Below are 124,747 nucleotides of genomic sequence, written 5' to 3' on the forward strand. Positions count from 1 at the left end.
TGCCTTTCACTATGTTGCCTGTGACTGGGTTTATTTGCCATATTAATTGCCCAGGTTATGTATTCCTTGATTAGGGGCTCGAGGAGGAAAAGCAGCATCTGGGCAAAGTTAAAGATAAACTGGGCCTTTGAGCAGGCTAAAGTAAATTTCACAATAGCCTCATTTAATTGACACAATGAAGACATGGGCCATGCTTAGGTATTTTCTTAACTGGGGGATGTTCAAACATTCCAGGCCAGGTTACTCCTGGCTTCTTAGTTTTAACTAATCTTCACTAAAGAATGCTTATACTCCTAGTTTAATATTTTACTTTGGAGAATTAACGTGACTCTGATTTTGCTTAATTGTTTAATACGGAGTTTTGGTAGTGGTCTTTTTCCAGAGGCCGTCACGCTACTCTGACTACACCCACGGTCCCTGTCTCAGAATCTCTGTGGCTAGTTATAAATTACTCAGCGCAGATTACAAACCGAAATGAAAGAAAGATATAAACTTTTAAACACAAGAAAATGCACTGTCAGTTCCCAGACCAAAGTAAAGAAACTTCGTTTCCAAATAAAAAATACGAGATACCTCATGAAACACTTTTTAATTTTATACGCGCTTCCGCCGCCCTGCCGCGGGTCACACTTGAACTTCAGCTCGCACGGCCCTCGCCGAAAAATCCACACAACGTAAAAGCCCCGCCGGCCTTCCCGTCCGCACGGCCTGGTCCGTCCCCTCCGCCTGCGACCCCGTCCAGGGCGGCGGTAGCAGGTCGGCGGCGCGGACACAGGCCGGGAGGACGCGCGCCGCGGGGCGGAGAGCAGTCGCGCTCATCACCCGAGCCCGGACGGAGGAGCAGCGGCTCCGGCGAGCCCCTCCCCCGCTGCCCCGGAGAACTTCGTCGGCCGCTCGGACGTCCGCTCTCAGCGCACCCGCGACGCTCCCTCCCTTCCCGGGCAGCCCCTCCGGCAGAGCGCGCCGACTCCCGACCCCCGGCCCGGCCCCGCGCGCCCATCACCCGCGTCGGCCGCTTCCCGGCCCCAGGGGCCAAGAGCTGCCCGCCGAGCCACCTGCACGGCAGCCCCCTCACCGGCTCCACCGCGACCTCAGGCGGGGTTAGGGCAGGGGTCCTCGCGCCCGGGCCGCGTCCCGCGCCCCCCTACCTTCCAGCCCGTAGGGCCGTCGCTGTCGCCTTCATCTCGGAAGCGGGTCCCGCTCTGGACCCTCCACCGCAGATGTGACGCAGCGGGAGCCGCTTCTCCGCCGAGCTCTCGACGGCCTTGGCGATGCTGTCGGCGTGGGGCAGGTTGCCCCACGCGTTGCGCGGATGTCCCTCAGCGGCCGCCGAGGCCGAAGGCAGGCCCGCGGCGGCGTCGGGGTTCCCGGTCGCGCCGCCCGACGGCGCCGGCTGGAGGTGCCAGAGCTCAAGTCCGGCCGGGGCAGCGGCTTGAAGTCCGGGTCGATCTCCACCACCTGGAACGCTTCGGCATGGTGACCGCTGCCCTCCGCCCGCCTCGGGAGGGTCGAGATGGGGCGACTGCCGCACCCGCAGGGCCGCTCCTGCGGATAGGGCCGGCGGACGGAAGCACGGAAGGTGCCGTAGGAATTGCCTCTCCTACCGGCGCTCCCGACGCTACTAACTCGAATTAGGCGACGGCAGCGCCTGCAGCTACTACACAGCCGCCGGGCTCACGTGACCTGAGCGATCGCCCAATGGCTGCCTTCGCCGCGGCGCCGGCTCGCCTCTGACTGACAGGCCCCGCGGCCATTGATCCCGCGGGGCCGCGGGGCCATCAGCCACTGGTAGCGCGGTTGGGTGAGGCCGGGGCGGAGGTTGCGCGGCGCAGTGTTTTTCTTTTTCTCTCTCTGGCCCTTCGTCCTGCAGCCCGGGTTCTGGGAAAGCCGCGGAAGGGGCTAGCGAGTTCTGGAGTCTTCGGGGGCCTCCCGCGTGTAGACGAGGGGGTCCGAACGGGTTTCCTCCCAAGCACGTCCCTCCTCTCTTCCCCGGCCTGGGCGCGCCAAACCTCGCCGCTATTTGGCGCTTAGTCGTTAGGAAGAGGCGCACCCCCGCGGGTGCGCTGCCCAGAACCCCGCGCCTAGCGCCCTGCCCGAGGCCGGAGCTCTTCCCCAGGTCCCCAGAGTTCGCGGCTGCCCAGAACGGCTCTGATGAGGCTTGGATTGGGCTTCTCAAACTCTGAAAAGACAGGCGTGCATCTCAGGCGCCCACCTGAGTCCGTGTCCTACAGCTGCCCTTCTGAATGCCAAAAATAGTTTCCACTTTCTTGGCTGAGCCCGGGGACTTTTAGCACCGCCGAAGAACCCTTATTGCGATGATGTGAGATGATAAAATGCCTGTAGGATGAGATGAAGTGAGATGGATTCTGTAGATTACTACTGACCTTCTGGCAATATGTCAAAAGCAGGATCATCTGCTACCAGGCCACAGCCGAACATGGATAATTGAAACTGAAAATAGAAACTGTTCTCCTTCCGGCTACCGGGATAAAGTTGATTTAGCTCTGCTGCTTCCCAGGGCCTCTTAGTTCCTTTTCTGACGGGTGGCTCTTTTTTTTTTTTTATAACAACAACAAGCATTTTATGTTTTCATTAGGCTTCTTCGTTTCTAGTATCACAATGGAATGATGAGAAAACAAGAACAAAAAAATCACGAGTCTGCAAATCTCTGTCTGACAAAGAGCAGAGACCTCAAGGCAATTGGGGGAGGGAGGGAGAGGCCTGACAGAAGTGCCAAAGTGTCTGTAAGTCTGCGTGTCTGCGTGTGTGAAGTACGCTGTGATAACCCTCTGTTTTCATGAACTTCCAGCACTATCCTGTTTTACTGCATTAACGGCACTGGGGAATGAGAGCCAGAGTTGCCCCACTGGAAAATTAAAGAGATTTTGAAAGAAAAAGCACAGTGTTAGTGTTAGGGATGAATACCCACTTGGTAGTGTCAGGTTTCTGCATTTTTTCAGTTCCGCTGGGTGTGCAAATGTGTATGAGAAAGAATAGCTTGAACTAATTCATTTTAATTTGGAGAATGACATGTGGTCGCTGGGACTTTAAAGAATGAATTATTTTAATGTGATTAGGGGAAAAAAAAACTAATCTCTTCTTTCAGACACAGCAGATACCAAGCTTTTCCTGCCACCTACTGGCTATTGGCTGCAATTAAAAAAAAATTTCTGGGTGAGACATACCAAAATTAAAAAACACCACTGCAATCAGTATGTCAACTTAGGAAATAAAATATTATGAGTAAAGTTTGAAATCGCCTGTGAAAAGACAAGTATCAAATGATTTCACTCATCTGTGGAGTATAAAAACAAAGAAAAAAACTGAAGAAACAAAACAACACAGGCACAGAACCCAAAAATGGACCAAAGGGAAAGGGACTGGGGCGTGTGGGTGGGAGGGGGAGAAGGGGAATCGGGGGCATTACGATTAGCACACAGCGTACGTGGGGGGCACAGGGAAGGCAGTATAGCACAGAGAAGACAAGTAGTGACTCTATAGCATCTTACTACGCTGATGGACAATGACTGTAATGGGGTATGTGGTGGCGGCTTGATGATGGGGGGAGTCTAGTAACCATAATGTTGCTCATGTGATTGTAGATTAATGATACCAAAAACAAACAAAAAGAAATCGCCTGTGTATCCTTCCCGGACAGCATCTCCCTCCTCTTCAGCAGTATTAGTTATCTAGAATTATATGTTTATTATCCCAACACATTTCTTTATAATTTTTCTGAGAAAGTTTGTATCTCTAAGCTATGCTGGTATTGTTTTGCATGTTTTTGAAGTTCTTGTAAATATCATTTTGTATGGGATTGTCTGTATGAAATCTGCAGATGACTTTTTAAACCCTCATCATGTTTATGAGATTCATCCATGTCGAACAGCACAATGACTATGGAATTTTTAACTGCCAAAAAGAAATCTATTTAACGGGTATGCCATATTTATTTGACTGTATTCCTTTGGATGAGCATTTAGTTTCCAATTTTTTGTTAATACAAATATTGCTTCTCTGAACGTTCTAGAATATGTCCACATGTGTAAATGCTGAGTTTCTTAGTGAGATAGCAGTAATGTAATTGTTTTATCACAATGCTTACACATTTCATCTCTTATCACTGCCGAATTGTTTCTCCAGATGGTTGTATGAATTTATAGATAAGGGTCCTCATTGCTCCACATGGTCATCTCATCTTGATATTGTGAGATTTCTGAATTTCTGCAGTTCTGGACAGTATGCAGGGATCTCTCTTTTGTTATTTTAGTTTTATCTCCTCTATGGACGTCTGCACAGGATTTATGAATCAACTTGGAAAGAACCTTTGCTACTCAGTTTTTGTATTCACAAATATGTTTTATTTAGGACATCTTGAATAAAATTTATAATCTCCATAAAGATCTTACATTTCATTTATTATATCCTTGCTTAGGTATTTCATGTTTTTATTTGTGAATGTTTTATTTTTAAATGACATTTCCTAACTTATTTTTTGGTACTGAGATATATTAATACAACCGATTTTTTAATATTGACTTTGTGTCCAGTAACATTGTCCAATTCTTCCATCACCCCACAAGACTTTAATTACAGATTATTTTGGATTTTCTATGAAGGCAGTTATATTTTCTGTGAATTTAAATGATTTTCTTAAAATTTTTATTCCTGTTACCTATTTTTCTGATCTTATTACACTGTCCTGAGATGTAGTACGGTGTTGAATAAAAATAATGAAAAACAACACCTTAGTACAGCCTTTGATCTGATTAGGAAATACTCTTTTGTCTTGTTTTCTAAGAGTTTGCTTTTTTTAATTAAATTATGAATGTGCATCAAAATTTATCTTTTTGGCACTGCATATATTGATCATTGTATTTGGCTTGTCTACTTTATCTGTTAATCTAGTAAATTACATTAATAGATTTTTTTTCCAGATTTAAAACATCCTCGCATTTGGGAGATAAACTTACTTTGAGTTTATCTCACAGTGAGCTAGCTCAGTCTATAATTTTCTTCTCTTGTGTTGTTTTTTCTGGTTATGATATATTGGTCACAAAAAATAAATAAATTGGGGTATATTCTTCTCCTTATCTATTATCTGTCATAAGAATTAAAAGACTCGGTAGAAATGTTTGTTCCTGAATTCTGAGGGGTCAGCGAGAACATTTAAAGAATGTCTCATTTCACTTTACAAATGTATGGTCTGCTAAATTATGTGCTACAGAAACCTACACAAGGAAGAAAGAGAACAGGTTTCCTTATACGCCCATGACATAATAGAACATTGTTGAACCAGGCTGGTTTATCCAAGTATTCACATGGATTATGTGAACGTGGCTTCTGATAAAAAATTTCTTCTGAGCTAGCAATTTCTGCGAGAAGGGTTTTTCTTGAAAGGCTATTACATTTGACATATTAGAAGTTCTGTTTATTTTCTGGGAATTCTGGAAGCACAAGCTCTATGAAAGTGCTAAATTAGTCTCTGCAAACAAATCAGAACAGAGCATGTATTTTAAGAGACTATCATCTAAATTATGAGCACCTTCCAGGAAAAAGGACATATTTCACACTAAAAGAAAAGGCTTTTCTCAATTGTAACTTCAATTTTATAGCACCAGTCATTAGTCAAAAGTAAACAAGGAAGACGAGATCTTCCTAACTGATTTGGACCCACAAAGAGACAAACAGATTCTCTGTTATCTGTCACTTAAGGGAGAATAGATCCCCATTATCTCGATAGAGATCACCAAATATTTGGGGCATAAAATCAGATTCCCAAATATTGCTGCTACCAGTGAGGAATAACTTGTTGGTCATGTACAAACCACAGTCACATATACACTGGATGTCTTCTTGCCGTTCTCAGAGGCTGACTTAGGGTCCACCGCACACCAGTTCCTGACCCCGGTTATGGAAAGAGGCAGAGCCCAAACCATGAAAGACCTAACAGATGAGCAACAACTGGAAACTAAAAAACATAGAATCAGAAGAAAAAAGAGGAAGAATCAAAGAGTCAATGAATGAAAAGTTCTTTCTACTTGGGATTTATTCTGGGAACCAGGAAAAGATGTGCCTGCAGTTAAACAGTCCAGGAGGGGACCTTTTGGGTAGCACGGTTTCATTAGCTCTGCCAGGTTGAATCACATGGGCATCCTGGTGGGGCCTCCAAACTGTCCACATATAATTTTTTCAATTAAAAGCATGACTTGTCACACAAATGTAAAGTGAGCATATGGCAAAGGTTGATTTAACTCCTTCACGAGGGAACCAGCAGAACGATAAAGCAGCTGGTTCAGAATACCTGAAAGTCTGAATACATAGAGGTAACTGAAGCCAGGTGCTGGAATACAGTGGCTACCTCAGATTGAAAACAGGTTCATGTCTGTGCAGGGCAATAAAACAGCAACTTCTGGGGTTATCTCTTCTACCAGACAGAAATCTCATGCATCCCTGTGGGAAAAAAATGCTACAAGTTAGCATTGACTTCAAAGGATCTTGGTCTAATCAATAGTAAATAGTAAACCAAAGAAAGGTACAGCATCTTAGAGAATGAAATAGTCTTCGTGGACAATGCCCTGGTATGACATGGAAGGGACCTGCAGTCAGCGTTTACTTTATTTCCATTATGTGCTGAGGAGCCTACTGGGGACTAAGGTGAGTGACCTGAACCTTGCTTTCAAGTGTACTATAGTCTCACAGAGATAGACAGCCATGTAAACAGCTAAGTCCAAGACTGCATTCTAGATACTATGAAAAAAAGTCTCCAGAGAGTACAGGAGAGACCCGAGGGAGGGAGAGGCCAGAAACTACTAGGAGATCAAGACAGCCAGGAGCGTTTCCCATGTGCTGGAGAGAGGAGGCCGTTCAGGGAGGGAGAACAATCAAAGGCAAGGAGGTATAAAAACCCAGTCATTTCACTTGTCACAAACACAGTTTATGACCTTTAATTACATACTGTCCTGAACTGTCACTTCGCTGATGTGTGTTATAGCAGCATTTCAGCAGCAGCATCTGCTTGGAGTGGGGAACTGCTGGGCAGAGATGGTCTTATACATTTTTGGAAAAAGTAAGAGCGGGCAGCAGATGGGTTGTAAAAATCAGGCAAATTGACTTTTGGAACCCAAGCTCAAATCCCAGTATGACCGTTTGGAAGCTGGAGACCTTGGGTAAATTAATGAGCAACTGGCTGAAACTGCTTTGTGCAGAAGGGTCCTGAATCCACTTGTTACTAGAATTGTAATTTATCAATAAAGGAGAGGTTTGGGGGTTTTTTTGGAAGCTTGCAGGCAGAAAGGCAGCAAAGTCCAAAGGCCCCCCGTGAGTCACTGGGCTGGGCTGGGCTGGGCAGAGGCAGACCCACAAGGCAGTGCCCAAGAGAAGGACCCTGCTCCCCACTCTGGCTGTGGTAGGGGCGGGGGAGGCCTGGAGGGGGAGGGGGGAGGCCGTGCAGGAAACGGCCTCTTCAGGAGGGCCGATGTCCACAGAGGTCTCTGCTTTCAGCCTGTCAAACCCATGTCATAAAATTACACCTGCAGAGTATTAATTCATGGAGGTGACTGCATGCCAACAGGAACAGCCAGGGCCATTGAATGAATAATTTATTCCTTACCTTAAGATAACAGACACTCCCTGCCACAGGGGAAAAGCCAGGTTTGCTGAGGAGGCAGAAGACAGGAGCCCGGAGAAAGGGAACCTGGAGGTTTTTTTTTACTGAAGTATAGTTGCTATAGAATATTATATTGGTTTCAAGTACGCAACATAATGGTTCTACAGTTATCTACGTTATTAAATCCTCACCCCTACTAGTGTGGTTAATATCTGTCAACATGTATTACAGCATTTCTGACTCTATTCTCTATGCCATATTTTATCCCCTTCACCTATTCGTCCCCCATAGTAACCACCAGTCTCTTCTCAGTGTCTGTGAGTTTATTTCTGTTTTGTTCATTTGTTAGGTTTGTTTTTCTAGATTCCACGTATAAGTCATATGGTATTTGTCTTTTTCTGCCTGGTTTATTTCACTGAGCATAATAACCTCTAAGTCCATCCGTGTTGTTGCAAATGGCAAGATTTCTGTCTTTTTTATGGTTGAATAACATTCCTTTGTGTATATGTACCACATCTTCTTTATCCATTCATCTACTGATGAATACTTAGGTTGCTTCCATATCTTGGCTATTGTAAATAATCCAGCAATACATATAGGAATGCATAAGTCTATTTTGAATCAGGAATTTTGTTTCCTCCAGGTAAATTCCCAGAAGTAGAATTACTGGGTCATATGGTAGTTCTATTTTTAGTTTTTTGAAGAACCATCTTACAGCTTTCCACAGTGGCTGCACCAATTTACATTCTCAGCAACACTGTAGGACGGTTCCCTTTTAGGGGAGCCCAGAGTTTTTATTAGGGTTTCTTTGGGAAAGGCAAGACAGGGCAGAGTACATAGTTCAGGATTGGCTAATCTGAATGATTCTGGCGGGCTTTGGGCTCCAGGGCAGTCTCCAGTTGTCCCATTCCTGGCCCTGGGGTGATTTAGGGCAGGGGAAATATTGAGCGGGACTATGGTTAGAGACGGGGTGGGCTGGACATGGCCTTGCGTCTTGCCAGTCTGCACAGGAAAGGTGTGTTCCAGGCAAGCTTGTCCCCTGGGCCCAGGAATTAGCTAGCCCTGGGAGAGGCAGTGTCTCCCTGGGTGTGAAAAGCCTGAGAAATGTCAAAATATCATAAGACACAGAAAATAAAAAGCATAATGAATACAACCTGCTAGGTCAGCTTCTTACTAAGCTGCTGAGGCACCTCCCCCACCACCAGGGCTTTTGTCTCCCCACCTCATCCGTGATGTTGGAGCAGGAGTGATAAGTCTGTCCACCAGGTCACTGAGACCTCGGTGTGGTAGCACACACTTCATAAATGGCATCGTGGGACCTCTTTCACCAGCCTGAGCTTCAGTAATCCCACATCACTTTTTCTTTTATTTTAATAAAATACACTTAAAATGTTCTGTCTTCACCATTTTTAAGTGTACATTAAATGCATTCATAATGTGTCACTATTACCACCACACATCTCCCTCACTCCCTTCCTCTTGTGAAACCCCCATTTGGCAACGACTCCCCAGGCTCCTCTCCGCCCAGGCCCTGACAAACACCCTTCTTTCTGACTCTATGAGTCTGACTACTCTAGGTGCCTCATATAGGTGGGATCACATAGTATTCATCTTTTGTAACTGCTTTATTTCACTCACCATAATATCTTCAAGGTCCATGCATATTGTAGCATGTGTCAGAATTTCCTTCCTTTTTAGGCTGGATAAGAATCCACATATACACAGAGTTCAAATCCTAGCTCTGCCTCTTTCTACCTGTGAGATTTCTCTGTCCCTCAATGGTCCCAGTTGTAACATGAGGATAATAGTACCTTCCTGACTCATCGAAATGTCCTGAGGATCAAATGTCATGAAGTGTTTGGCAAGGTGTCTAATGTACATTAACTGCTAGTAGATAAACTATTTTTTATTACTTCCCTTTTCCTGTATTTGGAACCTCAGGCAGACAAAATTATATAAATTACAATCCTTGCTGCATAGCCCATTGTCATCATTGTCCTCTTTTGTTGTATTCATTTTATATAATTTGTGCTTATTTTTAATTTTTGTATGTTAACTTGTTTTAATAATATATCAAACACATAACCCCACTCAATGAATTAGATGATTACCAATAACTTAATCTATTTAAAGGCTCTTATCTTGCTCTATTCTTTAGCCTCTCCCAACCAGAGATCATCGTCTTGAATTTTGTGTTAATCCTAAATACCTTAAAAAAAATAACTTATACAATGTAAACCTGTATGGCTAAATAATGTTATTTAATCTTGTTGGTTTTGTACTTTAGAAAAAGCTTATTTCATGAGCTCTAATAATTTGTTTTCACTGTTGTGTAATATTCTACTATATGACAAAACTACAATTTATCCAGTCTCCTATCAATGGGGATTAGGATCATTTCCTTTTCTCTTTTTTCTAATAGTGTTTCTAGGAACATTTTCGCACATGTCTCAGGTACATATGTGCAGCAATTTCTCTTGGGCATGTAAATATAAATATATAATATGTAATAAATATATGCTAATTTATAGCTCAAGTGAATAAAATGAGTGTAGCAATTTATACTCACACTAATATATAAAGTATCACATTTGTCTATGTTTTTCCTAATTCTCAGTATTGTCAGACTTTTTTCAGTAACACATTCATTTTACGGCATCATTAGATAATTATATAATAAGCAACTGATTTGATGTTAATCTATTAAAAATGAAGATGGATAATTGGAAAAATTGTGGTATGTATTTCAATTGCTGAGGATCAAAGCTGATTTTGTGCTTGATGGAAAAAATATAGAATGGACATTATCAATCTTATCTCAATATACTTTATTTACTCATGTACATATTGTGATAAAAATGCTAGGCTAAAATATGAAATAATATTTATTGAATGAAAGTTGAATGAGTAAATGTTATATTCTTATTTTTTATGAGACGATCAGATTGTATCAGATTATATTTCAGTCAACATATTCATTAATAGATATTTTTTGTTTTTTTCTTTTGACTTCTTAATTCTTAACTGTTGAATGAGTATGTAATTGTATATTATGGTCTCCATTTCCATTTCTGTAATTATTAACAGGATTTAAAATGTCCTTATATTTTTATTAGCCAAATGCATTTTCATTTTTTTGAAATTCATGTAAGCAGGCAGCTATATTGGAATTTAATTACTTTTAGTCTAGCTAAAAGTTTGTCCAGTTTGTCTCCTGTGGTTGGGTGCAGTGTTTTATAGATGGCTGTTAGGTCTAGTTTGTTGAAAGTGTTGTTAAAGTTTTCCAAATTCTTGTCGATCTTCTATTTCGTTGTTCTATTAGTTGTTGAAAGTGGGGTATTGAAATCTTCCAGTGTTATTATTGAATTGTCTATTCCTCCCTTAATTTCTGTCAGTTTTTATTTCATGTATTTTGAGGCTCTATTGTTCAGCACATGTATAATGGTTATAGCTTCCTGATGGACTGACCCCTTTATCATTACAAAATATCCCCCTACCTCTAGTAATGTTTTATTTTTCTTTTAAAATATATTTTTTCTGACATTAGTATAGTCACTTTAGCTGTTTTGGTTGTTGTTTACTTGGAAGGTCATTTCCATCCTTTTACTTTCAACCTATTTTTATCTTTAATATAAAGTGTGTCTTCTATAGACATCATATACAGCTGATCTTTGAACATGGAGTTGGGGCACCAACTCTGCCACCCACTCAGTCAAAAATCCACATATGACTTATGACTCTCCAAAAACTTAACTACTAATAGCCTACTGTTGACCACAAGCTTTACTAATAACATAAAGTTTATTTTTTGTATGTCTATTTGTATAATATACTGTATTCTTAAAATAAAGCAAGATAGAGAAAAAAAAATGATTTTTAAAATTGTTGCAAATCTCCAAAAACTTTTCCAATATACTTGTTGAGAAAAATACACAGATGAGTAGAACCATGCATGCTGTTCATGGGTCTACTGAAGCGGGAACTTATTTTTCTTATCCTATCTGACCATCACTGCCTTGTGATTGGATCGTTTAACAATCCATTCACATTAAATACTATTATTGATATAGCTGGCTTTATGTCTAGCATTTTGCTTTTTATTTTCTGTATGTTTCATGTCTTGTTTTTGTATCCCCCCTTTAATGTTTTCTTTAGCATTAATGAATGTTTCTAACTTAATATTTTAATTCCTATAATGATTCTTTTCACTACACTTTGGAGTTATTTTCTTAGTGGTTGTTATAGGGCTTACCACATACATCTAAACTTATCACTTACTTCAGAGGTAAGCCAACTTAACTTTGAGTTACAGAAATATTACTTTTATGTACCACTACTACCTCTTCTGCCATTTATCCTATTATAATTATTATACATATTAAATCTATATATTACAAAACCACGATACATTGTTATAATTAATACAATGTTTTTTATATTTTTTTGTATATTTTATAAATTGCATATCTTCTAAGGAAGCTGAGAGAAGAAAGAAGTATATATTTATAGTTACATTAACCTTAATTTATCATTTTTAACCTATCATTTCTTCTTATGATAGGATTCAAGTTACCATCTGGTGGTATTTCCTTATTTCATACAACTTTCTTCCCATCCATTTGTTATTGTCAAATAGATTACATTTCTATATGTAACAGGGCTAATGATAAAGTTATATACACATTTTTATGCAATTGCTTCTCACATCACTGAAGAAGAAAAAATGCAATTACACTGCCTTTTATAATTACCAACACAATTACCTTTAGGGACAATCTGGTTTTTTTTTAAAATTCAAATTACTGTGGGGTGTAAATTCAAATTACGTGTTTTCAGCCTGAAAAGCTTCCTTTAGCCTACTTAAGGTTGGGTTGGTTAGCACAGATTCTCTCAATTTTTGTTTATCTGAGAATTTCTACTTCACTTTCATTTTCATAGAACTGCCTATTTCTCTTTTCAATTCTGTCAAATTTTGTCTCAAATATTTTGATGATCTGTTGTGTGTAAATTATGTATTTTCACTATAAGAAAAACCATGAAACACAAATGAAAACAATAGTGCAAGCAATGGGAAAAAGCTATAAAGCATATTGAAATTAAATATCCAAAAGACAGAAGTCCCTCTTTATCGATAATTACTCTAAGTGTAAATGGAATAATGTTTCAATCAAAGCACAAAGATTGGCAGAATGGACTTTTAAAAAATGGTCTAACTAGGCTGTCTCTAAGAGACCCACTGTAGACCTAAAGACACAGATTAGAAGTGAAAGAATGAAAAAAGATATTCCATGTAAATAGTAACAAAAATGTGGCTATACTAATATCAGACAAAATAGACGTAGATCAAAAGCATTTACAAGAGACAAAGAAGGACATTTTATATTAATAAAAGGTTCAATATAGCAATAAGGTATAACAACTATAAACCTTGGATGTCAAGCCTTCATCGGATCTGTTGTTTATGAATATATTCTCCCATAGGGTACCTTTTTGTTCTATTGATGATGATCTTTGCTGTACAGAAGCTTTTCAGCTTGATGTAGTCCTACTTGTTCATTTTTGCTTTTGTTTCCCTTGCCTGGGGAGATACGTTCATGAAGAAGTCGCTCATGTTTATGTCCAAGAGATTTTTGCCTATGTTTTTTTCTAAGAGTTTTATGATTTCATGACTTACATTGAGGTCCTTGATCCATTTAGAATTTACTTTTGTGTATGGGGTTAGACAGTGATCCAGTTTCATTTTCTTACATGTAGCTGTCCAGTTTTGCCAGCACCATCTGTTGAAGAAGAGACTGTCATATCCCCATTGTATGTCCATGGCTCCTTCATCGTATATTAATTAATGATATATGTTTGGGTTAAAGTCTGGAGTCTCTATTCTGTTCCACTGCACTGGTCTGTGGCTCTGTTCTTGTGCCAGTACCAAATTGTCTTGATTACTGTGGCTTTGTAGTAGAGCTTGAAGTTGGGGAGCAAGATCTCTCCCCACTTTATTCTTCCTTCTCAGGATTGCTTTGGCTATTCGGGGTCTTTGGTGTTTCCATTTGAATTTTTGAACTATTTGTTCCAGTTCGTTGAAGAATGCTTTTGGTAATTTGATAGGGATTGCAATCAAAGCTGCTTTCTGCGGTCGGTCCAGAATTGCTTAACCCTGGCTGCGCCTTATCACCTGGAGAGTTTTCACAGCATTCCAGACACTGAGCCCCATCCCCAGATATGCTAATTTCATTGGTCTAGGGTGAGGCCTTGGTATATTTTAGATTAAGTCAGGAAATTCTAACGTGCAGCCCAGACTGAGAGTCGGTGCTCTCCTGCGTCGGGATGGAGAGCCTACTCCTTTCCTTCCCAGGGAAACTCAGATGCCTCTCCATGGGGGGGGAGGCCCGGGCAGGGTGGACTAGCAACCAGGTGGTTGTGTCAAGTATAGAAATCAACCAATCAATAAAAAACTTAAAAATACATTACACTTTATTATATAAACTAAATTACAATGTGCATGTGAATACAACTACTTGTCAAGTGATAGAATTTGTACTGTAAATTGTCAACTGTTAATAGCTTTATTGGGGTGTATTTTACATATCACAAAATTCAGTGCTTTCATGTGTATATTCGTCAGCAATTTTTTTTTTTTTTTTAGCAATTACTGATATAGGCTTTTTGTTGGTGTAACTGTCTCAAGATAAAGGAAGCTCCCAACTTGATGGCACTCTTCTAGAGATTTTCCCATAAGCTTGATAGTACTAGGTGCCTGGGCATCATGTTAAAATGCCTGGGCTTTCAGCTTCCCCCAGTGCTCCCAAGGCTTCAACATTCTCCCTCTCTGCCACAGTCAGGGAGGATGGTACCTTCAGGACCCTGGCTGCACCGAGAGAGAGAGAAAGAAGGGGTGGGGAGGGCAGAGGGGGTAAAGGAGATGAAGACTGGTTAATCCCGGTTGCCAGAACTAGGAGCTGTGTCTGTCATTTAGCTGCCTTGTTTCATCACCAAGAAGCACTTGTGTCTGTGTCTGTGCCTGGACAGTCATACAAGACCAGGGAGGAAAAGACAGTCTTTCCAAAAACTGGTGTTGGGAAAACTGGACAGCTACATGCAAAAGAATGAAATTGGATCAATGTCTTATACCATGCACACAAATAAACTTGAAATGGATTAAACACGTAAATATAAGACCTGAAACCCTAAAACTCCTAGAAGAAAACATAGGCAGTACACTCATAAACATTGGCATTAGTAATTTTTTTCTGGATATCTCCCCAGGCAAGGGAAAGAAAAGCAAAAATAAAAAGTGGGACTACATCAAACTAAAAAAGAAAAAACAACTTAGCGAATGGGAGAATAAATTTGCAAATGATATATGTGATTAGGGGTTAACACTCAAAGTACATGAAGAACTCATGTAAGTCAACACCACCCCCCTGGCCCCACAAATCCAATTATAAAATAGGTAGAGGACCTGAAAAGACATTTTTCTAATGAAGACATAGAGATAGTCAACAGGCACACGAAGAGATGCTCAATATCACTAATCATCAGGGAAATGCAAATTAAAGCCACAAGGAGATGTCATGTCACACCAGTCAGAATGGCTAGTATCAAAACAAGAAATAACAAGTGTTGGCGAGGATGTGGAGAAAAGGGGACCCTCCTGCACTGTTGGTGGGAATGTAAATTGGTGCAGTCACTATGGAAAACAGTATGCAGGTTCCTCAAAAAATTAAAAATAAAAATTCCATGACTCAGTTATCCCACTACTGGGAATTTACCCAAAGAAAACAAAATCATTAATCTGAAAAGATATGCACTCCTATTTTTATCACAACATTTACAATGGCCAAATATGTAAACAACCTAAATGTTTATCAATAGATGAATGAATACAGATATGGTACATATATACAACAGAGTATTAGCCATAAAACGGAATGAAATCTTACCATTTGTGACAACATGGACAGACCTAGAGGGTCTTATGCTAAGTGAAATAAATCAGAGAAAGACAAATATGATTTCACTTGTATGTGGAATCTAAAAAAACTAAAATAGAAATAGACTCATAGACACAGAGGAGACTAGTGGTTGCCATAGGGAAGGGGATGGGGGGATGGGTGAAATAGGTAAATGGGGAAAAATTAGTGAGAGTGTTTGATATCTGGACTTGGGTGATGGTTATATGAGTATTACAAGTGTCAAAATTCATCAAGCTGTACACTAAGATTTGGGCATTTTATTGTATGCACCTCAATATAAGGTTTTTCTTTTTAAAAGAAAAAAGGCAATTGGTTAAAAGTAAGAGTTATTTCTGGACTCACTGGTATTCCAGTGATCTCTGTGTATATCCTTACTAACTATCACAGCAGCTTGATCACCACAGATTTGTAGCAAGTTATGGAATCAGCAAGTATGAGTCCACTATATTTATTACTTATAACGGAAACTTCCAAATATATGGAAAATAATTCAGTGAAGGACTTACCTATCAGCCAGTTTATGGATACTCATTTCATGAATCCCTCTCATTTGATCTGCCCTACTGGGAACAAATCCAAAGCACTGTATAATTTCATTATAATATGAAGAATGTAACTGTAATGCCATTATCCTGTCTATATTTTAACAATATAGATTTCTGCTCCTGCCAACATGGAGGATCAGGGACTGCACCAAAAAAATAAGACAATAGTTCTCAAATTATTGGCCCTCAGGAAAATGACAGTGATACTAGTGAGTGATGGGAAATAAGCAAGGTGAATCCTGATTGTCCCAGCTTATAGCCTATGGAAAATTCCCAGGCCGTGATGCCATGAGAGGGAACACAGTGGGAGCACAATGGTTTTCCTGAGATAGGAAGCAGAGCTGGAAGTCTGAGGAAGCCAGAGTGGCTACATTTTACAGGGCAGAGCAACCTTACTGCAATTCTATGTATGTGTACTTAAGATTTTGTTCACGTTTAAGTTAACACCACTTGGCACAGGAATTAAGAGATGAGGAAAGATTTTGACTTCTTAAGAATGATCTTTAGAGCAGAAATCTTCCTTTTTGAACCCAAACAATGGTAGCCATGGTAACTTGCTCATTCCCCCACTGAGAATTTGAGTGTATGGTTAGTCTCTTGAACCTGGTCTTGTCTGGCAATTTTGACAAATAAAAGAGAAGTGGTGCCGTGTAGTTTCCAAGGCTAGGTCCTCAGAAGCTCTGAAGCTTTCACTAGGGTCTCTCAGGACTCCTGTTCTGGGGGAAGCTGGCTGCGTGTACTAAGTTCATCTACCCTGAGACTCAAGTACTACTCATGGCAGAGGTTGTGTGGAAGGCAGCCTGATCAGCACCCCCCACATCGGTCTGGGTACTAGGCATGGGAGGGCAAAGCCTTCAGATGCCCATAGCCTCAGCTATCATGTAACTGCAACAGAATGAGGGACCCCAACTGACAGCAGCTGAGCCTTGTCCAGATTGGAGAGATTATACATTGTTTGGAGCTGTTCCAGGTTAGTGATTTGCGATGCAGCAACACCCACAACAGCAGCATAAATGTACTCACCGCAAACTGGTAGCGTCCAGTTGAGTGAAACTTGTATTTGGGAACTTTTCTGTGTTGTGCTCCATTTGATGAAACAAATCTTTGAAGGCAAAAGTATTTTTTGGTTTAATTTTTATGACTCAACCTACTGTTAGCAGCTGCAATGCTGTTTTTCCCAGGATGGTGTCTCTTAGACAACAAAGAGTGAAGCCGGCAGACAAGAGCAGGGAGCAACCAGGGAAGCTCTTTTAATGAGTGAAGAGAAAAGTTGCACCACTCAGAAGGTACTCCAAGAGGGAATGCTCTCAGGGCTGTGGTATATATTGCCTTCTGAGAAGTCCCACCCTCCCGGGACCAAATAGAGAACTGAGCTAATGACATCACAACTCACTATTGATTGGCTGAGAGTACATACTTCATTTGCATAGGGCATAACCTGAGCTGAAATCTACCTAATTGTACTTTTGAATGGCTGAGTTGGAACCTTTTGAAACTTACAAGGGCCGTGAAGCATCTTTAAACTTACAAGGGCCCTGAAACTTACAGGGGTCCTGAAGTCTATCTGAGTACCTCCCTCTATTACCTGCCTCACTACCTTCTCATCCCCTTCTCTTTTGCTTTAATATGAAATACCCAGGACAGACACTCAAGAAAACGCTAAATTAATGTAGCTATTTCCATGTTAATGAGTGAAGAAAACTTACATTTATCTTTCTGACAGTAAAATGGGCAGTACTTTGGCTATGTATCTACTAGTTGTTATCCTGGTGCTAATTTCACTTTGCAATTACCCGGATATTTTAATGTAAACAAAATCAACTTCCACACTGCTATTTTACTTTACGTAACACTGGAAATGCTTAATTTTGATAATGTTTAGGATGGAGATGGGGAAAGGGTGAATTGTAAGGGTCTACAAGGCAGGGTAAGGGGCACACCATTTAGAGAGGATGTTTCAACACCAATGCTTTATATTATTTAAAAAAAGTAAATACCATGATTCATGGTTCATGCCATTCTGTCTGTGGTAAAATTGACCATGTTAAACATGGAAACGCTAATAGAGGAGAAGCCATGCTTAACTTTTATCCTAAAAAATTTGGACAATCAGCTTACAACATGAAATAACAGCCTAAGTCAAAATAAAATCTATCAGAAAGGCACTGAGGAACAAAATCAAGGAATAGTCCTGATGTACAACAGATTAGTGGTATCATCTTTAAAATGGTAGGACACCATGGTAAGTGCCAAAGACAAGGGTTATGTACACCATTAGACAATTACTAAATACTGTTGATGCCGGGGTTCTTGTTCACAAAGTGGAAGAATGAGCTTCACAAACACTCAAGGTAGGAGAGCCAGGTACAGGCTTTTATTTAGAGATAAAGTGAGAGGACAGAGCTCCCTGCTCACGCCAGGAGGGGACGAGAGCCCACAGTTAGTTCATTGTCTAGGGGTTTTATGAGCGGTTGAGGATTTTCAGGAATGAGGGTAAAGGGTTAGGGGTGCAGACTTGTCAGACCTCCTGCCCTGCCCCCAAGGTGGGCTGGGTTGTTGTCTGTTTGCTTGGGTTGTTTGTAGTTGAGATTGCTTACCAGAGTAGTCTTTTGCCTAGGTTGCAGATTACTTGATTATGATTAGAGAAGGGAAAATAGCACATAGTTACAATTAAAATAAACTGGGCCTTTTAGCAGGGTAAGGTAAATTTTACATTGTCATGATGTAGTTGATACAATAAAGTGATGGTTTATGCTGATATACTTTTCTTTATCTGCAGAACACTCAAACATTCCAGGTCGAGTTGCTCCTGGCCTTGAGCTTTAAGCGATTTCACTGAAGAATGTCTATATTCCTAGTCATGTATACAAATCTTTACCCTAGAGAATTAGTGTGACTCTGACTTTGCATAATGCTTAACACAGAGTTTTGATAGGGACTTCTTTGCATATTGTTACATTGTTCTGACTATAATTATCTTGCTCTGCTTTTTCTCTGGAGGCCCTCACCCTACTCTGCCTAATCCCATGGTCCCTGTCACATTGTTTGTCATGGTTTAAGAGCCAAAAACATTAAAAAAAAAAAATCAAAGCTTACTTTTTATACAAGTCTTTATTTACAACTTGTTTAACAACGGTACACTTTTTGCAGCCTTGAAAACTTTTTTGTACTTGAATGGGAAAATATAGTTTGACCAAATCTTAACTTTATTCTTCATATACATATATTATATGCATATATATAAACATATACATATAATTAATACCATAACAAGTTGGCAGTCATAAAATTAATAAAATGATCAAGTGATTTCAAAAGGAAATAAAATATAAGATTTCAAAAAAATAAAAAATCTGTCTTCTGGTGGTTTCTTGGAATTTATGTTCTTATGGTTTTTAGTGAAAACTTCTTACTGAGACTCTCTAACAAGTCATTCCACTCAGAAAAACTGAGAAAATCCACCAATCTAACACATAGTAAATGGCTGGTATACTTGGTAAACAGGTAGGCAAAATTTTGTGGACGCCATTAGGTACAAAGTTGCTAAATTGGTACTGGTTCCATTTGTGAAGTGAGAAATTAGAGTCCTGTGTGTATTTCATTTTTGGATTATGACAAAGGCTGAAATGTGACATTATAAATTCAATAGTCAACCATAAATAAGAATATACCTAGCAATATCCTTTTTGCAAAGGCTAGACTGCATGGTGGATAACTATGATGTCAAGTATGAAACTACAATTCAATGAACAATCAATAATACTTAAGACAGGAGTATAAGGCTTTAGAGCTGGGGCTGTAATCAATACAACTCCAACTCCAATGGACTAAGGTGTTTTCCAGCTCATCTGAAAAGTTAAGAAAATACTATAGAAAAAAAAAGCCTCTTTCTATCCCCAAATCTTTGAATTTATTAAAGTAAGGCAAATCATTAAATTATTAGGTATGTTTGAATTTCACCATTCATTACACAACCAAAAATTGGGTGTTATAAATGGTGGGGCAATGGTCAAAACATGAAAATTGCAAAACAAGATAAACCTGGAAATTCTACTTCTGAGAACACCGCCTTCTGACTTATATACAACCTGTGAACAGTAAAGTCAGCAACAGCAATGACTTTAGTGCATTCAAATTTTAAGTAACTGAGGCTATACAAAAAAAAAAAACTACTTAAAAAAGGTGACAAGGACTCAAATAATTGATTGGCATTTGTATAGTCCCTTCCTGTGTTTATACTAAAATGCTCTTTCTTATTTCAAGCATATTAAAAACTTCCCATAACCAATATGAATCTCTGCAGAATACATTAAATTAGGCCACCAAGAAAATAACAAAACAAACCTCAGTTGCACCATTTACTCATCTGTACTGAACAACAACAGGAATTTCATCACAATTTGCTTGGAATTCGATACTACTAAATCAAGTGTGCTTCTTGATTTAAAAGCTATAAAAAGTAAGAGGAAAGCATCGTGATTTCCTAACAGGACTGTTTTAACTAAGTACCATGCTGACCCAAAAGAATTATGACTAGTCTCGTATTTTCACCAAGAAACGCAGAGGCATCTGTATAGGTCATTTCAGTTATGTTTAGTAATATGCCAAATAAATTAATAAATACTTTTTAATGTTTTAAATGAATTCTTAATCACTGGAATTGAATGTCTGCTTCATACATGAAACTTGACTTGGTTCATAACCTAAGTTATTAAGAGCAAGAAACTATGAAGAAAACCAAAGAAATTATTTGGATCTTTCAAGGTGTAAGATAATCAAATGTGATTTTAGGGATAATTGCTTAAAGGGACAGACACAAAAGAACTGTTGGCAACTTCCATTAGATCTGTAGAGATTTTAAAAGTAACAGAATAAGAGTATATAATGTTTACCAATCTTACTTGTAAATAAATTAAGGATTTATCAGTTTCTGCTTGGTGTTAGAAACTACGTATCATTAATTTTTAAAGACTACATAAAAAGGGAAAAAACACTGAAGATACTAAGTTATGAATGATGAAATGATTTACCTAAACCACTTGAAAAGTAAAGTGCTGAGAATGTTTTTAAAAATAGATTGAAATTAGTTTCAAAGAATGGGGTTTTGACTTTTGCAGTCTTCAGAAAGGACTAGTATTAATTTTCGCAAGAAAAGTAGCTTTCTTCAACTATGGCAGTAAAATCTAAAATTGTTTGTTGTAAGTTGACTGAACACCTTTATTTTTGTCCTTATCTCCTCTCTGGGCCTTACAGCACTGTCAGAAAGCACTTCCTACTCTGATGGAAATGCTCTGTGCTCTGCTGCCCAACAGGGGACCCACTAGGCACCTGTGGCTACTGATCCCTTGAAATGTGGCTGGGTGACTGGGGAATCAAATTCTTAATTGTATTTAATTTTAATTAATTTGAATTTAGATGGCCCCAGGTGTCTAATGGATAATGAACTAGACAATCCTGTTCTAGGATCTATTCTTCCTTAGATTGACAAGAAGCCAGTGGATGACAAAGGCATTTAGAAGGGGACATAGCCATTCAACAACTAAATGGCAGACATTCAAGACATTGTATTTTGTCCTCGTGTGTGTGTGTGTGTGTGTGTGTATGTATGTGTATGTGTGTGTGTGTTTCATTTTTCATTTTGGGAGGAAAAAGCAACTCTTCTCTCAAAGGTTCCACCTCTTCTACTAAGCAGGTCACGTCTGGCAGCAGGGGGTAATGCAGAGGAGAACACCACAGAAACTTTTTGTACTATCAAAGCATTTCTCCTATGAAGAAACACAAAGCAAAAGTCTATGAGCAAATTTCTCTGTTCTTTGGCAGTAACTGTATGTGCTGATGTTTATGTAACAACAAATATTTCAGTCGTTTTGACTATGAGTTAAATATGAATGTATTGAGTTACACATCGAAGAGTCCTAACTCCTAAAACCATCTCTCAATAGAGCAAGTTGGAAACTTAGCTATATTCAAACTTCAGAAAATGGCCAGCTTCACAAAACAGATGTTACAGTGGAACTAGGAGTGTTTTTGTAGCATTCTGCCATCTTCAGTGCCTGCCTTTTCCTGTCGCCTCACCCCCATCATTTTCCAGACCTGACTTCACAGCTCCCGGGACTGGGCCTTCTGTCTTTTGGTATATACAGTGATGAAGAAACTAGGAAAGCTAAGGACAGTTTGTAGATTTGTATTTTAGGAGACAGGCAAATTAAAGGCAAAACCATCTTCTGATTAACCAGAAGATTGCTTACTTTTTATTACTGAAGCTCCAAAAAACAAGTTTCAAGTGTGTTTTGCATTTGATAGAACTTGGCTTCATCAGTATTAACTTTTATAAGAGTTCTTAATGTGAAATATTAAATGTAATTCATGCCTAGTAGCTGCAACCCAGCTTCAAATAGGTTTCCAGACTTAGAACTTTAGATTCAACTTTAAAAATTTTAGGAAGAGCACAAAACCCTTATTTGGGTGATCTTTTACATTTTTCTTAATGTGTTCTCCAAAATAAGAACAAGAACCTCGGTGGAAAAGATATAAACAGAATATGCCCCTGAAAGGTAGAAGCCAAAAAACTACCCAGTATTAGTGCAGTAGTGTAAAGCTTGGGGTGGAGTATAAAGAATAGATAAGTGAGGAGGAGGGGCGGAAGATGGCGGCGTGAGTAGAGCAGCGGAAATCTCCTCCCAAAACAACATATATCTATGAAAATATAACAAAGACAACCCTTCCTAGAATAAAGACCAGAGGACACAGGACAATATCCAGACCACATCCGCACCTGAGAGAACCCAGCAACTCGCGAAGGGGGTAAGATACAAGCCCTGGCCCGGCGGGAGCCGAGCGCCCCTCCCCCCAACTCCCGGCGGGAGGAGAATAGGCAGAGCGGGACGGAGCTGGAGCACAGGGCTGCCGAACACCCAGCCCCAGCCATCTGGGCCAGAGTGCAGGGCCCTCGATACTGGGAAAACAGGGCAGCAAGAACAGTGAGCGGGCACTGGAGGCCGGGTGTCGGAGGACATAACATAAGAAAATCGCGTGATCATTTTTTTTTTTTTTTGCTTTTTTGCTCTTTTGTTTTGGCGAGCGCTTTTTAGAAGTCTTAAAGGGATAGGGACCCCAATACTAGGGAAACAGGGCAGCAAGACCGGTGAGCAGAGGCCTGAGGCTGGCACCGGAGAAAAATGAAAAAACGAGCGACCACCTTTTGTTTAATTAAAAAAATCTTTTTTTTTTTTGGTGGTCGTTGTTTTGTTTTGGCGAGTGCTTTTTGGAAGTCTTAAAGGGGCAGGGCGGGACACTTAATCCAGAGGTAGGGAATACTGGGATATCTGGGCACCCTAACCCCTGGGCTCCAGGGAGCAGGGAGGCCCCTTACGGAGATAAATAGCCTCCCAGCCGCTCCTGCTCCAACGCGACTCCACCACTTTGGAGCAGCTGCCCGAGCCAGGCCACGCCCACAGCAACAGCGGAGAATAACTCCATAGCAGCCAGGCAGGAAGCAGAAACCCTGTCTGCGTGCAGCTGCGCAGCACAAGCCACTAGAGGTCGCTGTTCTCCCAGGAGAGGAGGGCCACAAACCAACAAGAAAGGAAGTTCTTCGAGCCGTCACTCGTCCCAGCTCCGCAAACTATTCCTATCACCATGAAAAGGCAAAGCTACAGGCAGACAAAGATCACAGAGACAACACCAGAGAAGGAGACAGACCTATCCAGTCTTCCTGAAAAAGAATTCAAAATAAGAATCATAAACATGCTGACAGAGATGCAGAGAAATACGCAAGAGAAATGGGATGAAGTCCGGAGGGAGATCACAGATTCCAGAAAGGAGATCGCAGAAATAAAACAAACTCTGGTAGGGTTTATAAGCAGAATGGATAGAATGCAAGAGGCCATTGATGGAATTGAAACCAGAGAACAGGAACGCATAGAAGCCGACATAGAGAGAGACAAAAGGATCTCCAGGAATGAAACAATATTAAGAGAACTGTGTGACCAATCCAAAAGGAACAATATCCGTATTATAGGGGTCCCAGAAGAAGAAGAGAGAGGAAAAGAGATGGAAAGTATCTTAGAAGAAATAATTGCTGAAAACTTCCCCAAACTGGGGGAGGAAATAATCGAACAGAACACGGAAATACACAGAACCCCAACAGAAAGGATCCAAGAAGGACAACACCAAGACACATAATAATTAAAATGGCAAAGATCAAGGACAAGGAAAGAGTGTTAAAGGCAGCTAGAGAGAAAAAGGTCACCTATAAAGGAAAACCCATCAGGCTAACATCAGATTTCCAACAGAAACCCTACAGGCCAGAAGAGAATGGCATGATATATTAAATGCAATGAAACAGAAGGGCCTTGAACCAAGGATACTGTATCCAGCACGACTATCATTCAAATATGACGGTGGGATTAAACAATTCCCAGACAAACAAAAGCTGAGGGAATTTGCTTTCCACAAACCACCTCTACAGAACATCTTACAGGGACTGATCTAGATGGGAGCACTCCTAGAAAGAGCACAGCACAAAACACCCAACATATGAAGAATGGAGGAGGAGGAACAAGAAGGGAGAGAAGAAAAGAATCTCCAGACAGTGTATATAACAGCTCAATAAGTGAGCTAAGTTAGGCAGTAACATACTAAAGAGGCTAACCTTGAACCTTTCGTAACCACGAATTTAAAGCCTGCAATGGCAGTAAGTACATATCTTTCAATAGTCACCCTAAATGTTAATGGGTTGAATGCACCAATCAAAAGACACAGAGTAACAGAATGGATAAAAAAGCAAGACCCATCTATATGCTGCTTACAAGAAACTCACCTCAAACTCAGACATGTACAGATTAAAAGTCAAGGGATGGAAAAACATATTTCAAGCAAACAACACTGAGAAGAAAGCAGGGTTTGCAGTACTAATATCAGACAAAATAGACTTCAAAACAAAGAAAGTAACAAGAGATAAAGAAGGACACTACATAATGATAAAGGGCTCAGTCAAACAAGAGGATATAACCATTCTAAATATATATGCACCCAACACAGGAGCACCAGCGTATGTGAAACAAATACTAACAGAACTAAAGGGGGATATAGACTGCAATGCATTCATTCTAGGAGACTTCAACACACCACTCACCCCAAAGGATAGATCCACTGGGCAGAAAATAAGTAAGGACACGGAAGCACTGAAAAACACAGTAGAGCAGATGGACCTAATAGACATCTACAGAACTCTACATCCAAAAGTAACAGGATATACATTCTTCTCAAGTGCACATGAAACATTCTCCAGAATAGACCACATACTAGGCCACAAAAAGAGCCTCAGAAAATTCCAAAAGATTGAAATCCTACCAACCAACTTTTCAGACCACAAAGGCATAAAACTAGAAATAAACTGTACAAAGAAAGCAAAGAATCTCACAAACTCATGGAGGATTAACAACATGCTCCTAAATAATCAATGGATCAATGACCAAATCAAAATGGAGATCCAGCAATATATGGAAACAAATGACAACAACAACACTAAGCCCCAACTTCTGTGGGACACAGCAAAAGCAGTCTTAAGAGGAAAGTATATAGCAATCCAAGCATATTTGAAAAAGGAAGAGCAATCCCAAATGAATGGTCTAATGTCACAATTATCAAAATTGGAAAAAGAACAGATGAGGCCTAAGGTCAGCAGAAGGAGGGACATAATAAAGATCAGAGAAGAAATAAATAAAATTGAGAAGAATAAAACAATAGCAAAAATCAATGAAACCAAGGGCTGGTTCTTCGAGAAAATAAACAAAATAGATAAGCCTCTAGCCAGACTTATTAAGAAGAAAAGAGAGTCAACACAAAACAACAGTATCAGAAACAAGAAAGGAAAAATTACGATGGACCCCACAGAAATACAAAGAATTATTAGAGAATACTATGAAAACCTATATGCAAACAAGCTGGGAAACCTAGGAGAAATGGACAACTTCCTAGAAAAATACAACCTTCCAAGATTGACCCAGGAAGAAACAGAAAATCTGAACAGACCAACTACCAGCAACGAAATTGAAGAGGTAATCAAAAAACTAACAAAGAACAAAACCCCCGGGCCAGATGGATTTACCTCGGAATTTTCTCAGACATACAGGGAAGACATAATACCCATTCTCCTTAAAGTTTTCCAAAAAATAGAGGAGGAAGGGATACTCCCAAACTCATTCTATGAAGCTAACATCACCCTAATACCAAAACCAGGCAAAGACCCCACCAAAAAAGAAAACTACAGACCAATATGCCTGATGAACGTAGATGCAAAACTACTCAACAAAATATTAGCAAACCGAATTCAAACATACATCAAAAGGATCATACACCATGACCAAGTGGGATTCATCCCAGGGATGCAAGGATGGTACAACATTCGAAAGTCCATCAACATCATCCACCACATCAACAAAAAGAGAGACAAAAACCACATGATCATCTCCATAGATGCTGAAAAAGCATTTGACAAAGTTCAACATCCATTCATGATAAAAACTCTCAGCAAAATGGGAATATAGGGCAAGTACCTCAACATAATAAAGTCCATCTATGAAAAACCCACAGCCAACACTATATTGAACAGCAAGAAGCTGAAAGCATTTCTTCTGAGATCGGGAACTAGACAGGGATGCCCACTCTCTCCACTGTTATTTAACATAGTACTGGAGGTCCTAGCCACGGCAATCAGACTAAACAAAGAAATACAAGGAATCTAGATTGGTAAAGAAGAAGTTAAAATGTCAATATTTGCAGATGACATGATACTGTACATAAAAAACCCTAAAGACTCCACCCCAAAACTACTAGAACTGATATCGGAATACAGCAAAGTTGCAGGATACAAAATCAACACACAGAAATCTGTGGCTTTCCTATATACTAACAATGAACCAACAGAAAGAGAAATCAGGAAAACAACTCCATTCACAATTGCATCAAAAAAAATAAAATACCTAGGAATAAACCTAACCAAAGAAGTGAAAGACTTATACTCTGAAAACTACTAGTCACTCTTAAGAGAAATTAAAGGGGACACTAACAGATGGAAACTCATCCCATGCTCATGGCTAGGAAGAATTAATATCGTCAAAATGGCCATCCTGCCCAAAGCAATATACAGATTTGATGCAATCCCTATGAAACTACCAGCAACATTCTTCAATGAACTGGAACAAATAATTCAAAAATTCATATGGAAACACCAAAGACCCCGAATAGCCAAAGCAATCATGAGAAAGAAGAATAAAGTAGGGGGGATCTCACTCCCCAACTTCAAGCTCTACTATAAAGCCATAGTAATCAAGACAATTTGGTACTGGCACAAGAGCAGAGCCACAGACCAATGGAACAGACTAGAGAATCCAGACATTAACCCAGACATATATGGTCAATTAATATTTGATAAAGGAGCCATGGACATACAATGGCGAAATGACAGTCCCTTCAACAGATGGTGCTGGCAAAACTGGACAGCTACATGTAGGAGAATGAAACTGGACCATTGTCTAACCCCATATACAAAAGTAAACTCAAAATGGATCAAAGACCTGAATGTAAGTCATGAAACCATTAAACTCTTGGAAGAAAACATAGGCAAAAACCTCTTAGACATAAACATGAGTGACCTCTTCTTGAACATATCTCCCTGGGCAAGGAAAACAACAGCAAAAATTAACAAGTGGGACTATATTAAGCTGAAAAGCTTCTGTACAGCAAAAGACACCATCAATAGAACAAAAAGGATCCCTACAGTATGGGAGAATATATTTGAAAATGACACATCCGATAAAGGCTTGACGTCCAGAATATATAAAGAGCTCACATGCCTCAACAAACAAGAAACAAATAACCCAATTAAAAAATGGGCAGAGGAACTGAACAGACAGTTCTCCAAAACAGAAATACAGATGGCCAACAGACACATGAAAAGATGATCCACATCGCTAATTATCAGAGAAATGCAAATTAAAACTACAATGAGGTATCACCTCACACCAGTAAGGATGGCTGCCATCCAAAAGACAAACAACAACAAATGTTGGCGAGGCTGTGGAGAAAGGGGAACCCTCCTACACTGCTGGTGGGAATGTAAGTTATTTCAACCATTGTGGAAAGCAGTATGGAGGTACATCAAAATGCTCAAAACAGACTTACCATTTGACCCAGGAATTGCACTCCTAGGAATTTACTCTAAGAATGCAGCAATCAAGTATGAGAAAGATCAGTGCACCCCTATGTTTATCGCAGCACTATTTACAATAGACAAGAATTGGAAGCAACCTAAATGTCCATCGATAGATGAATGGATAAAGAAGGTGTGGTACATATACACAATGGAATACTACTCAGCCATAAGAAAAGGGCAAATCCAACCATTTGCAGCAACATGGATGGAGCTGGAGGGTATTATGCTCAGTGAAACAAGCCAAGCGGAGAAAGAGAAATACCAAATGATTTCACTTATCTGTGGAATATAAGAACAAAGGAAAAACTGAAGGAACAAAACAGCAGCAGAATCACAGAACTCAAGAATGGACTAACAGGTACCAAAGGGAAAGGGACTGGGGAGGGTGGGTGGGTAGGGAGGGATAAGGGCGGGGGAGAAGTAGGGGGTTATTAAGATTAGCATGCATGGGGGGGTAGGAGAAAAGGGAGGGCTGTACAACACAGAGAAGGCAAGTAGTGATTCTACAACATTTTGCTATGCTGATGGACAGTGACTGTAAAGGGGTTTATAGGGGAGACCTGGTATAAGGGAGAGCCTAGTAAACATAATATTCGTCATGTAAGTGTAGATTAGTGATACCAAAAACAAAACAAAACAAAAAAAAAAAGGGCTGTTCCTGTGTGGTAACCTCCAATGAGTTCTACACAAGGGTATAAAGGGCATATAAAAGTGTAGGCCAAGGGTCTGTTTGTGTTTATACAGAGGATCAAAGCCTAATTGGGCTACCCCGAAAATGAACTAAGATACGATATGAAAGAGAACTTCCAACATCAGCACTCTCTGGAAGACTCATGCCAGAAGATGATCATCAAAAAACCCCAACAAATATCCACGCACTGCTACAGCTGTAGATGCACTCATCCCACCAGCTCCTGGACTTGCCATGGGAATGAAGGAGATATCTAAGCTGGCCTGTGTATATAGTAAAACAACAAATTTGACTGGATCTATACTGTTGGAACTCAACCAAGAATTAGGAGAAGTGCAAATTGTAGCGCTCCAAAATCTTACAACTACAGACTATTCACTGTTAAAAGAACATATGGGATGTGAACATTCCCCAGGAATGGGTTGTTTTAATTTGTCTGATTTCTCTCAGACTGTTCAAGTTCAGTTCGACAATATCCACCATATCATAGATAAGTTTTCACAAATGCCTAAGGTGCCTAACTGGTTCTCTTGGTTTTACTGGAGATGGCTGGTAATTACAGGTATGCTTTGGTTATGTAACTATATTCCTATTATGTTAATGTGTGTGCGCAATTTAAGTAGTAGCTTAAAACCTATACATGCTGAAGTTACTCTACAAGAAGATATGTCAAAGAAATAATCTTCCCAATATTTTCTTCCGCCTGCTACTTCTATAGCTTTTCTTCTCCCTTCCTAATTACAACCCTTAAATAGAATTTGTGCCTCATATCAAATTTACCGAGTATCATAATTCTTCCAAGTGGTAAAGATACCTCAAGACAAATGCTGGGCATAGCAGACACAGGGCATAAATATGCAAAGAAATAAAAAGCTAACCATTTCAAACAATAAGGCTTCTCTCTCACTTACCAACTTTACATTTCCCTGTATGGCCCCGGAGGATGACTGGTTAGCCAGAGACGGGTAAGATTCCTCAAGGGAGGAACAACCTAAGACAGGCACAGTCACAGGGGGCTCATCAGGTGAGAAATTGGAGATCAACAGAGGTGAGGCTTAGAACCTCACCCCCCGTTCTGAGAGAAATCTTCTGCATACGTGGATGTTTTATTGCCCTTGTCTAGCTTGGATTAACACATAGTCTACAGGCACACATCTGAACATCTACATTTGCTCTCTTACAACAATAAACTATGTTTTCTACCTTTATCTTGTATCTACCTACCACTTCAGCACTTTATTAAAAATAATAATAATAAAGAGAGAAATGTGGTATCCACATATAAATCAAGTATAAAAACCAAATGAGTATTCATATTTGAACTGACTGTTTAGAGTTCATAATGCATGAGCAAAACCGAAAGTTTCTGTGATGACTGCCCTTGTACTGTTCACTATGTAACTTATTCATTATGTAAGAATTTGTTCTACATGTAAAAACTTGTTTGTTATGCCTCAGAAGATTGGAGACTGACAAAAATTAGGCTTGGGGTGGATTAATGATTGTGCATTGAGCATTGACTCCCCTATACAGAATTTTATTGTCGTTAACAACCATTTGATCAATAAATATGAGAGATGCCCTCACACGCACACACACACAAAAAAAAGGACAGACTTCCAATGGTAAAATAAATAAGTAACTGGGATGTAACGTATAGCATAAGGAATATAGTCAAGATATTGTAACAGCTTGGTAGGGTGATAGCTGGAACCTAGAATTATGTATATAAATGTTTTATCACTGTGTTGTACACTTGAAACTAATGTAATGTAATACTGTGCGTCAACTACCCTTCAATAAAAAATAATTATCTAAAAAAAAAAATTAGGTAAGTGATAATAATAGTAAGCCACTTATCTTTACTAGTGACACATGTAAAATAAACGCACTATAGAAAGTACACGCACTATCACTGCCCAGAGTTTGGCAAATACACGAAGAATAAACACGGTTCCCTTTGACTAATTTTACAATATAATCACTAAACTAATTACTTTCTCTTGTCAGTTTAGGGACCCCTGAAATGGCGGAGCCTGCTCAGAAGTCTCCCACACACATTAAAGCCTCAGTGTGCTTTGGCAGTTGCCTTTTTCTCCCTTTAAGGTCATTCTTCTCATGATATTTTATTCTTCCTTTAAGCTCTGAGTAGATATAATTCAGAATATTTGAAGCTCCATGGGCCTGAAATTGTGAGGCTATGGACCCCCTCTCCCTAAACATCTAATTCAGAGCCTGGGGGAAATGCCTCTGGTACAAGGGCTCTCCTTGAATATGTTAAAAAAGAAAGTCTACTCTTGCCTTCATTTTAAGCAACATCTTCCGTGGAGCTACTTTTACAGTGAAGGGGGACACGACATTGAGGCAATGGTTTATAAACTAGATGCAGCAGAAGACCTAGGTAACTGTCAAGTCAGTTGGTAGTGATTTTCCACCACCAGATTTCTCCCCAGTTCATCAAGTCATAGTATGCTTAATGGCCTTGACTCACCATCAAGATTTAGTAATGGGTTAACAGTTTCAGAATGGGAATAGATGCTTTCCCCTCCAGCGACAATACAGTGAATATTGTATGCTCAGTTAATGACCACTGTAGGGAAGGATGATTAGAAAGTAAATTATATTTTTGTCTACTTTTCTTTTACTGAATGATCATGTAATAAATTTAGAAGATTTTATGTAAACTACAGGAACAGTTATTAAGAGAGTGTAAGTTTTAATTGTATTTGTACTTCTATCTGCCTGGATATTTAGCATTAGGGCATTTCTTACCCCAAGAATCCACTTTATTCTGTAGGAATGGATTTGCCTTAACAGCCTTCTGGTACTTTCTCCGATTTCTAGGCTCCCATATATACAGCATACCAACCTATCTTAGAGAATATTATTGGGAGATATTAGAAAACAGGAAAACACTAAAGGACATCATGTAATTGCCAAAACTCACATACTTGCCATAATTAGGTTCAGGTCTTTTGTTTCTCAAATAAACTCATGTCCCTTCTCTATCATTTTAGGTGCAATCCAAGTGTTATCTGCAAAGCATACTTGTAAATAATCCACGTAAATTTCAAGATAACATTTTGTCTCAATTCTTTATATTCATAAAGATAATATGTGTGAATTAGATTGACTAAAGGCTGTTTAAAAACAAAATAATGAGTATGTACTTCCCAAGAACATAATCAGTGATTTAAAAGAGATGGAAGTCATCACATTTTTGCTGCCCTTCACTTTATAAAAAGGAAGCTAAGTATTAATACTTCCATGATTTGGGGGAGAAGGGAGGGGTAAAATTAGCTGTGTCAGTAGTAAATTATTTTATGTAATTTAGGTTTCTGAGTAAATGAACGCCATTTACTGCAAAACTTTAGAACAATAAAATTATTGTGCTTAAACTGGACAATAAATCATTTTCAAAACTCAATAAAAGGAACTTACACCAATTGTTATTTAAATATGCTTTATAGAAAGTAAAAAACTAGATGATAGATACATGGAGAATAGCCTTCCTCACATAAAAACTTAATGGTATAAAATATTTGAATCATTAGAGTTACAAAGAATAAGCTCTGAAACTGCTTTCTAAATGTAAGGAAACTGGGTTGTAAAACCATTGACCTCGGCTGCCATTTTGACAGCTGGGATTGTAGGAAAAAGTTTATCACTACTGAATGGAAAACCCTTTTAACTTGTAAAAAGGGAAGAATAGAAAACATGTTAAAATTATTTTCAAGGATTCTGATACCCCATTTTCTTGGTTCAGGACATGCCTTCATCTGACTCTGGGGTACCGGGGTGGCTTCACTGCTAAGTACAGTCCTACATCAATTCAACAGCCACCTCTTGGCAAAGACTCCCTTCAAAATAAATGGATAATAACTTAAAATATTCTTCCATAGTTTAATGGATAGACAATAAAAAGCATTTTTTCCTAATGCTGTTATTTTGCCTTTAGCGAAAAGCAAGATACCAAACAAGCACTTTCTGACTTTAGGATCAGAAGCATTTTCATCCGTGGGGCTGTAAACTAGCTAGGTGTGCACCAGCTGGGGGGTGGGTGCTTTCTCAGATAAATCTCAGGTTCTGGTGGGGATAATTCCAACATTCCTGAAGTCTTGAGATCTGGACAGTTGAAGATTAAACACTGAGTTAAAGTAATTTTTAAAATTTAGATTTTTGTTTCAAGACAATTCTTACATTAGGAAATGACTTTCAGGTTTTTAGCATGGTGTTACTTTCAAAAGATGAATGCCTGTCCAAGAACAAGAGACACTTAATATTTCATATCATTAGTTACAAAACTGCTACTGAAAAGGAGCAGTGAGTAAAGTAGCTTGTAAACGAAATGCACCTATTCTTCAGCCTAACTCATCTCCCTCACTTGACTATCACCTACTGCTGACCAATTTCCACAGCACGGATTTTCACGCCTTTGTGAAGACTAATGAAATAGATAGGCTTAGGTTTCTGACTGGACAACATTCAGTTTAATTTTGTGCAAATGAGCTTTTCATTATATGAACAAAACAATTAAACCTCAACAAAATTACAGATGACAATATTATCCTTAATATAATTCAGCCTTCTTGTTAAGCCAGTTTTACCAGACTAGGGCTATCAAGTAGAAACAATTCGATCTTGATTAATTTTGGAACTTGAGTCCTTCATTTAGGGACTTTTTTCTCTTGGTTATTATCAAGTAATTAGACAAATGATAGAAAGATATGATTGAGTTGTGGCACGTTCTTTTAAGATATTTACAATTGTGGTATTTATTCTCTTTTGAGATGTGATAAACTACAATATCTGGTTTTCCCCATTACAAACTTCTTAAATACACAGCATGAAACATAAATGTTATACTTGAATATTCTTTAGTTACTTACTTTGTATTTTCTTTCTCTGGTGAGAAGGAAAGCAGAAAATAAGCTTCTTGTTTGTAAGAATCTGGATGCCAGGACACCAGCTTACCCCAGCCTAAGGACACTAACAGCAAGGCCAGGACTAGCTGCACCTTTCTGGAGAATTGTGTCTCCAGGAAACCACTGTGTACAAGGAGCTGGTGAATATGCATCACAGCACAATTCACACCTCCATAAAGCACGCAGTGTATTTTAACTTCCGGACAGACTATACATCATAATAAACCTCATGAGAGATTACTAATCATTACTGGAGAAATAGAAACGTATAAATTCTATCCAAAGCTGTGTTAAGGGAAACAAGAGTTGTCACTGTTATAGTGAAGTTTTATTCCTGCTTAAAAAAAAAAAAAATCATAGAATATTTAGAAATGTAATTTCTTCTGTGCAATCGAAGTAATATATCTAAATTTTGAAGGTACAGCAGAGTAAAAGTTACTATTTTTGTAAACAAAAAATAATAGAATGCAACAGATGCTGAAGAGAAGTAAGAAGTAAAACTTTCTCTAAACGCTTGGCACCCTCCCCTCCTATTCCAAGAAACATGTGTCTAGGTAGGGGTTGGGGTCGGGGTAGGAGGGCAGCCCCGGGGCAGTATACAGTGAGCTGCAAGTCAAACCTCTCATCTCATGGGGTTGATTCATTTAACGAATAGTTCACAGGCTTTTGCTTTCATCTATCTTATTCTGTGGGTTTAATTTTCCAGTATTAATTTGACCAAGGTTAGCGTTCACATCCTGTTTTAAAACAGTTGAATCTTTATGCTATTTGTGAAATAATGGGGTAGGGGGAAGAACTATCTTAAATAGTTTACTCTCTTATTACCAAAACTTCCTGTGTTGATTAGGTCTGCTTAGCCTCCTGAAACCCCACAACACGTTCTACTATGTGGTTCTCTCCATCACAACTAATTCTTCCCGCTCTACAGTCTTACCAGGCAGAAGCATTCACACTGCGCTCAGACTTCTGAACTTAATGTAAAAAATTGGCACAATGCATGGAGTCTTTTCTGTGTATATTCTTTTACCTTTCTTCAAGTACAGTTTCTGAGGACAAATGACACTAATTTTTAGGTCAATTTTCTTATAAAAAAGGTAGTAATGATTTAAAATCAAACACTTGGAAATGGTCTCTGAAAATTCTTAATTGCATTTAGCTTGATTTAAAGTTCCTCGTTTGTGTTTAATATACAGAACTAAATGAAACCTGAACTTCCAAATAGCAAGTACATGAAATAAAATCTTACTAGGTGACCTACCTACAGCCAAAACCAACCAATCAATCTAATTACAGTAACTTTTTGCTTTAAAAAAAATAGGACATGGTGTTATGAAAAAGGCTGGAGAGGAACTTAAATAGAATTTGGGACCAAACACTTCAGTCAGTATGGAAAGTCAGGCAGAGGCATTTCATTTTCAAATGAGTATTTTGCACTTAAATAGCACCTCATGTAGTCAAAGTGCTTTACAATTATTATTAGCCATTCATTAATGTAAATAAACATGGTTTACAATCTATCAACAAGTCTTAAGCACTTTGAGTCAACCAAATACTCAAGAGAATCTATTCAGTAGCAAATTATTGGACTAGCACACAGAATTAAGAAAAAAACTAACATCACATACAAGAAGTCACTTACTGATCTTAATACCTGATATGAAGCAATTATTGAGAAAGAAGAGTTTATGCTGAGGAATAAGTAAAACAGAAGAGTAGCAATCAACATGGAAACTGCCCCCAACGTAAGGCTACCTGTGACTTGTAAGCATATGAAAAATAAATCTCTGAGTTGTGGAAGGCAACTGAAACTATAAATGTCAGCCGCATTGCTAGAATTTGATCTGCAGTTACTGTGATATAAAAAAAACAAGAAAAATTACTGCACGGCCTGATTTTTTTTCTTCTGTAATTCCCCCCAAGTAACTCAACCAATGCATTCACTTCTGCCAGCAAACAAGATAGCAGGAAATAATGAAATTTTGTGTATATAATGTTTTAAAAATAGTTTCCAAATCTTTGGACAAATTTAATTTCCTATAAAAGAATGTGAAAACTCATTTTTCCTTTTAAATACTTTGACGTGGTGCCTTAGGTGAGACCTGATGAGCACCTCTGCCACCATTGTCACCTTGGCAAAAAGTGCACTTGCCAACCATTTTATATAGTAAATATGCAAGTTATTTGAAGTGCATTTGGAAAATAATCAAAAACACAGATTAATACATCATAAAAAGATTAATTCCCTTTAAACAAAGACATTCTTATAAAGCATGATGACACAGAGGCACAATAAAGAACATAAACTGTATCAATTATTGGCAGAAAATCTAATTCATTACAAAGCCTACAGCATTGAAGAAAGGACATTTTCATACAAAGAAAAGTACTACACTAGTATACAACACTTTTAATTGGGCATTTAGAAAATTTTTGGCACACTAAAAGGAACTGAAAGGACTACAATATAAAGGACCAAGAAACTAAAACATAGATACAGGAGAGAGAAAGTCCTCAACTGAGAAACAACTAAATATTAACATAAAATAGAGACAAAAAATAAGCTGGCTGAATTTCCTGAAATGTTGTTATATGTAACAGAAGTATGTTTTGAATGCAGGGTGTGTTTATTCTGACGGCAAGACCGTCTACCTTGCTGTGGCTGGCTGGACATGGCCGGGGTAAGACCTTCTCGTGCTGGTGGCTTGTCTCTGCCTGGCCAGAAATGACTGCCCTGACCCTGTACTAGCAAGTCTGTCTTCAGCCACCTTTTTATGCAGATTCATTCCCTATATAACAGAAAAAAAAGTCACCAGTGAAATAGTAGTGGAACATACTCTTACAAAAGAAAATTTCATCATGCAGCATTCATTATATTGCATCATAAGACACAATTGGAAATGTTAATTCTGCTCATTATAGGTTAAAATCTCTTAAGAGACATTTTAGTTTCAACAGTTAGGTACAAATCTTCATTTGAAGAAATTAAGGCTTAATTTTCTGAATTTCCAACAGTCAAAACAACAGGTAATGGAGACAGAATTTTGGAATACATGATCCATAAGCAATCACACATACTTCCCTTCAAATCAAATATACAAAGTGATTTTCCAACAATGGAAATCCCAGGCTGTGGAAATCTCAGGGCTTATTGAGAAGGGAAAACACAAATGCACTTGCTTCGCAAGGTGGAAAGCCACACTAGGTGTCATACGTACCAACAGGCTGTTTTCCTTCACTTCAGGCAGACTTGTACTCTCAAACTAAGGAAAGTTCCTGACAGTCCACAACAGAGGGCCCACCTGAGAGCAGGGGTTTTCTTGAAGATGGGAGTAGATGGCCTGCAAGCTCAGCAGGCAGAAGAGCAATTGCTGGGCCTGGAGCACCTTCCCACGAGGGAGGACACCTCTCGGGGCACGCTCCCTACACATGGAGGAATAGCAGCAGTGACAAGTCTATGAGTGAGTCAGGAAAGTGGTGCCGCATCCTGGCCAGAGAAGCATCATCACCAGTTTAACCTCACCAGTGATGTAGAAATAGGAGTAAACTGATGGGAGGACGTGGAATCCGGCAACAAGGGAAAAAGGAAGGAATGGGCAACTGGGAGACGGGAGAGTCAGGTAGATCAGCCAAGCCAAGTGAAAAGACACACAGCTTTGCCAGAATGAGCTGGACAAGCTGGCACAGAGGACAGAAGACTAAGAGAGAATTTCCTATCACTAGGTAGCTTCTAGGGTAAATGCTGGTCATAGTTTCAGATTTTTAATAGAATTTCAGTCTATCATATATACCCAATGATTCAAATCCCTCCATTTTCCCAATGAGAAAATGCAGAGCATGTTTTTTACTCACTTTGAAATCAAAGCATTTAAGGATTTGAATAAAACTGACAGATATCTATTGGTAATCTTTAATTTGGCTACATTTATTAACAACTATATCTTATTTAAAATCTACTATTTTTCATTTTCACATTCTAAGCAACTTACTCAAACTCTTCACACACATTTAAGACCGCAGCATCCATCACAAGGCCATTCTCTGGGATACGCAATACTTCCCCAGTTCTCGTACTTCCCCAGTTCTCATACTTCCCCAGTTCTCGTCATCTCCACTTTCATTTCAGTGGCCGGAGATGCAGAACTTTCTGAATATATGTATGAGGCTGCTGCTGGCTATCTTACTGGAACTTAACTTGTGTGAATCTACTTGGAGTTATTCCTTCTCTCCCTGAAATTAGACCTGAAAATTAGGACTCTTCTTTAATAGCACATCACAGAATATGTAAATTTGGTTCCTTAAGAAACACGGTATGTGAAGGTGTAAAAATCCACCAAGAATATGAAATCACTAATAAGGACTGAGGGGCAGAGCTCCCAGATCACTACCAAGAATCTGTAAGGAGAACAAAAAGAAGACAGAATAGGTGGAGTCAGGACTAGTTCCCAGAGAACTATGAAATACATAGTTTTGTCCTGTTTAAAAAATTTTAATTTTCAAGAAACCTGTATTTATTAACAACAATAGTATTCTAAACCCATTATGATACCCTTCTGTTGTTTTTTTAAATTGTGATAAAATCTTAAATTTGTAGTTTTAACTAAGGCAAATATAAATGTGGACATGTTGAAAAATCATATCAATTTTTCACAAAAATCAAATCACATTAGGAGACAGAACACTAACCTTTAAGACACAGTATTAATTATAAATGTGAAAGAGAAACACTGGCATTGTGCCAATAACACAATTACAGGGTCAGAGGGAGATGGTGGAAGGAATCTGGTCCAATTTGCTGTTTCAGGCAACTAACATCTTGAAAAGGTAGAAATGCAAAGAAGTACATGAAAAGAAGAAAAATGCAAAGGAAGAAGAGCAAAGAAGAAAAGACAACAAAAAGCCTAAGAAAAAATACTGAAAAAAGTACAGCATCCTTTAAAATCCACAGCTGTTCACACCCAGAATGTCTCACTAAAGCCCAGAATGTTGATGAACATCTTTTTTCCCCTGCAATACACTTAGGGTATTTTTTGTATTGGAAAGCTCAATTAAAAACTTGTTTGTTCTAGGTCAAACAATGTGAGCATTTTCCAAGCCCTGTGAGATAGTTAAACCACCTCCTTATAAGTACCACTCCTGTAAACCAATGGAAACAGTTCCACAGAACAAAAGCTACCACATCTGTGATTAGATAGGACGAAAGTCCTTCTCCTCTACAATAAAATGGTTCTAAACTGTTCCTTATTTTTCTATCCTCTAGGGATAATGATGGGCTGAAAATGTCCTAACCCTGTTTATAGCGGTTCTCATATCCGCTTCTCAGTCCTAAGATCAGCATTTAGGTTTTGTAAATGCTGCACAAATGTTAATTTGTGTGTTAGAATTACTTTCAGATTCATCTGGTAGAACTACTTCTATAGTAAAGGCAGCATAACAAATATGACACACTCACGGAACTTCGCAGTATGTTTTAAAGTGCTGTTTTCTTACCATATTGTACCAGGCACTAACAACACACTTCTCCTCCATCTCTCTTTGACTCTTCATTTTCTCATATTCTTTCTAAAAAACAAGCACATGTAAACAAGTAAAGACAGAAACCAATTCAGTATCAATAAAAGACTCGCAATTAACTATCTAAATTCATGGAATGTATTTCTTTCTAGAAAACAATAAAAAAAACCAGTGTCATCATACTGTAAAGTGAACTACCTCTAATGAATGGAACAGTCAGTCCCGTTCCTGGAGCTGATTTTTAAGAGCCTGTATTTCTGGTGCTGCTCCTTGATTCTGTTTAGGATCTAAAGTGCGGATAACCTGCAAAAACAATAAAAGAAAAAATTTACAAGCCTCAAAACTTAAAGAATGTAACCTTTAAGGCAGCAGTTATTAAAAAAGAAAAAAATCAAAGGATAAGCCTTACAAGAATCAAAAACTATCTTATAGGGACATTTAAAATTTTAAATGTGTGAAATAATATTGAATTTTTGTAACTTTGGGTAAAACTTTTTGAAAATCATGTATAAGAATCAATTGTCAAAGTAGCTCTGGCTTAAAATTAATAAGTAATACTGAAGCCGGCATGACTGACAGCTGCCTCCCTTTCCCTGTCCTCTGGCTTGGGTCAGCGAGCTCTCCGCCTCTGGCCAGCTGTCGCTCCAGGAGCACAGCTGGTTTCAAGGCCTATGTGTGCGGCCCACCTCACTCTCTCCCAGTGGCTCAGTCAGGCGTGGGCATGTGATGTATTTCTAGTGGCCAACTAGAGGTCTTCTGAGAAAGGGTTTGTTTTTAGGCCCGTAACTTGTCCTGTCAAAAACAATCAAACCTATAGAAAGCCTGAAAGACAAGCAGTGACTCTAGAGCATCTCACTACGCTGACGGACAGTGACTGTAATGGGGTATGTGGTGGGGACCTGATAATGGGGAGAATCTAGCATATGCAATGCTGCTCATGTGATTGTATATCAATGATACCTTAAAAAAAAAAAAGCTTGAAAGAGCAGAACAGTAAAAGCCATTTCCTTTCATCCCAGATTCAGCAATTGCTGCACTGCCACATGTGAATGCTGTCCACACACACCCACTTGCTTCTTTGGCAAACTATTTTAAAGCGATCTGCAGAACTTATAAACATGTGACCTTTAAGTATTTCAATGTACATCTCCTAGACTAAGGGCATTCTCCTACATAATCACAATATCGCTATCGTGTATAAGAAAACAGGCCATTCTAAAATCATCACTATTCAGTTCAAATCCACATCTCGAAAATGTCTTTCATAACTGCCCCTTCTACCCCCAATCCAGGACCCAAAGATTAATGTACTGCATTTGGTTCTTAGGTCTCTTTGGACTCTTTTAAACTAGAACAGCTTCTTGGGCTCCCCCACATTCCAATGCCTATTTTTATTTTTTTCTAACAGTGACTTTTATACCAAATTCTGGATTTATCTGATGATCTATTTTTTTATTTTTTTATTTTGGTATCATTAATCTACAATTACAGAAAGAACATTGTGTTTACTAGGTTCCCCCCTTCACCAAGTCCCCCCCACATACCCCTTCACAGTCACTGTCCATCTGCATAGTATATCTGATGATTTCTTGAAGGTGTTTTTTTAACTTTGTTCCAGTAACCTCATTTTCTGTGGGAACTGAAAGTTAGGTCTAAAAGATTTATTGACAATATATTCCATTAGAAGGCACAAGATGTTGGCTGTTCTACCATTACTGTAGCTAATTTTGATTATTAGTTAAGGTGCTGACAGCCACTTACTTCCTACATAAAAAACATTTTCCTCTTGGTAATTCATCGGGTAATTAGTGGTAATCTGTGGGGTGACCTATTTTGATCACCCATTTCCTGCTCGGGTTCTTTGCCTAAAGTTTTCTTTTCCCCTTTTCCTAAAAGCAGTGTGTGTGAGAAGTCACTGCACATGCACTCTATTTTGAGATGTCAGTGAAACATGATCAGAAAGTGGACTAAATGCCCAAATGTACACTCACACTTTTGGCTTTCTCTAAGTATTTTTTATATCGTTCTTCCATTTGCTTCATTTTCTCTTCTTTCTTCCATAAAGATTCCTGTAATTCTTCAATTTTTAAGGATACAGATGAGATAGAGAAAAAAGTTTTTTTTAGATTGTATCAACTTTGAAAATATTTCAACTGCTAAAATAATAGTTAATAGCCTTGAGAGATTTGTCTGTTCTTCTATATAATTTTATTTTCAAAAAGTATATTTGTATATATGTTATAAAAAAAGTTTTCTTATATGTAAACAAAACTCCAGTGTGGGTGTACACAAATTAAAAAGTATCCAGTGACAGATGAACAGATAAACAAAATGTGGTATATGTATCGTTCAGCCTCAGTTCTGATACATGCTACAACAGGAGACATCATACTACGTGAAAACGAAAGACTTTATGCAGGTGAAATAAGCTAGACATGGAAGGACAGATACTGTATGATTCCATTTACATGAGTTACTCAGAATAGTTCAATTCACAGAGAAATAAAGTAGTATAGTGGTTACCATGGGCTGTGGGGGACAGGAGAAAATGGGGAGTTTCAATTTGGGAAAAGGAGAAGCTCTGGAGGTGGCTGGTGGTGGTACAGCAGTGTGAACATGCTCACTGTCACAGAACTGCACACTCACACATGGCTGAAGTGGTCATTTTATGGTTTGGGTATTTTACTACAATAAAAAAAGTACAAGCCAGGTCCTACTCCTACCTCCACACAGGGGTCAGTGAAGTCAAGCTGCCTACATGTGTAAATATCAACAGAAGTTAAAAGGTTCGCTGACTCACAGGCAGCAATGAAAGTAATTTTGTAAAATAAGCATTAGCATCTACAGTTAAGGAAACATTCACAACTATAATTAGAACTATCATAAAGATGATTATATATTCTTCCTGTAAATAAGGCAAATTCTTTAATTTTCAGAATATGTAATAGGGCTTATTTCTAAAAGAAACAATTTTATACAAATTATCACTGGAGTAATACATGGCTAACCCATTTAAAATTATGATAATTAGGAAAACACAGCTGATACTAAATCTTGGTTCGAGATCTTCAATAATGGCTCTCTTCTTCTGCAATTCATTATTGGCTTCATGAAGCCTCTCTCTATAACAACATCTATAACACTGTGTTACATACTATTTTTTCTACTTGAAAGATCTAAGTTCACTATTTTTGGAATACACTTGCATAGCACACAAGTGCTATGAAACAAAGATGAAAAGACTAATCCAACATGAATTTAATATATTTCTAAAATAAGTAAAAAACAGACAAAAATCTCAGTTTGAAACACTCATTTCCCTTACATAAACATGCACAACAGGGTACAAGGAACTTCATATGATCTTAATTTTTTTGTAGGAAGAGGATATTGTAAAAATTAAATTTAAAACTTTGCAGCAGTTTAACAATGCAAACTCTTATTGCAAAGAGAATGAAGTTCTAAAAATAAGAATTAATAGGAAGAACACAACACACTAATAAAAAGTATAAACTGATGATACATGCACCCACATGGATGCGCACCATAATGTTGAACGATGGAAGTCAGACACAAAAGGGAAATACTGCATGCTTCCTTTTCTATGAGGTTCAGGAAGTTTGAATACTAATGAAAGGTGTTATGAGATCAGCATTGTGGCTTGCTTGGGTATGTAATCAGTCATTTAGAAGGGGGAACAAAGAATCCTTCCTGGTGGGTTGCTGGAAATACTATGTTGATGTGGGTTACCTATGTATGCAGGAAAGCATTCATCAAGCTGTACACCTAGGGACTTTGGATTTGAGTACTTTACTGTATGTTAGTTATATTCTAATACAAAAGTAAGAAAAAACAGCATGAACAGCCAGTTTTTCCTGGTATTTGCATAGTATGTATAATTCTCTATAGTATTTAGTGAGACACTGCAATCTGAGAGCAGGAAAAAGGCAGCAAAAACTGGGAAATACAGAAAAAACTAAAAGGAAAACAGAGAACTTAAGGCTATTTCTGTCTGGTCTTTTCTACGCATAATACTTCAATAAATTTCTTTCTAGTTTGACAAATTCTTTTTTTGAGGGTGTAACAAATATATACATAGATACACAGTAAATATATAGACTTCAAAGAGTAAGAAAAACTAATTCAATGAATAGGTTATAAAACAGAAATTATCTTAGGACCTTAGAAGCCCCATGTGTCCCTATCCTCTTCTCAGAGTTAACAAAATCCAGAATTTTAACCATTCTTGTGATTTTTGTGACAGGCCTTTGTGTGTATTGCTAATAATACATTGTTTAATTTGCCCAATTTTTATTGCTGGATAATGTTTTATTGTTTGATATACCTCTACTATCTATCATTTTATAATCGGTGGTAATTGTATTGTTTCTACTTTTCCATGATCAAAAACCATGTTCTTTTGTACTTTCTCTTATGTGTCCCCTGGTTCACATAGACAACAGCACCTCTAGGAATGCAGTGTATACACAGGGGAATGGAGCTGATGGGTCACATTACTAACTAAACTGAGGTATATGGCAACGAGCAATGGATGAGAATTTCTACTGCTGAACATCTTTGACACTTAGCATGTCTGATTCTTAAATTTTACCAATTTAGTGTGTATAAAAGTTCTCCATTGTAATTTCACATCTGCATAAGAATGCATCTTTTGACATGTCCATGAATTCAGTTATAGGTTAAATTGTCTTCTCCAAAAATATGTTAGATTTAGAGGAGCCAAGATGGCAGCATGAGTAGGACAGCGGAAATCTCCTCCCCAAAACATATAGTTTTGAAAATACAACAAATACAATTATTCCTAAAAGAGAGACCAGAGGATACAGGACAACAGCCAGGCTACATCAACACCTACGAGAACCCAGCACCTCATAAAGGGGGTAAGATACAAGCCACGGCCTGGCAGGACGCGAGCGCCCCCAACCCCAGCTTCCCGGCGGAAGGAGAGGACTCGGAGCGGGGAGGGAGAGGGACCCAGGACTGCTAAACACCCAGCCCTGGTCATCCACACTGGGAGCGCAGACACACAGTGCATGGGATGCTGGATACTAGGGAAATGGGACAGTAAAACCTGCGAGCGGGATCCCGCAGCCAGCGCCCCTGGGACAAAAGAAAAGTGAGTGCCCTTTGAAAGTCTTAAAGGGACAGGGACCCCATAGTTGGATGGAATTGCCCCAGCACCCTTAGCCCAGCAGCTGGGAATCACCGGGAGCTCCAGGCGCCCTAAGCCCCTGGGCGCCAGTGCAGCTTGGAGGGCCCTCAGGGTGATAAAAAGCCTCCTGCCCTTTCCCCCTCCAGCGCGGCCCCACCATAGTGCAGCAGAAGCCTGAGGCCAGCCACGCCCACAGCAGCTGCGTGCAGAACGTCCTTCACAGTGGGCGGGCAAGAATCACAGATCCCATCTGCGTGCAACTGCCCAGCACAAGCCGCTAGGGGTCACTGTTCTCCCAGGAAAGGAAGGCCAGGAGCAAGTAGAACTGGACGTGGTTCTCCCAGCTGACACACATACACACACACGTGCCAACTGCCCACGACTACCTCTATCACCATAAAAAGGCAGAAGAATTTGAACCAGACCAGAATAAACCAGCCATCCTCCCCTGAGAGGAAACCTGGGGCGATAGATTTAACCAATCTACCTGAAAAAGAATTCAAAGTAAAGGTCATTAACTATGCTGATGGAACTACAGAGAAATATGCAAGAGCTAAGGAGGGAGAATACAGAAATAACCAATCTCTGGAAGGACTTAAAAGCAGAATGGATGAGCTGCAAGAGGCCATTAATGGAATAGAAATCAGAGAACAGGAACACAGAGAAGCTGACGCAGAGAGAGATAAAAGGATCTCCAGGAATGAAACAATATTAAGAGAACTGTGTGGCCAATCGAAATGGAACAATATCCACCTTATAGGGGTACCAGGAGAAGAGAGAAAAAGGGATAGAAAGTGTTCTTTGAGGAAATAATTGCTGAAAACTTCCCCAAACTGGGGGAGGAAATAGTCTCTCAGAACATGGAAGCATACACAACTCTCAACACAAAGGACCCAAGGAGGACAACACCAAGACACATAATAATTAAAATGGAAAATATCAAAGACAAGGACAGAGTATTAAAGACAGCCAGAGAGAGAAAAAGGTCACCTACAAAGGAAAACCCATCAGGCTATCATCAGACTTCTCAACAGAAACCTTACAGGCCAGAAGAGAATGGCATGATATATTTAATGCAATGAAACAGAAGGGCCTTGAACCAAGGATACTGTATCCAGCATGATTATCATTTAAATATGAAGGAGGGATTAAACAATTCCCAGACAAGCAAAAGTTGAGGGAATTTGCCTCACACAAACCACCTCTACAGGGTATTTCAGAGGGACTGCTCTAGAAGGGAACACTCCCAAGAATAAATAGATGTCACCAGAGAAAATAAAATCACAGCAAAGAAAGCAGACCAACCAAATACTAACTAAAGGCAAAACATAAAATCAACTACCCACACAAGCAGTAAAAGGAAACACAAAGGAGCATAAAATAAAACACCTAACATAAAAAGAATGGAGGAGGAGGAATAAGAAGGGAGAGAAATAAAGAATCATCAGACTCTGTTTATAATAGCTCAATAAGCAAGTTAAATTAGACAGTAGGATAGTAAAGAAGCTATCCTTGAACCTTTGGTAACCACGAATCTAAAGCGTGCAATGGCAATAAGTATATATCTTTCAATAATCACCCTAAATGTAAATGGACTGAATGCACCAATCAAAAGACACAGAGTAATAGAATGGATAAAAAAGCAAGACCTATCTACATGCTGCTAATAAGAGACCCACCTCAAACCCAAAGACTTGCACAGACTAAAAGTTAAGGGATGGAAAAAGATATTTCATGCAAACAACAAGGATTAAAAAAGCAGGTGTTGCAGTACTAGTATCAGACAAAATAGACTTCAAAACAAAGAAAGTAACAAGAGATAAAGAAGGATATTATATAATGATAAAGGGTCAATCCAACAAGAGGATATAACCATTATAAATACATATGCACCCAACACAGGAGCACCAACATATATGAAACAAATACTAACAGAATTAAAGGAGGAAATAGGATTCAATGCATTTATTTTAGGAGACTTCAACACACCACTCACTCCAAAGGACAGATCCACCAGACAGAAAATAAGTAAGGACACAGAGGCACTGAACAACACACTACAACAGATGGACCGAATAGACATCTATAGAACTCTACACCCAGAAGCAACAGGATAGACATTCTTCACAAGTGCACATGGAATATTCTCCAGAATAGACCACATACTAGGCCACAAAAAGAGCCTCAGCAAATTCAAAAGACTGAAATTCTACCAACCAACTTCTCAGGCCACAAAGGTATAAAACTAGAAATAAACTGTACAAAGAAAGCAAAAAGGCTCACAAACACATGGAGGCTTAAAAAATCCTCCTAAGTAGTCAATGGATCAACGAACAAATCAAAATAGAGATCCAGCAATATATGGAAACAAACGACAACAACAACACAAAGCCCCAACTTCTGTGGGACGCTGCGAAAGTAGTGTTAAGAGGAAAGTATATAGCAATCTAGGCATATTTAAAGAAGGAAGGAAAATCGCAATGAATAGTCTAAAGATACAATTATCGAAATTGGAAAAAGAAGAACAAATGAGGCCTAAAGTCAACAGAAGGAGGAACATAATAAAGATCAGAGAAGAAATAAATAAAATTGAGAAGAACAAAACAATAGAAAAAATCAATGAACCCAAGAGCTGGTTCTTCGAGAAAATAAACAAAATAGATAGGCCTCTAGACAGACTTATTAAGAGAAGAAGAGAGTCAACACACATCAACAGAATCAGAAAAGAGAAAGGAAAAATCACAACAGACCCCACAAAAATACAAAAGAATTTTTAGAGAATACTATGAAAACCTATATGCTAACAAGCTGGAAAACCTAGGAGAAACAGGCAACTTCCTAGAAAAATACAACCTACCAAGACTGACCCAGAAAGAAACAGAAAATCTAAACAGTACAATTACCAGCAACCAAACTGAAGTGGTAATCAAAAAACTACCCAAGAGCAAAACCCCTGGGCCAGAAGAATTTACCTTGGCATTTTATCAGACATACAGAGAAGACATAGTACGCATTCTCCTTAAAATTTTCCAAAAAATTGAAGAGGAGGGAATACTCCCAAACTCATTCTATGAAGCCAACATCACCCAAATACCAAAACCAGGCAAAGACCCCACCAAAAAAGAAAACTACAGACCAATATCCCTGATGAACGTAGATGCAAAAATACACAACAAAATATTAGCAAACCGAATTCAAAAATACATCAAAAGGATCATACACCATGACCAAGTGGGATTCATCCCAGGGATGGAAGGATGGTACAACATTCAAAAATCCATCAACATCATCCACCATATAAACAAAAAGAAGGACAAAAACCACATGATCATCTCCATAAATGCTGAAAAAGCATTCGACAAAATTCAACATCCATTCATGATAAAAACTCTCAAGAAAATGGGTATAGAGGGCAAGTACCTCAACATAATAAGGGCCATATATGACAAACCCACAGCCAACATCATACTGAACAGGGAGAAGCTGAAAGCATTTCCTCTGAGATCGGGAACAAGAAAGGGATGCCCACTCTCTCCACTGTTATTGAACATAGTACTGGAGGTCCTAGCCATGGCAATTAGACAAAACAAAGAAATACAAGGAATCCAGATTGGTAATGAAGAAGTCAAACTGTCACTATTTGCAGATGACATGATACTGTACATAAAAAACCCTAAAGACTCCACCCCAAAACTACTAGAACTGATATCGGAATACAGCAAAGTTGCAGGATACAAAATCAACACACAGAAATCTGTGGCTTTCCTATATACTAACAATGAACTAATAGAAAGAGAAATCAGGGAAACAATTTCATTCACAATTGCATCAAAAAGAATAAAATACCTAGGAATAAACCTAACCAAGGAAGTGAAAGACCTATACCCCGAAAGCTATAAGACACTCTTAAGAGAAATTAAAGAGGACACTAACAAATGGAAACTCATCCCATGTTCCTGGCTAGGAAGAATTAATATCATCAAAATGGCCATCCTGCCCAAAGCAATATACAGATTTGATGCAATCCCTACCAAATTACCAACAGCATTCTTCAACGAAATGGAAAAAATAGTTCAAAAATTCATGTGGAAACACCAAAGACCCCGAATAGCCAAAGCAATCCTGAGAAGGAAGAATACAGTGGGGGGGATCTGCTCCCCAACTTCAAGCTCTACTACAAAGCCACAATAATCAAGACAATTTGGTACTGGCACAAGAACAGAGCCACAGACAAGTGGAACAGAATAGAGACTCCAGACATTAACCCAAACATATATGGTTAATTAATATACGATAAAGGAGCCATGGACATACAATGGGGATACGACAGTCTCTTCAACAGATGGTGCCTGCAAAAGTGGACAGCTACATGTAGGAGAATGAAACTGGATCACTGTCTAACCCCATACACAAAAGTAAATTCGAAATGGATCAAAGACCTGAATGTAAGTCATAAAACCATAAAACTCTTAGAAAAAACATAGGCAAAAATATAACGGACATAAGCATGAGTGACCTCTTCATGAACATATCTCCCCGGGCAAGGGAAACAAAAGCAAAAATGAACATGTGGGACTATATCAAACTGAAAAGCTTCTGTACAGCAAAGGACACCATCAATAGAACAAAAAGGTATCCTAGAGTATGGGAGAATATATTCATAAATGACAGATCTGATAAAGGCTTGACATCCAAAATATATAAAGAGCTCACACACCTCAACAAACAAAAAGCAAATAATCCAATTAAAAAATGGGCAGAGGAGCTGAATAGACAGTTCTCTAAGGAAGAAATTCAGATGGCCAACAGACACATGAAAAGATGCTCCACATCGCTTGTCATCAGAGAAATGCAAATTAAAACCACAATGAGATATCACCTCACACCAGTAAGGATCGCCATCATCGAGAAGACAAACAACAACAAATGTTGGTGAGATTGTGGAGAAAGCGGAACCCTCCTACACTGCTGGTGGTAATGTAAACTAGTTCAACCATTGTGGAAAGCAGTATGGAGGTTCCTCAAAATGCTCAAAATAGAAATACCATTTGACCCAGGAATTCCACTCCTAGGAATTTACCCTAAGAATGTAGCACTCCAGTTTGAAAAAGACAGATGCACCCCTATGTTTATCGCTGCACTATTTACAATAGCCAAGATATGGAAGCAACCTAAGTATCCATCAGTAGATGAATGGATAAGAAGATGTGATACATATACACAATGGAATATTATTCAGCCATAAGAAGAAAACAAATCCTACCATTTGCAACAACATGGATGGAGCTAGAGGGTATTATGCTCAGTGAAATAAGCCAGGCGGAGAAAGACAAGTACCAAATGATTTCACTCATATGTGGAGCATAACAACAAAGATAATACTGAAGGAACAAAACAGCAGCAGAATCACAGAACCCAAGAATGGACTAACAGTTACCAAAGGGAAAAGGACTGGGGTGGATGGGTGGGAAGGGAAAGATAAGGGTGAAAACAGGGCATTACAATTAGCACACATAATGTAGGGGGGTGGGGACATGGGGAAGGCCGTATATCACAGAGAAGACAAGTAATGATCCTATAGCATCTTACTATGCTGATGGACAGTGACTGTAATGGGTATGTGGGGGGGACTTGATAATAGGGGGAGTCTAGTAACCACAATGTTGTTCAAGTAATTGTACATTAATGATATAAAAAAAGTAAAAACATGTTATTCTCTCTCTCCATGTATTTTTTATGTAAAACTTAGAAGTTTTCATCATACAAGTTCCTCATGTTGCTTTTACATTTTTTTATTCTTCAAGGACTTATATACATACAAATGGAAGCCTTTTCCTTATGATACTAAGTACTTATTGCTAGAAAAGCTTATAACCTATGCAAATGTCCTATACTTACCATTCCCCTACTAAATGTTTATTGGTTCTAAGAAACTTTCAGTTGATTATATTTTATAGATGGACTATCTACTAACAATGATCAATTATTTTTTGTCTTTCTGTATTTTCACCTCATTTAAAAAAAATTCATTTTCTAAAAATGCAGTAATAATAGCTAAATCTTATGTAGCACCTATATGCCAGGCAATATTCTCAATACTTTACATAATTAACTTATTTAATGTTCACAAAAATTCTAGAAGGTAGTTAACACTACTAGACCACTTTAGAGTGGAAGAAATAAAAGCCTGCCCAAGATTATACAGAGACTTAAGTGTCACAGTCAGGATTTTTAGAACATCTAGAAAAAAAGTCAAACAACAGATCAGTACTCATCTGCCTTTTGTTCTTAACTTTACTGAGAATTTCCCAAACCAAGCTTATTTTATACTTTCCTTTCTCCTATAACTTAAGGATTAAAGGAGTTATAACAACACATTTAACTGTTATTTATTTATTAAAGTATCATTGATATACAATCTTATGTTGGTTTCAAATACACAACACAGTGGTTCAACATTCACCCATATTATCAAGTTGTCAGCTTCTCCAGTGCGGTCACTGTCCATCAATGCAGCAAAATGTTACAGAACCATTAACTGTTTTCTCCATGCTGTACCACCATCCCTATGACCAACCTATATTGTGATTGCAAATTATTGTGCCCCTTTATCCCCTTCCCCCTGCCCCCACACCCTCTCCAATCCCTCTCCCTTGGTAACCACTAGTCCCTTCTCGGTGTCTGTGAGTCTGCTACTACTTTGTTCCTTCTGTATTGCTTTGTTTTTATACTCCACAAATAAGTGAAATCATTTGGTACTTGTCTTTCTCCACCTGGCTTATTTCACTGAGCAAAATACCCTCTAGATCCAGCCATGATGTTGTAAATGGCCAGGATTTATTTTCTTTTTATGGCTGAATAATATTCTACTGTGTATATGTACCATCTGTTTCTTATCCATTCCTCTACTGAAGGACATGTAGGTTGCTTCTGTATCTTGGATATTGCAAATAGTGCCATGATAAACAAAGGGGTGCATATGTCTTTTTGAAGCAGGGATCTTGTTTTCTTTGGATAAATTCCTAGAAGTGGAGTTACTGGGTCAAACGGTATTTCTATTTTTAGTTTTTTGAGGAACCTCCACATTGCTTCCCACAGCGGTTGCACAAATCATTTAAAAGTTATTGTAATAAATATAATAATATTCCACAGGTTAACAATCCAGGAAAAAGTTTATTTTAATATAGTACTAGATTGAATTTACTACTGTATTATTTATTCATAATTGAGATGTTAGTATTTTCCTTTTCTTAAACTTCTTTTTGTTGTCTTTGATGTTTACTGGCCTCAAAGCATGTGCAGAATATAGGCGGGGCAGGTGTGTGTTTTCCCCCTTTCACTCACGGTTAAGCTGCAGTTGGGGCATTCTGTCTTCAAGTACTGCTGAGGGCGTAGCTTTGATGAGGTTTTCCTAGATGTGAAGTTGTTTCATATTGTGTAGGAAGATTTTTGGGAGGCTGTTTCCTACACTGCCTTGGCCTGCAGTTACTCAGGAGTCCTAACACTATATTCTTAACTTTAAAAGACAGTTACCAAATCTCTAACAGCTAAATTTTAGGGAATAGTCTTTCACCTGAATGTTTCTTCTTGGAGCTGTTCTAACTGAGTCTGGAGCTGCAGATGCCTTCTTCCTGCTGGGCTGTTAGGATCTTCTATAGAATCAGACTGATTAAGTCTTTCCATTAATACCTGATTCTCTGCCAACAAGACTACTTTTCTCCTCTTGCAATGCTGCAACCTGTTAGAACGTAGGAGAGTGGCAGTTAATTCTTCTAGTCACACTGGCATTAGCATAGTCGCTTGTGAGTTACTGTTATGAGTTACAGCGTCTTTTTAAAGAAGTACAATCAACCTCCACTTAAAACATTTACATTATTTTGGACTACTGCACAGGCAGAAAAACATGTAAGAATAAGCAAGAATTCATTCTTTATACCTGAAAAGAGAGTTTACCAAAGGAGATACACAGATAACAACTAAACACACAAAAAGATACTCATAATTAGCCATTAGGGAAACACAAACTAAAACCACAATGTTATATCAACACATCCTATTGGAATGGCTAAAATTTAAAAAACTGGCTGCACCAAGTGTTGACAAAGATGTAGAAAAAAATCAAACTCTTCATACACTCTAGTGAGGATGTAAAGTGTTTTAAGCACTTTGGAAAACAGTTTTGCATCTTCCTAAAAAATTAAACAGGCGACTACCATATGACACAGCTGTTCTATTCCTGTGTATTTTTTTACTCAAGAGAAATAAAAGCGTATGTTCACACAAAGACTTACGAAGAATGTTTACAGCAGCTTCATTTGTGATAGAGAAAAACCAGATACAAGACAAATGTTCATCAACAGATGAATGGATAAGTTTTAGCACAAGAGAATACTATTTGGCAGTAAAAAAGAAGTACTGATACTGACAACAGGAATGAATCTCAAAATAATGAAAGAAATTACACAAATAATGGTGTCTACACTGCATGATTCCTTTTATATACAATTTTAGAAGACGCAGGCTAATCTATATGTACTGAGAGAAGAGCTGGGGACAGGAAGGGGACTACAGGAGTCATGAGGAAACTTTTTGGGGTGATGGGTTCATTACACTGATTTTGCTGATGGTTTCATGTGTTTATACATATGTCAACATATACCAGAAACTGTATACCTTAAGTATGAGCTGTTCATTGTATGTCAATTTTATTTCAGGAAAGCTGTAACAACAAAAGCCGCCTGCCATTTGTAATCCTGCTTCTCCACCGCGTTCTCTCTTGAGCTCATTTTAACTGGGCTATTGGCCCTGCCACCCCACTGAAGATGCTCCTCAGGAGCACTACTGACCTTGTGATCAGTCAACAACAATTGACGCAAGTCATCACATCCCCCTCCTTGGGGCGTTTTCTTCACATGGCTTCCAGGCCATCTCACTCTCCTGGTGTCTCTACCAATTCAGTTCTCTTTCTCCTGCATCAATTCTTTCTTCCCCGACCGGAGTGGCTTATAGCTCTTCTTTTCTAAACACAGCGACAGCTTCCAGTTTCATGGCTGTCAACATCATCTATTCACTGACAGCTCACACATTCTATTTCTAGCCTGGGACCCTATACTGGGGGTATCATTTTCACTTGGATGTCTAATTGGCATCTCAAATTTAAATTGTCCAAGTGGAATGTTTAATTACTCTTGCCCTCCAGTCGTCTCCTTTCAGTGAATGGGAACTCTGTCCTTCCAGGTACCTTCCAGTTACCATCATAATCCTTAATGTCTCTCCCTCACAGCCACACCCAATCTGAGAGCAAATATCATTGGCTCTATCTTCAAACATATTTTGACCACTTCTCACCAGCCCTGAATTCCATTCTAAGCCAATATAACCTTCTGCCTGGATTATTGCAATGGCCTCTTAAGTAGTCTCCTTAAATTGGCCCTTGCCTCTCTTCAGTCTAGTATCCACACAGCAGCCTCAATAAGCCACTGAAACAAAACTAAGGTCATATGACCACTTTGCTCAAAATCCTGCAATGGCTTCCCATTTACTCCAAGTTAACATCTTTACACAGGCCACACAGGCTCCAGACAGATTTTCTCATCTCACGCTCTGTTCTCCTGCCATCCTCATCTTGTTCCTGGAATCTATAGCTGCACTTCCCTTTGGGCCCCAGGACTTGGCCTGGTGTGCCCTCCCTGGAAACTGGGAGCCCTGCTCCTCCAGCCTTGTCAGGGTCTTACTAACACGTCACCTTCTCTGGAATGCTTTCGTTGACTACCCAATTTAAAACTAATTCTTCCTCCCGTGTGCTCCCACTTCTACCTTCCCTATTTTATTCTCTCTAGAATAGTTGGCTGCACACAACAGACTATATTCTTATTCCGTTTATTGTCTGTGAATGTATGCACTTTGGGAGCAGGGATGTTTTACCTATTTCTGTCTGTTTGCCCCAATCTTTGCTGTACCCACAGCACCCTGGGCAATGGATGGTCTGCAGTGGGTGCTCCAGTGTTTGATACAAAAATGAATGAATCTGAAATGCTGGCTCTGTAATTCATCAGATTTCCATAAATGCATCAGTCTTTTCTCAGAACACAGCAGTGGCTCTATTCTACACAAAGAGCCCATTTCCTTCATTTTTGCTCCTCCAGGCTTTTAAAATGAGGTACCCCTGTATATTTGGCCGAAACCTTTTTCACACACACAGAAAAAGGACACTGCGGACACACCTCACCGCACTGTGCCTTGCCTGTGGTGGCTGTGTGCTGAGCAAGCCCACTGGTGCCATGTTCCCAACAGCCTAAGCCCATGGCTGATGATGGAGGGCCTTCCATGAGGCCTGCTTTAGTGCCTGGTACATCTAAGTGCCCAATAAATACCTTATGACAAATAAACTGGGGGATTGTGAGCTGACGCTGGATGACAAACAGCAGCCAGTCACCTAATGACTTTTCCCCCCCAGAAGTGGCTCTGGACGCCCGCCTGGTGAGGTGAGAAAGCTGGCGGCCCTGGCACTGCTCACTGCTCCTGCAGTTTTCCTCTGTGCCTGTCGTCTGTGCCTCTGTGCTCACAGTAACGTTACCCACAGGACAATTCTAATGTTGAGAACTAATCAAGTGTCATTATTAGACTGGCGATCACCTTACTAATGGCAGTCTCACTGTTTCCTGTGGAGCTAAGCGTGTTCTAGGGTTACCCCTTTCCTTTCTATGAACTCTCTGCAACCCTGCCATTCACACTGCAATCTGTCAATGCCAAGGATTGGTAAATTTCTGTAAAGAATCAAGCAGCGAGTATCCTGGGCTTTGAGAGCCATAGGTTTTTGTGGTAAGTACTCTGTCACAGTAGCGTGAAAGCGGCCACAGACAGTGCATCAATGAATGAGTGTGGCTGTGCTGCAATAAAACTTTATTTACAAAAACAGATGGCAAGTTGAGGTTTGCCAATCCCAGGGTATGACTTTAATTTTATATTATCAAAGATAACATTTATATCCTGCTCACAAAAACAATCAACTCTTTATTTATTATTATAGATCCTAGCATTTGTGTAGAGTTAAATTCTAAAATTCTGACAAGCAATTAACAGCAATTACATTGTGACCAGGCACATACAGTTTACACACAATCCAACAAGTGCGATGATGACACTTCCCCTGCCTTCACCCTGAGCAACTCACTTTCGCCCAAGCCCTGCAGAGCCAATGCCTCCGGGACAAATACTGTGAATTCTGTGCACCCATTCCCCAGCTTCAACAAGTAACAGAGCATGGCCAATTATGTCTCATCTGTACCTGCATCCACTGATTTTGAGGTACATCTCAAATAATTTTTCTTATTTTTTATGTGTGAGACATCCTCAGCTTTAACTAGTGTCTTGAATTTTCTGTTTTGACAATTATACTTTTATTTCACTTAAGTGTTTCTTAACCTCAGATTTTTCCTCTTTAAAATAGCATCTTGTCCATTCAGGGGCTTCACACTTCAGGGCTGACCCACCAGAAACTAACCTTTATGTAAATTACAGGGCCCAGAAAGGTCAACTACAAAGGACCATACCCTGCACTACTAACACTCGGCCTAACCCTGTCTGTTTAATTTCTTTAGTAAAGAACCCTGAGACAGGGAAGGGGCTAGAGGTCAGTCTACATCAGGGAGTAGCAGGGTCAGTGGGGCTTCAATCGGTAAGATACCGTTAGTTAAACCATATTCCGGCCTCCTGTCACACCTGAGCTCTCTGTGGGGTTCTGCTACAGCACCTCTCCCTCCCCACCCCAACACTGCACCAGCGCATTCTTTACTCCTTTCAGCCATCCAGCACTTTTCCAACTGTCTCGGGCTTTCAGAGGTTGAAGATTGGTGTACTATAGCTGGCTATAACCAAGCTGATTGTGAAAAACTCAAGAGTCTTGTGAGCAGACTGTTAAACCATAAATAATGTGAAAGTGGCCACTGTGAGAGTATTTATACTATGGAAATTGGGAAACACTACAAATCAGGGCTTTGTAAAATCTCCCCATACTTCCCCAGAACTAGCACTGAAATCCCTCCTCTGTCTTTATCCCTCTGCTTTCTTTTCTTTTGTTTTTATACCATTTTAATTCATTTATTATAAATATAATGGGGTTACAGGAAGGAAAGAAAATTAATATATCTGCTCAGTCTACCATGTTTAGCCAGAAATCTGTTTTCCTCAATTACAGCTGCATTATAAACTGCATGCCATGGCAGCATACGGCACGCTTGGTGGTACTTGAGGTGGTGCATTCCCAGTAGGGGTACACAGAAGACCCTTACCTGCATGTCCAGTTCATGGCATCTTTGCGCAATTTCTTCCTTGGCTGACAAAGCTTCATTTAGTTCTGACGTTTTCTTCAACTGGTTACAAACAAAAAGATACAATCAACATTTCAATATTAAGTGGCAATAATAATTACATATGTACAATGTAGAATTAAAACATTCCCCTTGTTTTCCTGCAGGGCAGGGAGAAATCCAGAACAACCCTTCTGCATGAGTCAGAAGGCGGCACTTCTACATCTCGATCTTTTCTCTTCTGTACTTTGAATTGGGTTCTTTCCTCATATCAAGTTTTCTACACAGCATCTTTTGAGCTACTTGGTTCCTGGCAATGTTGATTCTGTAATAACTGAGAAATTTTACCTTGATAAAATATGTATGTGCTAGGAGACAGAGGTTTCAACTGTTAAAATATATAGCTAGTGTATCTCAACACAAGTTCTTTAGTCAGAGTAAACCTTTGGTTAGTTTGTATTAATAATTTTGAATTAAAATATCTGTGTTATTTTAAAAATAAATCTTTGTATTGTTCTGTTTTAAATATTTGTTTTACTCTGATTCTCAACACAAGCCAAACATTCCTAACTTGTGTCCCATTATTATATAAACTCTTAAGTTAGCAAATATGAACCAATTAATTAAAATTGATTAATTACTTAATTTAAAAAAATGATTAAAATGAAATCATACTGGTTTCCCATTTTATGTGACCAAAGCTCTCTGTAATAGACACACAAAAAACGCATCCAAGGTAACAACTTTAAAATAACCAAAGTAAGGGAAAGACAAATTACAACTTGGGTTAAAATTATCGCATGTCCAAAGTTCCTGCAAAATACCAGAAAGCCTGGGGAAGCAATGGGAGGGGGCAGAGGACACAAAGATGTCTGTTCATGCTATGGAACGGACACCCGGGGTAGCTGGGACACAGAAACTAAGAATGTGATTAACAGTGTTTTATTAAAAAGCGGTAATTAAAATTACAAAGTAACTTTTTCATTAAAGCCATAAAAATGCATTGCAGAGTTCCTCTAAAATTATAGTAATTCTTGAGTGCATTTAAGTATCAGTTGACAGATGCTTCACTTCTTCACAAAGATGAAGGGTAGAGGAGACATCTTCAATCGAAAAATAATGTGAGAGAAAAAGTAAAATATCTTTTGTATTATATAAATAAATCAAAAGACTAAAAGCATAGTATTTTTCAGGAACACATCTATTGTGTAAAATGTGGCACACAGAAAGAAAAGTCAAGACCAGGAAACACTAGTTAAAATAAGCTAAATTAAAATAAAATAAAATAAAATAAGCTAAATTATTTTAAAGTGGATATGCAACAATAATTATAATTTTAAATACAAATTTGTAATATCCATAGTAAAGTAGCTTAAGTTCTTGAATTTTAGGTAAAAAATAAAGAGTAATACCAATATATCACATAAGCAATTTCAATTGAAACATTCTTTGCATTAAAATCTGAAGTTTATCTTCTCAATCTCTGCATGGATGAAAACAATGCAAAGTTTAGATACCTGGCCATAAAGGTCAACATAGGCATCATTCCCAGCAGAGACAGGAGATTCTTTACTCATCAGCTGCAATTAAGATTTAAATGATTATAACTCTGAGGCAAAAAGATATTCCATATAATATACTTTCACAACAAACATGGATACCCAGCCACTACAGAATCATAAAGACGAAAGTGAAAACACAAATATGAAGGGATACTTGTAACATTAACGCTTTTCAGTCTGGAACATTTTTTTCACTCCAAGATAACGCCTTCATTTAAAATTACAGATTCAAATTCTGACGCACATTTTCACTGTGGGCCCAGTCAGAAGAATCAAGTGTCACTTATTCTTATCACTAAAAAGAGAAATCTTTAAGTTAAAATATAGCTAAAATATTTAAAAATTGACTTTTCAGTTAAAAAGGGCAGTACAAGTTAACTATTTCTTTCTGAAGAATAAATGTGGGTAAGGTCAACATTAGCCAAGTCTGACTGCCAGGGTTTATGAGAACACATGCACACAAAAGTCCTTCCTGGCTTCACTTGCCCTTGTGTTGCAAAGAAAGAAGACCCAGAGGGCTGTGTGAGGCTGGGGGAGAAGGCGATAAAAGTCTGATTGTAACAATGTCAGGGGCACACTCACAATCCATTGTGTCCTTCTGCTCTGTTTGAAGGGGACAGTTACAAATGTGAGGAGGTACTGCTGAGAGACCTTGGAATTTCAGTCTTCATCCCATTCTCTAGGGAATTAAATGTCATGTTCAGCTGTACCCTTTTCTCTGGATCAGTGGTTGTCAAAGTGAAGTCCCCAAACATCATCAGCATCACTGCCCGGGAACTTGTCAGAAATGCAAATTCTTGGGTCCCAGACTGGGTCTACTGAGTCAGGACCAGCAATCCGCTTAGTAAGTGCCCAGGTGACTGATGCATACTGAGGTTTGAGAACCACTGCTCTGTATTACCATCATGAGAGAAGTTGAAAGTCCCTTAGAGTAATTAGGAAAAAAAAAATCTCAGGAAGAGTAAAAAATACTGGCTTCAATTTTTACACTTATGCTGTGAGAATGTCAATAAAAAGATTAACGTTCTTCTTCCAATTGAAAAAATAGTACTTATTAGAGAGAAGATAAAATTCAGGGGAAAAAAAACATAAAGAGAAAAAAAACATTATGTTACCATCCACAAATAACCATTCCAATAATTTTCCAGTAGTTGACTTAGGAGGCTACCCGTGCCAACCATGAGCCTAGAACATTCCAGAGTGCCAAGGCTGTGGCAGAATATTCAGAGAGGAAGCACCCACTTCAGAGGCAGGTGGTAGAAGGCAGTGGAAACATTTTCTTCCAGTTTCTTCCTCTTCCCATGGTTATGGGTTAGTACTTGTCATAAACACAGCAACACCTCTGAGGCTAGGTGTCCCAGTCTGAGCACCACCTTCTCTGGCTCCAGGTTCTCATTCAGTCACATCAGGCCCCACATCTCTGCACCTCCTCCCGGTTTTCCAGGCAGGGCCCATCCTTAGATTCGTTTTCTTCCTTGCTTTGCTTAGTGAACATTCTTGTGTTGCCGCCTGAAGTTGACTCCCCTTTCTTCTACTACATCATCTTACTTTGGGGAATCTCCCCTTCCCACTTGAGATTCCACGGTTCACCATTGGTTTAATCTTCTCTTTCTAGCCTAGATTTCACAGTCTGTTACTTTGAAAGACTTCTGTCAACATCATCAATGTTCTTACTTGAGTTCCTTCTTCCTGGCAAAATCTTAATCCAATATCTGACTATCTGTATCTTCTGGCCATATATCCTGGACTGCTAAGTACTGAGAGTATAACAATTTTTTAAATCACAAAACACTGTTAATACATAGTTACCAATTTCAACTGGGCCTTCAAAGCTGCTGCCCCAAAGTTGATATGCTCCCCCAGTCAGCTGGTGCTTTATTCCCTCTAGGGATTATGGCAAACCTTTCCTACTTATCATCCTTTCCTATGGCACAACCTCCATCTTTCTCTTTCTTCCTATTAACATTTAAAATAGTTGAGACTATAATTTACTTGACTGCCATTCATATTGCTCCAAAGAAGATAATGTACGAATGGCTAATAAACACATGAAAAGATGTTCAACTTCATTAGTCTTTAGGGAAATGCAAGTAAGTCACAATGAGATACCACATCACATCTCCTAGGATGGCTGTCACCAAAAAGATGGGACAATAACAAGGGCTGGCAAGGAGGTAGAGAACGTCAGACTCCTAGTGCACTGCTGGTGAGAATGTAAAACAGGGCAGAAACCAATAGCAGGCAGTTTGCTGCTTCCTTGGGAAGTTCAACAGTATTACCATTTGACCCAACAAATCAATTTCTGGGTACAGAACTGAAAGAATTAAAAACAGGTGTTCAAAAAACACCCTGTATGCTCTTGTTTGCAGCAGCATTGCCCATAATAGCCAAAGGTGGAAATGCCCCAAATGTCCATCAACAGATGAACGGATGAACAAAATGTGGTTGTACACACAATGGATTATTACTCAGCGATGAAAGGGAACAAAGTATAGGCACATGCTACAAAAGAACCTTAAAACAGTATGCTAAATGAAAAAGCCAGACACAAAAGCCCAGATATCACGATTCCATGTATATGAAATGTCCAGAACAGGGCAACCCATGGAAACAGAAAGCAGATCAGTGGTTGCCAGGGCAAGGGAGGGAGAAATGAGGACTGCCTATTTAATGCACAGGCATTTTTGTGATGATAAAAAAAGTTCTGGGACTAAAGAGTGGTAATGTTTGCATATTATGAATATACAAAATGTCACTAATGGTAAATTTTATATTATGTGTGAAGGGCCCCCACCAGTAAGATGGAAAACTTCCAGCTTCTCTTCCGGGTCCTCAGTTCCCGACTGCGCCACCTAAAGACCAATCACCTCTTTCCTCACTCCCACTCCGAGCACCTAGCCAATAGCCACCAGCCCCGTAGAAGTGACACCACAATCACCCCATGCCCCTTCCTATATAACCCAGCACCTTTCCCCAATAAAGCGGATTTCTCCGGTAAATAGCTGCTGTGTGTCGCTCCTTTCCTTTCATTGGTGCCGAAACCCGGGAGACGGGACACCCCAACTGGGCCCCGTCTTCCCCCCGACACCAGCAGCAGCTTGCCCTCGTCCTCTTTTTCCGGCGCTGGCTCCTCACACTCACCACTCCTCTTTGGCCTTTGGGTAAGTTTTCCCCTGGAGTGGGCCGCTCTTCCCCGAGCTATCGCAGTGCCATTGACCGTGATCGTCCGGCAAGGCCCTGACGCTCGGAGATGAAGAAGGGACTCTCCCCGCCTCTGGCCTTCACGGCTGCTGTAGATCCTCAGGCCCCCCTCCAACAGCCATAAATTGCCACCTCCGGCCTTCACGGCTGCTGCAGACCCTCAGGCCCCCCCTCCAACAGCCATAAACGAGGTGACTCCTTTGTGGATGAGAATGCTCCCTTTTACACTTCCTCCTTCTGTTCTACCTGCCGAAATCTGTTCCGTCCGCCGAAAACTCCTAGTACTAGGTACCTCGGACTCCGGCACTCTGCCTTCTTAGAGAAGTCTGGGTGACGACCTACACTTCCTAAGAAACCAACTCGTATACGAGTTTCCGCAGACCACCAAGGATCATCGGGGACGCCCTTTGTCTCCTTGCGGTCTGTTCCCAGTCCGAGGATCTCCGTTCATCTTCCCCTGTTTGTCTCCTTCTCTGTCCTTTAGCCATGGGAGCCTCCTCATCCCTCCCTGAAAGTTCACCTCTTGAATGCCTGCTCAAGTATCTAGCCACCCTCTCCCTGGCGCCTGATATAAAACCAAACCTTCTCCGCAAATACTGCTCCCAAGATTGGCCGACATAGCCCCTAAACAATAACAACCAATGGCTCACGGGGGAAACTCTTGATCCTAACATCACTCGTGATCTCTTTAACTACTGCCAGCGCCTGAAAAACTGGAAGGAGATTCCCTATACCGAAGCTTTCCGCCTCCTCCCCCGGCGCCCCCAAGTTCTCCTAGCCTGCAAGCCGTCTCTCCCCCACAGAAGCCTCCCGTTCACTCCCTTTCCCCTCCTCTCCTACAACCCCTCCCCCTTCCTCCACCACCATCTCCTCCCCCACCTCACCCCCCTTGCAGTTCAAGCCTGAGCCTTTCAGGCCCCCTCTAACTAAGTTCCAAGAGCCTCCTCTGTCTTTGCCCCCATCACCTGTTTCTCCCCCACAGACTGAGCCAGAACCCTTCAGTCCTCCTCAGACTCAGTCCCGAGAGCCTCCCAAAATTATCGCCCCCCCCTCCGAGAGGTAGCAAGATCCGAAGGCATCGTGCACGTTCACGTCCCTTTCTCCTTAAGAGATTTAGCCCAACTTGAGAAACGCCTAAGTTCCTTTTCCACTGATCCCACAGCATATATCAGAGAGTTTCAATAGACCCTCCAGTCATACAGCCTCACACATCATGACATTTTCATGCTCCTGGCCAATACCCTCCTTCCTGAAGAGCATAGACGAGTTTGAGACTTCGCCCAAACGCACGCCACCTAAACCCACAGGACTGACCCCACCTTTCCGCTGGCCCCACCGCTGTCCCCGAACAAGACCCACACTGAGATTATAACACCACCGTGAGTCTCCGCTCTCGAGATATCTTCGCCTGCTGCTTAATAGCAGGTCTGAAAAAAGCAGCTTGTAAATAGTAAATTTTCAAAAGCTCCCTCCGAGTTCTTAGACAGACTCACTCAAGCCCTATTACAGTTACCAGCCTGGACCCAGAAACGCCTGACGGGAGACATGTCCTTATGACATACTTCCTAGCTCAAAGCTACCCCGACATTAAAGCTAAACTCAAAAAGCTAGAACAGGGCCCCGCTACCCCACAGACTGAGATCCTAACAGTGGCCTTTAAAGTCTTCCATAACCGGGAGGAGGAGAAAGAACGCCGTAAACAAAAGGCTGATCAGGCCAATTTCCAAATGTTGGCCCAGCTGATAAAACCACAACCTGGGCGCCCTTCTACAAACAAGCCCCCCCCAGGAGCTTGTTTCAAGTGCGGACAAGAAGGACATTGGTCAAGGGCTACCACCCCATGCCCCAGATGCCACAAAAAGGGCCACTGGGGGTCTGATTGCCCAGCCACCTGAAGGGGAGGCTGGACGAACAACCCCCATCCTAAGCCCGCCATAGTGGGGCTGGCAGAAGAAGATTGACGGAGCCTGGGGGCTTCTCGCCCGACCATTTCCATCACCAAACAAGAGCCCAGAGTTACTTTAATAGTAGACAGTCGCCCCATCTCCTTCCTCCTAGATACAGGAGCCACCTTCTCAGTCTTGCAGGAATACCGGGGCCCTACCACACCTGCCATTACTCCATTACAAGCCCCTCCGTAGCTCTATGTCCTCCTGCCTCTATCAAATTACGTGACCCCTCTCAGTATATCTGTCAGGCCCAATACCCCCTAACCACTTCAGACCTCATAAGCCTCCAACCCATCATTCAAGATCTTTTAAACAAAATTACCTCAGACCCACTCACTCCCCGTTTAATACCCCCATATTAGCTGTTAAAAAAACCAACAGATCTTTCCGCCTCGTCCAAGACCTTCGCCTCATCAACATGGCCATCGTCCCTATCCATCCCTTAGTCCCAAATCCATACACCCTTTTATCGCTGCCCTGCCTTGGCTTCCCAAGACCCCTCCTCCCAAGATTTTTTCGCCTTCGCCTGGACGGACCCATACACAAGACATTCTGAACAACTCACTTGGACAGTTTTGCCACAAGGCTTCCGAGTCCACCTTATTACAATACGTGGACGATCTTCTACTCTGCAGTCCCTCGTGGGAACAGTCTCAACTTGACACTGCCTCCCTACTTAACCTTCTAGCTTCCAGAGGTTACCGAGTATCCCCCATCAAAGCTCAAATCTCTTCCCCTTCTGTCACTTACCTCCGATTTCTTCTATCTCAACAAAGAAAGTCCATTACATGAGACAGAAAACGGCTCCTCTCTGACCTGCCCGTTCCCAAAACCAAGACAGAAATCCTTTCCTTTCTAGGCCTGGCTGGGTATTGTAGAGCATGGATCCCTAACTTCTCCCTGTTGGCAAGACCCCTATACGACCTCAGCAAGGGCCACCCTGAAGAACCATTATCCTCCTCACCCCGACACTCCATTAAGCTCCATCGAGCCCTTGTGGAAGCCCCAGCTCTCCATCTTCCTGATTTGTTGAAGTCCTTCTCATTATACATTCATGAGAGGTCCAGTCAAGCTCTAAGAGTCCTAAGACAATATTATGGCCCATCCTTTGCCCCAGTAACTTATCTTTCCAAGCAATTAGACCCCACAGTTCGGGGATGGGCCCCCTGCCCATGGGCATTAGCCGCTGGACAGCTCTTGCAGAAAGAAGCTCATAAACTGACATTCGGGGTGCCCCTTACCATTCTGTCCCCACATCACCTAAAAGATCTCTTAACCTACAAAAGTTTACAGACTCTCCCTCCCTCCAGACTCCTGACCTTACTGCCCTCTTTCCTCCAAAATCCCGTTCACCCCCTTTGCCATCCATACCCGAATCATGACTTTTTCCTCCTTTACCACTCTCTTGCTTTTTCTCCTCATTCCTATTGTCTTCCCCGCCACCCCAGCCTCCTTTGTATGGCGATTCAAAGTAAGACAGACTTACACGCAGCATCAAACAAAAGTTACTGCCCTCATTGCCACATCAGACTGCCCTCTGAAACGCTGCTCCGAGGCTTTATACCTCCACTTTCCTCCCTCCACCGAAGTGTTCACTAGCAGCTACCTTTATTCTCCCTACCTCTGCTTCCTCTATGACCAAAAACAAGCCTATTGCAGGCGATAGCAAGACACCTACGGGGGATGTCCCTACAGGTCTTGCGCCATTCACTACATGAGTAACTCCCAGTACCCACAGTATTACTCCTCCAACCGTTTCATGAAATACCCCAACGGCTCATTCTCCTTATCAATCCCAGATCCCTGGGACTCTCGATGGGCCGCCGGGGTCACAGCCTCAGTTTACTATGGGGGCCCTCGACCTCCCACGGAACCCTTCATATCTCTCGAGAGTATGTTCCCTCTCACTCCCAGATCTCTCAAGTTGCATCAGATATGGGACATTCCAAAAAAGTCATTATCCAAACTCTTGATGGCACTTCTTCATCTTCTTATTCCTCCTACTCTTAGTTACAGCTTATTCAAGACACCACCATCTTTCTCAACCACACCCTCAACACCACCAATTGTTTTTTGTGCACATAACTACAGCGCCCATTGCTGGCCGCTACGCCCCTTAATATTTCCAACTACTCCTTCCATGCAGAAGGACAACCCCTCTGCCCCCTGGCAGACATACCCCTATGAGAACCAGAATACGCAGATAATCTCACCATCCACCACTGTGTAGGCCCAGCTCCACCCCCCTCCAGCGCACTTCACTGTCTCTCTATCTACACCCCTACCTCCAGCTCTAAGACTTTCACTCAACCGGGACACTTCTTTTAGTGTAATGGCAGTCTCTTCAACTCACTGCCTCCCAACTCCGATATACCCCGCATTCTCATCACCCTAATCCCACAGCTTACACTTTATAGCATGGCAGAATTTCTTAAGCTCCAACCTCCCTTGCCCTTGCACACAAAAAGGGCTGCTTTCCTTCCCATAATGGTCAGTATCTCTTTGACCACCTCAACCATTGAGGCAGGGTTTTCGGGAAGAGCCTTGGGTCACTCTCTATGGGCAATTAGAAATCTCAACGACAAACTTGAGGGAGCCCTGAGGTCACCCTTCAAAACCGGCGGGCCTTAGATTTGCTTACAGCCGAAAAGGGCGGCACCTGCATCTTCCTTCGAGAAGAGTGCTGCTATTACATCAATGAATCCGGCATTGTAAAAACTGACATTACCAAACTCAACGACCTTGCCTCCAGCCTCCACTCTGCTTCCAATTCCAACCCATTCTCTTCAATACTAACAAACCCTCTCCTTACCTGGCTCTGGCCCATTGCAGGCCCCATAATAATCATTCTTCTCGCCTGTCTCTTCTTACCCTGTATAATAAAGTTCATCAAATCCCAAGTTGGAAAAATCTCTAATCAAACTTTCAACCAGCTTTTACTCAGGAACTACCAGCTTTTAGCCACAGAAGATCCCTCACCCTCACGTGACCTCCTCACCAAACGCTGAGATGTACCCCTCTCTCCGCTGGAAACTGTTCCTGGAAACAATGGCCGCAGACGCCTGGCTTCTGGCACCCGTATCCTCTGGGCACCATTGGAATCAACAAGTCCTTGACCTATAGTTACAAGGAACCTTCATTGATTTCCAACCTGAAGAAGTCCACATCTACTCGTCCTTACTGTGGGGAGTCCTATCAACCCTTTCCCCCCAATCCTCAAGCCCTCACTCTCTTCTCCGCCCCCGTTCAGCAGGAAGCAGTCAGAAAGAAAGCAACGTCCACAACCCCATAGAGGAGAAAGGGGGGAATGAAGGGCCCCCACCAGTAAGATGGCGAACTTCCAGCTTCTCTTCCGGGTCCTCAGTTCCCGACGGCGCCACCTAAAGACCAATCACCTCTCTCCCCACTCCCACTCCCACCACCTAGCCAATAGCCACCAGCCCCGTAGAAGTGACACCTCAATCACCCCATGCCCCTTCCTATATAACCCAGCACCTTTCCCCAATAAAGCGGATTTCTCCGGTAAATTGCTGCTGTGTGTCGCTCATTTCCTTTCAATGTGTATTTAAAAAAATAAAAAAATAAAGTTGGTAGCACCTGAATAAAGATATAAATAGAATGTGCATTAAAAAAACAAAACCAAAAGTAACCTGCCCTCTTACAAAAGCCTTTCTTTAACTTCACGATTCTGCCTTCCCCCCAGATCCCTCAGTCTACTGGTTTCAAGCTCTGGCGAGTTCCAGGTCTGCCCTCTTGTCTCCACCCTACCCGCAGGACTTAGTTCAGGCTTCCGCCACTCTTCACTGGTAAGTAAGTACTAAGGCCTCTTAGCTGCTCTCCCTCCTGCTAGCCTTGTTTTCCTCCCATCCATTCTTCTCACATTGTGGGTTTTCTCAAATACAGGTTTCAACGTGTTTTCTTCTTAAAATCTATTAACTGGTTTCCAAATGCCTACTCTTTAAACAGAAATGCTCAAAATCCCAATGATCTTCTGTACCTTGTTTCATTTCTAAGCACTCCTGCCTCACAGTGCTGCTGCCCGTGCCTCTTTCAGTTCCCCACCACGCCTCGCAGGCCTAGCTTCTCTAGTCTCCTGGACTGGAGAACAATTTTTGCCTCCTCCTCACCTCCTCTCATATTTCAGTGCCCAGTTTATACGCCACCTTCTCTGAGAAGCCTTCCCTAATGTCCCCAAACTGACTTAGATACTCCCTTGAAGCACAACTATATTTCCCCCATTGTGGCATTTTTCATTTTAAATGTTTGGAATGTACTGAATTGCCTGTTTGGCCATTTTGCCAACAAGACTTAACACTTTCTAAGGCAAGAGGCCACATCTATCTTTTTCACAGCTGCATCTCTAATGCCTACTACAATTATTAGTGCATATTAGGTGCTCAATAACTATCTGCTAAATGAAGAAAAGGAGTAGGTACATACAAGACATATCATATATTCTTAAAATCTAATTGTACGTACAATTTTATATATTGCTTTGTTCACTTGACAAGTGTTCTCCCTTTGTTACAAGATACCCTTATTTTTAAAACAAATTGTTATTTGCTACATAATATTCCATGATGTGGAGGTACCATAATTTAAGGACTTGCTTTCTAATAGGTATATATTGTCTTCATATTTCTATTAATATGAAGTAGTTAATAAACACTATTATGCCCAATCTTTGTCTGAATTTCTAAATAATCCTTTGGGAAATAATTCATAAAATTAAAAATCACTTAGTTACTGATTTTAACTTAAAAAAAATATTTTTTTTTTTCAGGATTTGTTTTCTTCTTTTTTTTTTTTTTTTTAATTGAAGGGTAGTTGACAACAGTATTACATTACATTAGTTTCAGGTGTACAACACAATATTTCAACATTTATATACATGATAATTCTAGGTACCAGCTATCACCATACCAAGTTGTTACAATATTTTGACTATATTCCTTATGCTGTACATTACATCCCAGTTACTTATTTATTTTACAATTGGAAGTGTGTTTATATATATATATATATATATATATTTTTTTTTTTTTTGTGAGGGCATCTCTCATATTTATTGATCATATAGTTGTTAACAATAAATTTCTGTATAGGGGGGTCAATACTCAATGCACAATCATTATTCCACCCCAAGCCTAATTTTCGTCTGTCTCCAATCTTCTGATGCATAACGAACAAATTCTTACATGGAGTACAAATTTTTACATAAAAAATATTCTTGATTAGATACAATACCTGCTATTATAGAAATATTGGAAAATACAGAAAAGACTATAGAACACCCAATCATTTAGAGAAGGTTAACATTTTGGCAAGTTTGTTTTCATTCATCTTAATTTTAATTTGTAACAGAAGTGAGACTATATTGTTCATGTACCCTGTTTCCTTATATAAGCCTTCACCTATGTCGTTACATATTTTTCAAAATAATGTTTTAATGCCAAAGCAATATGCCAATACATTATTGTGCCATAATTTATTTATCTATTCCCCTATTGCTGGGCAGTTATTTCTAATGTTATTTCTCATGTTTCAGTACTAGAAAATAACGCTGAAATAAACAAATTGAGGTAATACAACACAGTGGTTAAGGGCATGAGTTTAGATGTGAGTTCTAACTACACCTTTGTGAACTTGAGCAAGTTACTCACACTGTATGCCTTCATTTTCTCTTTTACAAAATGGGGGAAATAACAGTATATAACCTTAAAGACCTGTAGTTTATTTTTTCTTTCATTTTTTTTTTACCTTGGTAAAATATATATAAGATAAAACTTAAGGAATCCAGATTGGCAAAGAAGAAGTTAAACTGTCACTATTTGCAGATGACATGATACTGTACATAAAAAAGCCTAAAGACTCCACCCCAGAACTACTAGAACTGATATCGGAATACAGCAAAGTTGCAGGATACAAAATCAACACACAGAAATCTGTGGCTTTCCTATATACCAACAATGAACCAACAGAAAGAGAAATCAGGAAAACAACTCCATTCACAATTGCATCAGAAAAAAAAAATACCTAGGAAAAAACCTAACCAAAGAAATGAAAGACTTATATTCTGAAAACTACAAGGCACTCTTAAAAGAAATTAAAGGGGACACTAACAGATGGAAACACATTCCATGCTCATGGCTAGGAAGAATTAATATCGTCAAAATGGCCATCCTGCCCAAAGCAATATACAGATTTGATGCAATCCCTATGAAACTACCAGCAACATTCTTCAATGAACTGGAACAAATAATTCAAAAATTCATATGGAAGCACCAAAGACCCCGAATAGCCAAAGCAATGCTGAGAAAGAAGAATAAAGTAGGGGGGATCTCACCTCCCCAACTTCAAGCTCTACTATAAAGCCATAGTAATCAAGACAATTTGGTACTGGCACAAGAGCAGAGCCACAGACCAATGGAACAGACTAGAGAATCCAGACATTAACCCAGACATATATGGTCAATTAATATTTGATAAAGGAGCCATGGACATACAATGGTGAAATGACAGTCTCTTCAACAGATGGTGCTGGCAAAACTGGACAGCTACATGTAGGAGAATGAATCTGGACCATTGTCTAACCTCATTTACAAAAGTAAACTCAAAATGGATCAAAGACCTGAATGTAAGTCACGAAACCATTAAACTCTTGGAAGAAAACATAGGCACAAACCTCTTAGACATAAACATGAGTGACCTCTTCTTGAACATATCTCCCCGGGCAAGGAAAACAACAGCAAAAATGAACAAGTGGGACTATATTAAGCTGAAAAGCTTCTGTACAGCAAAAGACACCATCAATAGAACAAAAAGGAACCCTACAGTATGGGAGAATATCTTTGAAAATGACACATCGATAAAGGCTTGACGTCCAGAATATATAAGGAGCTCACACGCCTCAACAAACAAAAAACAAATAACCCAATTAAAAAATGGGCAGAGGAACTGAATAGACAGTTCTCTAAAGAAGAAATCCAGATGGCCAACAGACACATGAAAAGATGCTCCACATCGCTAATTATTAGAGAAATGCAAATTAAAACTACAATGAGGTATCACCTCACACCAGAAAGGATGGCTGCCATCCAAAAGACAAACAACAACAAATGTTGGCGAGGCTGTGGAGAAAGGGGAACCCTCCTACACTGCTGGTGGGAATGTAAACTTGTTCAACCATTGTGGAAAGCAGTATGGAGGTACATCAAAATGCTCAAAACAGACATACCATTTGACCCAGGAATTGCACTCCCAGGAATTTACCCTAAGAATGCAGCAATCAAGTATGAGAAAGACCAATGTACCCCTATGTTTATTGCAGCACTATTTACAATAGCCAAGAATTGGAAGCAACCTAAATGTCCATCGATAGATGAATGGATAAAGAAGATGTGGTACATATACACAATGGAATACTACTCAGCCATAAGAAAAGGGCAAATCCAACCATTTGCAGCAACATGGATGGAGCTGGAGGGTATTATGCTCAGTGAAACAAGCCAAGCGGAGAAAGAGAAATACCAAATGATTTCACTCATCTGTGGAATATAAGAACAAAGGAAAAACTGAAGGAACAAAACAGCAGCAGAATCACAGAACTCAAGAATGGACTAACAGGTACCAAAGGGAAAGGGACTGGGGAGGATGGGTGGGTAGGGAGGGATAAGGGGGGGCAGAAAAAGAGGGGTATTAAGATTAGCATCCATAGTGGGGTGGGAGAAAGGGGAGGGCTGTACAACACAGAGAAGACAAGTAGTGATTCTACAACAGTTTGCTATGCTGATGGACAGTGACAGTAAAGGAGTATATAGGGGGGACCTGGTATAGGGGAGAGCCTAGTAAACAAAGTATTTGTCATGTAAGTGTAGATTAATGATAAAAAAAAAAAAAAAAAAAGCAGTTCCTATGTGGTGACCTCTAATGAGTTCTACACAATGATATAAAGGGCATATAAAAGTGTAGGCAAAGGGTCTGTTTGTGTTTATACAGAGGACCAAAGCCTAATTTGGCTACCCAGAAAATGAACTAAGATACGATATGAAAAAGAACTTCCAACATCAGCACTCTCGGGAAGACACATGACAGAAGATGATCAGCAAAAAAAAAAAAACTCCAACAAAGATCCACGCACTGTCACAGGTGTAGATGCACTCATCCCACCAGTTCCTGGACTTGCCATGGGAATGAGGAAGGAGATATCTAAGCTGGCCTGTGCATACAGTAAAACAAAAATTGGACTGGATCTATACTGTTGGAACTCAACCAAGAATTAGGAGAAGTGCAAATTGTAGCACTCCAAAATCTTACAACCACAGACTATTTATCGTTAAAAGAACATATGGGATATGAACAGTCCCCAGGAATGGGTTGTTCTAGTTTATCTGAATTCTCTCAGACTGTTTAAGTTCAGTCGGACAATATCCACCATATCATAGATAAGTTTTCACAAATGCCTAAGGTGCCTAACTGGTTTTCTTGGTTTCACTGGAGATGGCTGGTGATTACAGGTATGCTTTGGTTAGGTAACTATATTCCTATTATGTTAATGTGTGTGCACAATTTAATTAGTAGTTTAAAACCTATCCATGCTGAAGTTACTCTACAAGAAGATATGTCAAAGAAATAATCAATCTTCCCAGGTTTTCTTCTGCCTGCTACTTCTATAGCTTTTCTTCTTCCTACCTAATCACAACCTTTAAATAGAACTCGTGCCACGTGTCGAATTTACCGAGTATCATAATTCTTCCAAGTGGTAAAGACACCTCAAGACAAATGCTGTGCATAGAAGCCACAGGGCATAAATATGCAAAGAAGTAAAAAGCTAACCTTTTCAAACAATAAGGCTTCTCTCTCACTTACCAACTTAACATTTCCCTGTATGGCCCCGGAAGATGACTGGTTAGCCAGAGACGGGTAAGATTCCTCAAGGGATGAACAACCTAAGACAGGCACAGTCGCAGGGGGCCATCTGGTGAGAAATTGGGGATCAACAGAGGTGAGGCTTAGAACCTCACCCCCCCTGTTCTGAGAGAAATCTTCTGCATACATGGATGTTTTATTGCCCTCGTCTAGCGTGGATTAACACATAGTCTACAGACACACACCTGATCATCTACATTTGCTCTCTTACAACACTAAACTCTGTTTTCTACCTTTATCTCGTATCTACCTACCACTTCAGCATTTTATTAAAAATAATAATAATAGAGAAATGTGGTATCCACATATAAATCAAGTTTAAAAATCAAATGAATATTCATATTTGAACTGACTGTGTATAGTTCATAATGCATGAACAAAACCGAAAGCTTCTGTGATGACTGCCCTTGCACTGTTCACCATGTAACTTATTCACTATGTAAGAATTTGTTCTCCATGTAAGAATTTGTTCGTTATGCATCAGAAGATTGGAGACTGACGAAAATTAGGCTTGGGGTGGATTAATGATTGTGCATTGAGTATTGACCACCCTATACAGAAATTTATTGTGGTTAACAACTATTTGATCAATAAATATAAGAGATGCCCTCACAAAATATATATATATATATATATATATATATATATATATATATATATATATAAACACACTTCCAATTGTAAAATAAATAAGTAACCGGGATGTAATGTACAGCATAAGGAATATAGTCAAAATATTGTAACAACTTGGTATGGTGATAGCTGGTACCTAGAATTATCATGTATATAAATGTTGAAATATTGTGTTGTACACCTGAAACTAATGTAATGCAATACTGTTGTCAACTACCCTTCAATAAAAAAAAAAAAAAAGATAAAACTTGCCATTTTAACAATTTCTAAGAGAATATTACATTTCAGTAGCATTAACTACAACTGTAGTGAATTTTAAATGAGCTAGTATCTGTAATATGTTTAGTAAATACTGGCACTATCTAGCTCACAGTAGGTGCTAGATATTTGCTATTACTATTCTTAATAAGCATCTTTACATTTTAGATTTCCTTAGGGTAAATTCCTAAAAGTTGAATTACAGGATTAATTACAATAAGGCAGAACTGTTAGGGGCTCCTTTATTCTTCTGGTTTTTGCTTAATAAAAGAACCCTCAGAGTTGGGCTGGATCTATGACCAACTGGAATAAAGACCACATTTCCTAGTGTCCCTGTGGGGCTATGTGAAGGATATCTGGCTAGCAGCAGTGATAGTTCCTGAAAGTTTTCTTAGAAGAAGTAGGTAACCCTTCCTGCAGTCCTTCCTGTTGGCTGGAAATGTGAATGTGCTCACTGGAACTTGAGAAGCCCAATCTGGACCGCCAGGTGGGAACCATGCATGAAGGATGGCAAACATAGATACAAGCAAGCTGGGCCCCTGATGACCAGAGACCCAATCCAGGACCACTTACGAGAAAATTAAAGTTACATCTTGCTTGGGTGATCATCATTATGTATTTTTACACCAACGACCTTGTATTTTATGTAATAAAAGAGCTTAACACATTCAAAAAGATGTGCCAGTTTATCCTTTTTACTGACTGACAAAAAGCACTGCTTAGATCTGAGTCCTCCGTATTAAAAAATCTGGCTGGCCTTTGCCCCAGTTCCTGGGAGGTAGCCCCTAAAGCTCTGGAATTTCCTGACTGATATGAGAGTCTTTGACAGTTTAAGCTAGACAGTTTAGACAGCTTAAGCTCAGGAGATGCTCCAGCTGGGGCACTGGCCATGCCAGAAAAACCAACCATATCTTAGAGGGCTGGGGCTTTGCACCACTTCCTATCAGCCTGACATCTGGGGAGGAGACAGGAGCTGGACTTTGAGCTGAACGTCATGGCCAATAACCCAATCAATCATGCCTACATAATGAAACCCTAGTAAGACCTCTGGGGGTGAAAACTCAGGGGAGCTTCCCTGGCGCAGTGCTTTCTGTGCTGTCACACATCAATGTACTGGAAGTGGGACCTGCCTTGATTCCATGGGGAGCAGACCACAGAAACTTCACATTTGGAACCCTCCGAGTTCTCATTCTGTGCATGGGGATGCGGGTGGAGCTGGCTCTGATTTGCATCTTTCCGCTATAGCAAAACTGCCATCATTCCGGAGTTTAGTGAGTCATTCTGGCGAATTACCAAACCTGAGGGGGTGGTGGGAACTCCTGGATTTATAGTCGGTTGGATTACAAAACAAACATTTTACCTTAATCTGCACTTAGCATTTTTCATATTTGTCTGTTGTATTTATATTGCATATTCATGCCCTGTACTTCTTTCTTGTTTCCTTAAGGGTTTCTTCCATTGCTTTTACAATTAAAAACATTTTCATGTCCTGAGATCAACCAGTTATTAGTTTTTATTTCATTTTTACTTGTTGGCATACTGAGTATTTCAAGCTGAAGGAATTCGAGAAACAGCAGGTACAGGAAGGATTTTCTGCCCTTCCCTGAGGTAGGTCCTTAAGAGCCTCATGTGAGAAGTGCTCTCCCTGTACTTGGAGGAAAGGAGCTTCCCGACTTCTGAAGACGGAGGGATATTGAACGCAATCTGAGCGAGCGGGACTTGCTGTTTACCCCAGTCGACTACACTCAGCTCAAACCCTTTTGTGTCCTAATGCATTTTTCCACAATTCTCTACTCCTCATCAAACTTGGCATCAGAACACTCAGGTTTAAACACTTCTTATTCTTTACTTCCTCATTAAGGCTCCCGTATCATGTAAAACTTATATTAAATAAATATGTGAGCTTTTCTGAATCTGTCCATCTGTTATATAGGCCCCAGCAGAGAACTTGAGAGGGTAGAGGAGATACTTTCTATCCACTATAGCTCCAAAATAAACTATCATCTAGAAATTGGTTTGGATGTGGCTAAAGTTGAAGACCCATTTTCTGTCAAAGAAACCAATAATTCAGTGTGACGTAGACTGCTGGTTTAAATAGGTATTCACAATGGCTTTAGGAATTAGTCTACAATTCCTAGTTCATTAAGGTGTTTAAAAATTAGGAATAGTTACTGAATATCTGTAAGATAAATGTTTAAAATTTGAATAAAATGAGAAATGTAAATGAGTATGACTTTTTAAATAAAAACAAGACAAGCTATATGGTAACCATAAAGGAAAAAATTTCTCAAAAAATAAGGAGAGTATCTTTAAAAAATTTCCATGTCTACGATTTAAACTCATGTTTGCTTCTTGAATTTCTCACAAATGGTAAGCACAAAGCTCCATACATACCTCTTGAATGGCTGTCATGACAATATGCTGAACAGATTCCTCCATCATCATAATGGCTTGGATGTACTCTGAAAACAACAATCTGGAATGTCACTGTCCAAGTTAAAGATAGTCAAGGGAATAAAGGCTAACACTTCATGAATTCTTTAAGTAGTTTCCTGTGTTTTGATTCTTCTTAGGAATTCCTCACATAGTTACATATATGTGCCATAGGTAAAGTGAAGGCTGGAAATCACAGTATTTATCCTTCCTGGCCCCCACCACTCCTTTTAAAGTTGAGACTACAGTTAAAGGTTACAGGAATGCAGTATCTCGGGAGTGGAAAACAGTGAAATGGTAAAGCCTAAAAGCCAGGATAGAAAGGACTGTATTACTCTTCCTAAAATTTAGAAAGTATCTGTGTTTTACATTATTCTTTGATACATGATGACAAAAGTCTGTGCTTTATTCTTATATGATATCAAAGCACTGAACTGTATATAATTCCTACCTTAATGTTTTCTACTATAGAAAAAAAAATTTTAATGAACTTAAAAACTGCTTAGGACAAAGAAGTAAGATGAATTTAAGATAGAAACCGATGCCATAGTTACACCGTATACAATATTATACAACACTGTATAATACTGTACCCATGTAAATAAGGCACCCATGCATACATATGTATAATATGCCACATGGTGGTACCACCCTGGGCTTTGAAGTAATGGTCACATCTCTAAGAGGCCGAAGCTGAGCTCTGGTGATCTTACCCTCATGAGTGCCCAGAAAGAGCAGGATCTCAGCTGACAGTAGTGACAAAGTTAAAAAAAAAAATTCCTTGCCTTCTAAAAAAGCCTTGGAAATAGTTTTCATTATTTTCAAATCCAACAGTGGATGAGAAAAGTGGCATTAAGCATAAAAAAAAAAATCAGTAGGCCAGCTGGATTCCACTGGTAAACAACTGTGGTAAATAGGTTGAAATAAGAAGCATTTTAAGGAATATAAGATACAAATAAGGAGATTTTAGTCTTAACTTGCCTGTCTTCCCACACTTTTAAAAAACAAACACCAAAAGCTTGTCTTGGCACTGCAAGTATTATATGAAGAGGTCGTGCGAAATTGTTAAACTAATGTTTTGGCAAAACATTCATGTATTTGGAATGCCGAAGGATAATTCTTTGCTTGACAGGTAACTTATTTAAAAATATATATTTTGACAGCACTATAAAATTATGACATTCTGACTGTTAATGCCAAAGTTTTTAGTCAATCAAAAACATGTTTTTAAGGAAGTATTGTCCTAAAAATATTTGTGCCCAGTCAAATGTGTGGTGATACATAAAATATACACATTACACTTAAATCACAGGCATTTTTCTTAGGCCAGCAGTAGGAACATACCATAACTTTTCCAAGATTTGGTTAAAAAATAAAAATAAAAAACCCCAAGAAAACAATTCCTTCAGTCTGAGCCCACTGAGGAGCACCCTATAAATGCTGGAATATAAGGGAATGCTTTTGATCTTCTGTTCTAAGGTACCACACAGAGAAGTCCGAGGCTATGAAGAAAATGGCATGGCCAGGATGACTGAACAGCCTTCAAAATAAAAGACTGTGAGCACGGCAGAGAAGAGCAGCAGTACTAACAGTGGGGAAGGTCACCTTCATGACGGCCTCCTGGGCGTGAGGGGCATCCCAGTGGGACAGGGGGGACAGGGGGTTAGTAGGGTGTGAGAGGGGAAGCGTTAGTTAAGAAGCAGTGTTGCCACGTCAAGGCCCTTCCCCGCGAACACCGTAAAATGCTAAATGATAAAATGATGATGAGAGCTACATCAATGTACAATTTCTGGAAAAAAACTTTTACAAATCTTTAAAGTCCAAAATACCAGTACTACATGATTATTGGATGCAGATCTATGAGGAAATGCTGGAGAATGAGGTGTGCCAGGTCAGGGAGTTTATCCTGGTCCAAAATTTACAGCAGAGTTTAGAAAAAAGGGTATTAAATATGACTGTGAATGAGACACGGGTCTGTGCCCTTGTCTAGCCTTGCACGCAAGCAATCGTGGGCAAGTCATACAATGCCCAGTTTTCCTAATCTGTAAAAAGTATTTTTTGTTCTGCTAGTATAGCATCAGGCAAAAAGGAGATGCTCAGTAAATTCTATTACTGTGTTTCTACTAGTAATCTTTGCTATTTCAAATTTACCACCATTCATTTGCCCCAATTTAAGATGTCAGACAGCCAAATAAATGTATGCTGAGTCAATGTTCTGAGCTGAGCAATTGCTCCTTACTTCTAGTAACTGCAAATCAGCTAAACATAAAGCCCTTCCTGTTTGTATTGTGTTTTACAGATTACAAGGCAGATACACTATAGAGCTCCATTTACTCCTTATGACTATCAGGTTTTGTAACCTGATTTTGTAGATGAGGAAACAGGCTGAGTATCTGGTCCAATGTCAGCAAGGTAGTGAATGGCAGAGCCGCTATAGTAAGGATTACACTACATATCATAAATGTGCACTGACATCTAATATTTAGCAACCCAGACATTCATTTTCTTGAGCAGAGAATGCCCTCTGGAAAAGTGAGATGTTAAAACTGTTCAACGTTTTTATCGTTTATACACAATTTCAGAGGAAAAACTGAATCTAGGTATTATACAGAACACATGGTTCTGTGTGTGAAGCTAGGTAAATACTATGATCATCTGCTTCTCCAGAGAACTATTGTATAGGTCACATCCTTGTCTTTTTCTATTCCTACCCCATAAAAAATTTAATTAGCCAACTCTTAACAGCTATGCATACCCAAGAGCTGATGAATCTAACAGAATAAATGTATCAGAAGCCATTACCTCAATTCAGTGAAGTACTTTAAATATTTTCATATACTTTTTAAAATCAAAACATCTACTTAAGGGCTTTAATGTCTTGAATGTTATTTATACCAGTCGCCTGGACTTCAACAAAAAACTTTTAGGTATTTCAGTAATACGAAAATCACAAATGTAGAAAATTCTCTATTCTAATTCTTTAGTCAAGCTGAATAAGCCAATGAAAATGTAATGTACGAGCATGGGATGCTACAATCTAAAAGGAATGGGGACAGAGATAAATGAATACATTGTTAGAAAAAAATTCTTGAATCAGAGACCAATAAAACTAGTCATAGCTTCAAGAAGACAATGTTAATTAGTATTAAATTACCACTAGAACACAAAAAAGTATAGACAAGTTAATAAAAACCTGTTTTGCGTTACTAGGGGTAAGGTAGGAAAAATAAGAAGAATTCTTCAAAGGTCATGTAAGGAACAGTAAAACACTGTGTCATCCTCATGTAAAAGAGCCCCTACCTTCCTTTCTCTGCTCCATCATCTTCTACCCGTCTCACTATTCTCCAGTTACAGCTGCTGCTTTTTGTTTCCCCCTCAAAGGTCACCCAGGTCTTTCTGACATGCAGTTTCTACTATTCAAGTTACTTAGTCCATTATCCTCCACGTCTTTGCTTAAATGACCCCCTTGATGGCGCCCCCATCACACTTCACCTCCACTCAGCACTACTCAGATGACATGGTTATATGTGGCATTATTTATGTCCCCTCAACTCAACTACACGTTCCACGAGTCCAGTGTCTATTTTGTCTGAGATGGTGTTCTCAGCCCCAGATTGAGAGTTCAGTAAATATTTGTAAAATATATAAATCCTTTGTACTTGTAATCTAAAATATCCAATTTTAAATCTCCAGAGCTGAACTAATTCAGTATAACATTATCATTATTACTGATATTATTAATTCAGCTAGACCTTGTCCAATTTATAATAAATTTTATCACATTCAATATAGTTAAAATAATCTACTCAAAGAATTATGCAGTCTTGCAGAAAGGCAACGAATATCATCACAATCAAATTAATTCAAACTTGCAACTCTTTTAAGGCTTGAAAACAAACTTCTAGCAAAATCACAGAAAATGGCATTAAGGGTGGCTTGTTTGTATTGGTGGCTTATATATACAATATACAGTGTGTACTACTTCCCTTAGTTATTTTAAATGCATACACTAACACCTAGTAAATTACCTTGCTTCTGTTCTCAGTTCACAGCACAGCCCCAAATGAGCTGAAGTGTCCTTCCAAGCTCTGCAGCATCAGAATGCTCCCCAATAAGGTTCACATCAGGAAGGATAAAGTCATTGATCTGCTGTCCTAAAATCTGAATGGATATAAAAACATTAGAACTGCATTTACATTTATATGACCAAATAGAATATTTTTTGATAGAGATCAGTTTGTCAGCACCAGAAACTCACTGGAAGGACAGAGTTGTTACGCCAATCTTACTCTCAATTTCTATTTGTAACTCCCATACCTAAGGTATAACTGTCTCAGGTCATAGCAAGTTAGTTCCTAGTCTGGCATGTGGTATGTATACTGAGCAAAGAAACTGACTACCATCGATCCCGCCACCAACCCTAGAAAGGCTTGATGTGTCCTCTCTGAAGAAACAGAGCCAGAGAGATTCTAAACCAGGGCACCAGAAAGAACAGATTCCATATAGGTTCATGCCCCAAGTAAGATTCTCCCATCCACCTTCACTCCACTCAATTCCAAATGCTGACAGTAAGACATTTATACCAGGAAGGAGAATGGAGGGTTCCTTTATGGGGAAATTGGCCCCAAATGAAATGACATATATGCAGACAAAAGGGTAGGTCTCTCTGTCTGATAACCCTATAGTGAAAAAATACTCTAAAAGCATAGGAGGAGGGTGAATGCGGCTGTATTGTGATGGATGAGGGGAGAACAGTGTAATAGGAGGCCAAGGGGTCATGCAGTACCTGGTAGCTCATGGTAAAAAGTATGGATCTGATTCTCACTGTAGTAGGAAACCATGGATGACTTTGAGGAGCAACATAATCAATTTATATTTTTAAAAACTACCCTGGCTGATTCTTAGAGTGGAGAATAGACTGTAGAAGGGGCAAGAATGAAATCAGGGTTACTGATTAGATGACTCTAGTAATCTAAGCAAGAGCTAGTGATGGCATGCTACAGGGTAGTGGAGCAGATATGGAGAAAGTTCTGTTTTGGAGTTTAACTAACTGGTTTCCTGATGACATTAAAAGAAAGACTATAGGATGATTTGTAGGTTTTGGGCTTGAGTAGAAAAGTAGATAATGGGGCTCCTTACGAGGATGGTAAATATAAATGATGTAAGTATAGAAGTAGGTATAAATGCAGGTAAGCTTGTGGGAAAAACCAGTAAGGAAACAACAGGTTTCTAGGCTGTGCTGTGTCCATTTGGTACCTGTTGTCACGAAATATAAAGTAAAACTAGTTCTACTTTCTGAGTTCTTCCTCAGCAAAGTTTTAACTGTTCTGATGCAGACTCGGAGAATAAGCTGAGGTAATCTAAGGACTAGGGTCTGCTGAGGAATGGAAGTAGGCAAAGGAGTTGATTATAATAATGTACGGACTTTAAACTACTTCATGAGGTGAGAAAGGAGAGCTAATAGACAGCAGAAAGTAAAGTGTAACTTAAATCAGTAATCATCTACAAACTATCCATATTATCATGAAAAAGACTACCTAGTAACTACCTAAAAGACATCCTAGAAACTATACAATGGAAGATAAATTATTAATCTTGAGGTAATTTTTCCTTTACTTCATGTAAAATTTATCCTATGGTAATACTTCTAAGCAGAGTAAAAAAAAAGCCCTTACCTCATGATTATAATCCAGGATTCCTTTTAAAATTTTCTTCAAGTTGCTTATCTGTTTGGAGAAAGAGAAAACAACCCTTGGTAAAGGCAGTAAGTAATTTAACAAAAAATTTCTGAACTAATCATTCCAGTCAATCATAAAGTCAATATAAAATCAACAGCATATCTGAATTACCATAACCATCCAAAAAGGACTATCAATGGCTCATTTGACCTAAAAGATTTATAAACAATTATGTTACATTTTCAATGTTATGACCATATTGACAAACATTGGAGAGTAACTGAACAAGACTTAACAGTAAGATTATTCAGATTTTCTGCAAGTAAAGAAGAAATGCGTCATCTTAATAAAGGCTTGAATTTCTTGCTAAGGCTACTAGGAAGAAGAATCCATTCTCTGAATGTTTTGGACAGTTAACAATACATCATGCTCATTACTAATAACAAACTCTACCAACTAACCACGCACTCTAATAAGTCCATTATGTGTATTAACTCATTTTTTTTTCTGAGGTAGATTTTACTACAATCCTCACTTTACAAATGAGGAAACCAAGGCACAGAGAGGTTGAAGGACTTTCCGATAGGTAGTAAGTGTTTTGATACGGACACAGCATTCTGGCTCTCAAACCCAGGCCCTGCCACTGTGCTTTCCTGACCTCCATTCCATTTCAGTGAGCAACTTAAGGTTACCTCCAATCTTCAATTCTAGATTATTTTACTAAAGGCTGCCTAAGTTTCTAAAGCTCACTGGATACAAAAGATCAAAAATCAACAAATATTACACAAATGCTAGTAAAAGACTAATGAACAGACGGACAAAAAACAAGAAAATACCTTTAGCTTCCAAGTATCTCCTACTTCAGTTTTGATTCTGTTCAGCCAATTTTCATCACAATATGCAGGATCTCTGTAAATAAGAAAAAGCTAGCATATTAAGATCATGTAGCTACCAAGCTGGAAGAAGGGAGGGAGGGAGGAAGGAATGGTAAGAACGAAAACTGAAACCCATCCCTTATCATCACTTAACTGCAACATAAAAATGTAATTACCATCATGAAGCTGGATGCAATTATAGTAGATTTCTCTAAAATCAGTTTAGTATCAGATCACTAAAAATTTTTTGTAATCAAAAAATAAACTAAAAGGTGAAAATGGTAACATACAGTAGATATATTTTTAAAACAAGTTATAGATGAATACACTAACCTGGAATTAACATAATCTGTAAATACAACACTAATATCTAAAAACAGTAAAAATCAATGACAATTAAAAATGAAATATATCGAGAAGGTTAAAATGAATGTTTTAGTTAATATTTCAATGACCTCTATATCTATAACCTAATAGTTCAAAGGTCACCAATAATGTTACTAAAATGTCAATTTCTTTAAATAATAGTGATGGAGAGCCTATTTTCTTAGATGTATAACTAAGCATTAGATAAAGCTGGACACCATTTCTGTTCACAAAATATCTAAGATTACACTGGTGTGGACAAATTGAAACAAAGACCGAAGTTGGATATCCTTATGATTATTTTCCTTAGGTAAACCTCCCAAACTTCTATAAATACTAGAGGAAAAAACCACTTTAGTCCAGCATGATTCTCATCTTAAAGTTTTGAAATTGAAGCTCTAAGAAATTAAATTAGCTGTTCAAAACCACAGATTGAACAGCTATGTTTGCCCTGCTCTCCAGCAAGTGCTAAGTCCAAAATCTTCCCCTAACCCCATAACTTTCTCCATTCACCTCCAAAAAGACAGTGGCATGGAGAGAAAATGTTAGGGGAAAAAAATCTACATTTCAATCTAATTTTAGAGTATTTTCACCTTCCTCAAAAGAAACCCTGTATCCACTAGCGACACTCCCGACTCTCTCCTCCAGTCCCTGGAAATTTCTAATCGACTCTCTGTGACTATGGGTTTGCCTATTTGAAACATTTTAAATAAATGAAATCATAGACTGTACGGTCTTTTGTGACTGGCTTCTTCCATTTAGCATGTTTCTAAGGTCCACCCATGTTGTAGCATGTATCACGACTTCACTACTTGTTAGGGGTCCATAATATTCCATTTATGGATAGATGATATCTATCCACCAGCTGATGTACATTTGGGTTGTTCTACTTTTCAGCTATTGTGACTAATAATGCTTTGAACATTTGTGTACCAGTTTTTGTGTGAACATATGTTTCATGTGAGTATATGCCTAGGAGAGGAATTACTGTATTTCATAACTATGTTTAGCATTTGAATCATGCTCAAACTGTTTTCCAAATAGCTGCACCACTTTACATTCCCAACAGCAATGTATGTTGGTTTCAATTTCACCATAGCTTTGTCAACACTTGTTATTATCTGTCTTTTTAATTATAACCATTCCTAGTAGATGTGAAGTAGTATGTCATTTTGGTTTTGATTTGCATTTTCTCAATGATGAATGTTACACATCTTCTCACGTGAGTATTTGTCCATTTGTTTATTCTCTGGAGAAAAGACTATTCAGTCTTTGCCTACTTAAAAATTGGCCACCTTTTTATTACTGAATTGTGAGAGCTGTTTTTTTGATTTTGGGGTGGTTTTTTTTTTTGGTATTCAGGATAAAAGCTCCTATCAGACAAATAATTTCTCACATTCCTTGAATTGTTTTCTAACTTTCCTGGTGGCATCATTTGCAACACAGAAGTTTTTAATTTTGATGAAGTTCAATTTATCTACCTTTTGCTTTTGGTGTTATAATCAAGTAGCTTCTGCCTAATCCATGGTCAAGAAGATTTACTCCTGTGTTTGCTTCTAAGAGTGTTTGAGTGGTAGCTCTTAGATTTGGCTCTATGATCCACTTGAGTGTGCTGTAAGGAAGGAGTCTAACTTCTTTCTTCTGCATGTGGATTTTCAAACCTATCTATTTTTGTTTTAAGCTTAATCGACCTTCTTTCATTGAGGTTCTTTTGTGATCAAGTAAGACAAACTAATTTGGGCAAGCTTGTGCAAAAAAGGGACGCTTACTGGAAGATCACTAGGTACTAAAAAAATAGCTGGTATCACAAAGTACTGGCAGGAGGACCAAGAAAGCTGTTGGGAACTCAGACAGTACTCTTTTTGACTTTCATCTTTGTTTCTGCCAGTTTCCACTGTTTCTCTCAATAGACCAACTTTTCCTGTTTCCTCATACACAATGTTAAAGACATCTGCAGATGTGTTCCAAGTCTTCATCACTTCAGTTCAAGCAGTTTTAAAGCAAGTTATCACTCAGTCCCAATTCCAAATTCTCAGATCATTCCAGATAATACAGGAGAGTCTGTTTTCCATCCCTAGGTCCAATTATATGTGATAGAAAGGATGGAAAATTGGAAGGACACATAAAATTCAAGGGAAGAGTGACCATACCTGTCAGGAGAAAGGTGAGTTTTCAGAATTGGGCAGACAAACCCCAAAAGTATCCTCTTTGCTTAAAACCTCTTATAAAAATAGATATGCAAAAAAAAACCACCTGAAGTGAATTCTACTAAAATATTAAATATTATTAAAATAATTCAGAAATTAGAAAATATTCAGTATTTTTTGATACTTAAATAACTTAAAAACCATGATCATTGCCAACCTAGCTTTAGTCTTTTCAACCAAAAAAGACTGACAAGGAGGGCAATCTGTAAGCCTGGCACTTTGTGGCTGGCAAAGCCAAAGGCACTAACTTACCAGCTAAGGGCAATTCAGGGTTGCACATAAAATACTTCTATTTCACCAGAAAACCCCTTAACTTACAAAGAAGAATGATTTTTAAATGCCTGAGAAACTCTTGGAGTATTTCATTTGTAATATACAGGAGTGCTTATTTCATAAAAATCTGAATAAAATATTCCAAATCGAACACTGTAACAGTTTGCTTATTCCTTAAAAGATTAATGAATCAACATCTCAGAATCATGTCTGAGCTATGCAGGGAGGAAGCACACACGGAGGCTACTATTACATACTGAACACCAATAACATGCCAGACATTGAACCAAGTGCTTTGCCTTCACAATGACAGTGCAAAAAAGCTATTATTACCTGTATGTTACCACTAAAGAATATTAGACTCAGCAACTAAGCAATTTCCCTAAGTTCAATCACACAGTTAAATAGCAGGGAGAGCTGGAGGCTACAATCATTTTTGTTAAAACAGATAGTAGAGTTCCATACAAAACTGGCTCTAGCAAACATTCTCAGGTCCTGTGGCTAATTACCTCCTTCAGGCTCAGCAAACTAGTCACAGAGAGAAAATGGCCAACATCATTCATGATACACTGTGTGCATGAAGGACAGACACTTGTTCTTATTCACTGCTGTACTGCCCAAAACCTCATGTCTGACACAAAGCAGTTTCTCAGTAAACATCTATGGACTGAAACACTTACTTAATAAGGTTCCAATCTACCACTTAGGCAGAACACAGCAAAAATAGAGTCTACATAATATTCAATGTGACTTCTCCTAGTAATAAACATTGGCTCAGTCTCCAGGCATCTAGCCATAACTGTTTCTGTAAGTAGTTTACAATTTCAGCAAGGTTTTCTACATAACCTTTAATTAATGTTCTCAGGCAATGATCAAAGAACACAAAGGTAATTTTCCCTAAAATCTTAATAGCTTATAGTTCTGCACAGATTTGTAAGTAACAACTCATCATCTTCCTGGGAATGTTCTTCATGACTAAGAAGCTATCTTTAGCTTCTTACTATGTCTTGATTTCTGCTAAGAAAAAAAAAAACACCACCAAACATATAAAACCATTTCCTTAGATGCTCCCGGTCACATATATATTTAACTATATCTTATGGACCAGTCATAGCTTAAGCTAAAGGAAAAGCCAAGTAATTTTAATTCTTAACATAATTCCAGAAATATACTGTCTGCCTAGTCAGTTGCCTTCACAGAAATTAAAATTTATGTTGATTATTTAAAGGACTCATACATCCTGGTTTTCAATTTACTATAAATCTACAGTAATAAGGACAGTGTGGTACTGGCATATGAATAGATATATAGATCAATGCAATAGATTTGGGTGTTCAGAAATAAACCCATGTATCTGTGGTCAATTACTTTCAACCAGGATGTCAAAATAATACAATGGAGAAAGGAATATTCATTCAACAAATCGTGTTGGGCCCTGCCATGAAGCACCAGAGACCACTTCACCAGTTATGCCTCAATACTGTTGCCACTGGGTGCTTATGCACATGTAAGCATTCCGCTGAAGACTGCATTCTCCACAACACTATATACCAATGGGCCACTATGAATTATATGGAGGAAAGCAAGGCCAAGTTTGAGAACCTCTGCAAGCTCATGAAAGAAATCAAAGAAGGCTGAGAAGGTAACAATCTCCAATAGCCTGTGTCTTCACCCACTGCATTGTGACCAGAACAATGGTTGGACAGACAACAAGCAGATCATGAAAACCCAGGCACTTTGGGACAAGTCTACAATGGGCCACATATATAGCCAAAACACACCTGGAGATCAACCCCCATCACCCCTTGTAGATATGCTGTGACAGAAGGCAGAGGTAGACAAGAACAATATAGCTGTTAAGGACCTGGTGACACTTCTATTTGAAACTATGTTCTATTTTCATCGGGAGTCTCAATACTATACTTGGTTTGTATGAATATTTCACCAATATTGTAATTGGCTTTTGAACTTTATTTTTTTGTACTACTACGGCAGAGCTGAGTAGTTGTGATAGATATGTATGTCCCATAAAATACAATATTTACTATCTGAAAAAAAAAAAGATTATTTAAGCATTGAAATATTCTTACTGAACTCACCCAAAGTAAGATGGGATCCAGAACAAACACTGTGTTTTGAATGTATTTCATAACATGGAATTTTTATTAGCAAACTTCAGTATTATTTATAGATAAATTGATCTTTTGGTCTATTTTCTAATGAACTTTTAACCACACAAACAATCATTTTGGTCCCCTGCCATTAAATGTGCACTTGAGTCTGCTATAATAATTAAATTCCATATTCACAATGACAATAAAAATACAGCAAATTATGCTTATCCCCTCTGTGTCAAAATAAGCAATAGAAGCACATAAGGACAGGTAACTTAGGGACCTATTAAAAAGTACCCAATTAATAGTAAAAGATGAACAAATGAGGCTCAAAGTCAGTAAAAAGTGGGACATAATAAAGATTAGAGCAGAAATAAATAAAATTGAGAAGAATAAAACAATAGAAAGAATCAATGAAAGCAGGAGCTGGTTCTTTGACAAAATTAACAAAGTAGATAAACTCCTAGCCAGACTTATCAAGAAAAAAAGAGTTTACACATGTAAACAGAATCAGAAATGAGAAAGGAAAAATCACTATGGACACCACAGATATGCAAAGAATTATTAAAGAATACCATGAAAAATTATATGCTAACAAACTAGATAACCTAGAAGAAATGGACAACTTTCTAGAAAAATACAACCTTCCAAGGCTGACCCAGGAAGAAACAGAAAATCTGAACAGACCAATTACTAGCAACAAAATTGAACTGGTAATTTAAAAAATACCTAAAATCAAAATTCCTGGTCCAGATGGCTTCATTGCTGAATTTTATCAAACATTTACTGAAGACTTAATACCCATCGTCCTTAAAGTTTTCTAAAAAGTAGAAGAGGAGGGACTACTCTCAAACTCATTCTACGAGGCCAGTATCATTCTAATACCAAAACGAGGCAAAGACACCACAAAAAAAGAAAATTACACACCAATATCCCTGATGAACATAGATGCAAAAATACTCAACAAATATTAGCAAACCAAATTTAAAAATACTTCAAGAAGATCATACACCATGATCAAGTGGGATTCATGTCAGGGATGCAAGGGTGGTACAACATTCAAAAATCCATCAACAGCAGCCACCACATCAAAAAAAATGATAAAAACCACATGATCATCTCCACTGACACTGAAAAAGCATTTGACAAAATTCAACATCCATTCATGATAAAAACTCTCTACAAAATGGGTATAGAGGGCAAGTACCTCAACATAATAAAGGCCATATATGACAAACCTACAACCAACATCATACTTAACAGCGAGAAGCTGAAAGCTTTTCCTTTAAGATTGGGAACAAGACAAGGATGCCCACTCTCCCACTTTTATTCAACAGAGCACTGGAGGGCCTAGCCACAGCAATCAGACAACACAAAGAAACAAAAGGCATCCATATTGGCAAAGAAGAAGTTGAACAGTCTGTTTGCAGATGACATGATATTGTATGTAAAAAGTCCTTAAGAATCCACTCCAAAACTACTAGATCTAATCTCTGAATTCAGTAAAGTTGCAGGATACAAAATTAACACACAGAAATCTGTGGCATTCTTGTACACTAATGATGAACTAGCAGAGGGAGAAATCAGGAAAAAATTCCATTCACAATTGGATCAAAAAGAAGAAAATACCTAGGAATAAACCTAACCAAGGAAGTGAAAGATATATACCCTGAAAAATACAACACACTCATGAGAAAAATTAAAGAAGATACCAATAAATGGAAACACGTACTGTACTCATGGATAGAAAGAATTAATATTGTCAAAATGGCCATTCTACCTAAAACAATCTACAGATTCAATGCAATCCTTATCAAAATACCAACCACAAAAGACCCCAAATAGCCAAAGCAATCCTGAGAAGGAAGAATAAAGCTGGGCAGATTACGCTCCCAGACTTCGAGCTCTACTACAAAGCCACAGTAATCAAGACAATTTGGTAATGGCACAAGAACAGAACCATAGATCAAGGGAACAGAATAGAAAGCCCAGATATAAACCCACCCATATATGGCCAATTAATATATGATAAAGGAGCCATAGACATACAATGGGGAAATGACAGCCTCTTCAACAACTGGTGTTGGCGAAACTGGATAGCTACATGTAAGAGAATGAAACTGGATTATTGTCTAATTCCATACAGAAAAGTAAACTCGAAATGGATTAAAGACCTGAATGTAAGTCATGAAACCATAAAAGTTTTAGAAGAAAACATAGGCAAAAATCTGTTGAGTATAAACATGAGCAACTTTTCCCTGAACTCATCTCCTTGGGCAAGGGAAACAAAATAAAAAATGAACAAATAGGACTACATCATGCTAAAAACCTTCTGTACAGCAAAGGACACCATCAACAGAACAAAAAGGCATCCCACAGTATGGGAGAATATATTTGTAAATGACATATCCGAGAAGGGGTTAACATCCAAAATATGTAAAGAACTCACACGCCTCAACATCCAAAAAGCAAATAACCCTACTAAAAAATGGGCAGAGGATATGAACAGACAATTCTCCAAAGAAATTCAGACGGCCAACAGGCACATGCAAAGACACTACACATCCTTAACTATCAGGGAAATGCAAACTAAAACCACAATGAGATATCACCTCACACCAGTTAGGATGACCAACATCAAAAAGACTAGTAACAACAAATGCTGGAAAGGATGCAGAGAAAGGGGAACCCTCCTACACTGCTGGTGGGAATGTAAATTAGTTCAACCACTGTGGAAAGCAGTATGGAGGTTCCTCAAAAAACTAAAAATACAAATACCATTTGACCCTGGAATCCCACTTCTTGGAATATACCCAAAGTAAACAAGTTCTCAAATTCAAAAAGACATGTGCACCCCTATGTTTATTGCAGCACTATTTACAATAGTCAAAATACAGAAGCAACCTAAGTGTCAATCGGTAGATGAATAGATAAAGAAGATGTGGTACATATACACAATGGAATTTACAATAGTCAAAATACAGAAGCAACCTAAGTGTCAATCAGTAGATGAATGGATAAGGAAGATGTGGTACATATACACAATGGAATACTATTCAGCCATAAGAAGAAAACAAATATTACCATTTGCAACAACATGGATGGAGCTAGAGGGTATTATGCTCAGTGAAGTAAGCCAGGTGGAGAAAGACAAGTAAGTACCAAATGATTTCCCTCATTTGTGGAGTATAACGATTAAGCAAAACTGAAGGAACAAAACAGCGACAGACTCACAGACTCCAAGAAGGGAATAGTTACCAAAGGAGACAGGTGCAAGGGGGGGGCATGGAGGCAGTGGGGTGGGAGGGAGAAGGGGATTGAGGGGTATTATGATTGATGCACATGGTGTTAGGGGATCACGGGGAAGACAGTGTAGCACAGAGAAGACAAATAGTGAATGACTCTGTGGCATTTTACTACACTTCAATGGGGTATGGGGGCGACAATGCGTGTGAATGTAGTAACCACATTGTTTGTTTTTCATGTGAAAACTTCATAAAAGTGTATATCACTGGTACCGTAATAAAAAAGTACCCAGTTAAGAGGCATTCCAGCACTATCCACAGTTTGACCTTCGTTTTATCTCCTTTGGTCTCACCTATTCTCTTTTTCCCTCTTTCCTGAACTCTGACAACAAAAATTAAGAGCACTTAGAGGCACAACTTACTACACCTGATCTTACTCTTTTAATCAATATGTTGTCGTGGCATCATAAGAAATTTATTTGTGTTTTGTCCCTGGTTCCAGGACTGAGCTTCTAAAACTCGTAGAATTTCCTGAGATAGTAGAGTGTCCCTGGTAATTCATAAAGAGCCCATTCGGGCCACACCTGATTGTATGCTAATGAGGTGATTCACTGTGGGACGCTGCCTAGTTTTAGGATGGGGCTGGTCCCAGGGGAACCACCCATATCATTACAGGGTTGTAACATCTCCCCACACGGCCCCCCACAGAAGCATCTGGAGATTGAGTTTAATAACAAAGTTAATGATTTCAATCACGCGTATGTGAGGAAACACCAAATAAAAACCCTGAACAGGGTTCGGAATGCTTCCAGGTTGGCGAGCACATCAATGGGCTAGAGAGTGGCTGCCCCCAGCTCCATGCCTTGCCCTAGCCTCTCTTTCATTTGGCTGTTCCTCAGTTGTATCATTTACAAAATAAAACTGTAATTATATTGCTTTCCTGAGTTTTGTGTCACTCTCACAAATTATCGCACCCGAGGAGGGTCATGGTGTTAAGTCTGGGGAAAGGAAATCCTGGGCCAAAATACCTCTAAAAACTGGAATCAGTCAAAGGTAGAAATAAAGTCTAAAATCCATTTATTGCTTACAAACTGCAGTCTGGGCCTTCTCTCTTTCCTGCTCGGGACCTCCCCTCACCTCTCAGGTACAGATAAGCCCTTGGCTGCCCAGGTAATACCCATTGATATGGAGATGAACTTCTCCACCTGAGGAATGATGCAAATGCACTAAAGCCACACTTCTTCCCACCTCTGAATGCCTATTAATATGCAGATGTACTAAAGCCAGACCAGATATTCTGGAAATATTACAACCACACTTGGGAACTCCTGAATTAGCAGTTGGTCGGCTGAAGTGTTGGTGCACTGAGAACTGCATGTTCACCTCACTTCTAAAGTGGGGGAGGCCTTGTGGGACTAAGGCCTTTACTTGCAAAGTCTGCACTAACACCAGGTAGTGTCAGAATTGAAGGACTTTAACCTTAACTGGTGGGGTCTGAGCTACCACACAAAGTTAGTGTCCAAACTGAACTGAACTGCAGGACATCCAGGAGGTATCTGGGAAATCGTTGGTGGAGAATGACAGAGTGGTGAGCTCTTCTTGCAGACAAAGTATAAAGTTGCTTTCTTCTAATTTCAGACTCAAAATTTGTCATTCCATATTCATTCATTCAACCAGTGTTTCCAGAACACCTACCACAGGGCAGGACAAGGCGATGTGTGCAGGGGTGGTAGCAATATCAAATAGGTGGTCAGAGGAGGCTACAGAGGAAACTGACAAACATCAGAGGCGACCAGAAGGCAGTGCGGAAGCGTTCCATGCTTTGTCTGATTGATAAACATTCCAGGCAGAGGGAAAGGCCACGTAAAAGCCTGAGGAGATGCCTAATGTGTGGGTGGATGAACAAGGGAGCTGGTGTGGTTATGAACAGTAGCAAACGAGGGCCAAATGGCAGTAAGCGGTCCAGACCACTTAGGATCCCTCATGTATTCTTGTGCTTTGGCTTTTCTGCTGAGTGAAATGAGGCACCAATGCAGGGTGCTAAGCAGAAAATCTGACACACTGAAAAATCACCTGGCTGCTGGGTTCACATTAGACTGTGGGCAGGCAAGTGAAAAGACATTAGCCAGGGAATTTTAATGTAGGATTGGTGGGAGAGGATGGAGACCAGACCAATGTGGCAGTGACAACGGTCATGATTTTTATCACAAAACTTTTTCAGACACACAGGGAAGCAAAATATTATGGAGAACAACCATATGCCAATTATAGAGAATAACATTCTGCCACATTTGCTCCATATTATTTGATTTTTTTGGATATTTAAAATTGCACATACATCTCTAATGAGTTAGGCACTTACTCGTATAATCAGTTCTGATACCACACTTACTATAATACAGAAACAGTCCCAAAATACCACCTAATAATCTATATTCTAATTTCCTCCATAACCCTCAAAAGTTCTCTTATAGCTGGTTTGTTCAAGATCCAAGAAGAATCAGGCATTGTATTTGTTTCTGTAATGGTGGTAGAACACAACATGGAATCTACCCCTCAACAGATTTTAATGCATAGGACACAGTATCGCTAACTACAGACCCTCAACAGTACGCAGCAGAGCCCTAGGGCCTCCTCACCGTGTGTAAACGAAACTTCATTCTGCTCAACAGCAACTCCCCATCCCCCCAGCTGCCAGCTCCTGGCAACCACAGCTGTTTATATGCCCCCAACTGTTGCAGACACCATGTGAGTGGTCGTGCAGTGTCTGTCCTGTGACTGCCTTATCTCACTTAGCATAAATGTCCTCCAGGCTCATCCACATTGTTGCATGCAGCAGGATTCCCAAGAACCATGCAATACATTTGGTTACTGCCTCTCTTTAGGCTCTTCAGTCTAGAACAGTCCATTCCTTTCTTTTTTTCTCATGATACTGACTTGTTGAGGAGACTAGGTCAATGGTCCTGTAAAAGACCTCACTTTCTGGATTTGCCTCATTGTTGCCTCATGACTTGGTTTAACTTGTTCTAGCTTCTGTATTTTTCTGTGAATTGGAAGTTAGACCTAAAAGCTAGCTTTAAAACTAACATTCTAGAAATATAGTCATCAGGATTTCCTGACAGGTTAGATGTAGGATGGGGAGAAAAAGAAAGTTTTTTAATGGTCTGAGCAAGTGGAAGAATAGGGAGGCCAATGACTGAACAGAGTGGGATTGGGCAGGAGACAGGGAGTTTAGTTTTAAATACGAAAACTTTACGATGTGCTTTAGATCCACTGGAAATGCAGAGCAGATAACCAGCTAAGCCTAGACATCAGAGGAAAAAATCATTCTGGAGATACAGTGTCATTAGGATATGGATGATATTTCAGTCCATGAGACTGGATGTAATCATCAGGGGAGCGAAGGCAAACGGGAAAGAGGAGTGTGTCCTTCAGCACGCCAGTCTCAGTAAGTAGCACTGACCAGGAAAGACTGGTGAAGGAAATGCAGATCACCTAGGGAGAGAGGAGAGAAAAGCCCAAGTGAGCATGTCTTTGAAGCCAGATTTTAAAGTGCTACAAGGAGCTAAGTCCTTTGAACGCTGCACCAGGTCCAGATAAGAACAGAGAATGGGCCTTAGAATCAGCAATGCGCAGATGCTTGGAGCCCTAACAAGGGCAGTTTTAATACAAAGGTGACTAAAAAGTGGATTTACAAGCAGGAGAGGAATCTGACACAGCTGGGCACAGACTACTCTTTCAAGGAGTTTTGCTGCAAAGGGGAGGAGGAATGGATAGTGACCAACAGAAGTAAGATCACGAGAATAAAAAACAAGTTATGTTTTATAGCAGCAGATTCACAGACTCCAAGAAGTGACTAGTGGTTACCAAAGGGGAGGATGGATGGGCAGGGAGGGAGAGGGGGATTGTGGGCTATCATGATTGGCGCACATGGTGTGTGTCGGGTCACGGGGAAGACAGTGTAGCTCAGGGAAGACAGTGTAGCTCGGGGAAGACAAATAGGAACTCTGTGGCATCTTAATACACTGATGGGCAGTGGCTGCAATGGGGTATGGGGGGGACTCGATAATAAGGGTGAATGTAATAACCACATTGTTTTTCTTGTGGAAACCTTAATAAGAGTGTATACCAATGATACTTAAATAAAATAAAAAAAAGGTGAAAAGGTGGGAACCAAATATGGCCAAGCATTAACATTTTTAAAATATTGATGGAAGTGTGTGGGTGTGCCATATTATTATTTTTATTGTGTTCTGTATGTTTCATTTATACCACCATTTTTAAAAGAAATCAAAGAGACTTGATTATAGAGTTCTTAAATGTGGTGGTTGGAGATGGAGAAGAGGGAAGTGCCTTTGTTTTTTTATTGGAATAAAGTTGAAATACAATATTTAAAAAAATAGTGTTTTGCATGCATGCTAACAATATAACCCCACAGAGAAGGGAAAACGACAATGTAGGAAAGAGGGAGAACTGGTAGGATGACGATGCTGATGGGGAGGCAATGCAATCCAGCAAACGGCGCAGGCACTGCCCTGAGGCAGGGTCCCCGGCCCCGTGGCTCCCGTGTAGGCCCGGGCAGCCAGGCAAAGTCAAACCGAGGCTGGGAGCTGGGTGAAGAGTCATGGGTCCTGTGGAAATTCTGTTTGTTCCAACTTTCTCAGAAGTAGGTTGTATCCTGCCTTGTAGGTAATCAGAGAGACGGGGGAGGTAGTATTGCAGGCTGGCGTGAGAGTCACCCAGAGAGTGGGGCAATGACAGGGAAAACAGTCTGACTGTGAGATTCCACAACGTAACACTTGCAGTGCTGCGGTGAGAAACGTGAGATGAGACCCATCGGCACGCCTATTGTCTTCCTGCTAGGTCCAGCAGCACAGGTGAGCAGCAGAGCCGCCAGGACATCAGAATTAACCAGAGTTGTGGTTTTTCCAAACAGATACAAGAGAGAGACAAAGGAGCTAAAAGGGCATATGAGGGAGTGATTGCAGCTGACTGGCGTTACAGATGAATAAGAGGAAAGAAAGAGAGGCGGTGGAGAAAGACCCTGGTGAAGCCCCCACTGGCACTAGAGAACTGCAGAATTACTGGAGACTTGGTTCAGGGAATAAGATGGACAGAGAGGAAGTAGTGCTCAAGAGTAAAAAGAAAATTGAGATTATGGAGGGATTATGTATTACTGGTATAGGGCATAGGGTACGATCATGGGAATGAGAGGCTGAAATCGGGCAAAAGACAAGATCAATGGAGAAGAGTTCAAGATACAGAGAGGCACGGACATGAGGGACCATCCAGGTACAGATTCAGATCACCAGGGATTCAGACAAGAGTAGTGCTGGGAAGGGCAGCAGTGTACCAGGTCCCACACTGCTGAGAAATGAGGGAAGGACAGCAACAATGAGGGTAGTGGGTGAGGTCCTAAGATCTGAAACGGGGTTAGGGAAGACCAAGGGGAGTGGTCTGGAACCTGCACTGCTTCTGGGCTACGTGCTACCTGAAGCCTGTGGGAGGAAAATCAGCTGTCACCTGAGAAGCCTGTAAAGGGAGTGTTGATAGGAAGAACCAGATTTCTTTCAGAGCCAAGGCTATATCAGGGCAAAGCTCTGATGGTTCTTTGGCATATGTACTATGGGCTCACCAAGAATCACCAGTTTTACAGCATAAACAGCCAATTCAAATTCTTGCTCTCTTATAAAATTCACTGTGCTCTCCAAAATGAACACAAAGAGTGCTGCTTTGTGAACGTTTTTACCAAGTCTAATGTTAATTTTTCTTCAAACTGAGAAGGTGAAAACAGGAAAGTAAATTCTATAAATTTGAGTTTAGATAATATTAACAGTCACAGTTCCTTAAAGACTTCAGTAAAAAAAAAAGTTTCATTTTGTATTTGTTGATGCACATATATAAAAGGATAGGCTACATCTTAGCATTTTCAGTACCTGGTCTATTAGTAAAATATATTTAAATGAACAAGAATCTAATCATCCCTGGATCATGTTTCTACAGTCATTAGGCAGGGAAAACATAATCATGTCCTAAAAATATGGGAATTTTTTCAATAAATAGTGCAAAAAAAGTAAAACATTGATCCTTATATGTTATACAAAAAGTAACTCAAAGACCAAAACATAAGTACTTAAACTATAAAACTTCTAGAGGAAAACACAAAAGATTATCTTAGTGACCCTGGGTTTGGTAAAGATTTAATTAAGTAATTAAAAAAGAAACTAAGAAAGAAAAAAGTTAGACTTCAAAAAAATTAAAAACCTTTGTTCTATGGAGAATATAGCCAATGATTCTGAAACATCTTCCTATGTTGACAGATAGTCACTGCACTAGTGAGGGAGGATTTAATAACATGGGTAACTGGTGAACGACTGTGTTGTGTAGTTGAAACCAACTAGGACTGTATATCAATTATAATTCAATGAAGAAAAACAAACTTTTGCTCTGCAAATACAGTATTAAAATGAAAATGGAAGCCACAGATTGGGAGAAAATATTTAAAAACAATATCCAAGAAAAATATATGTAATATGAATATATAAAGAACTATAAATTCAGTAACAAGCCAATTAAAAAGTAGGCAAAAGAATATACAAACAATTCACCAAAGAAGATATAGAGATGGCAAGTACATGAAAGAAGATCGTTAGTCAATATAGAAATGCACATGAAGGACACCACCAATAGAACAAAAAGGCATCGTATAGTATGGGAGAATATATTCATAAATGACAGATCCAATAAATGGTTGACATCCAAAATATATAAAGAACTCACACACCTCAACAAACAAAAAGCAAATAATCCAATTTAAAAATGGGCAGAGGAGCTGAACACACACTCCTCCAAAGAAGAAATTCAGATGGTCAACAGACACATGAAAAGATGCTCCACATTGCTAGTCATCAGAGAAATGCAAATTAAAACCACAATGAGATATCACCTCACACCAGTAAGGTTTGCCACCATCCAAAAGACAAACAACAACAAATGTTGGTGAGGTTGTGGAGAAAGGGGAACCCTCCTACACTGTTGGTGGGAATGTAAACTAGTTCAACCATTGTGGAAAGCAGTATGGAGGTTCCTCTAAAAACTAAAAATAGAAATACCATTTGACCCAGGAATTCCACTCCTAGGAATTTACCCTAAGAATGCAGCAGCCCAGTTTGAAAAAGACAGATGCACCCCTATGTTTATCGCAGCACTATTTACAATAGCCAAGAAATGGAAGCAACCTAAGTGTCCATCAGTAGATGAATGGATAAAGAAGATGTGGTACATAGACACAATGGAATATTACTCAGCCATAAGAAAAAAACAGATCCTACCATTTGCAACAACATGATGGAGCTATAGGGTATTATGCTCAGTGAAATAAGCCAGGTGGAGAAAGACAAGTACCAAATGATTTCACTCATCTGAGGAGTATAAGAATAAAGAAAAAACTGAAGAAACAAAACAGCAGCAGAATCACAGAACCTAAAAATGGACTAACAGTTCCCAAAGGGAAAGGGACTAGGGCGGATAAGTGGGAAGGGAGGCATAAGGGGGGGTAAAAAGAAAGGGGGCATGATGATTAGCAAGTATAATGTGGGTGGGGGGCATGGGGAGGGCTGTGCAACACAGAGAACACAAGTAGTGATTCCTCAGCATCTTACTACGCTGATGGACAGTGACTGTAAAGGGGTTTGTTGGCGGGACTTGGTGATGGGGGGAATCTAGTAAACATAATGTCCTCATGTAATTGTAGATTAATGATACCAAAATTTAAAAAAAAAAGAAATTCACATTAAAACTACAATGATAGAAATGACAGGGAAGATGGTGGCGTGAGTAGAGCAGCGGAAATCTCCTCCCCAAACCACATATATCTATGAAAATATAACAAAGACAACCCTTCCTAGAATAAAGACCAAAGGACACAGGACAATATCCAGACCATATCCGCACCTGAGAGAACCCAGCGCCTCTCAAAGGGGGTAAGATACAAGCCCTGGCCGAGCGCCCCTCCTCCCAGCTCCCGGCGGGAGAAGAATAGGCAGAGCAGCAAGGAGACGGAGCACAGGACTGCCGAACACCCAGCCCCTGCCATCCACGTCAGAGTGCAGACACAGTACGTGCACAGGGGGCCCTGGATGCTAGGAAAACAGGGCAGCAAGAACAGTGAGCGGGCACCGGAGGCCGGGTGCCGGAGGATATAAGAAAAGTGCGCGACCAATTTTTTTTTTTCTTTTTGCTGCTTTGTTTGGCGAGCACTTTTTGGAAGTCTTAAAGGGATAGGTACCCCAATACTAGGGAAACAGGGCAGCAAGAACAGTGAGCGGGCACCGGTGGCCTGGTGCAGGAGGACACCAGAAAAGCGAGCACCTTTTTTTTTTTTTTTTCTGTTTTGTTTTGGCAAGCGCTTTTTTTGGAAGTCTTAAAGGGATAGGGACCCCAATACTAGGGAAATAGGGCAGCAAGACTGGTGAGCAGATGCATGATGCTGGCGCCAGAGAATAAAGAAAAACGAGAGGCCAACCTTTTTTTTTTTAATTAAAAAAAATTTTTTTTTTTTTAATTTAAAATTTTTTTTCTTTTTTTTTTTTTTGGTGGTCGTTGTTTTGTCTTGGTGGGTGCTTTTTGGAAGTCTTAAAGGGGCAGGGCGGGACACTTAATCCAGAGGTAGGGAATCCGGGGATCTCTGGGCACCCTAACCCCTGGGCTGCAGGAAGCAGGGAGACCCTTAAGGAGATAAATGGCCTCCCAGCCGCTCCTGCTCCAAAGCAACTCCACGACTTTGGAGTAGCTGCCCGAGCCAGGCCACGCCCACAGCAACAGAGGAGATTAACTCCATAGCAGCCGGGCAGGAAGCAGAAACACTGTCTGCGTGCAGCTGCCCAGCACAAGCCACTAGAGGTCGCTGTTCTCCCAGGAGAGGAGGGCCACAAACCAACAAGAAAGGAAGTCCTTCCAGCCGTCACTCGTCCCAGCTCCGCAAACTATTCCTATCACCATGAAAAGGCAAAGCTACAGGCAGACAAAGATCACAGAGACAACACCAGAGAAGGATACAGACCTAACCAGTCTTCCTGACAAAGAATTCAAAATAAGAATCATAAACATGCTGATAGAGATGCAGAGAAATACGCAAGAGATATGGGATGAAGTCCGGAAGGAGATCACAGATGCCAGAAAGGAGATCGCAGAAATGAAACAAACTCTGGAAGGGTTTATAAGCAGAATGGATAGAATGCAAGAGGCCATTGATGGAATTGAAATCAGAGAACAGGAACGCATAGAAGTTGACATAGAGAGAGACAAAAGGATCTCCAGGAATGAAACAATATTAAGAGAACTGTGTGACCAATCCAAAAGGAACACTATCCGTATTATAGGGGTTCCAGAAGAAGAAGAGAGAGGAGAAGAGATGGAAAGTATCTTAGAAGAAATAATTGCTGAAAACTTCCCCAAACTGGGGGAGGAAATAATCGAACAGACCACGGAAATACACAGAACCCCCAACAGAAAGGATCTAAGGAGGACAACACCAAGACACATAATAATTAAAATGGCAAAGATCAAGGACAAGGAAAGAGTGTTAAAGGCAGCTAGAGAGAAAAAGGTCACCTATAAAGGAAAACCCATCAGGCTAACATCAGATTTCCCAACAGAAACCCTACAGGCCAGAAGAGAATGGCATGATATATTAAATGCAATGAAACAGAACGGCCTTGAACCAAGGATACTGTACCCAGCACGACTATCATTCAAATATGACGGTGGGATTAAACAATTCCCAGACAAACAAAAGCTGAGAGAATTTGCTTTCCACAAACCACCTCTACAGAACATCTCACAGGGACTACTCTAGATGGGAGCACTCCTAGAAAGAGCACAGAACAAAACACCCAACATATGAAGAATCGAGGAGGAGGAATAAGAAGGGAGAGAAGAAAAGAATCTCCAGACAGTGTATATAACAGCTCAATAAGCGAGCTAAGTTCGGCAGTAAGATACTAAAGAGACTAACCTTGAACCTGTGGTAACCACGAATTTAAAGCCTGCAATGGCAATAAGTACATATCTTTCAATAGTCACCCTAAATGTTAATGGGCTGAATGCACCAATCAAAAGACACAGAGTAATAGAATGGATAAAAAAGCAAGATCCATCTATATGCTGCTTACAAGAAACTCACCTCAAACCCAAAGACATGTACAGACTAAAAGTCAAGGGATGGAAGAACATATTTCAAGCAAACAACAGCGAGAAGAAAGCAGGGGTTGCAGTACTAATATCAGACAAAATAGACTTCAAAACAAAGAAAATAACAAGAGATAAAGAAGGACACTACATAATGATAAAGGGCTCAGTGAAACAAGAGGATATAACCATTCTAAATATATATGCACCCAACACAGGAGCACCAGCATATGTGAAACAAATACTAACAGAACTAAAGGGGAAAATAGACTGCAAAGCATTCATTCTAGGAGACTTCAACACACCACTCACCCCAAAGGATAGATCCACTGGGCAGAAAGTAAGTAAGGACATGGAAGCACTGAACAACACAGTAGAGCAGATGGACCTAATAGACATCTATAGAACTCTACATCCAAAAGCAACAGGATATATATTCTTCTCAAGTGCACATGGAACATTCTCCAGAATAGACCACATACTAGGCCACAAAAAGAGCCTCAGAAAATTCCAAAAGATTGAAATCCTACCAACCAACTTTTCAGACCACAAAGGCATAAAACTACAAATAAACTGTACAAAGAAAGCAAAGAATCTCACAAACTCATGGAGGCTTAACAACACGCTCCTAAATAATCAATGGATCAATGACCAAATCAAAATGGAGATCCAGCAATATATGGAAACAAATGAAAACAACAACACTAAGCCCCAACTTCTGTGGGACACAGCAAAAGCAGTCTTAAGAGGAAAGTATATAGCAATCCAAGCATATTTAAAAAAGGAAGAGCAATCCCAAATGAATGGTCTAATGTCACAATTATCAAAATTGGAAAAAGAAGAACAGATGAGGCCTAAGGTCGGCAGAAGGAGGGACATAGTAAAGGTCAGAGAAGAAATAAATAAAATTGAGAAGAATAAAACAATAGCAAAAATCAATGAAACCAAGAGCTGGTTCTTCGAGAAAATAAACAAAATAGATAAGCCTCTAGACAGACTTATTAAGAAGAAAAGAGAGTCAACACAAATCAACAGTATCAGAAACGAGAAAGGAAAAATCACGAAGGACCCCACGGAAATGCAAAGAATTATTGGAGACTACTATGAAAACCTATATGCTAACAAGCTGGGAAACCTAGGAGAAATGGACAACTTCCTCGAAAAATACAACCTTCCAAGACTGACCCAGAAAGAAACAGAAAATCTAAACAGACCAATTACCAGCAACGAAATTGAAGCGGTAATCAAAAAACTACCAAAGAACAAAACCCCCGCGCCAGATGGATTTACCTCGGAATTTTATCAGACATACAGGGAAGTCATAATACCCATTCTCCGTAAAGTTTTCCAAAAAATAGAGGAGGAGGGGATACTCCCAAACTCATTCTATGAAGCTAACATGACCCTAATACCAAAACCAGGCAAAGATCCCACCAAAAAAGAAAACTACAGACCAATAACTCTGATGAACGTAGATGCAAAAATACTCAACAAAATATTAGCAAACCGAATTCAAAAATACATCAAAAAGATCATACACCATGACCAAGTGGGATTCATCCCAGGGATGCAAGGATGGTACAACATTCGAAAGTCCATCAACATCATCCACCACATCAACAAAAAGAAAGACAAAAACACATGAACATATCCATAGATGTTGAAAAAGCATTTGACAAAGTTCAATATCCATTCATGATAAAAACTCTCAGTAAAATGGGAATAGAGGGCAAGTACCTCAACATAATAAAGGCCATCTATGATAAACCCACAGCCAACATTATACTGAACAGCGAGAAGCTGAAAGCATTTCCGCTGAGATCGGGAACTAGACAGGGATGCCCACTCTCTCCACTGTTATTTAACATAGTACTGGAGGTCCTAGCCACGGAAATCAGACAAAACAAAGAAATACAAGGAATCCAGATTGGTAAAGAAGAAGTTAAAATGTCAATATTTGCAGATGACATGATACTGTACATAAAAAACCCTAAAGACTCCACCTCAAAACTACTAGAACTGATATCGGAATCAGCAAAGTTGCAGGATACAAAATCAACACACAGAAATCTGTGGCTTTCCTATATACTAACAATGAACCAACAGAAAGAGAAATCAGGAAAACAACTCCATTCACAATTGCATTAAAAAAAATAAAATACCTAGGAATAAACCTAACCAAAAAAGTGAAAGACTTATACTCTGAAAACTACAAGTCACTCTTAAGAGAAATTAAAGGGGACACTAACAGATGGAAACTCATCCCATGCTCGTGGCTAGGAAGAATTAATATCGTCAAAATGACCATCCTGCCCAAAGCAATATACAGATTTGATGCAATCCCTATGAAACTACCAGCAACATTCTTCAATGAACTGGAACAAATAATTCAAAAATTCATATGGAAACACAAAAGACCCCGAATAGCCAAAGCAATCCTGAGAAAGAAGAATAAAGTAGGGGGGATCTCACTCCCCAACTTCAAGCTCTACTATAAAGCCATAGTAATCAAGACAATTTGGTACTGGCACAAGAGCAGAGCCACAGACCAATGGAACAGACTAGAGAATCCAGACATTAACCCAGACATATATGGTCAGTTAATATTTGATAAAGGGGCCATGGACATACAATGGCAAAATGACAGTCTCTTCAACAGGTGGTGCTGGCAAAACTGGACAGCTACATTTAGGAGAATGAAACTGGACCATTGTCTAACCCCATATACAAAAGTAAACTCAAAATGGATCAAATACCTGAATGTAACTCATGAAACCATTAAACTCTTGGAAGAAAACATAGGCAAAAACCTCTTAGACATAAACATGAGTGACTTCTTCTTGAACATATCTCCCCGGGCAAGGAAAACATCAGCAAAAATGAGTAAGTGGAACTATATTAAGCTGAAAAGCTTCTGTACAGCAAAAGACACCATCAATAGAACAAAAAGGATCCCTACAGTATGGGAGAATATATTTGAAAATGACACATCCGATAATGGCTTGACGTCCAGAATATATAAAGAGCTCACACGCATCAACAAACAAAAAACAAATAACCCAACTAAAAAATGGGCAGAGGAACTGAACAGACAGTTCTCCAAAAAAGAAATACAGATGGCCAACAGACACATAAAAAGATGCTCCACATCACTAATTATCAGAGAAATGCAAATTAAAACTACAATGAGGTATCACCTCACACCAGTAAGGATGGCTGCCATCCAAAAGACAAACAACAACAGATGTTGGCGAGGCTGTGGAGAAAGGGGAACCCTCCTACACTGCTGGTGGGAATGTAAGTTAGTTCAACCATCGTGGAAAGCAGTATGGAGGTACATCAAAATGCTCAAAACAGACTTACCATTTGACCCAGGAATTCCACTCCTAGGAATTTACCCTAAGAACGCAGCAATCAAGTTTGAGAAAGACAGATGCACCCCTATGTTTATTGCAGCACTATTTACAATAGCCAAGAATTGGAAGCAACCTAAATGTCCATCAATAGATGAATGGATAAAGAAGATGTGGTACATATACACAATGGAATACTACTCAGCCATAAGAAAAGGGCAAATCCAATCATTTGCAGCAACATGGATGGAGCTGGAGGGTATTATGCTCAGTGAAACAAGCCAAGCAGAGAAAGAGAAATACCAAATGATTTCACTCATCTGTGGAATATAAGAACAAAGGAAAAACTGAAGGAACAAAACAGCAACAGAATCACAGAACTCAAGAATGGACTAACAGGTACCAAAGGGAAAGGGACTGGGGAGGATGGGTGGGAAGGAGGGATAAGGGGGGGAGAAGTAGGGGGGTATTAAGATTAACATGCATGGGGGGGTAGGAGAAAAGGGAGGGCTGTACAACACAGAGAAGGCAAGTAGTGATTGTACAACATTTTGCTATGCTGATGGACAATGACTGTAAAGGGGTTTATAGGGGAGACCTGGTATAGGGGAGAGCCTAGTAAACATAATATTCGTCATGTAAGTGTAGATTAGTGATACCAAAAACAAAACAAAACAAAACAAAAAGGGCAGTTCCGGTGTGGTAACCTCCCATGAGTTCTACACAAGGGTATAAAGGGCATATAAAAGTGTAGGCAAATTGTCTGTTTGCGTTTATGCAGAAGATCAAAGCCTAATTGGGCTACCCCGAAAATGAACTAAGATATGATATGAAAGAGAACTTCCAACATCAGCACTCTCTTGAAGACTCATGCCAGAAGATGATCAGCAAAAAACCCCAACAAAGATCCACGCACCGCTACAGCTGTAGATGCACTCATCCCACCAGCTCCTGGACTTGCCATGGGAATGAAGGAGATATCTAAGCTGGCCTGTGCATACAGTAAAACAACAAATTTGACTGGATCTATACTTTTGGAACTCAACCAAGAATTAGGAGAAGTGCAAATTGTAGCGCTCCAAAATCTTACAACTACAGACTATTCACTGTTAAAAGAACATATGGGATGTGAACATTCCCCAGGAATGGGTTGTTTTAATTTGTCTGATTTCTCTCAGGCTGTTCAAGTTCAGTTAGGCAATATCCACCATATCATAGATAAGTTTTCACAAATGCCTAAGGTGCCTAACTGGTTCTCTTGGTTTCACTGGAGATGGCTGGTAATTACAGATATGCGTTGGTTATGTAACTATACTCCTATTATGTTAATGTGTGTGCTCAATTTAAGCAGTACCTTAAAACCTATACATGCTGAATTTACTCTACAGGAAGAGATGTCAAAGAAATAATCAATCTTCCCATGTTTTCTGCCGCCTGCTACTTCTATAGCTTTTCTTCTTCCTTCCTAATTACAACCTTTTAATAGAATTCATGCCTCATATCAAATTTACCGAGTATCATAATTCTTCCAAGTGGTAAAGATACCTCAAGACAAATGCTGGGCATAGAAGCTACAGGGCATAAGTATGCAAAGAAATAAAAAGCTAACCATTTCAAACAATAAGGCTTCTCTCTCACTTACCAACTTTACATTTCCCTGTATGGCCCCGGAGGATGACTGGTTAGCCAGAGACGGGTAAGATTCCTCAAGGAAGGAACAGCCTAAGACAGGCACAGTCGCAGGGGGGTCATCAGGTGAGAAATTGGGGATCAACAGAGGTGAGGCTTAGAACCTCACCCCCCCGTTCTGAGAGGAATCTTCTGCTTATGTGGATGTTTTATTGCCCTTGTCTAGCTTGGATTAACACATAGTCTACAGGCACACACCTGATCATCTACATTTGCTCTCTTACAACACTAAACTATGTTTTCTACCTTTATCTTGTATCTACCTACCACTTCAGCATTTTATTAAAAATAATAATAATAAAGAGAGAAATGTGGTATCCACATATAAATCAAGTATAAAAACCAAATGAGTATTCATATTTGAACTGACTGTTTATAGTTCATAATGCATGAGCAAAACCGAAAGTTTCTGTGATGACTGCCCTTGTACTGTTCACTATGTAACTTATTCATTATGTAAGAATTTGTTCTACATGTAAGAACTTGTTTTTTATGCCTCAGAAGATTGGAGACTTATGAAAATTAGGCTTGGGGTGGATTAATGATTGTGCATTGAGCATTGACTCCCCTGTACAGAATTTTATTGTCGTTAACAACCATTTGATCAATAAATATGAGAGATGCCCTCACAAAAAAAAAAAAAAAAAAAAAAAAGAACAGACTTCCAATGGTAAAATAAATAAGTAACCGGGATATAATGTATAGCATAAGGAATATAGTCAAGATATTATAACAGCTTGGTAGGGTGATAGCTGGAACCTAGAATTATGTATATAAATGTTTTATCACTGTGTTGTACACTTGAAACTAATGTAATGTAATACTGTGCATCAACTACCCTTCAATAAAAAATAATTATCTAAAAAAAAAAAAAAGTTGAGTGCAGGTCTAGAGGCAATGGAATATAATCTTCATAAAATAAATTCAAAGAGGTCAGGCCATGGTTCTCAGGAGGCCCTTCTAAAATGGGCTTAAGAAAGGAAGTTGTAAGCAAATCCTCACACTGGCCCTTCCTTCTTGGATGTCTAGTTAGGGGATCCTATTGTGAGAATTAAAACATTCCGGATTTCTGGTTCCTGGCTCACACGGAAATCCTTAAATACAATGTTTTTGCCTGATTCTAGGCTGCACTCTAATATTTGCTTTTTCTTTCCCCCTAGATGACTACAGGAATCTTCCCTTCCTCCTCTACCTCATCCTCTCCCTTGTTTAAAATGTTCTGTTTGGACTTCTGTATCATCCACAAACACAAGAAAACCATGAGTTTTCAGATCTTCTGTGCTCTTAAAGTGCAGTGACTGGTCCAGCAGTGGCGGAACTTGTTATAAATGCAAATTACTGGGTGCTCCCCAGCCTGCAGAGTCAGAGGCGCTGGGTTGGGGCCCAGCAGTGTGTGTGTCTAGCAAAACCTGTACCCAAAGTTTAAACGTGAGCACCTTGAGAGTGATCACAAAGGGAAAAAAAGATTTTAAAGATGTTTCACAATCCATTAAAAATGTACCCTTCCTTTTGGCTTTTCCTCTAGAAACTGAAGTATCGAATTATGTTATTTTTTGATTCCCAGACTTTTTTTTTTAAATTACAGTGTGGGAGAAGGGATTAGCTGATGATATTTTCACTACATAGCCCCTCTCTTGGTGCTGGTTCATACTTATGTATTATGTCTGTTTTAAAACTTGTCCAGTATGCCAATATACTGCTAATGAATTTTGCTAATTGCTTATAATTTTTCATTCTTATTAACAAATCTGCAACAATCATTCTTATGCATGTATTATTATGAATTATACATGTAATCATTATTAGGAATATTTTCTAAAGTTTGTCTTGGATTAAATATTCTGTACATGGGAAGACTAGAAGCTACTTCTTAATTTTTCTTCCAGAAAAGTTACTGGTAGAAAAATCTCTTCCAGAAAAATTACATGGATTTGTGATTGCATTTAGAGTATATGATATATAATGGAAATGCCTTCTATGTATGATTCTAGCAATGCAGAGGGTTACCAAACATCTTTTGTTTCATTATGTTTTTAGGATAGAATATGTATTGTATTATTTGCTTTAAAATTCTATAGTTATTCTAATATTTCATAAGCTTATTAAACTAACTCTCCAAGAAATATACCTTTCTCAGAAAGGGATGATTAAAAATAATTATGGAAAGTAATGCAATTATTTGTAAAAAATTATCGATGTTTATGGCAAGACAGTCAAAAAAGCACAGAATTTATAAGTTGGAAAGTAGAAGTAGTCTCATTTCCATCTTCCTGTCTAACAGTGACAACTCTTGAAGTTTCTTGTATAATTTTTCAGAAATTTTATATGCTATCATACTACTGTCTAAATTTTAATTTCTGTGATTATTATTGAGTTTGAATATCTCATCAGCTTTGATCATTGTGCTTTGTGGGCCTGTGAAATTGCCATGCACAAGGCAGTCCCACAAATTGGTGTTTTTTCATTTATGCCACTGGGTTTTAAATGATGCTTAGGAAGTTCTTTCCATGCCAACATCATTTGTTTTAGAGTAGTTCTAGTTTAAATGCTGATGCTTACACCTTTAATCCATACACATTTGTGTGGTACATGCTATGTGTTAGGACATATCAGCTCATAATTTCCATTTTGAAACAGAGCAAGTTGAAGGGTTGGAGACTTTCATGAGGTTACACACCTGATCGGTGGCCAGGTCAAACCTATTCTGATTCAAAGTTCAGTGTACACTCCAAAAACCTCCTCAGAGTCAACACGTGGAAAATAGTGGGGATGAGAAGATGTAAGAGAGGACAGAGGGCTGGCGCAAGGGGAATGAAGGGCTGGTGCCAAGGGGACAGGAAACTGAAAGAAACTGCATGTTTCCTCCCCCTCACTCCAATAATTGGAAGACCCAGAAGTGGGATGGACAGAAATAATAACACCTTTGGCCATCCTTTCATCATAAAAGTCAATTTTCTTATTTGAAATTATTTTTTTTCTAGACTTTAATGTCTGTCAAAGTATAATTTTCAAATATTTTTTAAATGACTCATACAAATATAAAACATACATTCAAAATAAATTTAGTTCATCATTGAGGAAATCTACAGGGTGGTAAACTTATCCATAAGCAACGGGGGGGTTTACAGAGTTTTGAAAAAAAAAGTTGAACTCAAATTACTAAGTTAAATATTAGCTATCATCAGCTAATGCCCAATAGGGCAGTACAATCATAAGCTTTAGGGTTATATCTTCTACTCCACAGAAACCATCGGCAACTCTTTTGTACATAAATTTACAAAGTAATATGTAACTTCAAAGGTTGGGCCACAATCAATAATAAGTAGCATGTCAAACAAGGAGACATTCTTTAGATAATTAAATAACCCTAGAATAAGACAGTGCTCCGGGGTGGTACTGAATGAACACACAGCCATCCTGTTGCTTTATTTTGGGTAATTTTCTTAACACATTTGTAATCTAAAACAGAATAGACTTATATAAATAAATATAAATAAAGTATCTTACAGAAATAATAAACTCTGTTAGATTAACACTTTGGTTCAGTGAATTATCATGGGGGACAGCTTGGGGTGGGTGAAATAGGTAAAGGAAATAAAGAGGCACAAAATCTCAATCATAATATAAATTAGGCATGTGAATGAAGTACAGCACAGAGAATATAGTCAATAATTCTGTAACATCTTTCTATGTTGACAGGTAGTCACTACCTTAGCTGGGGTGAGGATTTAGTAATGCATATAACTGTCAAATCACTGTGTTGTATACTTGAAACCAGTATAATATGGTATATCAACTATGCTTCAGTAAAAAAGTATATATAAAAAAGTAGCCCAGAAAGTTAAAGAACTAAATGAGTAAATAAACCAAGTAAATAAAAAAATAAGTCAATAAAATAAAAGTTTAAGTAAAAATAAACCAGGCAAATATCAACAACGCTGGCTGACAATATTAATATAAAACTCCAGGAAGATTAGAATTCGAAGCAGCTGGATTTCAATGGGAAGAGGCCTCTGTGGCATTGCAGCAAAGTAAAGGGAGGAGAAAGTGGTAGTAGGTGACTCTGAAGAGACGGGCAAGCAGCATGAAGCCTCCTAAATGCCCGGTTTTGTTCTAAAGCACAGTTGGAGAGTTTAAGAGCAGAGTGACATGGTGGGATTTTCATGTTAAAGAGTCCCTCTGACTGGGGTGCGGAGTGTTTTCTAGTTGGGCAAGAGTGGAGACTAGGCAGAGGAGGAGCCATAGTCTGGGGGAGAAATGACGGTGGACTGAACTCGGGTGGAAATAGAGAAAGGTGACCAGCTAGGAGACACGTTTCAGAGCGAGGGCTGATTTCATTCATTATCAAGTGACTCATGTGAATACTGAAGATAATGGTGAGGCTTGATGGAAAAAGTGTAGTTCAGGTTAACACAAGTTCCAAGTAAGCATTTACTAAGTAGCAATTACTGTTATTATACTATTATATACAATAATGGGACGGTAATAGGAAATAAAAACTCCATTCTTAAGGAAATATAAGAGAATGGTATAAACACATTTTGCTGATGCATTTGGAATTCTGAATTGAATCTCCATTTGGAAAATTGTAAAAGATCAATATTTTTTTCCATCTTGAAGTAGGAAACCTCAATAGACCAATAAGCAGAGGGAAAATATAAATAAAAACTTAACACCTAAAATTTCTCTAATCTCAAGAATTATGATCTCTGTTCTGTTCCCAAGCATAGAAAAAGATGAGAGAGCATTTCATGGACCTAGTGAAGGTGACGTAACCTTAGGACTAACCCTCAAAATGATAGCACTACCGTTACGTATGAGTACAAAAGGGTAACTCTTAAATAAAGTCCCTTCAAATTGAATTTAATGCTGTGTTAAAAGACCATCCATTTTGATCATTACTGTGAGTCTGCTTTTACATTAAAAGGTTGTTATTATAAATCAGGAAAACCTAAAAAAGTTTGGAGAGAAGGTTTTGATACGCTGCTTAAGAACCTACCGCAGTAAAATAAATGATTGCTAAAATGCCTTCTAAGGAGACAGGACTTGATGATAGATTTTTTTTTTTTCCTTGAAGGATGGGTAAACAGATTTGGGACCGAAGCTCAACGGCTGCAGAGTAGCTTCCACAGATGAAAGTTCACCTTCCCTGCTTCTCTTTCCACGTGGAGGAGAGCTCAGCCATTCCTCCCATTAAACACTGGATATTAAAGACTATACCTTATAATTAGCACCAAATTAATTAGTCCACCTGGAGTGCCCAAGTCTTTGGTTCTGGCCTCCTAGTCTACCAGAAGTTTCTTCAGTCTCGGAGTACAGAGTTCACACTGGTCTCCTTCATGCCTGTATCTTAAGGTCTTCAAACATTGAAAATAGGGCAAAAACATTCAATAAACTGAGGCAGTGTAAAGTGCCATAAAATAATTGAAAGAGTAGTCAATCCAGGGAGACCAACATTTTCACACTAGAGAAAAATAGAGCAAAATTATTAGCATGAAGGGTGGGAAGGGTTCTAACCATTCACCTTCAAAATTAGCTAATGATTACAAGTTATTTTTAGGAACAAGGTAGGGAATTTTTGTGTAAGTGGTTTGGTTTGAACTAAAACATCAAGGGTGAAGAGCCATACAAGTTTTGCATATCAGTTTTATTTATAAAGAGAGGAAATTGAAGTGAACCAAAATGTCAATGCTACTTAAATTTCAGTGTTATATCATGCACAGAGATTTGATGCAACCACTGAAATTACATTAAGACTGATTAATTTCAGGGAAAGGTTTGTTTTATAGTATTGAGTTAAAAATGCAGAAAACAGATTTGGATATGCAATAGGATTACAACTTTACAACTTTTTGAATACACACACACACACAGATGTATACACTCTTAGATAAATTACCCCAAACACCAGAGGTATTTTGATTCTGTGGTGGAGCTTTAAATGATCAGCTTCATACTTTTTAACATTTTCTAATTTTTGTTTAATATACTTTTATAAGTTTAGTAATAAAATAACACTTAGAGTACTTTTTCATAAAAATATTGGGACTAATGGGCTACCATACTTCACTATTCTGTCAGTTTCTAAAGATTAATAATAAAATAAACACTAAAAAAAATGTGAAAGAAAATTTCCAACAGTGGATGGTTAATTTATGGGACTCATTAACATGAGTTTATGCAGCACTGAAAGATTTTTATCAATAATAAAGCCACCAAATGTTATTAAAAACACTTGAGAGCTATTTAGGGTAATCAAATGTTTCAAAATCAAATTAAGACACATAGTTTGATAGATCTTGGCCTAATTATGGGATGAAATGTTCTATTTCAAACTGGTCATGACTTAAGAAATCTGGTCTCTATGGCCCTGACTTCTCCTACCGTCACTAAGATCCAGAGCTGGGCAGTCCTAGTATTTAGTTCTGTGCTCAAACCAGAGTGTCAGAATTTCGAGGGGCTTTACTTAGTAGTAATATCTAACCTTTATTTCTTAACTTGATCCTCATAGCATACCCATGGAAAATAGATTCAAAGAAATTCAATATGACTTGTTAGTTTTAAAACTGGTAAAAGATTTAGCAGGAATTCAAACTCAAACAGTATGACTGTTGAAGAGTCTGTGCCATTAATCACAACTTGTCATACTGACTACCTACTATTTAGAGTAATGAATAGAACTGTCATAAAGTAAAAATATTCATGAATCCCAGAGAATAATTTCCCAAGGATCCGAAAACCTCAGCTGGAAAAAAAAGAAGAAAGAAACTAAAAATCTTATTTCATGGAAATGTCTTCAATTGCAAGTTGTCATGGCAACATAAAATTTTGTTTTTCTACCTAGTCAGACAATAAAAACACAAAATTAACTGTCTTCGGTATTTATACAGTCTCAAGAATACCCCTGCTCCTCTTCCTTTCCCCACTCCATGGGCCACAGAGTGAGAAACACGATTCCGGTTTACCCTTTCAACTTTGTGCAGGAGAAACGACTCCTTTCCCATGCAGCTGCGGTCACCTGATTCCCGTGCTCACATAGAAAACACAAGACTGGAGCTGGAGCTCAGGTGGGCTCGGTGGCCTACCCTTTGCCCACATGATGTTTTCTCATATTCAGCTGAGTTTTCCTCGGACCTGAAAACTACAATTTTGCAGCTTAGGATATGACTCTTCTCTGGAATATTGAGATCATAGTGGTGCATGTGACTTAACGTTATGCTGGCAAAACCAGTCAGTGATATTGCACTGTCCGGGTGTCTCCTAGATCATTTGATATTTTGCATCCTCACTTTTCACTGTCTTTCCCCCTCCAACACCTGCACAGTCCGGTTTGGGAATCTCAGGACGAGACAGTGTTTTCATTCTGGTTCTCCAGGTCCCTCCCTCCCTTTAACCCTTTATTCTTTCCCCTCCTCATTCCCAGGAGCAGATTCAACGGTGCCCCAATCCCTCAAAAAAAAAAAATATATATATATATATATGTCCACTTGGAAACTGTGAATGTGACCTTCTTTGGAAAAAGGGTCTACACTGATGTAATTTAGTTAAAGATTAGGTCATCCGGGATGCGGGTGGATCCGGTGAGAGCGGAACTTATCAGCGAAGACATGGACCGGAGGGGAGAGACAGAGGCAGAGGAGGAGGCTACGAGCCGAGTGGACTCATCCTACCACAAGCACGGAACACCTGGGGCCTCGAGGAGATGGGAGAGGAGGGGAGGGACTCCCGCACTGAGCCTTCGGAGGAGTGGGCCTGCCCACACCCTGATTTCAGACTTCTGACCTCCAGAACTCTGAGAGAACACATTTCTGTTGTTTGAGCCCCTCAAAACTGGGATAATTTATTACAGCTCCCGGAGGAAACGAATACACTCCCTTGAACCTCATTTTGCCTGAAAACAGCCAATAGGTGTTTTCCAGGGCCTGGGTTTTGCATCGGTTCTTAGGATCTGTCAGCTCACCTCAGTCAGGGTTGTCTCGAATTCCTCTTAGTGAGAAAACTCAAAGTCGCTTCACTGTTTAAAATCTCTGTTTCCAGATGACTGCTTGGGCTCTCTCCTTGATCTCACTTCCTTTACCCTTCTGTCCATTTCCCCTGGGCTCTGCTAAGCATTCTTTGGATCTTTAATTTTGGCACAGAAATCTGCACCCCACCTAACCTCCCCAGCAAAGTCAAACAACACACTGCTTTGTTGATCTCTGTGAACTGTGATGACATCTGATCTCTTTGTCTCTCTCTACTACTTCCCCATCGTGGCCTCAAACCCCCACTCAACATAATAAGCATGCCCCAGATACCAGCAGAGATGGCAATTTCTCAAGGAAATACCTGAATTCTCCTCCTTACGACTTATATCTGCAAACCTCAGCCTCCTTCAACAGCTATTTTTCTTCTCCTTGTAAGCATCAGGAGTCCACTGCTGTACTTTGAATTTCCCCAGCATAGTACATATGTATTTATTTTTCCTAAATGGTTGCTTGATCACTACAAAGAATAAACTTCCTAACCTTCCCTGACTATTTGCACTAGTCCTTTTCTTCTGCTCCATTCTGGCACATTTCCAATCTCCACTTCCTTTGTTTTCTCATTTAAACTACCTCGAAGCTCTTCTGGGAGTTTGTCACAGCCATGCACCTTTATTTCCAGAGCAGTCTATGAAATGTAGCCTCTCTTCTCTCCCTTGGTCCTGATTCTGTGGTTTTCAAGTACTGAGCCTTCTAGAGTAACTGTTGGAAGTCCGTCTCTGGCATGAGCATGGTTGAAAGCTTTCCAAGTGATTTGGGTGTGCAGTCCCGAAGCCAGAGCTCTAACCCACCCTGCACTTAACATTCTGGAAATCACTCAGATGCCAATTGCAACACGTTTCTCCCAGATGCGTGAAATCCAAATTCCTGAGCCTCCCATTCGAGGTCTCAATTCTTCCCCAATCTAATCTCTTGCTGTAATCTACCTTGATATCTCTTTCCTGCCAAGCTAATTTCCTTGTATTCTTTACGTCTAAAGAAAAATGACCCCCTCCCACCCAAACACAAATGCACACACGCACACAACATATGATGGACCAAGGGACTTTGGCGGCGCATTTGCAGACAGGAGTCTGAGAGGTTTATATTTTCCACGCTGAAACGCTGGATGCAAGAAATGTTGATAGAAACGGGGCAGGGCTAGAGTATTTGAAACCAAGTCAGCCCCTCACCCAAAGCCAGAATGTTTGTTTCTTCATTAGCTCACTGTGCTTTCTTCAGAGATACTTGAAAACTAATATTTATAGTAAGCAAGTAAGTTTACTGAAGGAGCAGCTTTGTGCTGGCTGATGTGGAAGCGCACACCCTTCCATCACTTGGGCTTTAGCAGAAAGCACAGCTTATTCACGCCCTGAGCAATGTCAGTGACAGATGGTTACCCTCCTGGGCAGCGGTTGCAATGCTGTTGTCTGGTGATGTGCTGACAGCCTCTCCCCTGAGGAGGGGGGCAGCTTGGAAACATCCTGGGGAAAAATTCCTTCTCCCACCTTTTCTCAGAAATGGAGATGTTTACAGTTTTCACCCAAATGAAAGAAAACTAAAAGTGAAACTACATTTTTCCAGTCTGACATACACTTATGATGCAGGAAATCCAGTTTACTAGGGGATTTTTTTATATCAGCTCAGGAATGGAAATGTCTATGGGGTCTCCATCTACTGAATCACAGGACAGATTGAAGAGGCTCCGAATGTCATAAGCACTGTTGTTTCTCAACAGAGGAAACAACAAAGAGGGGAACTCTGCTTGTGGCCCTACCCAGGGTTCACGCACCTCACAATGGGATTTTTCCTCATGTAGGTGTACATAGTTAATCCCCAAAACAGTGTGTTGAACTATTGGTCTTTTTTTCCCCTTGTGAACCATGGTGGGAATATTCCTGAATCCAATTACATACAGAGTGGAGTTTTTAATGAGCACTGGATGGAGTCCGCAGAACTGCATTCTAGTCCCTACACTGGATTTATCAAAGCGCTTCATGCCCCAATAGCAATCCAGCGGAGATGGCACCAGATCCCCATTTGATGCTTGTGATTCACTCAGGGCCACAAGACTTACTAAGTCCCAGTTAGGGTGACCGACAGAATCTAGTTTGCCTAGAACTTTCCCGGTTTGGCACTGAAAAATTCCACATCTTGGGGACCCCTGTGGTCCAGCAAATGGAGTCCCTTGGTCAGGTTGGTGGCAGTGTCAGAGAACACAGTCCAGTACAGGAGCTACAACTCGACTCCACATGACACCCTGAAGTCATTCTTTTCGAGGCTCAAAGGACCTGCAGATCTCACAACCAACAGTTCTCTGGGGAGCCGTGGGGCCAGCAAACAGGTCAGACCTTCACTCGTATTCGTATTAAAGCTCAGAGGTGAAGAAGCACTGGAGTGGGTATTCAATCAAAGCTCACCAAATTCCAGGCCATTCTTTGATCACCGTTAACTGGCGAATTAGGCTTAGGAGGGAAAAATTGGATCTAGTAAGTTCTGGCAAGGACTACAATCTTAGATCTCTGGGCTCTTAGCCAGGTAGGCCGGGCCCTTGTTTACAGTGTAGTGGAAAAAAAGATGTCAAGAGTCCCAAATACTAGTTCTGCTTTTGCCACTAATATGACCTTGGACAAGCCTACTTCGTGGCGACTTCAGCTGGCCCCAAAGTAAAAGGGTCCAGATGGTTTCTAAGGACTCCTACTGTTTTAACGTTTACATTCAAAGGGTAAAGTGTTGATAAGTGCTAACTGATGGAACAGAATGGCATTACAGGATGAGCCCCCGGTAGAATTAAGAAATAACTGCTGTTTTTTCTCCAGCGTTCCCTTCTCCTCTGAACAATTTCTGAAAATACCTAATTCCTCCTCCCAGGCCCTGAAAGCACTCCAGGCATATTGTGTTCACTCTTTTCTCCCCCTAGCAAGTCATGATAAACTGATTTGCTCAGATAATCGCTCTCTATTGAAGTTCTGTCTTTTTCTGGATGACTTCAGTTTTCTCAGAAGTTTACTGAGCCAATCAACAATCTATTTTGTTTTTTTAAAAAAACTGGCATTAGAACATTCTACTAAACACTCCTCTGCTGTTACCACCACTTCTCTTTTGTTAGTCACACAGAGCTCTTTGAAGCTCCTTTTCCATGTGTTTATATGACATGTCTCTTAATGATTACATAAATTAAACACACAAACAAATCAGCAGCTCAAGAAACCTATTCTGACCTGATCCGAGACTCTATCCTTACCAGAGAATTTGGAAGAAGAAAGCCGTAATCTTCAGAAATGTGAAATCTTCCTAACGTCAATAACAGTGCTGTCTTCGAATTCTGACTTGGAAACTCCGTAATTTTCTTTGAAGTGTTGGCCCTGAAGTGGCTACTGAGGAGAGAGCTGCTCCAAATGCATCAAAGACCTCAGTCAAGGGAGCTTGAAAGACATATTTTCGTTGCAGTTAGTCAAACTGTGTCTCAGCAATGGGGGGAACTTTGGACCGAGGTTAACCCTCCATCAGAGCAGACTCTGATGCAAGGCTGAGTAAACAATTACACTACTGATTAAAACAAACTGGCCAGCCAAAGCATCTCAGAAAAGAATCCCTCCATTTTTGTCCTACACCCGTATATAAGAAGACTGGTTTTAAATGCAGAGATAAAATTCTGCTTCAGAAAAGGGGAAATGACCCAGACCTTAAGTCGTGACTGATCCCAAATGCCCTGCCAGGAATCTGGTCCACAATGAAATTTGACAAATTTATCCCAAAAAAGTGAACCATTACAACTAGAAGTTACTTACATTTAGACAGATATTCTGGATGGGTGTACAGTAGAGTGGGGCAGAAGACCAACTCCAACTCTCTCCGTAAGTCAGGTGTCTGCACATAGTTGGAAAAATATATTCCAAGGTTATGAGTGCTTTGATCTACTTAAAGAAATAATACTTATAATCACTTTTTCAAATCTCCAATTGCATTAAAGGAGGATATGTATGTATTTTTTTAAGTTTAGCCAATGAGGTAGTGGATAACAAACTTGAGAAGAGCCTGAACAGATCAGATCATTTGATTTTCCCCTCTTCTTTCATCCAACATCTTTTGGGAACCTACCAGTAAGGCGGGTGATTTTACCTAGAAGTAGATACCACTCTTACTAATTTGGCAGGTTAGTAATCTGCCGCACACGCACGTGAATACGGTCATTGTCTTCATCCATTGCCGTCGTCCATTGTCTGCTGATTATCAGCAGAGTGAGGACTGGAGGCGAGGTACCTTGATTTCCAAGCCATTGCTCTGTCCACTCCATCAAGCTGCCAGGCTCTTTGCCAGAAGTACCGTGATGGTTTGAATTCACTTCGCACGGAGCCAGTGACAGGTCCCAGCTTGCAGATCTGCACTAGGCAAATTCTGCAGGCTTTGCCTTTTCTAGTGGCCCTGAATTTACTCATAGGTTGAAAACAAATTTATTCGGAAACTAACTGATCTATTCACACCCGTTTTCTAAGATAAATGTGAAAGCTAAACGTGGGAAGTGATCTGATAATTCATTAACAATTCCCCCAACCCCACCCCGAGGGTTCAGCTCTGAAGGTTGTATGTCAAAAGTAGCCTAACTGGTTTATGGCTCTGCAGGCACTTGCACAATCCTCGGTAATCCCGCTCCCCCCACTCAGTATCCAACCAGCTCAGAGATCAGTGTCTTATGCCTCCTAAATGTAATTTCTCAAACTTGCTATCATCTTCTTGTTCTTTTCATGAATGTCAGATGAAAAGATGGCCCAGTTATTTTTGTTTATGCTGTCATGTCACTTTCCTCCATTCCCTCTGCACCCTCTCAAGAATTTACTGTAACATTATAAAAGCATAGAATATAAACCATCAGAACTGAAAGAAACATTTCAGTAAAAGATCTCATTCGACACCCTCATTAAATATAAGGCAAAGCTGGACTTATGAAAGTGAAATGACTTCTCAAATGTCACCCTGGCAGTTCGCATCAGAACTGGACTAGAATTCTGACTTCCTGCGTCACAGCCCAGTCAGTACTCTCACTGTTAATTTAGCCAGGACTGCCCGCGGGCGAATCTCTGCTCTATCACCTATCAGCTACGTGCATGGCTTTTTAACAGATGTGGTTTAAAATTGCAAGCCTATTTCCACATCTGGAAATAATAATGTTCATCTCAGGGACATTTTGTGATGAATAAATGAGAAACCAAAAGTGAAGCACTCATTAGACAACAGTAAGTGTCATTTTTCTCCTACTCTTTTTGCTTCATTCTGGAAATCCTTTTTTAATATCATGTTTTTCTGGTTCTCTTTCCTATCATTCTGGTTATAATATCTTTTGTATTTCAGTTGCTGTCTCCTTTTTATATTTCAGCCCTGAACATATAGATATTCGCAGTGTCATTATAAACATTTCTCTACCTCTGTGTTCTTATGTATTTCTCCCTGATCTTAACCATCAATTCTATGCCCAGTTTCCCAAGTTTGCATATTCAGTCTTGACTTTTTCTGCTGCCAAGGTTTAGATCCATAGTACCTGTGGGTCAGCGGACACCTTGGGTCCTGCCATAAAGAAACCTTTCAAGAGCTTCTCACTGTAAAGTAAAATAAGTTCAAATATCCTTGGCCTGGCATTCAAAGCTGTCCATACCTGACCCCAATCACCTTTCTAGCTGTGCAAAAATCTTCAATCACCTTGGACTCTTTCACCTCAAGTTTCAAGTTCAAGCTGCTTTGACTATTACTCATACCCTTGTCTCATCCTTTCTGTTACATTGTAAGCTCCTTGAAGAATCCACGTCGAACCCAATTTTGTATTTTCCTTTAGCAGCAAGCCAGGGTCTGGTACTCAATAAATGCTTGTTAAATGAATGATCTCTCACAGTCTCACTGTGGACTATATTTTTAGAATGGGGGGCTTCAAGCCAGTAATAGTGTGTGCTCATCTCTGTTGTACTACGGTCAGCCCAGCCCCAGAGACTTACTCTTCAGTATGGAGCACAGCGGCCACACACTCCAGGAAGCTCTGCTTGGCATCTTGTTTATCAAGAGGAAGGTGGTTAAACATAAGCATGCCTAGAAACTTCCTGTCTTACCAGTGGGGCTTGGAGTTTCAGAGTCCTGGGTTTTATAACTAGCTTGCACATGACTTGCAGGAGTATCAGTACTTAAGAAAGGTTGTTTGTTTTAGACTGGCTGCCAGGGCCTTTGGAAATGGAGCAGGCAGTATTCACAAAAAGGAGAAAAAAATTCCCAACGGAAATTTTTAAGAGGTCGTTTACGTGTTTACTAGATGGCACTTTCAGATAGATTTAGCTTCAGTTTCAAATTGACGAAATCCAAAAACTGAAAGGTCAGAAGCAGTCAGCCCAGATGACGCTAGAAGGCAGGGTGACAAACTTGGAGATTATAAAAGTCATCCAAGTGACTGAGACTATCCTTGTATCACCCAGTAATTACTTCTTTGTTCATAAATTCCGTGGGACTTCCCAGTCCCTTCTGGTCAACTTTCAGGCATCTGGCATTTTGCCTCCCTTTTTTTTCTTCTCTTTTTGACATCAGTTTACTGTTGGTGGTCTCTACAGTTCCGGTCCTAACTCCCTCTCTTCCCAATTTGTTCCCTTTCCTGGGTGATCACATCCATTCAGAGACTTCAGCCATCATCTCCAGGCTGATGACTCCCAACGTTTTGTCTCTAGTTGGATTTCTCCTACCATCTCCTAGACATCTTCACTTGACTGCTCTACAGAGCTCCCTCTGAAATATCTTGACACATCAACCATATACTAGGTACCTTACCCGTTACCAGAAGAGCAAAGGCTTATAAAACCCCCAGCGCCCAGCTCAAGGGCTTGAGCAGAGATCCTGCTGCCTAGTGGCCAGTCTCCTGCTATACTTAACACTCATTCCCTCTTCATTAGAAAAATGCCCATCTTCCTCATCTTGCCCGTGTCTTGGGGAGTGGTCTCTCTCAGTTTGAGGGGCCCAGTGAAGAATGAAGACCTAAGAACACTTGTTCAAAATTATTCAGAATTTTAAGACACTGATAGTAGAGCCCTAAGCCAAGTGTGGGGACCTTCTGCAAGTCCCTACATGACTGCATAGGTTGAGTGCCCATGAAGCTGGCCCTAATACCTCTGTGGCCACAGCTGACCAGTTAGAGACCTGGGAAGCATGTGCACCTCACAACCAACAGAGCTCCAATCTTGCCAGTTCTCCTGCCCTAATATTTCCCATGTTTCCCTTTATCCCCGATTCCAACACCATTGTTTTCCATCCCTTGCCATTTATTATTAGAATATTGTATCATAATAAACCCCTAACTGACCTCTCTGCCTCAAATCTAACCCCAAAATGCTTTCCCATCTTTTCAGACTTGGATGACTTTTATAATCTCCAAGTTTGTCACCCTGCCTTTATCCCACCCTACGATCTTTCTAACTATTACCAGTCATTTAAATATTTATTTATTTACAATGGGCATCTCTCCATTTAAATATGATTTGAATAGGCAAATATAATAAAGTCCTTTCTCTGCTTAAAATCTTCCCCTTTGTTTTCAGGATAAATTGAAACTACTTCAGTGCACAGCCCTTGAAGTCAGTGACAGTTTAGCTTCCCTGACCTGTCAACCTTGTTCTTTTACCGTTCAACCATGTGGAACCACGTGTACTTCCTCAAAGAGACCGTGTGAGCTGCCGTTCTTTTCACATCCTTTGTTCTCTACGTGGAATTTTCTTTCATTTGCCTATATACTAATCACCCTTTAAAATTCATCTCGCACACTACTCATCTAGGAAAGTCTATTCTTGCCACACACTCTGCGGTGTTTCCCTCCCCGTCCCTGTTGTGTCCATGGAAAGCCCCATTTTCCCTCTCCCACCCCTTAGTCGGAGTCAGAAAGTACCGCTGTATGCCCTTGGACTCTCTCTTTATATTTTTGGCTCTTATTCCATTGTGTTGAGATAATCCATGTGTCAATTTCCCCACTAGTGAGCTCCTTGAAGGTAGGGCTGGTACCCTCAATCTTTCTGTCTCTACTGTCTAGCACAGAAACTAGCATAGTATGGTTTCTTATTAAATGGTTATTGAACAAATTAGTAATTAGGGTAGAGACTCTGATGCTTATAGGGTTAGTTTTAACCCCATTAGGGAAACAATACTTGAGTCAACACAGTATTCATACATTTCTTCTCTTAACAGCCAGTATTTAAAATGCAGTGCTATGTGTGTGTATGTTGCAGAGATGAAAAAGCCATGAATCCTACCTGTAGGGAATTAGCAAGAGAAATTAACACACACGCACACATACACAGCCATAATCATTACATGAGAGCAACAATGACCTACTAAAAGAGATTAAAATAATCTCTGGGAACACAGCTGAGAGATAATTCTTCACAAATTAATCCTTCAGTTGGGTTTGAACAATGGCCTGATAGAATGGTTTCCAAATAGAAATGCAAGGTGGCGGGCAGTTGTAGCAGCACGGCCATATCACTGCGGCGCTTCCCAGGTCCATGGGGCTTTGACTCGACCCGGAGAATTAGAGGGTCTGGTTTGGGTATTCTCCAAAAGCCACTCTCCTCAAAGACAGGTTATTCTGGTATTGTCTTCCTCATTCCTCCTCCTCCAAGTCTTGCAAATCAGCACAAAACAAGAAAAAGGCTTTGGAAAAGGAGTCTTCTGACTAACTGGCAGGGTTAAGGGTTAAAGAATTAAAACAATGACACTGAGTGAGAACACATTGTAAACTTTACATATATATATATATATGTATATATATGTATATGCACACACAGTTATTATATCAAAATCTCATTAGCCTGGAATAGATGTATATATATATATATGCTCACATATATTTTGTGTCCTCTTTCAAGCTAGCTATAAGCTTTACTTTCTCCTACTAAGGTGTAAGATTTCTCAGTATTTTCAACCATCTGACTTAAATTTTCTCCTTTGGGTACTTTATTCCTTAATTGAAGTTATATGAAATACAATACTATATTGGTTTCATGTATACAACATAGTGTTTCAACAGTTATCTGTGTTATTAAATCCTCACCTCAACTGGTGTACTTACTATCTGTCAACACAGAAAGATGTTACAGAATCATTCACTATCTTTTGGGTACTTTTGCACCATCATAAAACCAAACCTCAAAATCAGCACCAAGGTAATTTTCCATAAAAATTCATTAACAGCACCTCGTAAAAGAGATCATTTCTAGAGACTGCAATCTTACAAGCTGAACAAATCTGGTAGCATAGTCCTATTTCTTCCGATAATTTTCTGGTGAATTGTCGAGCCTGTACCTCCTGATGTTTCCAGTAGATGACCACATTCTACCAGCAAGAGAAAGCCTTTTCCATCATCTGGGTAATAAATGCTAATCACATTTCCATCCCTAGGTGCTTGAACAATGGCTTTAGAAACTTGGCACACACCTTCTCCGACTGTAGTATATTCACCACTCCGTTTGGTTCTCAGTCTGATTGGTTTTACATGTAAATAGTTAAAGAAGATGTAATGGCTCACAAAGTACATTTCTGATAATATAAAGGAGGCTCTACACATCAGGTTTTGCTTTATCCTGCAAAAAATAATTAGCATTTCATAATCTGCCAATACCTCTTTATTGAATGCATTTTTGACTGTGTCAGTGTCCAAAGGGGGCCTCCCAATAAATAAAGCATGTAGCCAATAGACCAAACATTATCCAAGTCCATGTGCACTTTGAGTTGCAATTTCTGAGGTGAGTGTAATTAAGACTTCTGAATAAAATAGAGTGCTTTTTACATGGCATTTTCAACTGAGTTAATAACCCAAACTTGGCCATCATTCGTAAGAGACCAGTTTCTGATATAATATGTCATGAAACTAAAAATACAACATTCTTGTGACAATCTGGTCCATGAAGTTTAAGCTTTGCGTTTTGAAAAGGCTTTCATCCTGTTCTTTAGATAGGTGTTCCTTTTGCTATTATGGTGCATTTCTAGTACAAGGTACACATCATCGCTATCTTCCAAATAGTTATAAAGCACCAAAGTAGAAGGATATTCCAATTGGTAATGTGTGGACTCTATACCACTCCAAAATTTCTTATCTATTATTTTGACTGCAACTTCCAAGCCAGTGTGAATGAACTCAGCTCTGTAGCCACCAGCAAATGATCCTCTTCTGAGCAGGTTCTAGCTTTCCAATTTCCCATCTTCTCTCCCACCCAGGTCGCCGTATTTCTAGGCACCGGCTCAGTGCCTGGTAGGCCCCCATTAAGCTCAGCCTCCATGACTGTGACTCCTGTGGCAAAAGCACAACCAGAAAAAAAGGTCTCCAGGGCATCTGCAGGCCAGGAGTATGCAGCCGCCGAGCTCTCATTTAAAAAAACCAGCTTGGGCTGGTTGCCCCACAGGGCAGCAATGGGAACAAAAGCAGGTTGTTACCACCCCTTGTGAGGAAAATTTTTCTTTCAGGGAGGTTGTAGTGTGTGGTAGTTTGACATATGCTAGAGTCAGATTGCCTGGGTTTAATCTGCTACTTATGTACAATATACTTATATGACCATATACATATATTTATAGTATATATATATATATATATATATATATATATACACTAGCTGTGTGGCTTTTGAAAGCTACTGAATTCCATCAGGTCTCAATTTCTTAAAAGTAGTAGTACTTATCTCAAAGGCTCACTGAAATGATTAGTGAATGGGTATGTGTTAGCTGTGTATAAGAGTTTGCTGTATTTTCAGAGGCTTTGGAAAAGGAGTCATGCGCTGTATAAGCCATTGTGACTGAGTTGGCAAGAACCTTCGAGACCATTGAGTGCATATTT

General features: G+C 39.5%; 1 pseudogene; it reads right to left on the bottom strand.

The window, feature by feature from the left end:
• Nucleotides 1-36,436: 36,436 nt before the first annotated feature.
• On the bottom strand, nt 36,437-119,977 carry LOC130684340 (protein Hook homolog 3-like; annotated as a pseudogene).
• Nucleotides 119,978-124,747: the final 4,770 nt, after the last annotated feature.

The sequence above is a fragment of the Manis pentadactyla genome, chromosome 7 (assembly GCF_030020395.1).
Source record: "Manis pentadactyla isolate mManPen7 chromosome 7, mManPen7.hap1, whole genome shotgun sequence".
NCBI classification, from domain to species: domain Eukaryota; kingdom Metazoa; phylum Chordata; class Mammalia; order Pholidota; family Manidae; genus Manis; species Manis pentadactyla.